Genomic DNA, 124,360 nt, shown 5'->3' on the forward strand with positions numbered 1-124,360 from the left:
TTACTAGCTCTGGAAATACCCCTTTAGACCTTTATGTATTTAGAGACATGAAAAGACTCCGCATTTAACTCGTAATGAAAGATGTATTAGAATGTTTTTTCATGTTTCTCTTAGAAGGGATGAAAAAAGGGTGGGGTTTGCAAATGTTACAATATGATGACCATATCTCGAAATCCCTTAAAATTAAAGACATATTAGGGAGAGGGATATGAAGCTTAGTATCGAATATATACAGGGTGTTTCAAAACAACACGGACGACGTTTGGGAGGTGATTCCTAACAACAAGATAAGACAAAAGCTATAGACCAACCTGGGTGTACAAATGCTTCCTTTCGGAGTTATAGGTTGTCGAGAACATGAAAAAAATGTGCTTTAAAGGTCCATAGCTCTAAAACTATGGAACTTACCGTATTGTTGGGTCAAGACTTCACGTAGGAACTAATATGTGCACTATCCAAATATCCAAGTTTCAGGATCTTGCAGTACTTCCGCAACAATTTTTATAGAGGTAGTTGGTGCGAACTTCAAATTATATGCTCGCAGCAGAACCCCCTCCATAAAAATTGTTGCGTGAGTACTTTAGGATTCTGAAACATGTGTTTCTATATATCGGGTGTTCTAAGAATGGCGTGTATTACCAATGTATATATATTGGTAATAGAATGAAATACACTTTTGTGTTACTATTAAAGTAAATAATTTTTTTCATACTTTCAAAGTGATATTTGTGACTGCTTAATTGCACACTGGCAACTAATTCATGGAGTGATCGTTGACAATGTAAATATATATATATATATATATATATATATATATATATATATATATATATATATATATATATATATATATATATTTTGAAAGATTGAATTTTGTGTTCCTTGATGTTTTAATTTCAGTCAACGTCGAGAAGCTGAGTTAATACAAGTATGTACTATGTAGTTGGAAATTGTCTCAGCGAGTGGTTTTGTAGGCAGGGAGGCCTTTAAAAAAATCACTAGCAGCTCCTGAGCACAATATTATTTCCTCCAGTTCTTTACAAATATGCATTAGCAACGTTTCAGTTGTTGTGTGTGGTTTCTACACCTTTACGAAAACTTCTCTACGTCATGAAATGAAATTTCTATTTCAACGTCTCACAGTTACCATCTTTAGGTTAAAGGACATGAACGATTAATGAAAGGGAATTACTAAGAAATAATTGGGAGAATGAGAATATAGGAAGAAACAGGAAAACCTTCAGAAAACCTACGGACAGGACGTTGTACACTATAAACTCGCATGGGAGCCACGGCACCTCAGTGGTAGAGCGTTCACCTCTGGTTCATGAGGTTCTTGATTCGATCCGAGTTCGCGCCAAGTGAGCGTGGGTTCTCCCGTTTCCTCCCACTTTCTTTATTCCACCATTTCATTCATTTCTCATCATCACCGTCTCATTTAACCTAGCCGGCATATGTGTGGGGTCGTAAAACAAAGATTTCAAAGATACAAACTCGCATGGGTAGGGACGGAACTACAAACCTCTCACACCAGAAGTACACTCTACCATTGAGCCACTACCTGCCGACCTTATAACTAATTCTCTGTACTCTTTCTAAAACACGTACTTTAACAGTCATTAATGTTTTCTGCTTTTTCAAAGAAAAAATGTTTCAACTATCGATGAAAACCCTGTACAGAGAATAGAATACGATAAAAAATGAAATATTGTACAAACATATGAATCAGTAAGTAAGGTAACATAATAATGATCGTAACTCAACAATTAATTTCTTACGATAGGCAAAAGTTCTTATCACAACCCTCCGGAGCACACCAGTATGTCACGACACACTGGTTGTGGAACGCTGGTTTATACAGTAAACATGAGACCATTTGTTACTGATGCTGAATATCCATAAAACAAATAAAGTAATAATTAAAAATTCAAGAAATTACCGATGATCAGGTTGATGTTTATGGGAGAACTACACTTCAGAACTTGGATTTCATTTCAACCTTGATTTATGTCCATTGAATATATAGAAACGTGGGACTTCTTGAGTGAAGCCGCATCAGTAAAAAATGAAATGTTATCACTAAAAACTACGGGACGAAAACTAACCTAATGTCCTCTATTCTTCCTCTAGCTTCTAGCGACAAAATTTTAATTTTCACTAATGTAACTTCCATAAATAGCGGTCACTGCTTAAAGCTGCGAAAGAGGCTAATGAAATTCTGTTCTCAGTTTACATCCAATGACATCCAAGATGTCAGTGTGCTAAGATGTAGTCATAGGTATGCACGGGGTGCGAAATTCTTTACTCGATCTGAACATCAAAAAATTCCAAGGAAGGTAGTTTTCACACACTCCCATTTTCCCAAGACTAGAAATTTATAAGGAGAAAATTTATCATATTGTGGGTATTCTTCAGTTTCTTCTTACTTCTGTTTTGCCACATATAGTTTCATCCTATTATTCAGGGTGTGTGCATATGACTCAATCCGTTTCATGTGAAACTGAAAGCTGATATAACGATCTTGATATAATGCATACATGTAGAAACAAAAAGATTACATAATAGTGTTGATTACAGAAGTTGGCCAGCAGAATGTTTCAGGAGAAAAATATTCTTCATAATCTCCTGAAAATTGTGAGATAATTTCATTGTATTTCAACACAGCCTTAGATGATATGTATACATCATTAGTATCAGGGATGTAGAACACAAAAACCAACACTAATTGAATAAATCTATCATGCATATACAGAATAGAAGATTAACTTTACAAGAAAAGATTTATCGAGCTGTAAAATGGAAGTGTTATGAAGATAATGGATACCATACATGAAATGATTACGTTATCCTTTAAGTAAACAGGTTCAAATCTATCTCTACTATGAAGCAATACAAACCGCTAGAATAACAAACTTCTGGTAATTCTGGTAATATATATGTAGGATATAGATAGGAAAAAATGTATAAATTCCTCATTTTTTCAGAAGTGTTTCTAACCACAAACAAACATGAAGGTATTTCTTATAATCCTAAGCTTCGTCATCATTTGTCGAGGTAAGGAGAGTACAGTACTGTATTTACATTGTTCGTGAAATTAAAAATTTCCTGTTTCTTTTAGAACAAACTATAAGTCCTACTTATAATATAAGTTAAATTTAAATTAAAACATTGGAGTATCTAATAATGACATACACTGAATTGTTATTTGAGAAAGGTCCAGAAATTGCGTGCATTGAATGGAGCGTAGACGAATGGTTAGTTTGTGTGCTTCACAATTAGGTTCCGCATTCGAAGCTGAGCTGGCGTTTGCTATATGACCTCTTCCAAATTTTCCGTTCCTTATTGTTACTTTTTCAGTCTGCCTTTCGGCTGTTGCTCAAGCTTTATTAATTAATAAATAAATCTTAGATATTTAATTTTTGTTTTTCCCTGATACTGGTTGGCCGGGACAACTGAGTTTAGTAACATATTAGGGAAAGTATTAACAGTCAGCAATATTATAATAGTTTACGAAAAAGTATTAAGTCTTTATCTCTGGAGTCATTTAGACCTCCAAATCGTCCTAATGGCATGCCTTTGAGACATAAGGACAACAGTTCGATTCCCGTGGGAGAGCATCGAACGCACTACAGTGGTGAAGACCCCACTCACGCTGTAGCTGTCCTCCTATATGCCATGATTGACGTAACTAGAAATCAGCCAATCTAGAAGTGTATAGATTCATAACACATCCAGTGCCAGATTTATAAACCTCAAGACCCCGCGGTGCGAGGGGGTTACAGTAAAAGGTCCAAGGGTTTTTAAAGGTCCCCGGCACCTTGCCTGTAAATAACTAGTTTTTAAAACACTTGAGAAAGAATATTTTCACAATAGTTTAATTACTTGAACCAAATAATGACCTACCAGAACTGACAACATTTAGAGGTAGTAAAGAGCATGATGGAAGCTACAATGGAATTTTTTGCTCTCCTACAGTTGTTGGCTAAATATGATCCTATAATGGTATGGGTAATCAGTCTAACCAGAGGCCAGATTAAGTATCTCGTCCATGATATTCAAAATCAAATCGTCCATTTCCTATCTTCAAACTTAGAAGCTAATTTGCTGAAGAGGATTAAAAGAGCGCCATTTTTATCATTAGTCATTGATACGACTCAAGATTTACCAAAGAAAGATCAAATGAGTTTCATTATTCGCTATGTAAATTTTATAGATGTAAACGATAGCTTAGAAAACAAAGTTTCTAGACTGGTCGATATTGAAGAAGTATTTTTAGAATTTTTACATGTAAGAAACCCAACTACATCCGGACTTGTAACTCTAGTATTAAGTCATTTGAAGAAATTGGGATTGTCTGTCAAAAATGCAGAGGACAGTGATATGATGGCGCTGCTGTGATGAGTGGTGCTTACTCAGGTATTTAGAAGAGACTTCAAGAAATTGAGGAACGAGTTACATGTATTTATTGCGCGGCACATAACCTAAACCTTGTCAATAATGATGCCGTCAAAGGTGTAAAAGAAGGTGCAGTTACTTCACAACGCTCCAGGATTTGTTTGTAATTTTTGGACAAAGTATAAACAGGTGGGATATTCTGTTATTAACAGGAGAATCAGATGTCACTTTGAAGAAGTTCAATCCATCAGATGTTCCTCACGATATCAGTCCATTGAAGCTATCAGGTTGAGGTATTCTATTGTAATGAAAACTCTCCGAAAACTTTTACTTACAAGTAAGAAAGCCAACGAGGTGTCAGAAGCAGAGTGATTGGCGAAAATCATGGCTTCCTTCGATTTTGTGTTTCAGACTGTGAAACTGTCAAAAATATGAACAACACATCGCAACTTTTCCAAACAAAACAAATTGACTTTGAGAAAGCTTTACGCACACTCGAAGAGAGCCGAAAGGAATTAAAGAAAATAAAAGAAGAATACCATCAAATAAAACAAGAGGCCACAGCTGTTGCTGCGATGTAAAATGTCAACCCTGTGTTCGTAGAAAAAAGGCAACCCAAAGTGGAAAAACACCGATGAACTGGTAGAAGAACGGTTTTCGGACACAGATGCTTGGTTCAGGGTTAATATTTACAATAGACCTCTACAGTAGATATCGCGTACAATGAAATAGAGAACCGTTTCCCATCATTCCAGACAATTCTTGATGAATTTTCAATCATATTCCTGAAAGTAGGGAACCTTTCACACGAAGAAATTTTAGTTAAGGCTAAAAAACTACAAAAGAAGTACCAGCAAGATATTGGCCCGTCGCTACCATTGGAATTAATTTCTCTTTGCACTGGACTTAAAAACCATATTTGAAAGATCAACACTGTTCTTGAATTACTATACGTCGAGTTTAATACTATTGAACCAAGTTGTACTGAAGTTTTGACTACTCTTGCTTTATTCCTGAGTTTATCCGTGACTGGGCTTCCGTTGATGTTGGCAATCAACCATGAGCGGGCTTCGACCATTCAAAATAGAGATCTTATATGGGAGTTTGTGGAGATGAAGTCGAAGAGGAAGGATTTCTTGTAAAACGTCCATAGCAAATAGAGCACTACCAATATTTCATTAAAATGTAGCCTACTAGTAAACAAAGTATTGCACATAGAGTGGGTCCTTTCAAATTTTCTTGAGGGGGGGGGGCGAAACTTCTAAGTCTGGTAGTAAACATATCCTATGATCCTTTTATTATTTGTTCCTGTAGAGAAGATTTAGGTCATGAATTTGACCTCTTCCAGAATATAGAAAGTGAAAAGGCAGATATGAATTTTCCAAAATTCGTATGAGTTTCCTTCCTTTTTCCTTTTTCTAAAATTGGTATACAATCACCTGTGAATCTACTTTCATAGCTTCTAAACGAGAAAAATCGGTTCGATACGCAAATTAAGAATTGAACTGAAGGTTTAAAAAGTCCTCAGTGCATTTGAAAATTGTAAACACAAACTTCATACTTTCCTTTCTCTTCTGTTCTTGTCTCGTGCTAAAATCAATAAATTTTCGATAGGAAATAAAGTGCAATTAGGTGCATATTATCTGCTTATTCGTTGAGCTAGTTACAAGTATAACATAAGCATTGAATTAAACCTATGCACAGGTACATACAATTCTGTTTGTAAAAATTGCGTTTGAAAGAAATACACGTGTAAGTGGAATAAAATGTATACCTCAGATTCGTTATGTGACTCTATATTAAAGAAAGCTTTTTAAAAAGTGAGCCCAGTTAGGAAAAGGCACTAAAAGACAGAAAATAATAAAAGCGCTAAAAGATAAAAAATAAAAATCATAGAGCGTTTGAAAGCAGAAAATGTAATTTATTACTATTATCTAAAGATAATTTTTTATATATTAATTCACAGTAAGAAGGATCAGCCGAAACGGAAACAAGTGGTTTTCATATTCTTAATCTGCTTGGAATTGGAATTAACATAATTTAGGACCTCTGTGGAAATTATTATAATTAATGAATATAATTAATAATTAAAGAAACAAATAATTATAATTAATGATAGTTAATTACCTTTTTCAAATGTTTATGCTTAAGAACCTTCCTTGCCAGTAGCTAATTCGATTAATTAAAATCGCATCCAAGTATGGCCAATGGTTCTCGATATATTCTGAACATACATGCAGGTCAAACCATTTTTTTAGTTGGTTAAATATATTACAATTTGAGAATTCTACATCTTCTAACCTTGACGAATCAATAAGATGTGAGGTGTAGACATACTGAAATATAAGCTTCTACGTGTCGTGGAATCAAATTAACGAAACGTTATCCGTGTTCCCCAGGAATTGCTTTTTCAAATGGTGTTTGTATGATAGTCTACAAGACATCGGTACAGTGTACCTGAAGATCATGATGAACAAGGTGACGACTAACCTAAGACTTTTTAATGGGTTAAATGTCAGGCGACTATGTAAACCAGGGAAGCAGCGGTACTAACCGTTGTTCCAGCGGACTTGCACATTCAGAGATACACATGACGCAATTCAGTGTACAAGGAAATCAAGTCCAGAATTTTGTTAGTAGAACTTAAATCCTTTGTGATTTGAACATTATCCTAGTGAAATATGACGCCTGAAGTTGTGTGCGAGAAGTACGTGGGTATATGAATATGACTTCTAGACCTTGTTTATCTATATATATAAAAGAGAACGTACAAATCCTTTGTCCGCTCATCACGCTAATACGGCTGAACCAATTTCTTTTATTTTTGGGGGGTTATTAGGATTTGGACCCTAGATGGTTTTTATCATATCACTTTAATTTTCAATTACCAGTGTCTTGAGATAATTGACCATTCAGGTGTCCATTACGTACAAATCCTTTGTTAGTTCATCATAGGTATAAAAATAAACGTATTTATATGCAACCCGCATGACCGTGTCACTCGGCGGGTTAACATAAATGACAGGCGTTATAATGGTTTTTATCATATCACTTGAAAGCGAAAAAGTAAAAATTATCTAAGTAACAAAGTTTATTGCGTTCGGGGGTGACCGCAGCGAAGCGGGGCGGGTTAACATAAATGACAGGCGATATAATGTTAACATTTACTGCAATCTTCTATGGTTTTTATCATATCACTTGAAAGCGAAAAAGTAAAAATTATCTAAGTAACAAAGTTTATTGCGTTCGGGGGTGACCGCAGCGAAGCGGGGAGGGTTAACATAAATGACAGGCGATATAATGTTAACATTTACTGCAATCTTCTATGGTTTTTATCATATCACTTGAAAGCGAAAAAGTAAAAATTATCTAAGTAACAAAGTTTATTGCGTTCCGGGGTGACCGCAGCGAAGCGGGGTGAACGCTGCTAGTTGTAGATATTAGTGTATCAGCCGAGACCGCGTTTTGTGACCAATGGCACCCCACTCCATTGTAGGGTTCTAGTTTTCCCTACAATATATTTTATTATATTTTTACTTTTTATTGTTAACTTTACAATTTTCCATTCATATGATTAAGTGTCAACAGTTTACTTTTCTTCCAAAAACATTTCTGCGCATTTAAATATGAAGCCCCTTACATCAGTACAGTGTACCTGACGGACGTACCTTCAAACTAAATACTTTCAATTAATGTATTTTATTTCGAATTTAATATATCGGATGTATATTTTTAGATTGTATTTCCAAGTACATATTTCGTGAGGTAGGGACAATATTTTCGTAAATATTTATACAATTTTGTGAATTTGTTCAATTAAGATATCTTTTTATTATTTTCCATAATCCAATACTAATGCATATTTCAATTAAAAATAAATGGAATATTGTTAGCATGTTTCCATTGCAATGATTAAGTGAATTTCTTGATATGGGAAGTCAGCAACCGAATTTCAGAGATTAAACAAAAAAGTTTTGGGTTTAGAGATTTAGAACACCTGTAGATATTGATGATGCAATACATAGATTTTCAGCATATTTCTTAAGTGTAGAGAGTTTTGAATATTGGAATTGAATACTTGAGAGGAATAACATCATTATTGTGAGATTTTCCATAGTTTTAAAACCAAATTGTAGAGTGGAAATTATTGCAGTTTTCGTAAGCAGAACTTTGATGATTTACAGATTCTTAAGCGAAAATGTAACTTAGAATAGTATATTGAAAGTTCGCTAATATTTGTAGATTATTCACTTATTCAGAGGAAGTTTGATTTTGTGCAAGTGCGAAGATAATTAACATTATATATCGTTAAATTATTCTTAGTTCCCCTTTCCGTAGTGGGAAGATTTCTGCTACTTGGATACAATGCACAATGTTCTATGTCAAAATCGATTTCGGAAAAGTCTTGGCTATAGTGTACAACAGGGGCAGATTGGCAAACTTTGGCTCACACAGGTTAGTTACGGAGCTGGTCCATTTTCAGTTGCAGCAAAGAAATGTTTTCCGAAAGTCAACTAAAATCTATTTCTCATCCCTCAACATATGTTAACATCTAGGTTTTGTAGAACACTAAGTTGCTTTCTATTAAATTTAGTAGAACGTATATCAGTTGTTTCCTAACCTTCATTGACAAGTTGCCTATTCTGGTTAATATCACATACCTTTCGGCAAAACTAAAACTTTACCTTCAGTAGAACGTATGTTTATTTTTACTTTGTTTGCGACAAAACATACAGTCCTGCATTTTCTTCACAGGTAAAACGTAACATTTCCCAAGTGTAACACTCCGATTTTGATAAAATATAGCAGGTAGATACTACACATAAAGTAAACGAATGTGTTTTTTTAAAACTTTCTTCAGAAAACGGTTTTAGGGGGCAAAAGCCCCCACTCAAAATTTTGAAAGTTGACGCCCGAAAGGGAAAAACAAGTGGACTGAAGTGAACGAAACTGTGCACAGATATTGCTGACGTAAAATGAGGGAATACGTGTTCGTATTTTCCTGACAAAAACGGTTAGGTGGGATACGGACCCCTCCAAACCTTTGATCATGAAATATCAATAGTGCTAGTAACAGTATGTCAGATGCGTGTAAAGAACATGAAGAATTGCAACGAAATTTTGTGCATGAACTATACGGAAAGAACAAACGAACACGAAACCCCCACCCAAAATTTTAAAAGTTGACGCAAGAAACTCAAGAAGAGGTGAACCTAAGTGAATGGAATTGTGCACAGATATTGTAGACATAAAATGAGGGAATACGGGTTTTGTATTTTCCTTTAAAAAAAAAAAAAAACTGTTGGGTGGGTTCCCTCCAAACCTTTGATCATGAAATGTCAAAAGTGCTTGTAACAGTATGTCAGATGTGTGTAAAGGGCATGAAGAACTGAAACGAAACTTCCTGTATGGAAAATAGGCGAAAAATAAACGAATACGACTTTTTTATTTTTATTCTATTGTATTTATTTATTTATTTTTTTTTTTTTTTTGCGGGAAAACGGTTTTAGGAGGCAAAAGCCCCCACCCAGAATTTTGACAGTTGACTCCCGAAAGGCAAAAATAAGCAGCGAAGTGAATGACATTGTGCACAGATATTGTACATGTAAAATGAGGGAATAAGGTTTTCGTATCGTCCTGGAAAAACTGTTGGGTGGGGCACGGATCCCTCCAAATATTTGATCATGAAATATCAAAAGTGCTAATAACAGTATGTCAGAAGTGTCTAAAGGAATGAAGAATTGGAACAAAATTTTGTGTAGGGACAATAAGCAAGAAATAAACAAATACGTTTCTTTATTTTCTGCAGAAAAACTATTTTAAAGGGCAAAAGCTTCCACCTAGAATTTTGGAATTTGACGCCCGAAAGGCAAGAAGAAGTGGACCAAATTGAATGAAATTGTGCACAAATATTGTTGAGGTAAGATGAATGAATATGTGTTTCGTATTTTCTTGAAAAGAAAAAACTGTTGAGTGGACCGAGGCATTGAGTAGCGGAAGGAGTGGACCGAAGCGATTGAAATTGTACAGGGTGCGGCACGTAAAACCGGCCCGTCGTAATATTCTGGTATATTGTGTTTTTGGCAACACTTAAATAATCTACCTTCCTACCAAGAGATGGCGTGTCGAGGTCGGGTCGACTTACGTGACCTGCAGCAGTCACGTGCAGCCGCAGCCAGTGAAACTTGTAGAAACCAGTTGAGAAAAAGGCCTCCTTGTGTCCACTAATGCTCACTCTTCTTGGATCCACTAATGCTCATCATGAGTGACGAGGCGTCGTTCCACCTGTCTGGGTACGTAAATTCCCAAAACAACCGGTATTGGTCGACAGAAAATCCACACGCAATCCACCAGGTACTCTTGCATCCCAGTTCTTCAAATTTGGCAGATCAACAACAAGCTCAAACAGTAGGCCTATAGTATTTCAGGAGACACCTTTAAGCCTTACAATGTTTTTCCGCATAAACAAAGACAATTGTCGATTAATTTTCTGGTTGCTGTTGATGTGCCAAATTTAAAGCAAAACGGATAGAGGCACTTGAGAAACACGGAAGGCCTTATTTTATATAGGGTCTGTACAATATCTACACACAATTTCATTTGCTTCGGTCACTAATTCCTGCGCTATTACGGAAATATTTACTTTTTTCGGGAGGGGACTTAGGCCCCAACACTGTTTCTCCGCACAAATTAAAACAAATTTCATTTATTGTTTTGCAAGTTGCCCCTATACGAAGTTTCGTTGCAGTTCTCCATCTCTTTAGGAACTTCTGACGTATACTTATTTGCACTTTTGATATATCGTAATCAACCGTTTAGAAGGTCCGTGCCCCACTCAACCGCTTTTTTTTTTTTTTTTTTTTTTTTTTTTAGAAAAATACAAAATTTAATTACCTCATTTTGGGTCTACAACATCTGTGCACAATGTCATTCAATTCTGTGCACTTCTTGCCTTTTGGGCGTCAAATTTCAAAATTTTAGGTAGGGCTTTTGTCCACTAAAACCGTTTTTCGCAGAAAATAAACCCGTATTCGTCTTTTTTTTTTTTTTTTTTGCGTATTGTTCCCAGTAGCGGTTCGTAGTCTGTACAAGCACCGGTTGCAATGTTGTAATATCAAAGGTATGTAGGTACGCGCAAGTGTTCCCCTCCCCCAGCATTCTTGAGTCTTATTCAAGAAATATTCAGGAAATATGAAGAGGAAAGTCTTTTAAGCTCTATTTGTATATTATTGATTAAATTATTTCTCTAATATTAATTTAATATATAAGCTATTTCCTTTTTTTCAAACATCCACTATCAATGTACGTTTATACACTATTTATATACAAAACCTCTACACTCATGTTATTGAACACGAGATAAATCGAATAAGTGTGTGCTGTAAGCCATGAATGATGGCGTTAATCCGAAAAGCAGAAAAGAAAAGCAAGAAAATTGCATGCACGCACTTAAACAAAATTATTTAATTATATAAACTATGCATTATTTTAGAATGAAAGGTCTTTCTTCGATCTTTCGGGCTTCAAATTTTTCTATGACCTTATTGAAATCTGAAATGCTGCTCGCCAAGTTTCTCTGAATAGAAAGCATCGCTACCGCAAATATTTTCCGCTTTATTTTCTTTAGGGTCCAGAAACACCTCTCTCCTCCGACAATATGCATTTTGTTAGCATTTCTTTGTATAAATATACGGAACAAAAAGTCTATTTTCAGGAACCACGTATTTTTTTGTCTGTAAAGAAGCATGAAATCTAAGATGTTTTCCTTTGAAAATGAAAAAAAAAATAGTTTAACATTCCAGCAAATTAGGCTAAAGAAGACAGATGAGTATTGGAAGTGAATGATTTGATATTAATTTATGCTCTCCGCCGGAAATCGAACACGGAATCATGTGCACGAAAGACACAGAGCTAGGAATTAGACCAGTAGTAAGACATTTTCTTCTTGAAGACTCGATTGACCCCCCCCCAGAATAGGATTATTTTAAGAATAAATCTTATCCCAAGAATTTTCACCTTTTTATTATAAATGTTAAATAAAATCTATTGACTTCGAACGACCGCCCCCCAAACTTTCAACCTGGATCCGTCCCTGCTACCACCAGACTTATGTTTGTTCTTTGCGAGTTTATGTTTTGTGAATAACTTCGGGGGGCGCGGTGGCTCAGTGGTAGAGCGTTCACCTCTGGGGCTTGGGGTCCCGGGTTCGATCCCAGCCCCCGCCAAGTGAACTTTGTGGTGGACAAACACCGTGCTCGTGGGTTTTCTCGGGGTACTCCCGTTTCCTCCCACTTTCTTCATTCCACCATTTCACTCATCTCTCATTATCACCGTCTCCTTTAGCCTAACCGGCATAACCGTGGGACGTAAAACTCAAAGATTTCATTTTCATTTTGTGAATAACTTCTTTCTTCCACGCATCTGTATCTTCCTCACCCTATCAATTGAGTCAAGCGCTGCTAAGCGGAGGAATTCGTAACTATTACAGAAGCTGACCAGTTGCGGCAGAAATTGCAACCGCAAGGGACCAATATGGGAAGATAGGAGCGTTGCAAGAATAAATCCACTTCCCCATGTTAAGAGATAGGAGCTCGCTGCCATATGCTCAATGTTACTGCTTCCAGTGGCAACGTTCGCTGCCACTGGAAAGGTAAATCTCTCTCTTTCTTTCCGTTTTTTAATTGACTTTTTTCAGAAATGCATCAATACTGTTTTGCGCTCAAGAGCAAAGGTTTATTTTTTACTGATACGCTACTTTAACATTTAAAAATATTTTTAGTATTAAAAAAAATATCCGGTTGCACAACCATGCAACATATAGTACCAGCCGCCACTGATTGTTCCTACACAATGTGTCGTTCCAGTTTTTCATGTCCTTTAAGCACTTCTGACATACTGTTATTAGCAGTTTTTATATTACACGATCAAAGTTTTGGAGGGGTCTGTGTCCCACACAAACATTTTTTTTTTTTACTAAAATACGAAACCCGTATTCCCTTATTTTGTGTCTACAATATCTGTGCACAATTTCATTCACTTCAGTTCACCTCTTCTGGCCTTCCGGGAGTCAACTTTCAAAAATTTGAATGGGGGTTTTTGCCCTCTAAAACCGTTTTCCCGCACAAAATAAAAAACCCGTATTCGTTTATTTTTTGCGTGTTGTTCAAACAAAGTTTCGTTGCAGTTCTTCATGTCCCTTACACACATCTGACATACTGTTACTAGCACTTTGGAGGTGTTCGTGCCCCACATAACCGTTTTCCCCAGGAAAATATGAAACAAGTATTCACTCATTTTACGTGTACAGTCAGCGACAGTAGAAACTGGAGGTTGGATACATAAGAAATGATAGCTTTTTCCAGTATCAGAATAGTTTCACTCGATGTCTGATAGTTGGACAACCAACATGACAGCAAACACATGCCCGAAAACATAACATGCCAGGATATTCCTCCATTTGGAGGAAAAAGTATTACTATCTGAGAGCATCACTTAGAGAAACAACCACGAGATAAATCTGCAGAAAATCCATTCACTTTAAGATCAAAGAGATAGGAATTAATGCAAAGGAAACGAAAAGAATAATACGCATCATGCAGAGACCGAAAAGTATGGAAAGCTAAACAAAATGAGAAAAGAAGGAAAGAGTGAAAGGAAAGAGCAAAAGACATGGGACTAAATTAAATTTTAACATTTAAGGATAAACAGTGTCCGTCTTTCCTCATGCCTCCTGTATCCGTCCTGGTTTTTCTCCCTTCATAGGATAAATCTCATTCAGCATCAAATGCGAACATCATTTATAGTGTTTAAATCTTTGAAAAAAAGTAACTCCATCCAGGCCGAGACTCGAACCCCGGACCCTTAGCATAACAGTCATATGCTGTAACCACTTACCTACACACGCAAATGTGTTTATAAACCAGCCATTACCGTCGCTATCAAACGTCTTAAACCAGCCATTGTCGGGAGTTACCCCACTTACACTTGAAGTTTGAATTTTATTTACGGCCTTTAGCTATCTATGGCAACAGGCCCCATGTTTTCATTAAAAGCATTTTTTCTGTAGATTAAAATCAAGAATAACTTAATCTATACTCTTACTTACTGTTGTCAATATATATATATATATATATATATATATATATATATATATATATATATATATATATATACGGAGAGAGAGAGAGAGAATTGTAGGTATATAAAAATCGGATTAATGGGGGTTAAAGGAGTGATTTCGTAACTGCGAAATGGGTGATCGCATCACTACTGACATCTGGTAGCGGTGTTACGTAATACACCCATTAGAAATAACGCTTCGAAACGACAGATTGCATGTAGTGCCGTGGATAAGTCGGTAAGGGGTCTGCTTATTGAGTAGGCAACTCGAGTTCGAGTCTTGAGTACACCAATATTTTTTCCTTCAAAATACATTTCTATATTTTTTATATATGTTATTAATAATTGCTTTCCTGCATTTTTTGTAAATTATCTTAAATTAGTGAAGGTTCAGTAAAATCAAGAAGGTTAAAATACGTATATATGATTGTTTTATCCGTATGTACAGTCCAGAGATGGAGCGGGTCGGGGGGCCGCGGGTCAACAGAACGTGACCCACTGCAACCCCCCACTGTGACTTAACAATGTATTACGACCCACAGACTCATTCTGCTCAGTGCATTGTAGACAGCTTCTGAACGCTGGTGAATTTGTCTACTTTCAAGGCATCCTTTTTCTTTTCATTTGTTTCTATTGACAAAAGAACTTCAGGCAATTTTAGATATTGATATTTGCAACTGTAATAATAGCAATAGGACTTATTTGAGACGCAGCCTGTTATTTCTTATAGGAGCTAACTACTGGGAAAAATGTTTCAATCATGTGTAATATATGAATTATTATATAAAAAATTGAATGTAACTATGTGTGCATGATCATCATATCCAAATTGCAAAGTCAAATGAAATGATTTTTGGTATATACTTAGGCCTCAATCTCAACTAGGAAGTTATCATAAATTAGGTATCGATTTCATTATATTACATATTCTAAGAGGGTCCGAATTTTTGCGAAAAATTTAGTATCTCACAAGCCGTTCAAGTTGGAGAGCTGATATTCAGTATAATAATTTTTTATCTAATATAAATAAAATAAAGAGTTTGTTTGTGTGTTTGTCTGTCTGTCCGTGTGCGGCCTGGGAACCAGACGAGTGGACCGAGAGTTACCAAATTTTGTTCAGGGGTACCTAGCCCAGGCCCCAGATCAAGACGAAGTCGTTTTTTTAAATTTCGAACCAGGGGGTCTCAGGGGGCTTTTACCGGAACCGGCTTGGGAACCAGACAAATAGACCGAGAGTTACCAAATTTTAGTCACAAATACCTTGGTTCACGCTCCAGATCAGAGTTAAACGTTTTTCTCAAAATTCGAACCAGGGGTCTCAGGGGGGCGTTTATCGGGACATGTAAAAGTAGTAGAAAATTTCCGATATTAGTGTCGAATTAATAGTTCTCGCGGTCGCTGAAATCAATGGTGAAACTCTGATCACATTAACTTCCAAATTCACCTTATTCGATGCGGGAGTCAGCGGGGAGGGGGGATACCGAAAATTTAAAAGTAATCTAAAATGACCGATATTAGTGTCCTATCCATAGTTTTCTCGGTCATTGAGATCAATGGTGACACTTCCATTAGCGAAGATTTGCAAATTCAGCTACAATTGTATGCAAGCCGGGAGTCAGCGGGGAATACTGAGAAATGTAAAAATAATCCAAAATGACCGATTTTAGCGTCAGGTTCATAATTTTCGCAGTCGGTGAGATCAATGCTGACACTTTCATTAGCGATGATTTGCAAATTCAACTACCATTGTATGCGGGCCGGGAGTCAGCGGGGAGGGAGGGGACACGAAATGCCGAGACATGTAAAAATAATCCAAAATGACCGATATTAGAGTCAAATCCATAGTTTTCGCGGCCGCTGAGATCAATGGTGACACTTCCATTAGCGATGATTTGCAAATTCAGCTATATATGTATGCGGGCCGGAAGTCAGAGGGGGAATACTCAGATATGTAAAAATAATCCAGAATGACCGATATTAGCGTCAATTCCATAATTTTCGCAGTCGGTGAGATCAATGGTGAGACTTTCATTAGCGATGACTTGCAAATTCAGCTACAATTGTATGCGGCCGGGAGTCAGCGGGGAGGGGGAATACCGAGACATTTTAAAGTAATCCAAAATGATCGATATCAGTATCACATCCAAAGTTTTCGCGGTCGCCGAAATGAATAGTAATACTTCCACAAGCGTTGACTTCCAAGTACTGGCCCCATGCGTAGAACGGGTATATTCAGCTGGTATATATATATATATATATATATATATATATATATATATATATATATATATATATATATATATATATATATATATATATATATATATATATACTTCTTTAGTTCTTTAATACCAATTATGTATGTACTTTGCCAGTACATGTCCCATAGCGTTAGTTTTTGTTGGAATATTTTATTCCCCCCACTCAGACTAAAAACTAACTAACTCTATGGCCTATGGAACCCGGAGGTTCAGTACCGCGTTCACAAAAGCTCTCCACTGACTTCTATCCTTAGCTAATTGGATCCAGTTTCTACTTTGTATTCCTATCTCTGCGAGATCCATCTTAATATTATCCTCCCATCTGCGCCTAGGTCTTCCTAATGGTCGTTTTCCTATGGGTCTACCAGTCAAGACTTTGAAAGCGTTTCTACTTTCTTCCATTCTAGCTACATGACCTGCCCACCTAAGCCTCCTAGACTTGATGACCCTAACAATGTTGGGTAAACCGTATAAACTATGTAGTTCCTCGTTATGAACCCCACTCAGACTATGTTAACAAAATCGTAGTCGTAATTATTCGTACTAACTAACAAGAAGTAACTATAAAGTTATGTAGCTTCCTGTGTATTTATATAAAGTTATAAATTATCCTTTATATCGGGTGTTGCAAAATAAGTGTTACAACTCTTGGGAGGTGACTCCTGCCACTGAGACAAGAAAAAAAGTTCTCTTCAATTTTCTGCTATCGGACATAGTTTCAGATCTACAAGGTGCCGAAAGCGTGGGAAAATGACTTTCGGACGCCAATAGTTCGGAAACTATCCAACATAAAGAGGGCGGGTAAAAAAATCACTGAAGAAGTCATACCTGCTCTATTGAATTTTGCATGTTTCACAATCCTACCATGCACGCGCAAGGGATTCCCCTAAGGAACGTAGGGAGTCCCGGATAATCTGCCTAATGAAACTTAGTCTAAATGGATATGAATTAATAGACTTTCTATCAGGTAACAATAATTCGTTTGTTTTAAGTCGATATCTGGAACAAATACAAAATGGCGGACACCTTTATGCTTGTTATGTGTGGTTGCATAATCGCCAGGAACGGATGCTGGCCAACAGTGACGTTCTGAGTATTAATTGTAGCGAATTTGTACTCAAATGCTCTAGAAAGACATCTGGAATGTCGGTAGAGCATAACAGATGAAGCAGGGTGATTGACATGTATGTAAACACTTAACGAAAATGCGAAGAAATGCACTCATACTCAATAAACGTGAGTTCAAAGCGTCGGAAATGTAAGTATTAGCGTCAAGAACATGAAAGCCATTGCCAATTCACCAATAATACTCCTTCAAACCGATGCAATATGATGTGCACGATTGCATACCAATAAGGATGCAACAACTGAGGCCAAGTTCAAATTGTGCAATGGACTCAGTAAGAAACTGGGTAAACTAAATGAATGTCACTGGTGGGATCGCATGATCGATATTGAAATGTGGCCAATGTGTGTGTTGATATCAACATGTAGCTAATGAACAAATGTCAACATGTCCTACTACTGCCGGGACATCGTTCCACGTGCGAAAAATTGGAAAATAACTACTCGGGTCTTGAATCTGAGGCCGTGGGCTCCCAGTAGGATTGGAAACTGCGACCACACGAGCAAAAGCGAGCGCTCTAGTCCTGAGGTTCGAAGGAGAATCACTTTCTCTGTATTCATTTCTTTGAGGAGTACCCACTTTGTTTGGCAAGCGCTCTTGTACAGCCTCGCGACATGCTTGTGTGTTTGACTTTGTTACTCCTACTGCACAGTTGTAAACAATCAGAGCTTTAAGACGTTTCTTCCTATTTCTCATGTCGTTTTATTTTCCATATGTATGGTGTTCCAGCTATAGTGTTAAATGTGCCAAATCGGTTCATTTTCGTCTTTGTCTTGGCATGTGCACTGTGTATTTTCCTATACGAATTTCTGAAGGTATTTTCCTATATTTCGAGTACATCATATGTCTCAGAAGACGTGGGACATGATACAAGTTTGTTATTTTCACGCTCTATCAGAATTTGAACCATGCATTAAGATATTTCTTTTCATATGTGTCGACTGTGGGACAATGTCCCAAACAAAAAGGGACATTGATACAATCGTGTTCTAGTTACGTTCTACCAAAAGGTGCACCAGATGTAATAGCGGAATGTACAACGTTATTCTCCTAGTTTTCGCACGTGAGATCGAGTCCCAGTAGTAGTGCGACATGTTGACATTTGTCCATTAGCTACATGTTGATATCAACACACACATTGGCCACATTTCAATATCGATCATGCGATTCCACTAGTGACATTCCTTTAGTTTACCCAGTTTCTTTGTGAGTCCATTGCACAATTTGAACTTGGCCTTAGTTGTTGCAACCTTATTGGTATGCAACCGTGCACATCATATTGCATTGGTTTGAGGAAATATTATTGGTGAATTGGCAATGGCTTTCATGTTCTTGACGCTAATACTTACATTTCCGACGCTTTGAACTCACGTTTACTGAGTATGAGTGCATTTCTTCGCATTTCTCGTTAAGTGTTTACACACATGTGAATCACCCTGCTTCATCTGTTATGCTCAACCGACACTCCAGATGTCTTTCTAGAGCATTTGAGTACAAATTCGCTACAATCAATACTCAGAACGTCACTGTTGGCCAGCATCCGTTCCTGGCGATTATGCAACCACACACAACAGGCATAAAAGTGTCCGCCATTTTGTATTTGTTCCAGATATCGACTTAAGACAAACGAATTATTGTTACCTGAAAGAAAGTCTATCAATTCATATCCATTTGGACTAAGTTTCATTTGGCAGATTATCCGGGACTCCCTACGTTCCTTTGGGGAATCCCTTGCGCGTGCACGGTGGGATTGTGAAACATGCAAAATTCAATAGAGCAGGTATGACTTCTTCAGTGAATTTTTTACCCGCCCTCTTTATGTTGGATAGTTTCCGAACTATTGGCGTCCGAAAGTCATTTTCCCACGCTTTCGGCACCTTGTAGATCTGAAACTATGTCCGATAGCAGAAAGTTGAAGAGAACTTTTTTTCTTGTCTCAGTGGCAGGAGTCACCTCCCAAGAGTTGTAACACTTATTTTGCAACACCCGATATATAACCTTATATATAAATAGAAACCTTATATATAAAGTTTCCTCTTCTGGGGGGGGGGGGGCGAACGCCCCGATCCCTCCTGGATCCGCCCCTGATTCTACCTAGGTATTTGTTAAGGAAACCTTTCAAACAGTGTTGATTTCAGGGCATTACCTGTTCGAGAATTTGAGACCTTGTCGACATAAATTTCCCCCTTCGTGGCCATATTTTCGATCATGCTCAAAGTGGACTAATAATGTTTTATCAGTTTTCTCTCATTCATATCTTGACCATTACCCGGGGAGAATCTTCTGAAATTATCAATGCTTATAATTAGTTTTTTATTACAAATCAAAGGATAATAATGAAATATTGAACATATTTAATATTTTGTTTTCAGCTTTGGATTTTAGATCTGCAATTCATATAATGTTCCTTTCTAATCGAATTTGAGAGAAAAGTAGTTGCCAAAGATTTATTCAAAGAAATGTTCTCAGTCCTCTGATGAAAATATGAACACACTTTTAAGAAAGAAAAAAAAACAAATTGAATAATACCTACAGGGTTTGAACGCATACACTTATGATTGATAGACTATTCACCCAAACCGCTCCACCAGTTCGTACGTTTTCACTGAGCTTCTTTAGACTTTTGTGTAAAGTAGTTTCCTGCTCCACATTTTTTTTTCTTTATTTCGATACGACTATAAGTTTGTGGTGAATATTTGGGCGTTACAGGTGTTGCAATGCATAAAAATCTTTTTCGTATAAACTACATTCAATTTTACGTCCTAATAACTTATATACAACAGGTTGAATCTGTAAAATGATTGGGGTTGGAGTGATCGTAAATGTTTTCATAGTTAGGAGCCTGGATATGAAAACCCGCTTAACGTAGAGATTTACTTTTGTGAATTTTTGTACATTTATTTATACACATCTATGGAAAATTTGATTTCTATAGTTATTTCAGGATTCTAGTTATTTATATGTTTGTTTATGAATGTATTTAGTACTTGGACTTTTAAGACTATAGATTACGTTTTGACGTTTAGACTTGGGACTTCTTGTTTGTATTTAGGTAGTTTATTTTGGGAATTTTTAGTTTTGGGTATTTTTATTTTGTAGTTAGAATATTATTATTACTTGGGTATAGATAATTAAATTATTAATTTTTGTTTTGACAGATGACTATTGTACTTTTACATTCATAATTAGGAAAAAATATACGTTGCATTTGTTTGTAAATATACTGCTGGATGTGTGTAACGATTTCATTGAAGTTAAAAAGGTGAGGAAATCGGCAGTCAATTTAAAGTATAAATAGCACTACTCATGTGATAGTGGATAGAATTGGAACTCGTGCGCTAGGCTGTGATTTGTCCGTAGCCGTCTGTATGTTCATAATTACGACTACGATAGAGAAGTGGACAGTCAAATTCTCAAGGTTCAGTATCTGACCCTGGGTCTTCATTTTAGTTTTCTACAAGTTATACATAGTCAGAAGTGAAAACATGGAAATGTATACAAATTCATGAGTATTATTTATCAAATATCGACGAAATGTTTTCTGTAACAATTTCATTCCGAAACTGGAAGAGAAACGTGAAAGGCAAGAATCTGTATGTTATTACGGGAAGTTAAGTTTTGTATGAAATTTTGTGATAACAACGCTCAAGTTATTGCTATATGGATAGTAGAGTTATATAGCAATTTCTTCCAATATCTCAAGATTTATTCTATATTCTGTGATTGATCCAAAAATATGTTGAAGTTTATTGGTGGCAAATGCTATTCTGCTTTTCATGAATTTTGTGAATACGGCTATAGTGTATGTGTTAGTCAAATTCTTGTGAGTATTGAGTATAAATGAATTGTGTTTAAAGTTGTTTTGAAGGTTCCTTATTAGCTTGTTTTGGAACAAAACCATATATTTATTGTATAAAGTGTAATATTCGCTATGAAAGATGTTGTATTGATATGCGAAAAATATTGGTAAATGTAAACTTTCCTAATTGAATACTCTTTTATCTTAAAGTTATCCTATTAAGTTGATTGAAGATTATTGAAGTTTATCAAATAAAATAACTTTAATAGAATATTGAATATATTTGTGCTGATAATCAATGAATACACAATTATTAATTTTTTATATTTGTTGTAGGATCTATTTTGGAGTGACCAAATTGTTTATAAAATTATTTAAGTCAAATTTTATGTCCTGTTTCCTTAATGAAATTTACATATTATATCCGACGAATTTTATGTATTATTTCATTGCATAATTCAAATAGCCTATTGAGCGATTTACTCAGTTGATAGTATTAATGCTTCTGTTTCAGCTTATTTATTACACACACACACACACACACACACACACACACACATATATATATATATATATATATATATATATATATATATATATATATATATATATATATATATATATATATATATATATTTCTTTAGTTATTTAAAACCAATTGTTTATGTACTTTACCAGTACTTGTCCCATAGCGTCAGTTTTTGTGGAAATATTTTATCTTCCACTCAGGCTACGTTACAAATCACAAATTCAGTTTTCCACAAAAACAGTATTGTTTTATTTTAATAATTACGAAAGATGGGAAGATTGGTCATTCATTCTACGTGCACAATTGTGTGGGTCAGGGCTGAATGGGCTATGACTTTTCCTATAGGTGCCGTGAGAATGCTTTCTTCAGGGAAGGTTTTTAAACTAGCTATTTTATAAACTGACAATAGAAATTGAAATAATACATAATCATCTTGTCCATCACAAATAGGGATTTGTTTATATAAATTACTAAAGCTGTCTGAAGCAATGTCTACACTTACTTTATCTAAATTAGTATTAAAAGACATAAATGAATTCTCTACACGTGAATCACCAGACACCAGTCCCGATAAACGCCCCCCTGAGACCCCCTGGTTCGAATTTTGAGAAAAACGTTTAACTCTGATCTGGAGCGTGAACCAAGGTATTTGTGACTAAAATTTGGTAACTCTCGGTCTATTTGTCTGGTTCCCAAGCCGGTTCCGGTAAAAGCCCCCTGAGACCCCCTGGTTCGAAATTTTAAAAAACGACTTCGTCTTGATCTGGGGCCTGGGCTAGGTACCCCTGAACAAAATTTGGTAACTCTCGGTCCACTCGTCTGGTTCCCAGGCCGCACACGGACAGACAGACAGACAAACACACAAACAAACTCTTTATTTTATTTATATTAGATAAAGAATTAATATACTGAATATCAGCTCTCCAACTTGAACGGCTTGTGAGATACTTAATTTTTCGCAAAAATTCGGACCCTCTTAGAATATGTAATATAATGAAATCGATACCTAATTTATGATAACTTCCTAGTTGAGATTGAGGCCTAAGTATATACCAAAAATCATTTCATTTGACTTTGCAATTTGGATATGATGATCATGCACACATAGTTACATTCAATTTTTTATATAATAATTCATATATTACACATGATTGAAACATTTTTCCCAGTAGTTAGCTCCTATAAGAAATCACAGGCTGCGTCTCAAATAAGTCCTATTGCTATTATTACAGTTGCAAATATCAATATCTAAAATTGCCTGAAGTTCTTTTGTCAATAGAAACAAATGAAAAGAAAAAGGATGCCTTGAAAGAAGACTAATTCACCAGTGTTTAGAAGCTGTCTACAATGCACTAAGCAGAATGAGTCTGTGGGTCGTAATACTTTGTTAAGTCAGAGTGGGGTTGCAGTGGGTCATCTCTGTACTGTACATACGGATAAAACAATCATATATATGTATTTTAACCTTCTTGATTTTACTGAACCTTCACTAATTTAAGATAATTTACAAAAAATGCAGGAAAGCAATTATTAATAACATATATAAAAAATATAGAAATGTATTTTGAAGGAAAAAATATTGGTGTACTCAAGACTCGAACTCGAGTTGTCTACTCAATGAGCACACCCCTTACCGACTTATCCACGGTACAACATGCAATTTGTCGTTTCGAAGCGTTATTTCTAATGGGTGTATTACGTAACACCGCTACCAGATGTCAGTAGTGATGCGATCACCCATTTCGCAGTTACGAAATCACTCTTTTAACCCCCATTAATCCGATTTTTATATACCTACAATTCTCTCTCTCTCTCTCTCTGTATATATATATATATATATATATATATATATATATATATATATATATATATATATATATATATATATATATATATATATTGACAACAGTAAGTAAGAGTATAGATTAAGTTATTCTTGATTTTAATCTACAGAAAAAATGCTTTTAATGAAAACATGGGGCCTGTTGCCGTAGATAGCTAAAGGCCGTAAATAAAATTCAAACTTCAAGTGTAAGTGGGGTAACTCCCGACAATGGCTGATTTAAGACGTTTGATAGCGGGGGTAACGGCTAGTTTATAATCACACTTGGTTAGGAATGGGCACGAGCGAGTTCGAGAGAGTTTTTTTTTGAAACTTGATTCGACTCGAAACAGACATCTTTTAGCTCGACTCGAAAACTCGACTCGAAAAATTTCTTCCAACTCGACTCGAATTTGGATCGAGTTTCGAGTCGAGTTGAGCCAAGTCGAGCCAAATCTTGTGTGTAGTTTCAAGTTCGTTTTTCACTTATTCTGCATAAATAATATAATTATTATCAATGTTGCTACTTCCACTACAACTTATTATTATTATTATTATTATTATTATTATTATTATTATTATTATTATTATTATTATTATTATTATTATTATTATTAAATTCTGTAATTAAGCTTGAAAGATAGGCGGTTTGCGTCTGAATACTAAAAACTATTTGGTCTAGGAATTAATTCGTGCGGTTTTTAATAAAAATTGAAGCTTTATTTCAAAAACAAAGTAAATGAATACGTTAACAAAAATATTGTCCATCGCTAGCCACTACTTTCTCCCATCTTTCAGGCAATTTACGGATTCCGTGTCAAAAGAATTCCTCATCTTTTGACGCAATCTAATCAAAGATCCATTTTTCGATATTTTCTGAAGAAGTGAACCGCTGTCCAATCAAATCGTTATTCATGCAATCGATCAAGTAGTAGTCAGACGGAGCAGTGTCTGGTTAATATCGCGGGTGGAGTAACACTTTCCATCCGACATTTTCCAAATAGGTTTTGACCGGTTTTGCGACATGTGGTCGAGCGTTATCATCTTGATAAATAAGTTTATTATGCCTGTTATTCCATTCTGGTCGTTTTCAGGCCAGAGCTTGCTTCAAACGCATTAATTGTTGTCGATAGCGGTGTCCATTAATAGTTTCACCAAGTTTCAGAAGTTCATAGTACACCACACGTTTCAAATCCCACCATATATACAGCATAACCTTTGCACAATGAATATCTCGTTTCGGTTGTGAAGGACCTGGTTCACCTTGCTTCACCCAGGCCTTTTTTCGTTTAGGATTCTCGTAATGAATCCACTTCTCATCACCAGTTACAATTCGATGCAAAAATCCCTTCCTTTTCTGTCTTTGAAGCAGCAATTCGCAAACGGTTTTTCTTCTTTCAACGTCTTTCTTTTCAATTCATGTGAAACCCAATAAGACATCTTTTGAATCATTCCTATGGCTTTGAGACGTTTGGAAACTGTTGTTTGCTCAACTCCAAACGCTTCTGCAAGTTCGTCCTGCGTTTGACACGAATCCTGATCAATCAATGCTCTCAATTCTTCATCTTCAAATTCTTTTGGCTGTCCAAATTGCTTTTGGTCTTCCAAGCTGAAATCACCACCTTTAAACCGTGCAAACCACTTCTGACACGTTCGCTCAGCTAGAGCATGGTCACCAAACACTTCCACTAAAATATGATGACTTGCGGTAGCATCTTTCTTCATGTTAAAGCAATGAAGAATAACTCCCCGCATAAACACTTCATCAGGCACAAAATGCGCCATTTTCAGTTGAAGAAAAAATGTTGTTGTTTCCGCTTCAAGCAACTGACATATACTAAACAAGATGCTCAATGACAGTAGTTTTCAACGCATGTTTGGATCAACGAAACTATGGGACAATAAGCTAGTTACGCCATCTTTTGTAAAACCGCACGAATTAATTCCTAGACCAAATAGTTGACTGCCGATTTCGGTAGTCGTGAACTCTAGGAAACAAGGACATCGTTCACGAGGTTCTGGGTTTGAGTTCCAGAGGAGCAAGTGTTCGTGCTTGGGCCAAAATTTGTTAAAAGTTATAGCGTGCCAGGCAAATATGTTTAAAACTGTTCTGCCTGGGTCTACGGTTGTCAACGGCTTGTGCGGCTTGGCTCATAGCTTATTCAATATCGAACGGAACCGAGAAGTAGGGATGCGTACGAGTCGAGACACAATTTGTAAAATTCGAGTCGAATCGAGACTGCTCGTAAAAATCTTGATTCGACTCGAATGTCTCAAAACTCTTCACATATTTTTAAAAATAGTTTTGAAGAAACTAAATACTCAGAAACAGTTATATATATATATATATATATATATATATATATATATATATATATATATATATATATATATATATATATATATATATGTATATTATTATTATTATTATACAGGTGCGGATCCAAGGGGAGCTACAGCCCTCTTGACACTCAGGTATACACTGGATAAAATAGGCTTCAAACCTGCTTCACTCTGAATAAAGCGGCAAACTGTGATTTAGTCGCTCCCTTGATCATATCCTAGATCCGGGGCTTTAAGGGTTCATAGCTGTAAAACTATGGGATCTATCGTTAGGGTTGCGCACGAGACGAGTCGAGACAGAATTTTCCTGACAAATTTCGAGTCGAGACACAGCTCTTGCAATAAAAAAGAATACATTTTTCGAGTTGAGACAGCACATTTTCGAGACGAGAAAGCCTCAAATCTTCTCGCGTGCGCATCCCTACCTATCGTAGTCGGGTTAAGACTTCACTTAGAAACTAATATGTGCATATGTGCGCTATCAAAATATACAATGTTTCAGAATCTAAAGTACACATGCGACAATTTTTAGAGAGGAACTTTGGCTATGTGCATATAATTTGAAGTACTCACCAAATACCTGTATAAAAATTGTTGCAGAAGTATGGCAGAATTCTGAAACATGGATATTTGGATAGCTCACGTACTAGTTCCTAAATAAGGTCTTGACCCTACTACGGTAGGTCGCCTAGTTTTGGAGCTATGGTCCTTTAAAGTTCATTTCTTCATATTTTTGGCAGCCTATAACTCCGAAATTAAGCATTTTTGCGCCCAGGTTTGTTATTACCTTTTGTCTTATCTTGGTGTCAGGAACAGTATTTCTTCCAGATATTTTTTTGGGTCACTGCCCCCCTCCCGGAGGTCTGAGAGTGCCCCCCGGAGGAGACCAAAATATTACGTCTATAATACAATAATAAATAGAATAGTACCAGCAGTGCCCCTTCCCCCACCCTGAACATTTTTTTCTGAAAGAACAACTGATCAGGAATCTCCTTGCATTTTTTAAATGGAGTATCGCATCGCAGTTTGCAGTGCAAATGGGAATGCAATGCAGTGCAAACATGGAAATGCAACATTGCATTTACATGTTTGCACTGCAAATTGAAAAATGTATTGCAAATTGAAATACATCTTTGTGTCTTAAATTACTACGTAAGCTAAAATAAGGAGCAAGTTAAAAATATATTACTATTATTTCAAGAAACTTCCCCCGACTTGAAGGGTCGGTTATTGCAAGAAAAAATGTCTCGACTTTGGATTACAATAGTTTTCCACTTGTGTCTTTCCTTCTCTTTGTCAGTTTATTGTTACTGGGTCATTCTTCAGATCTCAGGTTTTGGGTGATTATCCTTGTTTCTGAGCGCGTAATAATAATAAAAAAATGTTCCTTGAAGAAAAGGTGCATTGGCATCAGATTCGACCTAGCCGATATATGGTATATATAGCATGATTGTGTCTTGGTTAGTAAAACGCAGAAGTGCGTACAGTAGATCAGTAAAACAGTAACGGTATTCTTCAATACCAAAAATACAGTATAGGAAATTACACTCATCTTTGTCTCTCTTTTCTTTTTGCTTTTCATTTGAAGTACTGATATACCTGATACCCATTTACGTTCCTTGTTAAAAACAACATATGTTTTAGCAAGATTTCTTCTTGGGAGACGCCGCGAACTTCAAAAAACATCCCGAACAAATGGACTCTGTCTTTCTGTGTGTGTTTGAACCAATGAGTTGTTTTTCCTAAACCTAATTGTTGAATTTGCCGCTGTGGTAAAACTATTTCGCTCAATTTGACAAATAATATAATAAAATATAATACTTATCCAGCAATGAGCGTGGATTGCAAGGAAAAGCAGTGAACCCTAAAGTACCCCTGTAGCAGGGGCGGATCCAGAACGGACTTCTGGGGGTGGGGGTGGATTGTAATACTACTACTTAGCTAGTTTTAAGAGCTCCAAATTTTGGGATGGGTTTTATTTACATATAAAATAAGAAAGCTTCCTCTTCCGTGGGAGGGGGGCAATTGCCCCGATCGCTCCCTGGATCCGTGTCTGCCCTATAGCCTCTCCCCGAAATTAAATACATTGATCTATTCTATCCAATTCGAAGTCATTTTCGCTTCCATGTTATTGGTGACGGAGCTCTTGTTCTTTGTATCTCTGTACTCAAGAATATAATAATAATAATAAAAATAATAATAATAATAATAATAATAATAATAATAATAATAATAATAATAATAATAATAATAATAATAATAATAATAAAGCATCTGAATAATAAAGATATTTTTCACCCTTCTTTAAACTTTCTGTGTATTTCTCTGAATCTGGATATGTTGTTTTATAGTATATAATGCAAAAAGACTTTAAACAGCAATCTGGCAAAAAGTATTTGTGTAAAAGACACAAACGTCTTATCAAGTTGTTCTACAAACAACTAAACAGCTCAGATTGTTTCTGTTTGCCTTTAAACACAATGTTACGATTTACAAGGCACAGACAAAAGTAGAGAGCAACATGATATTCGCCTAAGGGCAACTTCGTCGCTAAACTGAAGACTAGCACTCTGTCAATATATTGCATAGCTATCAATAAGTCAGACTCACAGGTTCTTTCCAAACGTTTTGTATAACAGGTTAATCAAACTACGTTGTTGTAGGTAAGGGATGAGACTCTGAAAGGCCGATGTGTTGGAGGTCAGAGCCGTTGCTAGAAATTTCATTGCCCGGGGCAAAGTAGAATTTGGCGTCCCCCGACACTCACCTTACCAAGATTTGACTTTACTTTATGTGCTTTTATTTTTAACATATAAGAGAAACACCTTTTTTGTTGTTATGCTACGCTGTTTTTTTTTTTTTTTTTTTTTTTTTACCAAGCCTCTTAGACAGCCAAAAGCGATCGTTATGTATTCTTTAACAAATAAGAGTCACTCTCAAGAGGCTTATTTTAGACCTGCTGCTAAACTTGCCAAACTACCTTGTATACAAATCCATTTGGAGAATAATTATGAAAAAAGCATGGAGTTGATTCTCCTACGTCAGGACGACCATGTTAGACACGGAGTTGCTGGACGCGAGTGGTAGCGTTGGAAAGGTCCGGGTCCCCTGAGTCGAGTCGAGTTCTCGAGTCGAATTAAAAAATGTCTGTTTCGAGTCGAATCAAGTTTCAAAAAAAAAGAACTCGCTCGAACTCGCTCGTGCCCATCCGTAACCACTGCCCCTGAGTGCAGTAGTAATGTCAAAAGTCTGGCCCGAAGCTCAAGGAATGGGGTCTTGACGTCATGGATTCGGGTCTGTAACGGATGAACGATACACATATAATCTTTAAATAGCCCCCACTACCCACAGTCCTGCGAGAACGGACGTCACCCCACTTCCCCCTTTAGAATACAAGAATTTTAAAAGGAGAGAGAAAGGAGAATTCCACTCCCCCACGGCTGAGAATAATGACGACGTGAAGAGTGAGGTTCAATACTGGAAAAGGCTTATACTGTATGCAAAATATCACTGTTAAGATAATCAGGAAAATTTCTACTATTACTTGTAAATCTAAAAAAGTTTTCTAACAAGATGAAAAATTTTATTATAACAAATCTGAAACGTGATATATAAATAGTAATATAGAAAACATTCAACAATTTTAACAAGCAATAATATCATTAATCGAAATCGCCGTTAGCAAGCAACATTAATTTTCCAAAAGTTTTTTTTTTCCAAGTGACAAAGTTTCTGAAGTAAATACTATAACCAATCGTAAATCCAAATATAGAATTTAGAAACATATACAATAATATCATTAAAAATGTATGGAACTCGAAGTTACTGCAAAGTGGCTTTCTTTGGAATGAAAATGTGGGAGGAAAAGATTCCTTAAATATGGGTCAAAATACATGAGTTACGAGCAACAGCTCATCTGTAACTCTATAGATTCCTCTTTTTTTTTCTTTCCTTTTCAAAACGGACCAAAGACATAAATCATTCATTTGAAGTCTCCACTAGCCTTAATATTTTCCGTAATTTCAATATATTAAACTTCCTGACTGGCGACTTTTCTTTAGTTTTATCAAGGAAAAACAAGAATCAACATGTTTTAACTCAAGGCATAATTCTGCCTACACAAAACCAGTAACATGAACTATTCAATTAACTATTTTTACTTTCTTACTTTTCCTTTCGCAATGTTTTAGAAATAAGTGCTTCCAAAATATATTGAATAATAATAATGTCTTCTAAATAACAACCATAGCCAGGAACTGTTATAGATTTCAAAAGAAGTTAACAAATTTATACGATAATACGGAAAGAATATTAATTTTAACGACCCATTTTTTTTTCATTCAGAGGACCTAACACTCTTACCTCATTTTATACACTGCGAAGCGCTTCAGTCATAAAGCCAGAACCTCGGCTGCAACGTGACGTCATCCCGATCGACGACTCACGCAATCTAACCGAAGGTTAAGCAGTGCTTCCAACTCCAAGAGAAATAACCGACTTAACAGTAAACTGGAGTTTCATCTCACAAAATTTTCCTTTTACAAAATTTCATTTTATTATGAAACTTGGGTGGGTTACATAATATCCGAGGGTCGGTCAAAAAAAAATTCCTAACCATAACAAATCCCAAGTTGAATAATAAAATAATTTCAATACATTACCAAATCTTCCATAAATATTCAAATGCTAACGCCTTCTTTACAAACTTCTACAGTAAATTTTCCAATTCCTTACACAACATACACAAAGGATGATGATGAGGTATTTACAAAATGAAAAGGGTTGACCTCTCACTTTCTCGGACGAGGCATTCCTGCAGGAATAAAAAAAAATATATACAAACCACAAAATTTGTTCGAACAAACATCCTAAAATATATAAATATATATATATAAGTACAATATTAATAATTTAGTTAACCTCAATTCTCACATCAAATCATTTTTTTTTTCGTGTTACCTTATGGGTTAGGTTGATTAACTTGTCTCGGTGGAAAATATTTCTTACAAAAACGAACATGGCGTTTTATATGAATATATGGTCTTTCAATATTTTCTAGCCAAACTGTATTGGGTGTCGGTTTAGAAATAAGACGGTATGGGCCTTCCCACTGAGGGGCGATTTTTGGATTGAAATGTTTCTCTGCTGAAATTTTCATGAACCTTTTAACCAATACTAAATCATCAATATTTAAATTAACAGGATTATGTTTTTGACTATATACTTTCGCACTATGTTTCCAAGCGCGTTCAATATTATTATTTATATTAACTAATTTTTGCTCTTTATCCTGGTCATCGTCTAAAAGATCTAAATCCATCAACCATTTAACATCTAATGGATGGAAAAATTTCCGTCCCATATAAAGTTCACATGGACTAGTCCCAGTAGTTTCATTCATACTTATGTTAATAGTAAAAGCAATTTTAGATAGTAATTGGGCCCAATTCTGTTGAGACTTATCAACATAAATACGAATTAAATTTTTAACCGATCTCACCGTGCGTTCGGCTCTGTTCGATTGTGGGTTATATGGGGAGAATTTTACACTCTGTATACCATAACTATACAAGAATTTCAAGAAGTAATCACTCACGAAATAAGAAGCGCCATCACTTAGGACTTTACCAGGAAAGCCGTATCGAAGAAATAATTCCTGTAACTTATTGCAGATGATTTTTGAGGTTAGTCGTCTTAAAGGTTCTAAAAAGACAAAGCGACTATAGGCGTCAGTGACAATTAAAATATATTCAAATCCAGAACTACTAGGCAATTTCCCTGCAATATCAATAAACCAGGTATAATTTGGGTGCATTACCTTTTTTGTAAAATATTGACCCATAGGTTTTCGATTAGAATCTTTACAGGTTTGGCACAAATGACAAGATTGTATAAAATTCTTAATGTCAGAATATAAAGTAGGCCAGGTATATTTTTCAGCAACCTTAGCAATGGTTTTTCGATATCCCATATGCCCACCATGAATTATTGGACAATGAGAATACTCAATGATCGACTGAATTAAAGAATTAGGTATTACAATTCTAAATCCATTATTCCCTTTACCTTTTGTCTTTTTAAACAAGATCTTATTTCTTAATACATACGGAGGAACTTCTTCCTTATGCTCTAACCTATTGATAATCTCTCTTAATTCAGGATCCTTCCTCTGGTGATCTGTAAGAGGTACATTAAACACAGGATTTTGCCAAAAATTAATGAAAGACAAATTTACTGTTTTATTATGATCTTTTATGACTTCCATTGTATTTTCATCTTTTGTATAGAATTCTAGATGGTTTCCAACCCTTGAAAGGAAATCGGCTATACTATTTATTTTTGATCTTACATGGACTATACGAAATTTAAACCTCGAGATTTTCTCTAACATGGTTCCATATCTCCTTTGTCTTTTATGGTTATTAAGTAACCAAGTTAAACTCTTACTGTCAGTATATACTACAAAGGGATTTGCCAAATAATACTCGAATTTTTCCAAAGATAAAGAAAGAGCCTTAAGTTCTAATTCGTATATATTTTTACTCCAATCAGATTGTGGAATTGCCCGACTAAACATAGATACAGGTCTAAGATTCCCTTCCGAATCATATTGGCTGAGAACCCCAGAAAAATGACGCAAAGAGCTATCACAATGTATTACGAAGTTGGAATTCATATCTGGGACTTTCAAAATGACCTGACTACAAAAGGCATCTTTTAATTTTTGTAGGGCTTCATCATGAACTTTAGTCCATTTAAAAGGCTTTTTTACAGATCTTAATTCTTGAAGGGGAGCAATTAACTCTGAATACCCATAAATAAATTTAGAATAGAACGAGAAAAATGAACATATTCTGTTCACTCCTTTTCTATTCTTTGGTTTTGGTATCTCCTGGATAGCTTTAATTCTCTCAGGGTCTATTGACATGTTGCCATTTTCAAAACGAAACCCTAAATATTTAATACTAGTTTGAAATAGACAGGACTTCTTTTCTGAAATAGTAATTCCCCAGTTTCTTAGTCGAGATAATACCTCCTCTAATAGAGCTTTATGACTCTCAATATCTTTGCTAAATAAAATTATGTCATCAAAATATATCTCTAAATTCTTACCAATTAACCCTTCAAAGACTTTTGACATCAAATTACTTAAAACAAAAGGTGATAATACTAATCCCATTGGTACCGATTTATATCGATAGATTTTGTTTTTTGTCACAAAAGCAGTAATATTTCTACTCTCTTCAGACAGAGGAATTTGATGAAAACAAGATTTACAATCAAGTTTTGAAAAGATATTGTTGTCCGAAATACTAGATATTACATTCTCCATGTTAGGAGAAGGATAGCTGTTTACCATCACCTTTTTGTTCACCTCTCCGTATGAAATTACAAGCCGCCTGCTTCCGTCTGAATTTGTTACTAGAAAGCAGGGTGACGTGTAGGGAGAATAATCTACTTCCTCTATAATATCGTCTTTTAAAAGCTGGGCAATAAAAGAATCTAATTCCTTTTGCTTATGCGTTGGAAGCTGATAAGGTTGCAATCGAATGGGAGTTTTATCGGCAAGTTCTATTTTGTAAGTGAAATTTTTTACTCTACCAATTTTGTTTCCAATAACATCAGAATATGAAGTTAACAAGTTATTAACATATTCCTGTAAATTAGAATCACATTTTAATAATTGATCAGGAACCGTATAATTACCTTGAGATTCCTCCGATTTAGTCTCCGGTGGATGCAATATGGACTGATCAAAAACGAATTCCACTCCTGGGTCAAACGTGGTATTAACTCCGTTGTCTCTGGTTACTGATGTCGATGGAGTCAAACTCTGATTGAAATTACCAAAAGATCTAGGCTGAGGTGTAGCTTTCGGACAACCAAGGTCGCATGGCGGCTGCTTTCCACTCACCCCATTCCTAGAAGTATATGCAGAAGCGAGAGAAGTCTGGGCACACAAAAGTTCATCAGCTCGGATCATAGGAACCACTAACTTCCGAGCTTTTATATTATATAAATTACCAGCAATGTCTATTACGGAATTGTATTTTGTATGAAAGTCATTTCCAAGCAGAAGATCAAACTCATTAGAGTCCACGATAAAGAAAATTTCACTAAATTGATGTCTTCCAATTTTAAAATATAGTCTTACTCTCATATCCACTTTAACTTGTACATTTCCTAAGCCGATAGTCTGAACGTTCACCTTTTCTTCTTTTATTTTACATTTTTTTCTAAGTTCATCATAAAGATGTCGAGCCAAATAAGAGTTCGTACTCCCAGTATCAATTAAGCACTTAAAACGCATACCCGCAATATAAACAGAAATCGCCAATAGTTTTTTCAATTCACTATCATTCTGATTTACATCTGAGTTATTTTGAGTTAAGTACTGAGATTCTAAATTATGGTTATGAGAAAATTCCGCCTTATCAAGATTATTATAGTTAGATGGTAAAGAATACATAGCTGGAGAAACTAAAGTTTTATGTAAATTTCTTGGTTCACGAGATTGCAACACTACTTGCTGTTTTGTGTTCTTCGCTCCGATAAAGGAAGATGATTTACGGGGTGGTACCAAGTCCCGTACGCTACTACCTTGATTACGTAATCGATAATAATCTTTCCTATACCTATGCAAAGCATCATAGTGTTCTGCAGCTAAATACAATTGATTTAAATCGATAGGCATACCTCTTTCAGCAAGAAATTGATGGGCAGAAGGCGTTACCATATTAGTAATTAAACTACAAATGGTGGCTTCATCAAAGGACATATCAAGTACGTGAATAATCGATAATTTATTATCTACGAACTCATATAATGAATGATCCTCCCTCATGGGAACGTAGAAAAATAATCGCATGAATTGTGTTCTACCAATAGTGGAAATAAATCGCACCACTAAATGTCTACAAACTGTTTGCCAAGGGGAAGCGTCCCCAATAAACGATTGTATAACTTCTTGCATTTCTCCTTTTGTACGAGAAAGACAAGCTACCAACACAAGATCTAAAGGCAAACCCTTACCTCTGACAATACTATCAAGTTTTAATAAAAACTGAAATGTAGACTCAGTATTGGTACCATCTATTATAGGTAGACTATTAATATCATGCAACAAAGATTTATAGATTCCTTCCGAAGCAAATTTCTCAAAATTTAAATTTAACGAAGCTGCCATATTAAATGGTCGATCTCTATATTTATTTTGAAAGCTCTGACTCCCTCCTACTCTTAAATTAGGCGAGGAATTCGCAAACCGTGTACTGTGTCCCACATTACTTTGTGGATTCACGTTATAATTTTGATCCTGAAATGGTCTACTTTGACCACCTAGTAAAGGTTCGTGAGGATTCACTTGAATATGGGCTGAAGGCCTTGAATGATCAAACATAGGATTACTAAATTCATAAGAATATCCAAGAAATTCATCCCCACTAGAACTTGAAGAATCCGAAAATCTATACTTTACATGCGTCTCCTTTGATTGTGCCATCCTTACAAGCACACCACAAAATATTAAGCTCAAAGAAACCAAAAGAATAATTACTACTATTATTACAACCTTATCAATAATTATCTGCTTATTACACAATGACCTACTAAACCCTAAATTTTGTATCCGACCCCGGCAACACTGTATTAAGTATTTTACGTTAACATTCATATACAACTTTTATATTAACTCAACAAGAAAGGCATAGAATAATGAAAATATGTTACTTAATTTAGAGGTTAATTTCACCAAAGAAATACACATAAATTTTAGAATATAAAAGGGGAACACTTTTGCTGGACCTCCCCGAACCGGACCTCGAAGCCAGCATAAATTTGCCTTTCCAGGGCAGTGTATAAAATTTATTTATTATTTAAAAATTATATATGTAACGGATGAACGATACACATATAATCTTTAAATAGCCCCCACTACCCACGGTCCTGCGAGAACGGACGTCACCCCACTTCCCCCTTTAGAATACAAGAATTTTAAAAGGAGAGAGAAAGGAGAATTCCACTCCCCCACGGCTGAGAATAATGACGACGTGAAGAGTGAGGTTCAATACTGGAAAAGGCTTATACTGTATGCAAAATATCACTGTTAAGATAATCAGGAAAATTTCTACTATTACTTGTAAATCTAAAAAAGTTTTCTAACAAGATGAAAAATTTTATTATAACAAATCTGAAACGTGATATATAAATAGTAATATAGAAAACATTCAACAATTTTAACAAGCAATAATATCATTAATCGAAATCGCCGTTAGCAAGCAACATTAATTTTCCAAAAGTTTTTTTTTTTTTCCAAGTGACAAAGTTTCTGAAGTAAATACTATAACCAATCGTAAATCCAAATATAGAATTTAGAAACATATACAATAATATCATTAAAAATGTATGGAACTCGAAGTTACTGCAAAGTGGCTTTCTTTGGAATGAAAATGTGGGAGGAAAAGATTCCTTAAATATGGGTCAAAATACATGAGTTACGAGCAACAGCTCATCTGTAACTCTATAGATTCCTCTTTTTTTTCTTTCCTTTTCAAAACGGACCAAAGACATAAATCATTCATTTGAAGTCTCCACTAGCCTTAATATTTTCCGTAATTTCAATATATTAAACTTCCTGACTGGCGACTTTTCTTTAGTTTTATCAAGGAAAAACAAGAATCAACATGTTTTAACTCAAGGCATAATTCTGCCTACACAAAACCAGTAACATGAACTATTCAATTAACTATTTTTACTTTCTTACTTTTCCTTTCGCAATGTTTTAGAAATAAGTGCTTCCAAAATATATTGAATAATAATAATGTCTTCTAAATAACAACCATAGCCAGGAACTGTTATAGATTTCAAAAGAAGTTAACAAATTTATACGATAATACGGAAAGAATATTAATTTTAACGACCCATTTTTTTTTCATTCAGAGGACCTAACACTCTTACCTCATTTTATACACTGCGAAGCGCTTCAGTCATAAAGCCAGAACCTCGGCTGCAACGTGACGTCATCCCGATCGACGACTCACGCAATCTAACCGAAGGTTAAGCAGTGCTTCCAACTCCAAGAGAAATAACCGACTTAACAGTAAACTGGAGTTTCATCTCACAAAATTTTCCTTTTACAAAATTTCATTTTATTATGAAACTTGGGTGGGTTACAGGTCCCTTCTATTCACCTATTAAGGGGATCTTCTACCTCTTCGCTTATGTTTCTAAGTTCCCATTTGAAAACATGTAAATTTTAATATGGTAATTTCTAACAAAGTATTGCAGGTAATGACTTGAAATGTTTAATACAAATACACTAGACCCATATAAATCCAACCACGGTTTCCAATTTACGTTACATGCGTTAGATTAATTGCAATATATTCTTCAGTAAGTTTGACAACAGAGAATAAAAAGTATGCTGCAGAGGGGAGAGGGCTGACCATCTGTTCTAGCTGCTTTTAATGTGATTCTCACTTCTCAGTGGTTAGAATGGTCTGGACTGGAAGAGCCCAAAACCACTTCTTTCTTCCTTTCACGGTTTGTTTGTTTCTTCCACCCCCTGCAGTCACAAGAAGACAACTTGTTTCGGAAAGCATTTTGAATTAGTAGCAAAAAGCAAAACTGAATGACACCACGGACGGATTAAAGGGAGGGGCGGTCACTCCCTCCGAGAACATTTGAATACTTTGAGTAATCGGAGTAAGAAACTAGAAATTGCGTAATCTAATAAGAAAATTTCTTGAAGTATATAGATCAAGACGCATTTCAAGTGTCACAGCACTGTACTCTCCTCCCCTCCCCTCCCAATTCCCTTCTGAAGAAGTTCTCTTTTGTTCCTCAGTTCCATATTAGCCTTTACACTTACACTTTCACTATCCAGTATTGATTTTGACCATACCATCTGCACAGCAAGGCGAGTAAGTTTTACGAGCCCTTCCTGCCCCCTTTTTCTACCCCTTTTTTAAAAATTGCTAATTATAATAAAATTTATCGAAAACAATTTACCCCAACGATAAAGACTTATACACATTCATTATTGCAATCTTAAAATAAACTCGCCGCCTGTCGCGTATGCTAGCGATCTAATATATACGAATAGATGAAAAGTTAGTTTGAAGCCTTATGTATTTTTTTCTGTAAGTAAGTCCGAATTCATACTTGTTTCTATTGTTGCATCGACAAAAGTGAGAGCCAAATCGATTTAGGCTCGTTGGTCTTTGCGAGGACCCTAAAGATGCAAGGCCGTGGGCAGTCGCCCACCACTTGAAACGCCTCTGCACTAGAGGTCTGCACGTGCTCGGGCCTACAAAGCATGTATCACTTCGGGCCCGGGAGGGGTTCGGGCAGTAGCGTCATTTCAGATTTGGCTTGGGGGGCAAGACCCCTTGATATATGTAAAATTTCGCGTTTTTTACTGACTTACCACTATTCTACTGATAAAATCTATATAAATCTCAAACTCAGGGGGGCAAATGCCCCTCCCTGCCCCCCTAAATGACGCCCCTGGGTTCGGGCTGTGAATTTTTAAATATACAACCATATTTCTTGGACTTTTTCGGGCCTAACTTTGTAAATATAGTGTAAAACACAAATTCCACCGTTCTTTCTGAAGGACTTTTAAAACACAACTGCAAAATCAAACCTCGAATTGCTGTAAATAAAAATACAATCTTGCATTAATAATTAAGTTTCTGTGATTCGGGCTTATTTCGGGCTCATTTGATTATCACGGAGCTCAGTCCGGGCTCGGGCCTAAATGCTAAGACCTATTTCGGACTCGGGTCGGGCCTCACATTGTAAATTCACGGGCCGGGCCCAGGCTGAAAATTCCGACCCGTGCAGATCTCTGCTCTGTACCCACACACATTCCTTCCTAGTCCAGAAAATCTCCTCCCCTCCGCATCGTCAATAATGGTAAATTTGTTCCTCGTATATTTGCTTATTATTGTAAGAGAAGTGGAAACGAGAACTCTAAACTTTGTTCGTTCTCTGGGGTAATGTGAGTAATGCAAATGAAGAAAGGTATGCGTAATATACAAATGTCAGAAAAACTTGATATCAATTTGAATAGACCTTTTAGGTAATGTTTATTTTAAAAATAATAAACTTACGCAAATATATCGAGGCATCTGAAATTTAATGTTAAATAGTGGCGAGTGAGCCAGAAGGGGCGTGCACTATTCAGTTAGACAAAGAACTCATATATGTAGCTTGAAAACTACTACTATTTAAACCAATATTGAATTAGACAAATTTGTAAAAAGTAGGATAACTATAGTTGGAAATAGTGTGTGTATATTTTTTAGGAGGAAACCCAGAAGTACATTCTCGATAATAATAATAATAATAATAATAATAATAATAATAATAATAATAATAATAATAATAATAATAATAATAATAATAATAATAATAATCTTCCTTACTTTAATCATAGGTTGAAGCGCAAGAAGGAAATTATAAAACTTTTCTCTCCCCTGGGAAAGCTGTTTTATAAGTTGATAAGGTCTCTTCTTCGTAACTGCATCTATCCTTGGTCGGGCCGCGGTGGCTCAGTGGTAGAGCGTTCACCTCTAATGCATGGCGTCCTTAGTTCGATCTCAGCTCGCACCAAGTGAACTTAGTGGTGGACAAACACCGTGTGCGTGGATTTTCTCGGGGTTCTCCCGTTTCCTCCCACTTTCTTCATTCCACCATTTCATTCATTTCTCCTAATCACCGTCTCCTTTAGCCTAACCGGCATAACCTTGGGACGTAAAATTCAAAGATTTCATTTCAATTTTTCATTTACCTTCCATGGTTTTCATACTGCGGGCACTGGAGTTTCCGAACTATATCATGGCGGCCATTTTGAAACTGGTGCTCCATATGAAACATCTTTTAGTACAGCGTTACTTAGTTTTCCAAGACCTTTCGAACGAGGTATTACTCGACTCATGTTCCCATTTGACATTTCAGAGTTACCCTCCGTTACCCCCATTTACGGGCGGCGGAGAGGGGTACTTTTGACGGAATTGGTTTTCCCCCTTAGCAATATATAACGTGTACTTCAAACATTTCTTCTATGTTTTATCATTTTTCAGATATTTCCGTGGATTGATTAAAATGGCCCACCCTGTATATATATATATATATATATATATATATATATATATATATATATATAGATAGATAGATAGATAGATAGATAGATAGATAGATAGATAGATAGATAGATAGATAGATAGATAGATAGATATGTTGGTGCACCAGTAAGCTCACAAGAGTACAGATTAATTCATTCTTGATTTTAATCTACAGAACAAATGCTTTTCATGAAAGCAAGGGGACTGCTACACATAGATGGCTAAGTGAGGTAAATAAAATTTGAACTTCAAATGGAACTTGGGTGACTCACCGACAATGGCTCATTTAACACGTTTGATAACAGCGCGGGTAATAGCAGATTTATAAACGTAGTAGATGGAGCCTGTGTAGGTAAATGGGTACCGCGTGAGACTGTCATTCTAAGGGTCTGGGGTTCGAGTCTCGGCCTAAACTGAGTTAATTTTTTTTCAAGGAATTCATCACTAAATGATGTTCGCGTTTGATACTGAAAGAGATTTATCCTATGAAGGAAGAAAACCCAAGATGGGGGCAGCGGGAAAGACGGAAACTGTTTATCCTTAAGTTTTAAAATTTAATTTATTCCCATATCTTTTGCTCTTTCCTTCTTTTCTCATTTTGTTTAGCTATCCGTACTTTTTCGGTTTCTGCATGAAGCGTATTATTCTTTTCGTTTTCTTTGCATTAATTCCTATCTCTTTGAACTTAATGTGAATGGAATTTCTGCAGATTTATCTCGTGGTTGTTTCTCTAAATGATGCTCTCAGATAGTAATACTTTTTCCTCCGAGTGGAGGAATATCCTGGCATGTTATGTTTTCGGGCACGTATTTGCTGTGATGTTGGTTGTCCAACTATCAGACATCGAGTGAAACTATTCTGATACTGGAAAAAGCTATCATTTCTTATGTATCCAACCTCCATTTTCTACTGTCGCTGGCTGTACAATATCTGTGCACAATTTCGTTCACTTCGGTCCACTTGTTTTTGCCTTTCGGGCGTCAGCTTTCAAAATTTTGGGTGAGGCCCTTGCCCTTTATAACCGTTTTTGATAAAAAGAAATGTATACTGGCACGGCGAATGAATTAATGTTTATGTTATAATGAACCATTAAAATTTTGTGAAAATGTAAACCCATTATTATCTCAAAAACTTAATTTTTACATAATTATAACAGATTGAACATAGGGAAACTCGTTAACAATAACTAGGCAAATTATAAGATCTCCAAGTATGAAACAAAGATTAATTGCAAAATGGTATGTATTGCAAAATCGTATTCTTCAACACTATATACGACTCTTAATATAACACTATAATTTAAATAGTTTACAATTTTCATAATATATAATTTATAAGAAAGTTTGACTACAACGATAACAATTCCAATAATTTAGGAACATTAATGAGTACCTGTGTTTTAAAACCCTAGACATAAGACAAAGATGTGAAAAAAATTCTAAATTTAACAGTACAACTGCTGTAGTTTATTTCAGTTACTGTGATTTTTGTAATGTTTTCTTTGTTGGTAGTTAGTAACTTAAATAACGGTCTAATTCCTAATTAAGAACAGTAGAGGCAATTATAACCAAAGTTGAATGATTCCAACGTAAAAGAGAACGAAATCCTCTAAGTCCTGCCCAAGGGTATGACGGCACCTTACTTCAGTTCTTTTGGTTTGATTCCTAGGATACATATAAAGTGTCAACCATGTTGTGGACGCACATACATTGATGAGCAGTTCGAAAAACTGGTGATTTCGTCTCATAAATCGACTCCAAATAGTTCTTCAATAAGTTTCAAAAGCGTCATACTAAAACTGAAAAATACAAGCCCGATAGTGCGAAGGTTCGATTCCCGAGATGATTGGCACTTGTGTTTTTTGTCCATTTGTCTCTTCCATGATAGCCTTCGCATGACCTATACCAGTTCAATGAAACTTAGTATATAGACAATAAAAAAATGGTGAAGTTCTAACAATTTATTTTGTCTTCTACTGTTAAGGTGTTATTTCAACACCAAGGTTTCATCTTCCTAGAATATAAAAATATCTAGTAATTGGCAGTAATAGTTTGTATTGGTTGTTACTTTTTGCTATGACCAAAACTTTACGCGGTGTATTTGACATGCATTCCTAATAATGAACATATTATATTTCCTGTAATCCATCACGAGAATAGTTTTTTAAACTTGATGAATTTCCTGTGAACATTTACATCTGTAGGAATTCTTTCATCTTTTGTTCCTACTATGCGCCGACATCTGACGTGTGTCCAATTGACCGTGTTTCCACTAAATTGATAAGAATCTGTGTTTATATTGTAAATTACAATGGCATGTATAATACTTTTAGCGTCCCGGACCTACATAGATTTCGGTGACTATTTTTTTCTATGAGTATAAGAATCATGTTTTTTATATTATAATGTAAAAGAATAAGATGTTCACGCAGTGAAAATACAGTACAGTACCATAGTAAATCTTACGTTAACAAACCAGAGTTTTGTACAAATATGACAAACTACATAAAAAATTATTAATTAAACTCCAATTACCTATTTGTTGCTTTGACACCCAGTATGATTGTCTAACTTATTTATTGCAGAAGTTGTAGTCTCCAATGGTTTTCATAAAGAGATGCAGTTATAATTATTAAATTTCACTAATTTGCGTATTAAAATCAAAGAATATCAATTGCTACAAAACTAAAATACCTATTTTAATTCTAGGTGAGCTTATATCGCAGTTGGATGAGCCAAGAATTGTTGGAGGAACTCTTGCAGAGTACGGTGAATTCCCATATCAGGTACCATACAGTCTTACTTAATTAAAATATAACTTTCACCTTGTTTTTCTAATTTGGTCTAGACTGTGTGCTGTAAATAGTGAAGTGACACATCAAATGAAATTTTGTGCTTGACATTCTCCGTCTACGGTCCCATAGTAAATGAGACAGATGAAACGCAGCTGGAAATTGCAATAGTAAGAAAGATGTATAAGATTGACTCCACATTTGCAGAATATGTAGAGAAAAAGCAACAGTAAAATGCTTAACAGTACAGCTCAATGACGTAGCAGGTTCCCCGACTACGAAACAGTAAGAATTTATCGGGCAGAAAGTCGCCATATAGTAGTGGTCGAGTATTGATATGTCTAGATATTCGAATAATGTTTTCGCATCGAATGCAACAACAATTCCGGGAGGTTCCTGTCCTTAATCATATTAAAACTGTAGCATACTGAGACTGCGGTTTATCCTTTCACAACATTTATGTCCTTATTGGACAGAATCCAGCCACAGTATGAAATGAAATATGAAATTTATAGCCCCAGGAACAAAATACACACTATCTCACAATCCCAACGACCGCATCACACTACGGACCGAGAAGAGATGATTCTTGTGCGCATAGATATGGCGGATTCGGACCCACATCTTGAACACTAGCGCACAATTTAAGATTTATTCCTCAATCACTAATATCCTGACGAACAGCTCGAAGTCATCTGGCCACGCTTGCACGGCGCCCATTGCTGTGACTCTCTTTGACAGCTCTGTTTAAGTGTAAAATAACGCCGTGAACATTGCACATGAATAGCTAAATAGTGTAACACCCTTTTCTTGGATTAATCCAACTTCCGTCTGCAGCACAATGTAGGTTGCAAGTACCATAGTAACAGGCTGGGTAACGTCTACATTCTTTATTTTAGCACTGACACGACATTGTATACTAGTACGGGCTCTGTTTCGTCTTAATTGGCTATGATTGCTGAAGGACATCAAGCAATATAACTTCATAGGGGACAATGTCCTCTTGATTTTAGTACCTTGGGATTTTCGTAAATTTTGGGACGTGTACATAGCACCCCTTAAATTTTGGAAATTGTCCAATTTAAAAATTCGGTATGATAGTATAGGACCGAGGAATGTTCCTCGATAAGTTTGGCTGATGCATTTCGTTTCCTTTCATAACTAAAAAACTGTTAAAAATGTAAATTTCGGAGGTTTTGACCTAATTTACCCTCTTTGATCAGATTTTATCACCTCATGTTTTTAGGTGTAGTAGCCCATTCTGTTTCATAGGATATGGGTACATAGATGCTCTATTTGTTGCTCCCTGCCTCTAATTAACAATGTCACATTTTGCACCTTAAGAATTTTAGTCGAATCTCATGCTTGGAAATTTATCTTCTGTGCAATTAGTAAAACCGATTGATATATAATAACATTTCTTCACACTTTGAACCTTGTAACTTGTAGCCATGATTCATACATAGTCGAAGGTTATTGGTGGAAAATTATATTAGTACAATTTAATTGGTTGATTCCTACCTCAAACTCCAAATTTTAGACTTGAAACTTTGTAACCTATCAGTATATTTTAACAATTTCACATTCTGAATTTTAGAATTGTAGCTAGGACTCTTATTCTAAGGTCATTGGTGTAAAACCTTAGAACTTAATGCCTAATAGATAATTATTGAAATCGATTGAAATGTAACAACAGGGGTTTAAGACTGAAATTTAGTTATTCATGGGAGAATCTGATTGGAAATTCGATGGAAAATTATTGTTAATGGAATTGAATCGGTCAATCATTTTCAAATTTTTGTTTAAAAGTTTTTGAAGGCTTCAACATTTTTGCTTAAAAGTTTTAATTTGGAAAACTTTTCGATAAATAATTTTCTTTAAAAGTTTAGTTTGAAATATTTTGAATCTTAAGATAATAATTATCACTTAGTCTAAAGTTATTTAAAAAATAAGACTTGAAACCTGATATGTAACCTGACCGATTAATATGCCAATAACAATTCAAACTTTTAACTTTAGTCACAATGAGTTGAGTTGAGTTGATTTTAAGTTTAACGTCCCGTTTAGCAGCGAGGCTATATGAGATGTGACCTATTGATTAATGTGGAATCCGAACACATGAGCTATCGACGGGAAACGAACCCGGGTCTCCCACGCCAAAGGCGCGTACGCTAACCGCTTAGCCACGAAGGAGCTTAACTTTATTCCAACTTACAATCTAAGGTCATTAGTGTTAAATTATCTTGGGTGCAATCTGATCACTTTCAAATTTCCATTTTAATTTTTCATTTTTTTGAATTGATTAAAAGTTTTCATCAGCGTTTTAAAATATTTTAGTTCGAAAATTTTCAACCTTAGGAATGCAATTATGACATAGTCTAAGGTCATTTGTAAGAAAGGTGCACAACTTGAAACCTCACCGTTATTTATTAAAACCGATGAATTTGCAACAATAATAATTAGACAATTTGTTGTTGCTTGTTGCTGGGTTACGCATGTGAAGTACAGTTGCACCTTAACTTCGGATCAATGTAAACAAATCAACTTAAATACATTACTGTTGGTATATTTTACCAATATATATAGATATAGATAGATAGATATGGATATAAAGATAGATATAGATATATATAGATTTATTCACAGTAAGTTTTAGGATACGCACATGTTGTGAAATATTTTTATACCTACGTATTGCTGTTCTATGTAGGTATCGTTACGACTGTTTGGGGAACATATCTGCGGGGCTTCTATTATTGCTCCAAATTATGTATTAACAGCTGCTCATTGCGTTGACGAGTGAGTATCCATTAAATAATATTTAAAAACTCTTTATTTGATTCTTAGTTACTATTTGTACTTTTCAATCTTTGTTGACTTGGTCGTAGTCTGGTGTTAGCATGAAAGCACAAATGTTAATAGAAACAAATTTTAATATTAAAAGAACCTAGCTAAAATATTAATTACTTTTTGATAAACTAATTATTAAACTATTTCATTAAAATTAAAATTAGTTTTTGTATTATTACTATGATGATGATTTCATCAGTATTTTATATAAATAAATTGTTGTAGTGGCAGTCAACCAGTTGAACTGCACAAAATATATAATTATGAATATATATATATATATGAGCATTAAAAAAAAAAAAGATTTTATTGTTGCGTAGCAATTTGTCGAGTAGATTTGAATTTGTATCACAATTTATAATTGTGCATAGCATTTTCTGCAGCATTGGAAACGGTAATTATTTGTTTATTTTACCATAACGTGAGCATGAAATAATAGAAATAAAGCAAAATGGAAGGAAAATAACATTTTTTGGTATTAACTGTCATTCTACAATTGCCTGATATGGTATTGTTTTTGAATGTGTCCACATGGAGCTTTTTAAGTACTATTGTCAACAAACGGTGAATTGGCATTTACAGCAAAGGAGATCTAGAGATCTTTGACAAACACACAATAACTTAGTTTAACACAAGTACTAATTTTCTCACTCAAATTGTACCAAAATTATGCCCGAATCCAGTTCATCTCTGTAAAAAAAATGTAAACAGAACACTACTTTTCTTTCAACATTGTAAGAAAAATAGACATAAATTTTGTAATGTAAGCTTCTGTATGTTGGTCTACGTACCTTGGTTTGGGACTTTCAATTTCATCCGTTTTTTCACTGAAAAGTATCGAGAAGTCAACAAGGAAATAATTAGACCATGATAATTTAATTGAAATTCATCGTAATTTTGCCCATGACAAAAACTTTACCATTTTATATCGTAAAGGTGAGATCCATCATTATTGTAACAGAGCGGTGCTTGAGAGATTGACTGTAGAAACTCAAACTCCGATTAGTTAGAATTTGACCATCTGGTTTTATTACAAGTATAAACTCTTTAGTCGGGTCGGTGGGTCAGTGTTTCATGGTGGGTGGTGGGTCGGATGGGTCATGGTGGGTAGAGGATCAGAGTGGCCAAGTTTTCATTGACCTACGCCATCTCTAATCAAATCTGTAAAAGCAAACCAAACAAAGAGCAATATTACTACACAAAACGCTCAACATCTTAGCTATTCATGATAAACTATTGCATGATCCGAATAGCTAGTATATCCACAAACCATCATTTGTCATATTTTACCGAAATACGTCATGACTTTTCTGACAACCTGATACTTTAAATGTTGTTAATATGCAAAGTTCATTGATCTCAGCAGTTATTCACTTACTCTCTTATGATTATCACAATCTTTAGGGTACATCCCGTAGATATAGAAAGGAGAAATGTAGTATCCAGGCTTAGTGTAGCGTGCAAGTAAACAAATGAAAAGCAACAGGATATTTCCCTCCTCCAAACCCCCTAAAGTGGAGTGTGTTGATTATTCAACAAAAAGACTTAAAATCCACAGAGAAAATTTATATAATATACAAGATGTAGCCAAGTCTCGACTTTGCAATAATAATAATAATAATAATAATAATAATAATAATAATAATAATAATAATAATAATAATAATAATAATAATAATAATAATAATAATAATAGAAGTAGTAGTAGTTGGAACGGGTTAGAAGCCCTGCAGGAGTTGGTTAGGTTCTGTTCTCTTGCTCAATTTTTTCTGTACATTTTACATGACCAACTTGAAACAGCTTGCTAGGGTAGCGCGCTAATACTGAAACTCTTGGGATCGGCGTAAATGTTGCCGGCTTTTCCTCTTTGGAAATTAGAAGTTACGATGAGGAACAATAGTAGTAATGTAAAATGGGAGCAGTTAAAAACGAGGAGGTAGTCTTAACTTGAAGAACGTTTCCTGATATTTTGCATATTGACGAAGGTCTATATAACTTGCTTTTGAGTTAAAAAAGGAAATCTTTTTTTTTAAGTGCTAGCCACAGGCTAGCTCCCTTTTAGAGGGCTACACCCTCTCTTAGGTGTGAGAAGTGAAGGTAATATGTTAAAGATGTAACGCATGGGTGGGCTAAGAGTAATTTATTTATTTATTTATTTATTTATTACTAGAACTAGGACATTATGATCTTTTCAATCATAATCATACTTGAGTGGTAGGTGTAGTTTTAATAACATAAGAGCAGTAACATAATAGCGAGTATAATTGAACACAACATAAATATGAATATGATAATTATAGAAATATATATATAAGTGAGAAAACAAAGCAAAACATCAGAACAATAGAAGTGCCAAAAGTAAGATGTGATAGATTATATAAATAGATGAATGAAACGTTACTTTACATATATATGATTGTTAATAAAGGAAAATACATAAGGAAATAATCAGACAGTATGTTATAAGCAAAGAACATTAATGATCATAACGAAGGATGAAGTATAGCATGTACGATACAGATGATCTAGTAATGGGCGTGAATAATGTGGTGAGGTGCATACACAGGACAACACGTGGGTGATGTTAGTTAGACAAATGAGCTTATCTTCAGCCTAGGGGCTGCTCTAGGCAATGATGAAAACGAATGAGGCCCATGTTAGTAATTAATGGTAATCACTGTGCTGGAAATGATGGGTGAATGAGAGGAAGATGTTCATGAATGACGTAATCGGCGATGATAAGTAAAGCGGGATCTAACGGTGGTAGAGTATAGTGATATAAGGTGAAGAGAAGTGAAAGTAGAGAATGATAGTAACGGTGAGGTGTTGGGTGAAGGGCTAAATAACGCATTGTCTCCTGAAGTAAAGGATGTCGGGTTTTGAAACGTTTGGTGATATATGTTAGCCGCAGCTTTTCAAGATAGTATTGTAAGGTCGGAAAAGTAATTCGGCGGTACAGTTCCTCTGTGGGACTAGGTAGCTTAATATGGAACGCTGTACGAAAAGCATGGCGTTCTAAGATTAAGAGTTTATTGTAGAATTTTGTCGGAGCAGCTAACCAAGCAGTGAAGCCGTACGTGAGGACTGGTCGTAAAAAAACTTTGTACGTATTTAGTATGGTGTGTGCTTTAAGGCCCCAAGTGGTACCAGTCAATCGTTTCAAGAGATTAAGTCTATTATAGGCTTTAGTAGTAACATTTTTCAAGTGTTGCGACCAGGTAAGGTGGCGGTCGTATGTAATTCCCAGATATGTAACAGTATTACTGAGTTGAATAGGCACCCCATCAACCTGGAGAGAGAGTTTTCGTGGATTTCTACGGAATTTGGAAGTTTGTCTGGGTGGTAAGAAAACTATGGCCTGAGTTTTCGCTGCGTTAATAGTAAGCCTCCAGAGAGTACACCAGGTGTAGAAGCTTTCGATAGCAGTCTGTAAGATAGCATTGATCTGCTGGATAGTTGTTCCAACTGCTAGAAGGGCCGTGTCGTCCGCATATTGAAAGAGGTGTACTTTATCTGGTAATCGGGGCATATCAGCTACATACAGAAGATATAGTAAAGGAGATAAAGCCGACCCTTGCGGTACTCCAGTGTATAGAAAGATAGGGTGTGATAAACTGCCACGTACGGAGATATAGGTGATACGATTGTTAATGAAATTATATATGAGGCGGATATATGAGATAGGAAGCTGGAATTTGATAAGTTTATATATGAGCCCAAGGTGCCAGACCTTGTCGAATGCTTTCTCCAAGTCAAATAACACTAAACAAGAAGGTTGAGCTGAATTATAATGTTGTGTGATGAGCGTTGTGAGTCGGAGTAGCTGATCGTTGATAGAGAAGTCTGGCCTAAAACCTGCTTGAGTGACTGGGAGTAAGTTATGATCGGCGATGAAAAGATGTAATCGTTTAACCAGAATGCGCTCTAAGATCTTACTGAAGGTGGGAAGGAAATCTCGAGTAAGTCATTATGACACTCATAAGGAACGTCTTCTCATACGAGCATTAGTAGTTTGTATAGTCGTACATGGAACGTTTTAACTAGCTAAAAGTTTAGATAAAAGGTTAAATGATGTGGTAGGTAAGTGGTTATTGTATTGAAGTTCTGTACGGCGGGCCCGGGTTCGCATCCCGGCCAGGTTGAAACTTTTTGAAATGTTTCAATTTCAATTTCAATACATACTCAGTGTGACAAGAAAGATCTTCTCTCCTCCAGAAAGAAAAAGATGTTGGAATGAGGAGAATTGGAGAATGTCTTTCAATGAAGGCAATCATTTGCTAACTTATTTCCAGCAGTTGCTCTAGATTTGATATTTTCAGCTACTTTCAAGCATTTTCTGTTTCATGCGAGGTCAGTATTTTTATTTATCTAAACATACAGTATATAAAGAAATACATTACATACACAGCAATATTAAGATAAATATATGGTGTTCTTTGAAAAACACGATCCGAACCATAGAGATTCATCCTAGAATGGATAATTGTTTCGTTAGTCACCTACTATACAATTTTATCTGGATAAACACCTGGATCAGGGCTACCAACTGCTGTCAGAGCCGATAATAGTTACGTGTAAGTTGGGTTGCATATGTCTAGGCGTTCTCACAACTGCAAAATATCTGGACCCAAGTAATGGAATTAGAACACTTAGGGGGAGAATCTTTTGTGGCTGGGTGTACAATGTATGACACATTCAACCACTTGTGCTTGCTTTTGTTATATTGTATACAAAACCACATGTGTTTAACTTTAACATCATTATTCTCTATTTTAAAAAAATGTGGGTTGCACTAACTCCCTCAATTTTAATAACGTTTACGACATAACTCAAGTGAATGACTAAGAGTTTTTGTTGTGTAGAGAATATATTTTAATATATTTTTGTTTGCTTGAAAGTGTATTAATATATATTTTATTCTATTATACTGAGGAGCAAAAAGTATTTAGTTAATTTAACGCAAATGGTAGTTGTACCGTATTTTACATTAAAACATATCGGCCTAATTTAAGTAGTCAACTTTCTCAAATTTATATGTATCTTTCTATTTTTATAGCTGTTAAACGGAAACGGTATTTATTTTATTTTATTTTATTTTGTTCGAAGTGCTTATCTTAATTTTACTTTAAATCTAAGGTGGGTCCGTTAACAACAATACCATGGTCCTAGCTTCCCTGATATCATGAAATACAAACATGAAGTTCCAAGTAGATTTCCGTACTTTACTGTATATCATAGAATTCTCTTCATATATTGGATGGTGCAGTATAATATGGAAGTTATTCTAAAATAGCTGCTAAGAGGCCTTCAGTTTTGTGTTTATATTTAAAAAAAACGGAACAACTCTTTGCAAATACTGAAGTACATTAAGTACTACATGCTATTTCAGTAAGTTCAGAAGATAATATCTCCTGCCGTCTTGAGAAGCCAGTGATGGAACAGACTACGAAGTTCGCGATCTGTGATCTGGAAAACCTACAGACAGTCACACTCACTACCCAGAGTGGCCCAGTCAGCAAGGGCGCCGATCCTGAGGGGGCTCGGGCCCCACTCCAAAGCTCATGTGGGCCCCCTCTTGTATTTATGAGTGTACAATATTTGGCATAATTTGAGTGCAATTTGTCTCAAAATCTTCATATATATATCTTCTGCATCTGAATGCCCCCCCCCCCAAATTTACAGAGATATCGGCGCCCTTGCCAGTCAGACTATTGACGCAGAGTAACTCGGTCTAAGTGACTGACTCTCACAGACCCAGGACCTCTGCAGACCCGGTTGGACCCGAATGAACCCGGTATGACCCGAAGGCAACAAAATATCGTCTTACACATGTGAGGAGATTGTGTGAGGCTGCTAATGTAATTTTAAGAAGAACGATTTTCTGTCTCCTCACTAAATCTACACACTTAGTATAATTTTCTTCTTCATTGATTATTTGCGTCTATGTATGTCAAAGCATTCTAGTGAAAGATAACTACAAGGTTTATCAAAGTACAAACGCGTAAAAATCACAAAAAAGATAAGCTACATATTTTCCTTATAAGGACTCATACAGATGATCGAGTGAACTGTAAAACTTGTATAGAATATAGAAGATGTTACGGGACCCGAACAATGTTTTGATAAATCTATTCGTGTAGTCAATGTTCATAAACCACTATATTATTTTTCAGTATAACATGAATAATAAAGATGAAATTATGCTTGAAATATTCAAGAAAATACCAGGTACCTTAATTAAGGACTGTCACACCAGAAATAAAACAAAGGAATGTTCGAATTCGAGCTATTACGTCATTACTCAACTTTAAAATGTTGACGTTATGCTGCAGAATTAATAATTCAGTTGCTTTCGCATCGCTGGGTCTGCTCGGGCACCAAGTCTGTACGGGTCACCAGATGTGTTTGGATCTCCGGGTCTGTTCGGGCCACGAACCCGGGTCGGTTTGTCTAGGTCTCAGCTTGTCAAACCGGATCTGAGAAGCGAGACCCAGACTCAGACAAAAGGTGTGACGTAAGTGATCCATAACCTATTCCATCACTATTGAGTACAGGCAATGTATCAAGAATACTGACTAAGTAAAGCTATCCTTAGAAAATTAGAAAAAGTAAGTAAACGAAATTAAATAAATAAAATAAAATAAAAATCTGATCTTTCTGCATTCTAACAAAACTTCCCTTTACAGATATTTTTAATATCTCTTAGAACGAAACAATTATATTTCACATTCAGTCAGGTGTTTCTACTCTACATTACATAGTGAAATTCTTCCAATTGTATTACACACCAGGCTTTTGAAAATATATATTATCTCAAAGTTAGGAGATCAATCACTACAAGATTTCGTTGTGAAGATTATTTATGTTGGAAAGTATGAACACTATTTTGAAGAACCACCTCCTTCGTTAGTTGTTTCAGAAAACTGTTTATTATTAACTTTCGTCGATATTAATAATGGAATACTAGAAGTCTTTATCTTAATTTGTGACTTAGTTTGCTCATTTGACTTAAATATAAGTGGTTACTATAATTGAAATTATAATTATAACGATTCTATTGCTTTTCAGCTTTGTTCCTCTCTTTATGAGTCTTAAAGTAGGAACAAATAATATAAAATGCGGAGGAAGTACTCACAGAGTAATGAAGAAATATGTACATCCAAGTTATAACTCATCCACTGGCAGAAATGATATTGCAATCTTAAAAGTAAGTTAGCTTTTCCAAATAAAATTAATCTACCATTCTTATTTTTATTTGGTACTAATACGTTCCTACACTAGAAGTTTAATGTTTCATCTTGAATGCAAAAGCAAATTGAAATGTGGCAACGCAAAATTTTACTTTTTCTCATATCAACTACGCTGTGCAGGATCTTAAAGTTTCGTAACCCGTCTAAGAAAGTTCTGTCGCATTTTGTGGAGGTCTGTGTTCAATTGGCCCCCGCACCGTGAGTTGAATGCAAATGGACATTAGGCAAAGTTCAGTTGTTGGTGTGAGTATATATGCCTGGTTGCGGAAATTCAGTTACACCGTGTACTTGCGTAAGGACAGAATGAACATGGGAACAGAAAAATGATTGGGTTGAAATTGACCCTATTGGTGTATATTTTAACCCAACTAGGTGGCTAAAACTGCTCCGACCCAAATAGGGTCAAAGTGTTTAGTTAAATTGGGTTGAAATAAGTTCAATCCAAAGTGTAGTTAAATGTAGGAGTCCAACACAACGACTCAATTGGTGTGAAATCCAATATTCGGTTAATACGTTTAACCCAACTTGGGTACAACATGACTCAACAAGGTGTAAATTCCAGTAACCCGTTTATGCGTTTCGCCAAACATGTAGTTAAAAGTGAACAAGCGTGTGGTAAGAAATGACCACATTATGAGGTCGCTTGGAGAAGGTAGGGAGTGCAAATAACCCAACAATGAGGTAATATCAACGACGATGGAGTTAAAACATGACGAAATAATTGGTTAAAAAATCTGGGTCACATTCACCGTTACGGGAGTTAACACAGCATGTAGTTAATTTTAAACCGTCAGTTGGTTACAAAGGTAACCAAACACTCAAAAACTACCTCTCAAGCTTGTTACTTGAGTTTTCATTGAACAGGAGCGTTTTTTTTTTTTTTTAAAAAAAAAAAAAGACGATTTTAATTGGAACAAGGAATGGGTTTATCTATAGGTTATGTTTTGTGGTAAAGTATTTACTTATTTATAGGTCATTGTTCATTCCGTCGGTCTTAAGCATCAATTAGTTTATGTAACTCCCTCTAGAGGGTTACGCCCTCTCTCTCGGCAAGAGATGTGCTGAAAACAAGTGCAAACATAAATAACATTAATTGCACAATCCGCGGCAAAAAACCTGCAACATGAGCATATAAGTTTATTGTGAAATGACGAAGTCTTTTGCTCCAAAATAAGTGTGCACGGGAAGAGGCCGAGGTTTATCCTTACCTGGCGTGATTCGTTCCACTTAGACGTTATGTTCATTCCCTGTGCTGTTAGGCGTAGTTTCACAATAAACTTACATCCTCATGTTGCAGTTTTTTGCCGCGGATTGTACAATGTGATATAAGCAAAATTATACGTGCAAAAAGAACAAGTACAGCCAAAAATGCTTAAATAGAACAATATTCATAAACATAGCTAATAAACACTAAGATTTTGACCTTTGGGAAAGATAAAACATGAGAAAGTTACGTACAAGAAATATGCGAGAAAATAGCAAAAAAATATATAATGAAAAGGATACATAAGATTACATGTTAAATATAATTAGAAATCTTATAAATAGTTCAGCATGATTGATGAGATGAAAGTACATTATACTCCACAACGCATTGAAATGGTTAATATTAACGAATGCATGATAGGTTTCTGTCTTGAGGCGGCTCAACACTGATGTATGTAGACATGGAGAGCTCAGATTATTGGTGAGAAAAAACAGTGCAGCTATGGAAAAAATGAGGGATGGCTTGATTAATGATTTGACGTTGAAAGAATCTGCGATGAAAGTAATCCATTGGGAGGTTGTCGCATGAAGTGTGATCAATATACATGATGACAACACTGCTGTTCATGCATTGTGGTTCCGATGCAATGATTATTATTTGGTTCTATTTTCTTCGTCTGTAGCTTTCCACTTGGGCAGGAGCTAACGTTGCTATAGTAATCGTGCTCTGTCAAGATATAACTCTGTATAAGTTCGATTAAATAGACAGTAAATAACAAACATGTGTCGTAATTTTTGCAGTACCAAATTGTCCACGTATATCAGCTTCCTTTAGACTATATGTTTCAAGCATCATGACACTTTCCGTTAACCGAGTATGACCCTAGTGTTGGTTAAAAATATTCTACAATGACATATATTCATTTTGTTGACCAACGGTTAATACAGTTGGGTTGCAAGTGATTATCCATAATTGTCAAACAACACGATTTGGTTTAAAACTTCTTAACCATACCGCGTGGTCACGTTTCAATCCAATCATTTTTCTCAATGCAGAGTATCGTAAAGGCGTGCATGCTGTACGAGTTGAAAGGCGTCAAACGCCGCTGCAGCGGGGCGGAAGATATGCCAGGCCTTTGTTGAGATTGTGGTGACTACGTGGACAGTGTAGCTGGTTTAACAAGTTTAAGGACGGTCCCGAAACACTCGAAGATGCACCACCTGCCGGAAGACCAACACACGTACAAAATTAAGATCTTCCGGCAGCCGTTGAGGCGAACAGTGGCCAGACATGTGAGGAACTGGTACTACAATTCTGTGTGAGTGGAGAAACCATTCGATAGCACCTTCATCAACTTGGGAAGCACTACAAGTTTGGTCGATGAGTCGCACATGATTTGACTCTGTTCGATTAACAGCGGGAGCTCAGGTAGTTCGGATTCCACGTTAATCAGTAGGTCCACGTCTCATATAGCCTCGTTGCTGAGCGGGACGTTAAACTCAAAATCAACTCAACTCAATGATTTGACTCTGGGCCAGAAGGCAAAGCGAGCAGACGTCTGTGTTTCTTTGCTGTCTCGTCTGAGGAAGGAGTCATTTCTGGACAGAGTGTTGACATGTGATGAGAATTGGGCTCTTGTGAAGCTCCACTGCGCCGTCATCATTGGTTACCATCACACGAACTGATTCCAAAACAGGCGAAACCAACACTGCACCAGAAGAAGATCCTCCTTTGTTTTTGGTGGACTGCTCGCGGAATCGTGCTTCAGGAACTTCCACCAGCTGGTGAGAGCACCAATGCAACTGTGTAGTGTCAGCAGTTGAGCCGTGTTCAAGCAAAACTCAAAACCTTGGAGCCAAAACTTCTGAATCGCAAAGGGGTTCTCCACGTGGCTAGGATGACCCGGGACCCTATTCTACGCCTTGGATGGGAAACACGTTTGCATCCGACATACTCCTCGGACATTGCACCGTCCGATTATCACCTGTTCCATTCCTTGGATATCATCTTAGAGGAGGCCAGTTCAAGTCCCTAGTAGAGTTAGGAAATGCACTTGATACCTTCTTCGCTTCACGTCCCACTAAGTTCTACCACGATGGAATCCATGGCGTTCCAAAACGTTGGCAGAAGGTCGTCGATATTGATGGGGACTATTTTTGATCCTCCAGGTATGTTTTAGATGACATATCGATGTTCGAAGTTGGTGGATGAAAAAGCGAGAGAACTTTCTTGGTTACCTTTTATTTATTTATTTATTTATTCTTTTTTCTAGAGGAGCGAGATTAGGCCCGTAAGGCCCTCTTTTACATCTTACTATTGCTATATGATAGTTGCAAACTACGTTACAAAAGTTTTGAGCTATGTTTATCAGAGAATGCGTATGTTTAGTGGACAGGGTCTGCTTTGGCAAGTTTTTCGTTTCTAGTTTTAAGGTTAGCATAAATGATTCATTCGTTATGAAAAGGCTATATTTTCAAAAGTATTACACGTACACACATGGAAGATATATGAAAAGAACCACGAACTCACAAAGTTTATACACCCTCTACAAATGTTCAATATGTGCCCTTTTGGTAACACGACACACGCACAGACGATACTCAAGCGCATTCCATACATTTTTTTTTAGCAGAGTCATGTCAATTGTCTTCAATTCATCTTGGATCAAAAGATCCAATATATTTCAGGCAAAAGTTTTCTTCTAGGCCTTATATCTGTGGAACTGCATCTAGTTTAGCCAAACCGGAACTGTCACTAACTCGGTATAATGTGCTTATTCCGTAAAACTACGAAAACCCGATTTAGGGCCAGTTCAGAAATTTTGTGGACCCTGATCCAAAAAATACCGTATATTTCATTCCATCAAACGTTTTCTTGTACGTCTTATATCTGGAGAACTATATATAGTGTAGCCAAACCGAAACTATCGCTTAACAGTATGATGTGCTTATTCTACAGAAAATACGAGACCTCGATTTAGGGCCCCTTCAAAAATGTTGTGACCCCTGATCCAAAAAATCCAATATATTTAATTTAATAAAACATTTTCTTGCACGCCTTATATCTGGAGAACTACATATAGAGTAATCAAATTCAAAGTATAACTTAACGCAGTATGATGTGCTTATTCCGTAAAAGATACGATAACTCGATTTAGGGGCTATTCAAAAATTGTGTGGCTCCTGATCCAAAAAATAATTATTGGTCAATATCGCAATCTTTTGATGCATTTTTGGGATCATTTCTAAAATTCTTGGCAAAGATCTCAATCTTTTGGTCCATTATAGGATCATTCCTAAAATTTTTGTTAGGAATGTTAGGTTTGTCTTCCTCTCAATAACAAAAGAAAAAGCATCGTCCCTTGAAATAGCGTATTCCATTCAGAGTCAATACTAAACAATACATATGTGTAAAATCTATTTTCTGTTGTAAGGACTGATTTTCTAAGATCCTGTCGCTAAATATACTTCTCTTTTATTACAAATAAAAAAGTAATAGTCGAGTTGATTTTGAGTTTAATGTCCCGTTCAGAAGTAAGGCTATATGATACGTGGATCTACTGATTAACGTGGAAATCGAACCACGTGAGCTCCCGCCGTTAATCGAGCCGAGGTCTTCTATGTCAAAGGTGCGTACGCTAACCGCTTAGCCACGAAGGAGCTTCAAAGGAGTAACAGTATCAGAAGATAAATATGAACTGTGTATTTAAGCCAATGGCTCCAACCGAATTTTGTGTATAAAACTGGGAAAATCATGCCAAGAAATCCATTGCTTCCTACAGGATACCTAGGGCATGAAGTGTAATCTAAAATAAAATAAACTTTCTAGTGGCACAAGTGCTTTCATGATGGCAGGGAGTTTTTGGAAGACAAGCAGAGGACATGAAGTCGAAGCCATGAAGAAACAAAAATATAATCTCCGTGAGGAACCTTCCTGCTGACGACAATCCCCTGAGCCTCCGAAATCAGCAGTATCCTCGACATAAAAAAGGAAGCCTACTAATATTCATCGTACTTTGGGCAAAGTAAGCTGTCCTCATGTTCTAAACCACGCACAAAACAAAAGAGGTAACGAGTGTCCAGTGGAAGTTTTGGCTCAGAAACAGCTAGTACCATCACATTCATCGTATTCATCAGAATTGGCCTCAGCAGACTACTTTCTTCTTGAAGCTGAACCTTCTCCTCAAGGGACGTGGAGGCTACGAAGACGCCTGTGACCAGGGAACTCAAGGGTTGACAGAAGATGAGTTTTCCAATAGATTCTAGTCGCTGTACCAACGAGCAAAGAATTGCATCAATAGGTGTAACTACGTAGAAAGATGAAGAGAGATCGCCTTCCTGCAGGTAATATTTTTATTTCATGAAATCAGTCCAGAAAGTTTATTGTCGCTCTCTGTATACAGGTATATAGTTCTTTCATATTTAAAAACAGTTGTGATCAGAACGATTTTGACACTTGTTCTATTTTCTGTTGAAGGTATTTTGGCATTTTACTTTTTCGAAGACGGTTCGCCCAATTCCACTTCCGAAAGCCGGTGAGAATGTTCAACCGGGAGCAATGGCCATTGTCACTGGTTGGGGTGCTCTTGAGGTAAGTTACAAAACATAATATGACAATGAATGGAAGAGTAGATTTGTAAAATATGTAATGAAGCACATTTACTCAAAATATTCTTCAAAAAGCATCAGATGTGATTTCCTAACACAGTTCATAATTCATAATATTAGTTTATATTTGCAAAATAAGGTTTAAACCAAAGAAAGTAATGTGGAAAACAACATAAAATTAGTCTTATTCTCTGAAAAAAAAGTCTTAATATAAATATAGTGGTTTTTCAGTGCTTGTTACAGAAAACAAACGAGTCATAACTACAAGCTGCAAGTTCATTTGTGATCAGTGCTGTGAGATCACTCCTTTTTTCAGATGCTCCGAAAGAGATTTGTCATTCTAGAAAATTATAGTTCTCAGCAATTCGTATGCAGAATTTCGTTGAGTATGACGGAGAGATTCAAACTCCCATGGTCACATCATTTCAAGTGTTTGTATAGATACCTTAATATGATAAACGTTTATTTTTTTCATAATATCTTGCTTAAGATGTTGTTTAAAACCCCGAAGCACCCCTTTACGTACGCCACTGGTTCTAAGTAAAAACCTGTTCTTTCTGGAACTTTCTTCGCTGGTCTAGTGATTAGCGCCTGTGCTTTTGATGCACGTGGTCCCAAGTTCGATTATTCACGGGATAGTCCAATAACATTTAATCATTCACTTTCATTATCCGTTCTCTTTGGCCTAAACTAAAAAAAAAAAAAAAAAAACAATTTCACAATTTCACTTTCTGTTCTTTCTGGGTTTGATCTTGACTATGATTACCAATTTTATCATCATCATCGTCGAAGGTCTCCTGCAATCACTGACAGGCCAGTCACTTTCCGTTAGATGTTTTCTGCTAATCTTCTTGCTTTTACCAAGATATATCCTCTTTCCTGTAAGACATATCGAGAAGTGGTTTCTCGAAATTGATTCAGCGCCACAAGAATAGGTTCCAACTCCTCGATTAACCCTGTATTCAAACGGTAAGAGGTGGTCCTGATGGTATCCCACCCTACATAATAAAGGGAACTATTGATATCATAAAACATCCTATACATATACTATTAAACATGTCCGTAAAATATAATGTTTTTCCAGACCAATGGAAAGAAAGTTTGATATGTCCTATTCCAAAAACTAGCAATGCTAAAAATATAGAAAGCTTTAAACCAATTGCAATTCTATCCCCATTTGCAAAAATTTATGAATATATAATACACAATCGTTTACTTAATCATGTTAGATCCAGTATCACTGTACACCAACACGGATTTCTCAAGAATACATCCACTTCAACTAATTTGACAATTATAACAAACTTTATAGCTTCAGAACTAGACAAAGGAGGGCAGGTGGATGTAATCTATACAGACTTTCAGAAGGCGTTCGATTTAGTTAACCACGACATTTTGCTTGAAAAACTAGCTCTTATGAATCTTTCTAAGCAAGCATTAGCACTTTTCACATCATACTTACGTGATCGTAAACAATCTGTAGCTTACAAAGGTCATATCTCCAACAATTTTAATGCTGCATCGGGAGTACCGCAAGGATCAAACCTTGGACCTTTATTATTCCTCATCACTATCAATGATATAACTAAGCACATCAAGAAATCGCTTACTTTACTCTTTGCAGATGACTTAAAATTATATACTCAAATTAAATCACTTGAAGACTGTGAAAACCTCCAGGAAGACTTGGAAAATGTAAAACACTGGTGCCACATGAATAAATTTAGCCTAAACATAACTAAATGTAAAGCTATTACATTTAATAGAAAAGGAAAATACATAAATTATGATTATACTATTGATGGTATAAATCTTTGTAGGCCGGAAACTGTTAAAGACCTTGGTGTTACCTTCGACCCAAAACTGACTTTCGTAAATCACATTGAAACTATTGCAAACAATGCTTATAAGAGTCTTGGATTTGTTTGTCGTGTAAGTAGAGACTTCCGTAGCCACATGACAATTTTGAAACTATATTATTCGTATATCAGATCCCAACTGGAATACGCTTCTGTTATTTGGACTCCTCATAATGGAAAATATATCCAAATGATTGAAAGAGTGCAGTGTAAGTTTTTGAGGTTACTAATGTATAAAAAAAAACTGGAATGTACCCAGCATACATATCGTACCCAGAACTAACAAACAATTTCAATATACTGACATTAGAGCAGCATAGGTATGTTAATGATTAAGTTTTTCTACATAAAATTATAAATAATAAAATTGATTGTATAGAACTAAGTTCTAATATATTTCTGCATGTTCCGACGTCTAGAACGAGGTTAAGCAATAGTAGTGCCATGTACTGTAAGAAAGCACGCACTGACATCCTGTATAAATCCCCTTTATGGAGAATGAGCTCTCACTACAATAATATTGAAGAAAAGTGTGAAATGATTGACATATTCAATATGTCTGAAAAAATGTTTAGGAACACAATTTGTAGTATGATGAGCTGAATTAATTAATGAAACAATAAAAATTTCTGTGTTTTTCTTCTGTAAAAATAATGATATTTTAACATATATGTAAACAAACACTGTAAATGGGCAGGACGCCTGTTGTGTTGTTGTTACAATAAATAAATAAATAAATAATCAATCAATTTCCGATTTATAGATTGATTGCCATAGAAGAGAAACGGTAATACATGAACAACAGGCATTTTTTTTTAACAATTCAAAATCTCAAGAAAACATACCATCAGTACCCACAATATTCTACCTAAAGTGGAAGCAATTGAAATTTATTAGTATTTGCGTTTCAATATTTATTTTCGTAGAACAAAGAGGGTTAGAAGTATACAAAAGCAGACTCAGCGTCCCGAGAATGACTATTGTCTCGACATCTATCTATAGTTTCAAACCGAAAGTGGTGAAAATCTACGATTTGAGGTTACAACACTGATTGAATAATGGATACAACGGAAATACATATCAACAAGCAATTTTTTTGACACATTCAATAGTGCAAGAATATTGTAACTGGAAGTGATAAACATCAATTAACACTTGTGGTTTCATTAATAATATCCATAGAGCAAAAATAGTAAGAGATAGCGAACAATGGCTTTTAGATGTGGTTTCAGCGCTCGAGGAACAGGTTCTACCTTTGACCCTATTTCTCTATTACAACTAGGTTTAATAGATGTGCTATTTCTAGTTTAAGCATTGAATTCTCATAGTTTGTAAGTCTACACTGTGAAACAAAACTCACTTATTAACGTAGTGTTGAATATAAGTAAGCTCCCATATTTTCACGTCAATCATGGTGTTGTGGTCGCTAACAAAGTATTGTAACAAGACATTACACATTCAAATGCAGAAGACATATTAGATGGGATTTATGTATTTATTGTAGATAAGCTATTATTAATATATATATCAATGCAGTATTGCATTTCTTTATAAATTACAGTTACTTGAATGTATCAGGCATCAAGTCATTGTAGACGAATTATAGCATATATTTTGACAAAACGTTGATATTTTGACAAGTAGCTACATTTTCGCCACCCTGCCTCCCCTATTTCGGTAACGTAAGAATTCGGAAGTGAATAATACAATCACTGTTATAATCAGTGTGATCAATGACTTAGAGTATACTATTATTACCACTGAATTTGTCAAAACACACTGAAACATTTTCTAACGTTTCTAGACTTCAGCCGAAATAGTCAACTGTTTAATCTACTTCTATTTTATAAAGTAAGTAACATCATTTTACTTGTACATATTTTTAATAGGAAGGTGACGAATCATCTGATGGACTACTGAGCAAAGTTTCAGTTCCTATAATAGATAATGAAGCATGTGACCATGATTATGCAGATTTCGGAGGAATCGACACTCATCACGCTATATGTGCTGGACTTCCTGAAGGTGGCAAAGACTCATGTCAGGTGCGTATTCTTGCATGAACATTTTTCACTTCTTGTCAAATCAAAAATGGATTCGGAAAACATTTTGCTAGTTCGAAATTTGAATCATCAAATAGAATTAGACAGTTAAAATAACAGTGATATATGGAACATATATTAAGTAAATTGTACTAGAGATTTAATTAAGCCTATCTATTTATGAGTATTTATAAGAAAATAGGCACAAACCCAAATTATTCTATTAGAGTTCTATTAGACAAAATCTTATTCCTATAACAACGTTGCCTAATAAAACTGGGAAACTGGGAAGTCTGCACTGAGCATTGGAGGAAGTTCTATTTTTATAAGTGAAACATATGATGCGTGTTTTAGACTGATTCCACATTGGAATCATTTATCTTCTACATAGGTTTATATGGGGTACTATTTTAACATATCTAGCCTATTCCAAAATATGCGTTGCAGAATGCACTTGAACAGTCGAAGACGTGCTGGAAACGATGAATATATAACACAGGAAGGGACTACATCATTACATGAGAGAGTTCGATTTTTTTCTAACAGACCTCAAATCTTCTTATAATGTAATATAAATAATACATGTAAATATATCCCAATGACGCCCTGCTTGAAGTACAGTTTGGTGGTATTTTTGCATGAAACTTACATTTATAACTTGGCATACCGCATTTTGTAGTAAGTAATGTGCTCTTATATGCAACCAAGATTTGGGGTCAAAGTTTAGTTTTCTTAGTATTAATTTCTTGTCGTTTTCCTTGGATCTGGAGAAGTGGTTCTTCCTGTTGCCACGGGCGTCGATCCTGGTGATGGTCGATTGCACCTGGACCACTCAAAGTTTGCTTGCGTCTCCGTAGTTGTAATAAAATTTGGATTGATTTCTTCTAGGCGATATCTCAAAAGTAAACATATAGCAGCAGCCTGTTCTTCAAACCAACCAGTCCTGTAAAGTCTAGTGTACGTTTTCTTCTAGTCTTACTTTTTACAAGTGCATGCATACTTCCCAAAACTAATTCCTTAAGACTTACAAGAGCAAATGGAAAGTTCAATTTCGATAAGTGCTTACTGAATTCCGTAGCATATAAGAATGACATCAATATTAAAAATCAGTTAATGGACTACGCACAATAAATTCAATAATGCACCAGAATACTTTGAAAAACGAAGCCAGTCTCTAGATGCGACAGAAATTTTATTGTAAGCTGAGGAAAGAAAGCTTACGTAATGTATTAATTCTTGCTGCATGAAGCTAAGAATTTCTAAAGCTGTATGAAACTTTCTTTCCTTAGGTTACCGCGATAAAATTTTAATTTTTTACCTATGTAATTTCTTTGAAGAGACGCTATTGTTACACAAAGTGGGCTATACACTGGTCCCTAAACTCATCCTGTAATCTCTACTGCTGGACTGGAGTAGGTGAGCCTGAACTTCTACACCCGAAAGCTGGAATGTTAACGGTACTTTACGTAATAATGATGTTCTAACATGGTTCTTTAATGGATGTTGCCAGAGGTGGCGTGTATGTCATTATGGGTTGATGACCTGCTTACGTGTGTTGGAAAGTTGTTATATTTTTGTTTTTAGTTGTGCTGACATGGAAAGGTCATGTGCTCTTTTTTGAGTGTGTATGCGTGTCTCTAGAGACTCTATACTGGTTATTTTTAAAAATAATAATAATAATGGAAATTTGAATTAAATCTGTTGATACGTCATTCTGTATTACGTACTTTCGTAGTAGTGATTAAATTAATATTTGAGTCCCACCTGTTAGGCTAAAGGAGATGGTGATTATTTTATTTGTTAAAAATAAGAAGCTCAGAACACTTATAATGTATGATACGCACTGGGATCGAACCCGGGACCCTTAACATCAGAGATGAGCGTTGTATGATGGGAGGGAAATATTTATTCATGCGGGACTTTTTTAATTTGTTGGATCGTATTTTTTATTCTCTTGTAATTATTACTCGAACACTGTATGATACACTATGATGGTACATATACAGAGCGTGGTTTTCGTACGTTTTTTGCTGGTGAACTTAAGACATGAACTGAACTTTTCCCGCGCTTTTGGAAACCCGGTTGGGTAAGAGTGATGATGTGTGCTTGCAGGGCGTGCTAAAACTTGAATTTTAATACAAAGGAAGACCGTTGACACGTTTGGTAAACATTACAGAATACCGCCAGACTGATAGAAATAACTTTGGCGCCGCGATAGGTGAACAAAAGGAAGATTGCGGACGTGGGAGATAAGCATCACAAATTGGGGACAAACTAATAAAAATAACTTTAAGGTTGGGAATGCCGAACACGTGATTACCTTGCGGTTATGAAAATACTTTAAATACAGGTTATAAGAGACAAAATATATAAAGATACATCATGCAGTCGTATGAGAAGAAGGATCTTTGCAATAGCAATATTGAAGCAATATCTGATGCTGAAACAGAAATATACGAATCATCGTCAGATGAAGAATTTGATTTTGATGCAATAGATTCACCAGCGCTAACAGTTTCACCAACACCGCCAGCATCTCCAATTGTATTATCAAGAACATCACGATTTTGGGCTTTAGATTGTTCTTGTAATAGTGAAAAAGTGGATCGTGAATGTATAAAGAAGGCTATTGAAAAATGGAATTTTAATGAAACACTAATATGCGAGGGTTGTACGACAGGATCTAATCATGATTTTGATCATGATTGTATGACGACGCGTCCAGAATTATTGGAAACCCGCGCTTGGAGTATTATAGCAAGTCCTAGTGTTGAAGATGATGTGTTTTATTTGTACGCAAACACGCATATTATCGGACTATTAACAAGAGAAAAATTTTATGACGCCTATGTGGAATTATTAAGTGATACAGACTATTTACCGGAATTACTAGAGATCTTCATAAGAAAAGATAAACGGAAAGCGAATATTTCAGATTGAAAAAATGTATTCGAATAGTGCTAGTGTTTCATGTGTGTTATGTAATGGTGAAAACATTAATGTGAACTGTGTATTAAAAACTATAAAAGTATACTTACACAACAATAATCCAATGGAATGCGTGGAATGCAAGTTACATCTTCCTCATGAATGTAGACATTTTCATAATACTGGATCATTTGCAGTGAAGTATTTATCTCTTGACAAAACTCTTAGTGAACTCTTTGAAGTGTTTGAACAAGAACATAGTGAAATCTCATTTCGATGCTTTATGCATAAAACTTGTGATCTTTTACAAAATACAGAATTTGTTGGACAGATAATTCCGTTTTTTATTTTTCATACAAATGAAATTTCACCATGTGTAAATCAGTATATTATTGATATTCAAGGTTTTAAAATGTCTGATAACGAATTTATTATTCGTGAGTTTTGTTTAACTGCATGCGATGATACAGTAAATTTCCATTGCTTGGTAAAATCACCAGTTGAATATAATTTATTATCACTAGGATGTCAAAAACAAATTGACTGGTTAACATTAAATTTGCATGGATTGAAATGGAATAGCAAAACTGGATATACTGTATCATGCATACGAAACCTTGTATATCAATTATGTGCAAAGAATTCAACCTTTTATTGTAAAGGTTTAGAGAAATCTCTTTGGATTAAAAGAATATTTGCATTAGATAATGTCATTGATTTAGAAACAAAACATTGTCCTTCATTAAATGAATTATGTGGAAATACATTTAATGAATATTGTTCTTTTCACACAAGTATTGTAAAGAAATCAGGATGTGCATATCGTAATGCACAACAGTTGAATTATTGGTGGAAATATGAAAGATCAACAGCATTAACTAATGCATTATCAAGATTGTAATGAGGAATTGTAAATAAAATGCATGGGTGTAAGTTTAAAAAAAATTTATTGTAAATTAAAAATGTAAATTAAAAAAAAAATAAAAAAAAATTTAAAAAAAAATTATTTGTGTTTTCTTTTTAAAAATTTGTTTACATGTTTATAAACAATAGCATCATTCTTTTTCAAAATTTTCTTGTTAAACAATTTTAAACACTTTTCAAATGATTGAGTGCGAATAATATGATGCAGAAAATATAAGACAAAATAACCACATAACACAGAATTATCATGTTGATATTGTTGAATATTTGTAAAGTACATTTTAGTATTTTTCGACAAAAAGTTTTTTATTTCCTTGGGAATGTCCATAGCAAGACTATCAAAGTAGTATCCATGTTTTTTCTTATTGATGTACACTGCAACCCAGTGGGAACCAGCAGAATCAGATGTATCAAGATTAATCACAAGTGCTGCAGGGGGTTTTACCGTTACAGGAAGTTTGTCAATAGGGTAAATTCCAGTAACACTTGCACCAGTCACTTTATCAGTTAGTAACACTTTTAATAATTCATCACTATACATGATAAAGATTATTTTTAATTGTAGTAGGTATGTAATTATCACTGTTATTTACATGTAACACATAATCATACACTTTCACATATTCACTATACAGTAATGCTTCATGAACAGTACATCTATATTGTCCGAAACGATGCTTATTATGTGCACACCGATGAACGTGAAAACTTAATGCAGTATACTTTGGACAGTTTATTTCTTCCAAATTTGTAACTTCTCTTTGAAGAATTTCTTGAAGAAAACACTTTCTATTTATTCCGTATGTGTATATGGTTGTAGTATTTGAACAATATGTTTGAAGAATTTCCTTAAGATGTGAATATTCTACATCTCCTTCGTGCCAGGTAATGCCATACACATTCTCACCTAGATATTTGTTTGTGCTTATGATTGGCTCAGATAAGTTATTTAAAGGAAATGGTGGTTTAAAAACCCAATTTTGAAAAAAGGGAACGTCAGGATTTACAATGGCTAGCTCTTTTATAATAAACTCATCTTCGTTATCATGATACGCCGAGAAGTGAACAACAACCCGCATTGTACTCAACTAAATAAATTAGAAGGTGTTATCAGTATAAATATTTCTGTCTTTGTCTACTTGTGCTAAAGAATCGAATTGTGCGTACACAATGCATGTAACAGGTTCAGTTAAAGTTTCTGAAAATGATACTTTTAAATTTACAGGGGAATCGCGTACTACATCCCACGTGTTATCATCTAAAGTTCCTGTTGGAGATAGAATAAATGCATACAGAGCATATCCGTTTGGATACTCATCAAGAGTAACAGTATGTGAATAATTTTGATAATATATACCAGTACCTGAAATCAAAGTATAGTAACTTAGAAGGTATAAATTATTATTAAAATCAGGTGTGAGGGGGTTGGGAGGAAATGATTTTGAACCGACTTGTAATTGCAGTTTGTTAACGTTAAAGTTTCGAAATTCAAAGGGATTAAGATGTGATTTCCCATTGAAGGCTGTGTTGGAGATGAAACCAATAATCAGTCCTTTAGGAACATTACCCAGGAAAAGATTATCAAGGCTGTAAGACTTTACTTGTGCAGGTATAGTATAAGATCTTGTTTCCACTCTCGTCAGAGGTAACTTGGCTGTTTCCGAGCCCATTCGTGTATTTAATTGCATAGCTAAATCTGCAGCTACATCAATACGACGTACATGAAGAATAATTTCCTCAAGTGCAACTTTATAACTTGTATTTTCAGCAGACATTAAGCAAAAATTATCTTTACTACGATGTAGTTTTACACGCAAACTTACCTTGTTAGGAAGCATACGATCTAAACTTACAATATCCGTATGAAGACGTCCATACATTTCAAAAGATTTACTATTTTTCACCATATTAGCACGTTTTTGAAAACCAGCATTTGTATTATCTAATTTATTAAAATTTTTTGCAGTATCTTTATGCCACATGGCACATGCTAAATGTGTTTGAGAAGCATCATGAGAATAATTTAATAATGTTTCAATGTATGCACGATAAGGATAAGATCCTGATGAAGAACTAATTAATTTATCATTTAACGAAATATCAATTTGACTAAATAAAGAATGTAAGAAATTATTTACGGGTGCGACAACATCATCGTCAGCTAAAGTTGTACCATCAGCTTTAGTAATTTTACAACGTACATAAAGATATAGATATGCAGGATGAATAAATTCACCTGTTTCTCCCGGAATAACAAATTCAATAGGTCCTTCTGAGGTTAATGTGGAAATAGGACGATATTCAGCATTTGTAGTTGCTTCAATAGCTGTTTGTGTCATTGGTATAGAAAAGAAATCAAATTCATTGGTACAACATTCAAAACTATTTGAATTTAGGAACGCCATTATGAAAAGATGTCCTGTATATGTTTACGTTTTGTTGGTGGTCCAAACTTTACAATTGCAGGAGCTTTCCTCTTGCGTGACCGTCTCTTGCCGTTACCAGTTAGCAACTGCCCAACTTTATTAATTGCTTTTGTCTTTAAACTATTACCAGCTTCTTTTACACGTGCACGAACCGATTCTTTAAATGGTCGATTTTCTAATACATCACCCGCAACTTGCATACCGGTTTGTAATGCTTGACGTCCTACAGTTTTTGCACCTTGTTTAAGAAATGGTAAAGCAAAACGAAATAATCCTTTAAAGAAACTACCTATACCATGTCCCCTTTGATATACAGGTCCTGAAAAATATGGTATTCCGCGCCCACGATGATAAGTAACACGTCTTGCTCTCATTTTTTATTATTATTATTATTATTTAGAAGATGCCGGAGAGCGTTTAAAATGTAGTGTTACGGTCAGTGTCCCAGAACGAAATGGCAAATTTCGCCCTGCATGATCTTTTAATAGTATTTCAATTGTATTAAAACAAAATTTTGCAAGTGGCATATAATGAATATCTTCAAATGTAATTGTTTGAACTTTTCCATATTTAATATCAGAGATTGTTGCTATACGTAATAATGGTGCTTTTGTATCACCTAAAAATTGATATTGTATAATATCTGTATAAATAAAAATTTGATGTGGATATCCGATATCTATGTATGGTTGTTTGAATCCATGAGATTCTTTTACAAGATCTGATTTTTCAGAAAAACCTAATTGTAAAGCTAATGTAGGCGACAATGTAACTGATTCTACATGTTCATCACATTCAACATGTACAACATTTGAAAAACTAAATCTTATAAAACTCGATATTGCGTTTAATTCTTCTAGTAAATGATGAATGGATGGATAATATCCAACAAGAATTTTACTTTTCATAGGTTCTGCATTTTTAAATTTGTACCATATAACGTTTTCACCCGCGGTAACATTATAACATGTTAATGGAATATGTACTTCACTTAATCCTACATACCAATCGAATTCTGATAAACGAATATTATTTTTTAATTGATTAATAAAATGTGTTGGACTATTTGTAGGATATACATCAGCACTAGCATTTGAAACTAATGTAATGTAAAAACTATCATCAATACTTTCAGAAATCATTTTCGTTTAAAGTGAAGTGTTAGGTTTGAAGTTCCAAAACGAAATGGTAATTTTAACCCGTGTTCATCTTTTAAGTTTACTTCTATTGTATCAAAATATTTCTTTTCAACTTTAACATAATGTGGTGTGTGAAATACAAAAGATTTTACATGACCGTGTTGTACATTATATACACTAAGTTTTCGAACTAATGGGCCTATATTTTGTTGTTGTTTTACAATATCAATGCAAACATTAATTGTATTGGGAATATTATAATCTAAATCACATGGAAATTTTCCACGTGCTAATATTAAATCAACATTTTTAACTTTTGTGTATATAACATTTTTAACATCAAGCGTATTTTCATTAATAAATCCAAAAATCTGTTGTAAACCTGGTGTAACACCAATCATACATTGGTCTTCTAATTTTAAAGAATGATTAATAACAACTTGATTTTTATTTTGTAAATAGTGTAACATACGAACATTTTCAGGAATTAATTGTAGAATTGATTCAATTGATGAATAATATCCCGGTGTTATTGGAACATGGTAGCGTTCAACTTTATTATCGATAACACTAGTAATTATAATTTCTTCATTTTCACCAACATTGTAAAAACTCCACGGAATATTAATTTGTGTTAATGCAACACCCCATTCCCCATCACTTAAATCAATAGGTTGTGCCAATTTAACTCGAAATGATGATGTAGTATTATTCTCAAAAAGATTGCTACTTGCATTTGAAGGAAGAGTAACGTAAAAGTCGTGTGTAAAGTTCGAATTCATTTTGCAGACTGAATAGAATCTGATCTAATCCACGAATTCATACTTGATGGATATCCTAACCATTTTACATACATCCACCCTTTTTTACGTTTTAATACTTTTTCAATGAGATATGTTTTCTTTGAATTTATAATTACTTTTTGTAATTCTTGTGCATAAAATATTCCTTTAATTTCTTCACCGTTCCAATCTTTTAATTTGTAAGTAACAGGATCTGACTTAATACATTTGGCAACAATAAATATTTCTTGTGACCATTTAGGTAAATATCCTTTTTCTAATACATGTTTATACTTACTAACACGTACATAATCACCCTCATTAAATTTACATGTTATATTCTTTTTATTATTTTTATTTCCGTATAATGTTTCCCACACTTGATTCACATTGGAATCATTTACTTGTGCAGGTGCCATTTTAATACTTGAATGGTATGAATGATTATAATTTTTTACAAGTTGATCTAATACATTAATATAACGATAAGTATTCTTTGCAGTAAAATAACGATACAATCTTTCTTTTAATGTACGTATAAAACGTTCTGCTAACGCGCATTTAATTTCGGAATGAACACTATAATGATTAATTTCATATTTTTTAAACAATTGTTTTACATGACGATTATAAAATTCACCGCCTAAATCTGTTTGTACGTTAAACACGGGTAACTTGAAATTTTTAAAAATTTTTGTTATTGCTTTTACCATTTCAGGACCTTTCTTTGTTTTTAACGGAACACAATATGCGTAACGTGAAAAAATATCAATACAACATAATATATATTTATAATTATTATTATACTTTGCAATATTTTGCATATCTGCTAAATCCATTTGTAATGTTTCATTTGGTGCACTAACATAATACTTTTTACGTTCAAAAACTTTACGAGCTGGTGCATGTAATGTATAAGCATCTTGAGAAGCTAACCAATTTTTAATTTTCTTTTTAGATAACTTTGTTTTGCGTTGTAATGTTTGTATACTTGATAAAGAATCAGGATTTGAATAATTATAATATATTTTTGATAATTTTGTCATTTTACATACTATATTCTTTCCACTGTTTAAATAAATTAGCAACTACTGCAGGACTAGTAGATTTTCTTACTTTACGAATACGTTGTTTACTACTACTATTCACTTTTGATGCTGGTGTGCTATTAGGTGTACCAATAAATTCTTTAGGAACATTAAGATCTTCTAATAAATTTTTAAATTCATGAATACCTAAAGGATTTCTTGAATATTTTCTTGTACGAACAACATCATTTACTAAATCTATAATATTTGAACCTGGTATTGTTTTTCCTTGAATACGTACAATGCCAGACTTATCCCACTGAATTTTATCAGAACTTGTCAACTGTTTTAATAATAGATCTGTTTTCCTACGAAGTGTTTTCGGTACTGATTGTAAAATGTCTGATACAAATGGTAAAATAGAAGTATTGCTATCTTGTTTGGAACTTGATGATAAGTTTTCTTCTTCTTCTTCTTGAATGATAGGTAAAGTAATAGGCTTATGTGAAGAAGAAGATGTATACTGTAAATAACGATGCAAAGCTTGTTGATATAATTTCCACTTTTGTTGTACACTAAGATCACGGCGTTTTAAGATATTATTCATTTCTTCATCTAAACGTGACTGATGTGAATCTATGGATTTAAGATTTGATTGAATTTCATGTACAGCATTTTCAGGAACTAAAATCATTTTACGTAACTCTGACATATTTAACGACTGAAAATACTACTTCCTACTGCTGCAAGAAGTGGTCCCAAGATTAACGGTAAAAGCGCACCACCTTTTTGTAGTAACAACTTCTTCTTTTTATTTAATGCAGTACGCTGCTGAGATAGAGCACGTAAGATCTTTTTATGTCTACGTAAACGTTGCTTCTGACGAGAATTTAAAGGAATGTTTCCTTTTATTGTGTTTTTAGCTACTTGAGATATTGTTCTTATTAAATCCCCTGAAGCATTTTGTAAAATTTGTTTTCGTTTTGCATTTTTGCATTTGCACAGAGCACGGAGCGTGCTGTAGTGTTGTTTCACCTTCAACATCTTGATGCTGACTAAACAAAAATTTCTGTATGCATGTCTTTTACGTTAGCGTACACATGCATGATTTCATTTGGAAAAATATTTGTACGTATTCGCAATGCATCGTTTGTTTTTTGTGTCAAGTCAAATAATAAATAAGTGTGAGGCTCCCGTGTTACTTCTTCGAACACACTCACGACTTCTTTACTATACCGAGGCATAATTTGCCTTGCTAAATATTGTATTTGTAATTTATCACGTGGATTTTTAAATACTATAATATAATGTGCATTTAAACTAATATCACGTGCATGTTTTCCTTTTGGAAATAAATTTTGGATAATAAATATTACAGTTAACTTTTTATGATGTGCATACTTTGTAAATAAATTAGCAACATCGCCATTAGTTTCCGACATTAAATCATCAAGTATTAATAATGAATTTTCTTTAATTTCAAAATTATTCATGTCAGGTATTCCCTCTACAAAACGTATTTTTGCATTTGCATCTAATTTTGGTATTACTGCACCATAACACCAAACAATATCATTAAATTTTATACTAAACATTTGATCACATTCATTAAGTAAACGATTTACAAAACAAGTTTTACCAGCCCTTGAAGGACCAGCAATTAAAATAGTAGAGGGATGTTGAAACTTTAACATCTTGTAATCAAATGAATGCATACAATAGAGACTCTGCTTTATATACACACTCACACTCATACATTCACATATTTTCGAACATGTGAATTTTAATATTTTCACAATCGTTGATTGTTCGGAGTATACATACTAATGAAACGGATAAAAAATCACTGGGATATAAGATTAAAGCTTGAAATGAAAAAATCACTGGGATATAAAATTAAAGCTTGAAATGAAAAAAAAAATTATGAATAAATTAAAATAAATTATGAATAAATTAAAAATAAATATTTTTACAAGTGATTTTAAGAACGAGTATACGAGCCGGTTTAAAAAAGAGACATTCATACAACTCACATTCATTCATTCGTGGGTCTATAACCGTAAGGTACACTTGCACGTTTTTGTACTGGTTCATCGTCAGTTACGTCAGGTTCGTCAATACGTTTTCGTTTTTTGTTGACCTCACGGTGTGTCTTTGTCTCCCTACAGCTAAAAATACGGAACCCCGGTCTACGAACGATACTGTTTGGGTTTTCTATTACTGTGGACTCTAATTGTCCAGACACTAATTTATAGAAACTCTCAAAGTTAATTTTTTGAGAGGTTCTATCGTTTAGTGTTATCCCCCTAATTTTGAATATATCGCGAACATCCCCTTGGGCATTTGTTAGCCGCATTGCGTAGTTTTTACAGCCAAGACCTATAAAGGTTGTAAACTCCCAACCTTCAGGAATTTCATTTGTAAGATCACCCAAATAGTTTCCGAGCGGTAACAAGGGTTCCTCATCTTTTTTCTGTAGATACATGATACTGTCAGTGTCACAGTAAATTGCTCTGTCAGGTCCTACAGTCGTCAGTAGCTCGTAAAGTCTAAGTCTAGCCCACGAAGTAATAAATGCGGCTAGTATCACATTAGAAAACGCTAACGGTACGTTTTCGTTTTCAATGTCTCTGTATGTGACAATGAGATGGTCATCATCAATTGGTACCACACTTTGAATTTCATACCTTGCCGTAGTTAAATACCTAAGAAATGTAACCTCATCACTAACAATTATACTCTGCGACATATCTGTGCGCTGCCCCCACTTTCCATACAATGAATTGAGGTATAGTTTCGCACATTGCCTCAATCCAGGGTTCGTCCTAATATTATCATAATTTAATCGTATGCCTTCATGGGCATAATATTCTTCGATATATTTATGTTTGTCTTCTTCAGTGGTACAGTAAGCAGGAAAACCAGAGGCTTCCTGCTTCATCTGAAGGAAGGAATTCACATAGCTCCCGAACAGTCCACCTGAATTCCCCTCTTCAGGATCTAAGAGTTCAAATTCCCATATCTCATGTATATCGATTATTTTGTAACCTTTTTTAAGAGCAAGGTGTAACTCTGGAGTACAAAATGTTTCTGTGAGAGCACACTCAGCGTCACTATGAGTACATTCATTAGTGTTTTCTTCTTCCATACATGTGCGGCAAAGGCCGAAAAGTAATCGACCTCCCGCAACGTATGGTAAGATCGGAAAATAGAGGTCCTTTGCAGGGACAATTGTGCATTTGACTACACCGTGAATACTTTCCACATCTGGAAAGTCCGGTCCCGTGTGAATCTTAGGTGATTTAACCGGCATAGGTTTACGCGCCATTACCCATGGGTAAAGGCTAGTTACATCGGCATAAGATATACGCTCATCACTCGTACAATTGACGTAAGAACGAAAGACCTCCGTGCGACCACCGTTGTAACAGTTCTTAGGAATAAGAAAATCAGGTAAATTAGTACAACGTTCTTGAACAAACTTTTGCACTTCCTTGTCCGTCTTTATCTTATTATCCCAAGAACATTCCCATATTTCATATAGGTTTACACCTATACTTTTTAGGTACTTACGGCGGCGCATGGTTTGCTCATAGCGTTTTTCCATCGTATTGTACGAGTCTTGTGCATCGTGCAAAACCGCGTCACGGTTAAAGGGAAAACAATGGCGGCAGGCATGGAAAAAACATCCGTAATACTCGAAGGCGGCGTTGAGTCCTTCGTGCCATCCATCGACCTTGTACCTACCAATATACTTTTCCCCACCTCTCCTAGCATGCTGGATTTCTATCCCTAATTGGTCTTCCATATACATAAGCCATTGCATAGCTTTTGTACTATACTTGGTCTTATGATGAAATCCCAACGCGGGAATGATAGGAATAGTATTTTCCGGTAAGTGCAAGGTACGATATGTACGCATTGCAAGACTTGCAATGGTTGATGATGTTATGAAACATTGCAAACCCTCCGTTTTCTCTTCAATAATATCGCTAAATTTGATGACCGCTTCTGTTAGAATTCTAACATCATTTTTACAACAAGCCAACATATCCTTCTGCAGGTTAAACTCCTCGCCATTTTCCGCACGTTCTTGGTGCCAGGCTTCCAATTGTTTTCTTTCTTCTGTGCTTCGTCCCTCAGGGTCATAGTACTTAAGCGGAGGGTAGGGACCGACATAATTTTGATTTTCTTCAGTATTAAACAAATATGGGAAATCTCCCTTCTTTAAATTTTGACTAAGGCCTAACGTTTTCGGTAATCTGGATAATTTAGCACCAATATAGAGGAAAAAGTCGCGAAAAAAGATACGGTTACCTATATTAATATTAAAAATCTTTTGACCCTGAATAAGAACACTAGGTACAATATGCTGGTCTTCTATTAGAGTTCTAAGACAGAAGAGACCATCATATCTGGATGCATTATGAGCGATCGCCAGGATTTTCTGAAAGACAGGACGTTCTACTAACACGTGGTTAATAAAATCCGTCATTGTCTTAAAAGAAAACGAACGATTTCCAATATTGTCACCGCACGTTTTACAAGGCTCATCGATACCTTTTCTTATACAGACGTGACATACATGATGACAACACACCAATACAACCTCATGTTCCCTTTCACCGCGCTCATTCGGCGCCTTCAACATCGTCTCTACATCATAGGTAATGTACATAAACCTTTTCGTATGAACAGGTTGCTGTTTCTGAACAAAACATGTATGATTTGTATCAACATACGCGCGGCATGTTGAACAAAAATGTTCACCACACATGTGTTCAGATTTTCGCCCCCTCTTATCAAAGATGATACCACAATCGATGCAGAGCTTTACATTATCACATACGGATTTAGCCGCTTTATTACATGTCAGATGGCTGTCAAAACAAATACCCGCAGCAAACTCTCTATTGCATGCATTACATTTAATTCTGTTTGCAGTATAGTCCCGTTCGTGAGTATGTTCGCAAAAAGTACAACGAGTTTTACACTTATGTACCCAATATCTTTCATCATAAGCTTCCAAACAATAATAACAATACTTCCGTGCCTTGAGAAAACTTCTAATATTACGAATGGGTTCGAAATGACCAATAGTGTTACCTCTTTGATATAGGATAAAAATCTTATTTTCTGCATATTCTCCCGGGTAAAGTACTATATATTCCCGATTATTCTTTTCAACCTCCTCATAAACAACGATTTGATATTCCCCTTTCAAATATGCTTGAAAGAGGTCCAAATCAGAGATGTCACAACCTTGCTTACTTTGAACGTTAACTCCTGCCATTTCGCAGAGAACTTCTGCTTTAAGAATCCAATTATTATAGTCTCTTGTTTTTAAATTACATAAAACTTGACTACTTGCGGTATGTTTTGTTATTCCATATATTATGGCCATGGGGAGGCAGTACATATTCTTATTTTCAATGCGAATTAATCGCTTTTCCAAGTAATCTTGGTATTTGCAGTATTTTTGGACAGCACTCATTGCATTAGGTCTTCCTTGTCCGTGGAAATTCTCTGCTATATGGAATCGAAACAATACTTCTTCCCCTAAAAGGAACACTTCATTCGAATTTAGTACTCGTTCGATTGAAGTGAGGACTGTTCTAGCAGTGAAATTGTCCTTTCTTCTAAACGGCACATACACTGGTTTGTTATTAGTACTATTACTACTTTCAACGTATAAACCAATGTAGTCCATGGGGCGTGCATTGGAGATCACATGTTCCAACGCAAAATCGATTAAACTTTCGATATAGGCCTCTGGGTTATTAATATACCTTTCATCACCCACAGGTCTAACGACAATTTCATGGCCCGTAAGATGAAACTTACGAAACCTTTGTCTGCTTTGTCTTACAACTTCGAAATTACTATTTCTTTGATTATCCCCGCCATTATTATTATCACTACTACTACCACTTGTACTACCACTATTATGACTACCAGTAGTACTACTTGTACTATTCTTATTTATGTTGCCATGTCCAACCATTGGTGGGACACTAGCAGATGACGGTCCAGGCCGAGGAGAAAAAATCATTTGGTTCCCATAGTCATGATTATCCTGTACACAATATTGAGTTGTATTGTATACAGGATTTTCTCCCTGGACCTGTTGCGTGAGTATAACCACAGCATTGTCCGCATTTTCAACCAATCTCCTCATTTCTTCTTCAATTGGTAATTCAACGGAATTTAGATTGCCAATCCCATCTGCTTTATCATTTAGGAAAGCTAAATCTTCATTTGATAACAAATATAAATTATTAGAACTCAAGTTATGTGTTTCTTGAGGGGTCATGACTATGGCATTATTATTATTATTTTCAGATGGGATTAAGCATGGTTCCAAAACAAATCGCGAGCCAAAATCAAAAAACTCAGATAACTCTGTATCATTTATCCTATCTACCTGACCTTCCCCACAAGCTAATAAATACATAACTTTATCTAGAGCCAATTCATATGATTCTTTACTACGGAAAAAACCGTACACAAACAAATCCAGTACGTCAGCACTGCTTACACAGTGCTGGAGAAGTAGTATATCATTACCTTCAAAAACACGAAGGGTCCGCAATAAGGCTTCGCATCTCACAGTTCCCCTATGGCCAAGTCTGCTTAATTCCATGATGGCTTTCCACGTACTAAAAACCCTAGGGTACTCGTTGAGACCGCGCAAAACCTCTTGCAGGTAGATCTCATCAATCATGTTAAATTCTTCAGTTGGGCAGAAGAAATCCATCTAAAAAAAAAACAAAGAAAAAACTATTTTGAGTAATCAACACCACTTTAATAAAAAAAAAGATCAAATAAATACATCTTTTAAGCAACGCTCACATAATAATATCATATAAAAGAAAAAATAATCATCTTTAGTTAATCATTGATATGTAAATAGAAATCAATCAAGTTACTTTATGAAAAAAAAAATCAGTAAATATATTCACCTATATTAAATTATAAACTATTCTATTAAAAATATCCACATACATACACATACACACACACACACACACACACACACACACACACACACACACACACACACAGAGAGAGAGAGAGAGAGAGAGAGAAAGAGAGAGAGAGAGAGAGAAAGAGTCTCTCTTTGTTCATTAATATTGGTTAAATACAAGGCAAGTACAATTAAAAACCATATAATTTCTTTCTTTTTTTAAAAAAAAAATCATAATAATAACCATAAGAAATACATACGTTTCAAGGCTTAGTTCTCCGTTCACAATCCACAAAAAAGAAAAAAAAGAAATCTCAGCTGGGATAGTCGGTACTTTTTAATTAATTGCTAGCACCACAACGCTTAGCACAGCTTCAATATCTGTAATAAAACAGGTCTCAATAAATATACTGGTAATCCTGTATACTTTATTTAATACTATTAAAATAGGTTAAATAATCAGGAAAGCTTTCTCTGTGATCTTTAACGCACGCCGACGTAAGAAAAAATGATAAGCGTACACATCAAATACATGTTATATCATGTTCTATCAAGTGTTCTCCCCCTCCCACCACTAACAATGACATCTGTCGGAGAACTTTTAAATTAACTTTAGTTTAGTATAAGCCGTGTGCCGTGTTGACGTATTTATTATTAGTCCTGAATATATATTTATATTTTAAAAGGTAAAGTATGATATATATTTCTTTTCAGCCAATAAATACTACTGATAGCATTAAATAAGTACCCTTCTCGCAGTTGTGTTCTGTTAATAAAACATAATTTGTGAGGACATAGTTGATTCTTCTTCTATCAGTAAACCACCAAACGTTCATTATATTACAAATCCCTAAGGGGGGACCCACCAACACATATGACCCTTCAGTTGAACATAATTATCATCATCATTATGTTATTACCTATTCAGAAAAACCCGCAATTGTAAAAACTAACTAACTAATGGGAAACTTTAACACATATCAATGTATATGGTAAAAACAACCCCACATAATTCTCTTTTTTACTATAATATAATACTGCTAAAATCTCGGGTCACCTGTAACTAAGAAGGGTAAGGGCTCCCGTTACTTGTAGAAATATACTACAATAGTCGTACGTGATTTTCCTTTTGCTATAATGTAATATACTGTTAAAATCTAAGTAAACCTGGGGGCCGTGGTGGCTCGGTGGTAGAGCGTTCACCCCTGGTGTTTGGGGGTCCCGGGTTCAATACCAAATATTTCAACATTTTCATGACAAACATTGTTTGGATTTATTTTTTTTTATAAATTGTGGTGGACAAACAGCGTACATATGAAAATTTCTCGGGGGTTCTCCCGTTTCCTCCCACTTCCTATATACTTTTAAGAGCTTTCTTTGTAAAGCGAAGCAATATAAAAAAACAATTTATTAGGAGAATATCTTTTATTCTCTCACATATTGTTCGACAAATAAAATAATCACCGTCTCCTTTAGCCTAGCAGGTATAACCGTGGGACGTAAAACTCAAAATTTTCTAAGTAATCCTGTAACTGGGAGCCGCCAGTTATACTACAAATAGGACTACATAATTTCCTTGTAATACAATACTGTTTAAATCTGGAGGAACCCATAACTAAGGGGGGGAAGGGCCCCCGTTACTTGTAAAATATACTACAAATAGTCGTACGTAATTCTCTTTTGCTATAATACTGGTAAATTTAGGCAATCTATCTGACAGGCAAAAACCACTTAGTTGGAGGGATATAGTACAAATAGGACTACATAATTTCATTTTTTGCTATAATACTGTTTAAATCTATGTTGGGCTATCTGAAAGGCAAAAGCCCCTCGTTGAGGGACATGGGCTCTATCTGGGAGGTAAAACCCACTTAGTTGGAGGGACATCATTTCAATTCGCTTCAATGTAATACAATACTGCTAAAATCTGGAGGAAGGGCCCCCGTTACTTGTAAAAATATACTACAAATAGACGTACATAATTCTCTTTTTTGCTATAAGATAATACTGCTAAAATCTAGGATCGCCTATAACTAATGGGACCCGTCAGTTATAGCCACGTAATTTTCCTTTTGCTTTGCGGATATACAACAGGTTTTCAAGTCAAAAGACAGTGTTCAATAACCAATGTATTTAGGTGTTTCCGTAAAATTTTCTTTCTTGACATTAAAACTATTGTTTGCGCTATGCTGCTACCACCCACGCAAAATAACTAACATTCAGTAATATTTACTATTAAAACACGATAATGTTGGGGGAAAAGCGCTCCCCCAAGACTAAAACATTTCTTTCTGCAAATACTAGTCTTAGTTCAAACATTTGCGTTCCTAAAAAGATTATCAGATGTGTTACCAAAGCGTAGTAGTATGCCATCTATTGGCAAATGAGCTTACTTAAACAGTTCAAGTCCCATCTGTACAACGTACATATATATATATATATATATATATATATATATATATATATATATATATATATATATATATATATATATATATATATATTAGGTATAAGTGATTTAAAGTGCTCGGTATAACAGTTTAAAAAAAATCGTAACAAATGAATCAAACATATTGTAATTAAGCATACTATAATTAAGCAAATAAAATTCTACAAGTAAATGGTCCGTCTTTTATTTGTAGGTTCACATTTTTTAATATGTTCTGAGCTTCTTATTTTAAAAACGAGCTTAGTTAGTATTTTCGAAACAAAGTTTCTCTTTTGAATTTGCTAAGCAAATGAACCAATAAAATAAAATAACACGAACGAATAAAATAATCACACTACAAGTGTTCTGAGATTTCATAGAAATCGAACCAATAAAATAAATTAACACGGAACTTCTAATGAAGTGATTGAACAAAAAAAAAAGCAAATGAACCAATAAAATAAAATAACACGAACCAATAAAAAAAGAAGCAAAATAATGAAAAAAGATACGATCCGTAAATAATAATAATAATAATAATAATAATAATAATAATAATAATAATAATAATAATAACTTTAGTAATCGAAAATCGCAATTACATTTCAAGCGTTTTCAGTATATCGCAAAGCTTATCCTCTCGTCATGATTACAAAAAATGGTCGTAGGTTTATTTCCCGGATAATGTTTCTCAGAAGCAAATCGTGTAGTTTTTCAATAATTATTCAAAAACTCATTATTATAATTAAGTGAATAATACATGGTATTAAAAAGTTCTCACCTTAAAAATCAGAGTTCGTTCTGTTAAATCAGTCACAAAAAAGTTCAACACACAAAAGATCAATACACACACACTATGAAACGGTGTAAAAACAATAATAACAAACTTTATTTCAATACTATATATATATATATATAAGGATTTCATTATGTCCCTCCCCCAAGCATCATGATTTCATCGGGTTTTCAACCCGATTTCATTAATTATAAATAAATAAATAAGGTCGTCATATCCACTAACATCGTTTATTCAGTGTTACGGTAAGACATCTAAAATTTCTTATTTTCAAGTTCGTCAACCGCTGGAGAAATCTCATTCAAACAGGGTATCGATCGATCAACATTCAGGACAGGCTATGTACGGTTTTCATCTAATTAAGGAAAATGCTTACATGTTCATCAGATATTAGATATTCTGCCAAAAATCAGATATTGCCACAAAAATACATCTTCTAAAGGGGGAAGAAACATAAAATTTCTATCTGTCTTCTTCATCACTGCAGATAAGTATCGCAGTAACAAACATCGTTAATGGAAAAATATTTCAGTATGTCATCGGTCAAAGTTCCAACAAACAAGGAAGAAAGTGTCTACGGTTATTTCAGTACAAGCGGAAATAAAAGTAGAAAGTACATTGACATTCTATATCTATGTCACCACTCAATGTTCTAACGGAAGCAAGGGGAAACGCGTGTAAAGCAACAACCCGGAAATAATGGCATTTTACAAAAATAAACCTCTATTCATTCTAAAACAGCCTTCTCTCAGAGACGGAAGAACAATTCACTCGCTCCGTATTTCAAACTTGGCTGTAAACACGGAGTTAACTATAAGGAATAAAAATAATGAATATTAACAAAATAAATAAAGCATTCAATCATACACACATTTCGTATTTTCCCTTTTTTTTTTTTTTCTCGCCAATTTACATGTGAGAATTGCAATAATTCTCAGTACAATACAGCGTTCACCATTGGTGTTTGGGGGAGTCCCGGGTTCAGTCTCCGTACAATACAGCATTCATCTCTGGTGCTAAAGGCCCCATATTCAATCCCCGTACAATGCAACGTTCATCTCTTGTGCTAAGGGTACCAGGCTCATTTTCAGTACAATACAGCATTCACCACTATTGCTAAGGGTCCCATATTCATTCCCCGTACAATGCAACGTTCATTTCTGGTGTTAAGGGTACCAGGCTCATTTTCAGTACAATACAGCATTCATCTCTGGTGTTAAGGGTCCCATATTCAATCCCCGTACAATGCAACGTTCATTTCTGATGCTAAGGGTCCCATATTCAATTCCCATAAAATACAGCATTCATCTCTGATGCTAAGGGTCCCATATTCAATTCCCATAAAATACAGCATTCATCTCTGATGCTAAGGGTCCCATATTCAATTCCCATAAAATACAGCATTCACCACTGTTACTAAGGGTCCCATATTCAATCCCCGTGCAATGCAACGTTCATTTCTGGTGTTAAGGGGCCCCATATTTAATCCCCGTACAATGCAGCATTCATCTCTGATGCTAAGGGTACCATATTCAATTCCCATAAAATACAACATTCATCTCTGTTGCTAAAAGTTCCATATCCAATCCCCGTACAATGCAGCATTCATCTCTGATGCTAAGGGTCCCGGGTTCGATCCCAGTGCGTATCACACATTATAAGTGTTCTGAGCTTCTTATTTTTAACAAATAAAATAATCACCATCTCCTTTAGCCTAACAGGTGGGACTCAAATATTAATTTAATCACTACTACGAAAGTACGTAATACAGAATGACGTATCAACAGATTTAATTCAAATTTCCATTATTATTATTATTTTTAAAAATAACCAGTATAGAGTCTCTAGAGACACGCATACACACTCAAAAAAGAGCACATGACCTTTCCATGTCAGCACAACTAAAAACAAAAATATAACAATTTTCCAACACACGTAAGCAGGTCATCAACCCATAATGACATACACGCCACCTCTGGCAACATCCATTAAAGAACCATGTTAGAACATCATTATTACGTAAAGTACCGTTAACATTCCAGCTTTCGGGTGTAGAAGTTCAGGCTCACCTACTGACTGGATAATAACTGTAGAAATATATTTGGAGTTGTAATTTTTGTCAAGTTAAACCCGTCAATTTTAGATACGTTCCAAACTTTCTGTAACATTAAACATGCATATTTTCCAACACGTAGCTCTCATGAAGGAAATTGTACATTTAAGGGCTTGCTAATACTTGTTTTATTGCAGTATCATCAGTGTGTTGAAAATCTTATGCTGTTTTATATCTTTTCAAATAACAAATACAGTTATAACAAGTAAGTATTGATAGAAAATTCTGTTCTTGAACATTTTGCTGATACACCGAGAAAAATCTCTTCTCCGGATATTGTACAAATATACGGAATCCTCTTGCTTACTACAGAAATCAGCTCGGAGCATACGCTATCAATATGCTACATAGGCACTGCCTTTAGATGTTACATCATGCCGTTGCAGGATGTCTGATATCTAACGGTCTTCCTTATATTACATACAGTTAGCAAAAAAAGTATTCGTCTCAAAGCGCATACAATATAAATCGAATCATATATTAAAGGAACGAAGACTTTATCGCACAATAACATGCCCGTAGGTTCATCTACACTTCCCAGCATAAAATAAAGAAAGAAAGAAATGAAACTTTGTCTTTCGTTTTCTACAGGTTACAATAAAGCAGAGAGAAGTCATATTTACTGCCAAAAAAGTATTCGTCTTGTATCTACCTGAAGCAACATACCCTTTGTAACGCGTGTCTTTTGGTACTATTTGCAGACGTTTGTGTCAGTTAGTGAACTCTAGTCGAAGTGTGTGTGTGTGTTGCTGCTGTTGGAGTGAACAACTAACAGAAATCAACCAGGGGAGACGGAATGGGCCGAAAATCAAAAGAAACAAGTGAAGAGGAAAGACGAATAATGATACGATTGTTTGGTAAGGGTAAATCCTTTAATGAGATCAGTGATATGATTGGTCGGCCTATTACCACCATTAAAAGCTTTATATACAAGTTTAAAAAGACAAAAACATACAAAAAACTACCGAGATCGGGGCGTCCATCACAACTAACGCAGCAAGATAGACGTCTCATCTTACGTAAAGTTAAGAAAACTCCGAAAATGAGTGCACCCGTCATAGCTGCGGAGCTTGAACAAGAGTTTGGAAAGAAAGTGTCAGGTCAAACTGTGAGAAACGTCCTCCATGAAGCTGGATATAGAGCCCGAACAGCCCGCAGAAAACCGTATATCAGCAAAACCAACAGAAAGAAGCGCCAGGAGTATGCAAAATCACACAGAAACGAGACATTCGACTTCTGGAAAAAGGTGGTTTTCACTGATGAAAGCAAATTTAATTTGTTTCAATCAGATGGACGAGTTCTGGTATGGAGAAAAAAGAATTGTGAGCTGGAGGGAAAGAATCTTACAGCTACAGTGAAACATAGGGGCGGATCAGTACTTGTATAGGGGTGTATGAGTGTGAACGGGATTGGGGAATTGTGTTTCATTGAGGGAATAATGGATCACATAGCATATATCAACATCTTGAAGAAACGTCTTCCCACGAGTGTTGAGCAAATGGGCCTAGTAGGGGATTACATATTCACGCAAGATAACTACCCGAAACACACTGCCCTGAATACGAAGCTGTGGCTCTTATACAACACTCCGAAGTGGATGGAAAGCCCTCCACAATCACCGGACATAAATCCAATTGAGAATCTATGGCACACACTGGAAACAAACATACGAAAACGCCGCATTTCAAATAACACTGATCTTAAAAACGCATTGTTGACGGAATGGAGAAAAATTACCAGGGCAATAACAGAAAATTTAGCTATATCAATGCCAAAGAGGTTGCAGGAGGTCATACGGCGAAAAGGAGAACCCACAAAGTATTAAAATTTGGGGGACGACAATCTAAGCCATTGCAGATGAATAATGTTTCTTTGTAGACGAATACTTTTTTGGCGTGAAATATGTTTAGTTTATTTTATTTGTACCTTTTCGTATGCTTCGAATGTGAAATAACTTAATTTGTATGCTTAATAAATATATAGATAGTGTAATGAAATATTTGTGTTTCGTTCTTGCTTTTATTATTGAGTTGAATGTAAATTATTTGCGTACAAACACTTCAGTTCTGGCCGGACGAATACTTTCTTTGCTCACTGTATATATATGTTAATTTCGTCAGCTATATGTTATATACACATCCATTTGTAGGTGAGATCCTGAACGCCTATATTGTTTTACACGGAAAGTACGTACAGATGGAACACTTATACAGAAAGTATTATAAAATATGTGTTTTCAGTTATACGTTTGCTGTACGTTAAGTCCAAAAACTACAGGATTTATAAATGTAACATACGATTTTACGTACGCCACATAATTTTTTTTCTCGGTGTACTTGTAAAAACAGGAATGTGATGACAACTACAAAGAGTTGATAGTTTTTTTTTTTTTTTTTTTTTTTTGTCAGGAAATTTTAAACTGCAACCCTCCTATGGAGATTTCGGAAAACGTTGCTAAAAACAAAACAAGTTTACAGTATGAGAATAATATTGTTAGTAGAAAATAACTTTCTTTCGAAAAGCTTGTTTACTTCGTTCTCTTAAACTCTAAAACTGGTCACTCAGCAGACGCCCTCTATTAATTGAATTCCATAATTAAACATTTTCATCTTTGACAAGCTTATGAATATTTGTTACAACTTAACACAATATTAGCTTGTAATGATAAGTCTGTTATCTTTCTGAAACTGAACACTAGTATTTGGGGCCGCGGTGGCTCAGTGGTAGAGCGTTCACCTCTGGTGCTAGGGGTCTCGGGTTCAAACCCTGCTCCCGCCAAGTGAACTTTGTGGTGGACAAACACCGTGTGCGTGGGTTTTCTTGGGGTTCTCCCGTTTCCTCCCACTTTCTTCATTACACCATTTCATTCATTTCTCATAATCACCGTCTCCTTTAGCCTAACCGGCATAACCGTGGGACGTTAAACTCAAAGATTTCATTTCATTTTGAACACTAGTATTTCTAAAACGACTTGTCAAAATTGAGTAATTTTGTCGCCGTTTGTAACATCTCACTTCACCTTCCAGAAACATACATTGATAGGACAAGGATAATAAAATACACACAGATTTGAAAGTATCCTTTGAAGATACAAAGATTATCTTACAAATATTTTGAAGTTCGTATTCTATGAGTGCCTTGAGACTTACCATTTTTGACTGTTCACATTTACAGTTGGTAGGCTTACATTTTAAACATAAATTGTGCAAAAATCTGATTGTAATGTGTTATAAACTTGTACTATTACTGAGTTTATTACTGAATGGGTTGCAAAGGAATATCTATTGACTAATTGGAGAGAATTGAAGCTGGAGCAAGCAATTTCAGATGAGTACAACAGAAGATTGTTATGCTGAAGGGGTAGTGTTAGGTGCTATTCTTAGTTAGTGTTACATATTGCATGGTGGTAAAATAATGAAATACAGTTCTATAGATTAACGTCCCATGATTGTCCTTTAGGCTAAACGAGACGGATGATTAACAAAATCGAATGATTGTGACATTATTATTATTATTATTATTATTATTATTATTATTATTATTATTATTATTATTATTATTATTATTATTATTAACTAACTGTTTAAGATAATTGTTCTTTTCATGAATACAAATATAATTTAATGTCTCCCACAGGGTGACTCTGGAGGACCTCTCGTGGTTAATAATGTGCAAGTAGGTATCGTTTCTTATGGTAATGGTTGTGCAAGACCTGGCTATCCTGGAGTCTATACGAAAGTTTCTGCATATAGAGATTGGATCGCAGTCATCATAGGAAAGTAGATTGGTGGTTATGTATTTACTTCTTTTTGTTTTCCTTGTTTATCAATAAACATATTTCAATTAAACTAAAGTTTCATTTCTTATTTTCGTAGAGAAACAACTTGAAGGGCTCGCTGCAATAATGAGCTTACCCTCAAAAAGTTGTTCTCGAGATATTAGAATTTGAAAGTTTGAAAAAATCCATAAATCGGAATTCTTTTAGTAATGTTGTACAGTTCATTCGAAAAGCATCACTAAAGTTTGTAGTTTATATAGACACATACAGGTGTGTACAATTAAAATGCAAAGTGGGTTTAATGTGTCCTCTTTGCAGTTTAATATTACACATTATTGGTTAGTTTCTTATAGTGTCAGAATTTTGGGTGTTAGTTCTTTGAAATAACAACTAAAATAACAGAAATGCATGACCATTATATTGTGAACAAAAATATACATAATAAAGAAAAATCAAACTTAAGTATGTTGTTTCTGAGTGGGTCACTAGATCGTCGGTCAACAGCATGTGACCCACTGCGACACATCACCCACTGTGACCCACTGCGACCCACCAACCACCATGATCTACTCTGACCCACCGACCCACTCTGCTCACTGCATTGTAAACAGCATCTTCTGAACAGAATAGTTTTTCACCCTCCACCCTAGCCATAGAAACTAAAAACACATTTCTGATTGGTTGCAGCTTGCGATTGTCCAAACCTGTTGTATTGTGTATTATAGTAGTAATAGAAGAAAATTGTCACTTTGTTGGAATTGAAGAATAAAATTGAAGAAGCAGTGAGTTTAAATTTATATCATAGCAGTCAAGGTGGAACAAAACGAGCCCTGTGGAGCTTCTAACCGTTCCTACTACTAATACTACTACTCTTACTACTACTACTACTTTACTGTGGATTCATATATTAAAACTGCACACGTAATGTGAAATTTTTGAGTATTATTTTCATCTTATTGAAATGGAACAAGTGTTTTGACAATTTAAAAAATAAACTATAAAAATATAAAAAGTTCCCTTGGCCCGAGTTTGAACCCACACCAAAAGCAATTATAATTACCTGCCCATTGCACTAGCACGGTCGGCTACGAAGACCGCCAGTAACAGCTATTTGATTTTTGCTATATTTATGCTACGTGGCCAGAAGCTGATAACTCTAACTAATCAGTACCGCGTATTTAGCTCCTATGAAGTAGGGTTGACGTGATTTAAGAATATATGTCTGAACACTGGTCAATTTGTCTACGTTTTACTTTCAAGGAATCCATTTCCCTTTCTCATTTGTTTTTGTTTACTTATCTGAGATGAGCATCTCTAAGTGAAAAAAGAACTTGAGGCATTTTTGGATATTGATATTTGTAATTGTAATAATAGCAATAGGACGTATACTACTACTTGGCTTTCGATACACACATCCTGTGAGTTTTAGAGGAGCTAATTACTGGAAACAATACATTTTTGAATTACTGCAATACATTAATTATTATATAAAATATTGAATGTAGCTCTGCGCCTAATCATCACAGACAAATTGCAGTCAAAAAATATCTTTTCCTATATATAGTTAGGCCTTAATTCAAACTGGGATGTTATCATATTGCTTTCATTATAATAATATCCGAAGAGATAGTGGGGATCCAAATATTTGCGGAAAAAAATTAGTATCTCACAAGCCGCTAACTACAAATTCAGTATATTAACTCTTCATTGAAAATGAACAGAATGTCTCCTAGCATTTTTTAACATTCTTCTTTATGGAAAGAGTGGCACTTTCTATATATGGTAAATTGACAGTGGGTTAGTTTGTAAAACTAATCGAAAACGATGGTTATTAGTTGAGAAACAAATTGAGAAAGAATAAATACAGCCGGGTTCGATTACTGGCGGGAGCTCATGTGGTTTGCATTCACGTTAATCTGTAGGTTCACGTCTCAAATAGCCTCGCTGCTGAAAGAGAATTTAAACTCAAAATCAACTCAACTCAACTCAAAAAATACAGTGCTTCGCATCATATATCCATATATGCTTACAATGCTCTTTATAATAATTGCTGAAGCTTATTTATTATATGGAGCACTTGGAGCACAGGGCAATCAACCCATAAAGTTGTGAGAAAAATAGACATAAAATTTGTAATGTAAGCTTCTCCATGTTGGTCTACTTACCTTGATTTGGGACTTTCAAATTTCATCCGTTTTTCCACTGAAAGGTATCGATAATTCAGCAAGGAAATAATTAGACACTGATAATTTAATTGAAATTCGTCGTAATGTTGCCCATGACCAACATTTTACCATTTTATATCGAAAAGGTCAGATCAATCGTTATTGCAACAGAGCGGTGCTTGAGCGATTGAATGTAGAAATTCAAACTCCGAATAGTTAAATTTGAAAACCTAGTTTTATTACAAGTATAAACTCTTTAGTCGGTAGAGAAGAGGCCGTGGATCATGTGTCAGAGTTGATGACAATGTGTTTTCGTGGGTAAGTATTTGATGGTGGGTGGTAGGTAAGAGTGGGTTACGGTGAGTGGTGGGTCATGATGTTTTATGCGTCAGAATGGGTCAGGGTGGGTCGTGGGTCAGAGTGGATCACAGTGGGTGGTAAGTCAGTGAGCTGTGTGTCAAATTTTCCTTGACCCACGCCATCTCTGGCCAAATCTGTAAAATCAAAAGAAACAAACAGAAATATTAATACACAAAGCGCTCAACATCTTAGCTAATCATGCCATAAGTATTGCATGATCCGAATAACTCTAGTATATACACAAATCATCATTTGTCATATTTTTTCGAAATACGTGATGACTTTTCCTACAACTTGATACTTTAAGTATTGTTAATACGCAAAGTTCATTGATCTCATCACTAATTCTCTTATGATCATCACAACCTTTAGGGACTTCCCGCAGATATAGAAAGGTGAAATGTAGTATCCAGGCTTGTTGTAACCTACAAGTAAACAAATAAAAAGCAACAAGATAATATTTCCCTCCCCCAAACCCCCTACAATGGAGTATGTTGATTACTCAACAAAAAGACTTGAAATCGAACCAGAAATTTCATAAAATATAAAATATGTAGCCAAGTCTCGACATTGCAATAATAATAATAATAATAATAATAACCCAATTACAAAATCATTTACGTAAACAATACCGTCCAATTAAGAAAAAATGATTGCCATGACAGGGTTCGAACCCGTGTCTCTGTCATACGAGTTTCATAATTTGCCAATCTACTACAAATTTCTCATACAAAGATAAAACAATAAACTAGTAGTTACGCAAGATAAAAATAAAACTTTCTTTTCCTACACGTGTTGCTGCAATTCAAAGAATGCGAAAATAATGCCTGCCAGCTTGCATTTCCAAGAATTTCAGATATCCTCTGATCTTATTGGCTGATATAGATAAGACATCAAGAGTCATGAACTACATATAATGGAATGTAAAGGGGAACTGCTGCCGGCCTTCGTAGCCGAGCGTGCTAGTGCAACATGTTATGAAAATCGTTTTGTCGTGGGTTCAACCCTGTCCAAGGACTTTTTTAAATTTTCATAATACTTTTTTCATTAAAATAGGTTTGAAAATAATACTCAAATAATTGATTTACCGATTATTTTTTTAAATTTCCTTAACACTTTTTTCATTAAAATAAGCTTGCAGTTTTAATATACGGATCCATACTAAAAGTAATAATAATAATAATAATAATAATAATAATAATAATAATAATAATAATAATAATAATAGTAATAGTGGGAACGAGTTGGAAGGCCCGCTGGGGTTGGTTAGGTTGTGTTCTCTTGCCCAAATTTTTCTGTACATTATACATGACCAACTTCAAAGAGCTGGCTAGGGTAGCGCGCGAATGCTGAAACTAATTATCTATATAATTTAATTCATCGTAATTTGGTCCATAACAAACACTTTACCATTTTATTTCCTAAAGATCAGATCCACCCCTATTGTAATAGGGTGGTGCTTTAGCGATTGATCGTAGAAATTCAATTGCCGATGAGTGATAATTTCATAGCCTTGTTTTATTACAAGTAAGAGTCCTCTCTTTAGTCAGTGGAGAGGAGGGTGTAAATCATGGGTCAGAGTTGATGACAATGAGTTTTGGTGGGTCTGTGGGTCACAGTAGGTGAGAGTAGTTCATGTTAGGTAGTGGGTCAGAGTGGATCACGGTGGGTCGTGGGTCAGAATGGGTCATGGGTCAGTTGGTCATGGCTAAAGTTTTCACTGACCCACTTCATCTCTGAACTACAGTGTTGAAAATTAATCAGTGAAAATCAACTGCAATTGATCAATCAATTGAAAGTAATTGCTGTGGAAATCAATTGCAATTGAATTAATTGTCAATTAATTTTAATTGCAATTGAATGACTGAATTCAATTGCAATTAGTTTCCACTGCAATTACTTTCAATCGATTGATTAATTGCAATTGATTCTCATTTATTAATGGCCAACTGCAATTAACAATTGACCATTACTTACTTTAATTGTTAATTGCATTTAATTAATTGTTAATTCAATTGAAATTTGCACAACACTGACACATACTGAGGTTTCTAACAGTCATTCCCGCTAAAATTAAATAATAACGATTTTAGAATTAGTAAATAGCAATCCTACATCCATTCTTTAAATTCAATTACGTTTACGAAAGTTGAAAATATTGTTGTTTTCTCAGTAATTCCCATACCGTAAGCGTCGGTGCACCACCAATGGACAACTAGCGACATCTCATCAAAAATTAGCGGAACCGCAGCTACAATCCGCGGTTGTCCAACTTCTGTTTTGAAAATTATACCACTACAGGCCTACCAGCGGCAGAGACGCGACGGAACGCCAATGAACCACAAAATAACTCCCCCAAAATACGATAAACCGCCTATATGCGGGATTTGTTTACATTAAGGTGATTCTAAAAAACACTTTTAAACAAGCAAAAACAAAGAATCAACCCGAAATGGACTCGAGCCACCAAGATTATGATTAGTACCCGCGTGTTCTTCCAAATTCGACACGGAGGCGATGAAGAAAATATAGTTGTGGAGGGATAAATCTTTGAGATCTTTTTAATGTAACTCTTCAGTTGAGTTGATTTGAGTTTAACATCCCTTTCAGCAGCGAAGCTATATGAGACGGGACCTACTGATTAACGTGGAATCCGAACAACATGAGCTCCCGCCGGTTTGGCTCATCAAAGTGCACCTTTAACAGTGTACATTCGACGATAACCGTTCGGGATCAGATCAAATGAATTCGCCATGTAATTTTATAACAAAATGACACTAATGAATTTACTTTATTCCATAGTTCTCACATATTCACACTCTAATGATTAGAGACAGTTACTATCTAAATTCATAGAATCATACGCACTCATCTGATGATTTTTCACTTCATGATGTAGAGGCAAGGGTTACTCCTGACCCCGGGAGCTAATTTTAGGAACAATTCGTCAGGAAAAAATAATATGATAACCACATGCACATGACTGGCGATAGTTCGTGTTGGCCCCTTCGCGCTTCTCAGCAACGAATCGAAGGAGCACGGACCAAAATGAAGTTCTCGCTGCTACACGGTGGTAACTTCAACACCCCGACTCTAGATATCTGTTACGACTCGACGAAACCTTGCCTCCAGTGGCACACTAGTGGCAATTGGACCACTAGATGTTGGCGAAGTTTACGGCATGGGGATGTTAAAAAAGATAGAAACAATGATGAGAACAGTGACTCAAATTTGGAGTTCTAGAAGTATTATACTCGTTTCTACAATTATCATGTGGATAATGAATATACGATTTTTTAAATGTAAATTAATTTTAGAAAAATGATATTTTTTCTGAGGTTGGTAACTCTGCTAACAACCCCTAACAGCATAGGATGTGCTAGGCATGTGCCATTCAGGTGTTCCAGATACTTTTAGGTACCCAACACTTGGCACATATGATATTCATGTGCTAGGTATGTACTTCTGCTATATACAGTTTTAGGTACTTGTTACACCTAATTGATATTTGCAACTATATACCACAAATGTAGCATTTACATACCTGGCTCAGTTTCGCACCCTAATAGTCATTTGTTTTTATATCGTATCGTCACTTGGGAAATATATCTGTCATGTTCTAGGTACGTCCTTTAAGTACCAAATTTCACAATAGTAAATCCCCACATTAAGCGGGTTTGCATATCCAGGCTCCTAACTATGAAAACATTTACGATCACTCCAACCCCAATCATTTCACAGATTCAACCCGTTGCATATAAGTTATTACGACATAAAATTGAATGAAGTTTATACGAAAAAGACCTTTATGCATTGCAAGACCTGCAACGCCCAAATATTCACCACAAACTTATAGTGGTATCGACATAAACAAAAAATAAATAAATAAGTGTGGAGCAGGAAACTACTTTACACAAAAGTCTAAAGAAACTGAATAAAGACGTATGAGCTGGTCGGGCGGTTTGGGTCAATGGTCTATCAATCATAAGTTTATGTGTTCAAATCCTATAGGAAGTATTCGTTTTGTTTTTCTTTTCCTTAAAAGTGTGTTCCTTATTTTCATCAGAGGACTGAAAACATTTCTTTGAATAAATCTTTGGCAACTACTTTTCTCTCAAATTCTCAAGGGAATATTATATGAATTGCAAATCTAAAATCCAAAGCTTAAAACAAAATATTAAGTAGGTTCAATATTTCATTATTATCCTTTGATTTGTAATGAAAAACTAATTATAAACATTGATGATTTCAGAAGATTCTCCCCGGGTAATGGTCAATATATGAATGAGAGGAAATTGATAGAACATTATTAGTCCACTTTGAGCATGATCGAAGATATGGCCACGAATTTATGTCGACAGGGTCTCAAATTCTCCCACAGGTCATGCCCTGAAATCATCACTGTTTCAAAGGTTTCCTTAACAAATACCTAGGTAGAATATTACATTTATTTATCGTTCTACGTTTTGAAATGACAAAATCATAATTTTAAAGATAATTATAATACGATAAGCATAAAGGTTTATAGAACTAATGTAGTAAATAGTATTTGTAAGTTATCGGTTTCTAATCGGATTAAAACTAGAATATTCTTTTGCATCGCACTTTAAAGTATATCCTCTCTATATATAATTCTTACTGGAAAGCATGTTTAACTCCAATTACTGAATCAATATTTTTAATAATATATTTTTATTGTAAAATTTTTACTATTCACTGTCGTATACACTTCATTTCTAAAAGGAAAACCTCGCAAATGTATAGTGGGCTAGTGAATATTATCAAATAAATTATCATTTAGTTTACGTAAATAGTGCATCGCCTGATTTGAAACTTCGTACTTTAACTAATAATAATAATAATAATAATAATAATAATAATAATAATAATAATAATAATAATAATAATAATAATAATAATAATAATAATAATAATCTCAGGTATTTATATTTATTTAAAGCAAGTCTTTATCATACCCTCCTAGTACAGTATTATTTTTTAAACAGTCATTATAAAATTGTCAAGCTAAATTTTAAAGAGTCATTATAAGTGGTGCTTTATTTATTTATTTCACAATCCATTTCTGCCAGTAGCTTTCGCCCCCTTACTCAATCTTCATGCTTAAACAGGAGGAAGCTGCGCGTCCTCAGGTTGGGAACCACTGCTTCCGTTTGACAGCCTGTAGAAATTTGCATTGTGATTCGTATTAGCAATGACAGTAAAGTGGATTTTTCTGTTTCTACAGTGCATCATCGGCATCATTATATCAGAAGTATTCCGCCATTACCAGCGGGTCACTTACCGCGGATGAGAAACTGCCATGCTCCAAGATCTTCTATTAACCTTTCCATCTTCACATACGATTTTTCTGTTTTGATATCGCCAATAGCCTAATTCTCTTTCTATATGATCTAATTAATCCCCTCCCTCTCTTTCCTGCCACCATACACTCTAGCACATCCCTCATGATACAGTTCCTTCTTAACCAATATCCCAACCAGTTTCTCTTCTTCTTCTTAATAATATTTTTCTCCTTCCATTTCTAACGCCCTCTCATTCGTTTTCCTCTCGACCCATTATATTTCTCTCCATTCTTCTTCACGCACATATTTCTAAACCCTTCAATTGTTTCTCATCATTTTTACATAATGTTCATGATTCTGCCTATAAATACAGTAAAATACAGTACACGAAGCATTTTATGAGTCTTTTTTCAACTCTATTCAAGGTCCCACAAACTAGTATTTTCTTCATCCTAAAGGCTTCTTTCGCCATTTGTATCCTTGCTTTTATTTCACGTTCGCATATCATATCATCACTAATAATACTACTCAGATATCGAAAACCAGTCATTTGTTCTTTTCTTCTGCTCCTAATTCTATATTTGACACCGATCGCTTCGTTTCAATCACCATGGATTTTGTCTTTCTAACATTTATTTTCATCCCATATTCTTCAGAAGCCTTTCTTAAGTTTTCTACATCTTATTAATTTTCTTTTTAGATTCTGCAACAACAACTATATCAACCCCAAACCATATACACCTCATCATTTCATCTCCTATCGAAATTCCATCTTCATTAGGTAGACTCGTTTTCGCTATCTTTTCTATATATCTATTAAATAATGTCGGCGAAATACATAAACTCTGTTGAACTCACCTTCCAATTACGCTGTCCGTCTACTGTGCATGCACCAGCGAATTTCCATGAAAGATCACAAATAATTCTGATAATTTATATAGTATTTATGGACGAATACGTAATAGAACCTAAATAAATAACATATATATCGTTCCTCAAAGTACTGAATATGGCAAACATAAAAACATCAATTGACATATTACATCAGGGCGAAATAGGCATAAATTTCAGACACTTCAAAAGATTTCATTCGTTCTTACCGCTGGTCTAGTGGCTAGCACGTGTGCCCTTGGTGTACGGGGTCCCCGGTTCGTTTCCCGGTGGCGGAATTTTAATTGACCTAAATGCTTTTGTATTCGTGTTCCTGTCGTTCAAGCTTAAAGAAAATGATTACAAAACATGTATAACCGAGTAGAAAATAAAGACAACTTACTCAAATACGTTCAAATCAGTTAACTTAAAGACAGGAAACAAAGTGTCTAAGGCATTTGTAAATTGAAAGGAACTCTTAAAGGTTATTTCCAGTCCCACCAAAGTAACATTATTCTTTTACCTGTTCTCGAAGTTTCTCTTTGTATTTCTATCGGATTCGAACAAATAGAACTTCGGATAGAGACCACGTTGAATTCATTTATTGAGTAAGCCTTAAATTCTTATGAGATATGGCTATGATTTTATTATTATTATTATTATTATTATTATTATTATTATTATTATTATTATTATTATTATTATTATTATTATTATTATTATTATTATTATTATTATTATTATTATTAGTTAAAGTACGAAGTTTCAAATCAGGCGATGCACTATTTACGTAAACTAAATGATAATTTATTTGATAATATTCACTAGCCCACTATATATTTGCGAGGTTTTCCTTTTAGAAATGAAGTGTATACGACAGTGAATAGTAAAAATATTACAATAAAAATATATTATTAAAAATATTGATTAAGTCATTGGAGTTAAACATGCTTTCCAGTAAGAATTATATAGAGAGAGGATTTACTTTAAAGTGCGATGCAAAAGAATATTCTAGTTTTATTCCAATTAGAAAACCATAACTTACACAATACTATTTACTCCATTAGTTCTATCAACCTTTATGCTTATCGTATTATAATTATCTTTAAAATTATGATTTTATAATTTCGAAAAGTAGAACGATAAATAAATATAATATTCTACCTAGGTATTTGTTAAGGAAACCTTTGAAACAGTGATGATTTCAGGGCATGACCTGTGGGAGAATTTGAGACCCTGTCGACATAAATTCGTGGCCATATCTTCGATCATGCTCAAAGTGGACTAATAATGTTCTATCAATTTCCTCTCATTCATATATTGACCATTACCCGGGGAGAATCTTCTGAAATCATCAATGTTTATAATTAGTTTTTCATTACAAATCAAAGGATAATAATGAAATATTGAACCTACTTAATATTTTGTTTTAAGCTTTGGATTTTAGATTTGCAATTCATATAATGTTCCCTTCTAATCGAATTTGAGAGAAAAGTAGTTGCCAAAGATTTATTCAAAGAAATGTTTTCAGTCCTCTGATGAAAATAAGAAAACACTTTTAAGAAGAAAAAAAAACAAAACCAATACTTCTTACAGGGTTTGAACACATAAACTCGTGATTGATAAACCATTGACCCAAACCGCTCGGCCAGTTCGTACATCTTCTCTTGCCTTCTTTATACTTTTATGTAATGTAGTTTCCTACTCCACACTTTTTTTTCTTTATGTCGATACCACTATACGTTTTGTGGTGAATATTTGGGCGTTACAGGTCTTGCAATGCATAAAGGTCTTTTTCGTATAAACTACATTCAATTTTACTCCTAATAACTTATATGGAACAGGGTAAATCGGTGAAATGATTGGGGTTGGAGTGATCGTAAATGTTTTCATAGTTAGGAGCCTGGATATGCAAACCCGCTTAAGGTGGGGTTTTACTATTGTGAAATTTGGTACATACTGTTTCAGACACTCTAACGGCAACTAGGCATGCTGCATTTAGGTGTTCTAAATTCATCTCCCATATTTGATACGTTTGTTGCTTTTTTTTCTAAGCGATTGTGTACTAGAAGGAACAAACGCATCAACTTTATTAGATGGCAACTGTTGCCGATCATTTGAAAGTGAATATAGAAGAAACATGAAATAAAGTAAATAGACACTTGTCATTTTGTTAGAAATTTACATGGCAAGTAGATTTTACCTGATCCCAAACGGTTATCGTCGAATATACGCGGTAAAAGGAGCACTCTCATTAGCCAAAAATCAAAAGACCTCAACAATTTATCCCTCTAGAAGCGACATTGTATCGACCTCTTTCGTGGCCAAGTTGGTATGATCGCGTACTCTCAGCTCTGTATGATGCATACCAGAACCTATATTCCCCCGCTCCAACCCAATCCTCTAAAGCTGGCTTCGAACATCCGATCGGTTCTATCACTCCGGTCGCTCGTAACATCCTCAATGAGCCCTTTACAGAACGCGAAGTTCGCCAAGCTATTTTTGCGGGGAAGTTAAACAAATCTCCGGGACCTGACGGTCTTACACTAGAATTTTACCGCCAATTTCACGGCATTCTCACGCCTTTTCTCACAGACATGTATAACGAACTCCGGGTCACATCCACGTGGAGCTCTTCTTTTACGGCTGGTATTATGGTCCTTGTATTATCTGTCAGGAAAGTAAATGTACACCTATTTTTCGAGTCTGGCATTCCTGCGCTCCATCCGTGGAGAGTATGAGATTTAAATCAATCAAATGTTTATTGAGGGGCAAAAAGAAAAGTCAAATCTGAATAAGTCATTGCAGAGGGGCACAAGCTGTGAATACTAATAGTGCATAGTGTAAATAAAAGATAACACAGAAAGAGAAAGCCAGAAACAGCTGTTAAACGGAGAAAAAAGACTAAAAATTGTCGATGTGGGAACCTAAAACCTAAATACAACAAATACGCCGACAACTAATTGTTTACCACCCCACGATCTTGGTGTAGTGGTTAAGGTGCTGGCTTACAAATGCAAAGGACGCGAGTTCGAATCCACGACAAGGATGTTTTTAAAATTTTTTTTAACAATACATACAGCTCATGAGAGATGGTAAAAGAGGTCGTATTTAGTATTTCGTAGCAATTATTATTGGTAATGTTTAGTACTGATAATACTTTTTGTTTTTGCATATTGCTTTTATTCTTTTCTTCATTTCGAAAGAGAAGAATATTCGAACAAATGCCACCAAAATTCCTCTTATTTTGAATGTAAACGCCATTTGCAATTAGTAAAGAATAAAAATTGAACGTTCCGACGTAGCTGCAAAAAAGTAAAAAGAAAAACATGGAAGTGGAGGGGTTCGAATCCATACTTATGGTTATTAATAGAGACCGGATGTTTAGGCACTAAAAAACCTGCAAAATAGGCAGGCAAATAGGCACTTAAAATTTAAAAAATAGGCAGTAAAATAGGCACTAAAATGTAACTCGAAATAACGAAGATAAATACTCAATACCATTAAAAAATAGATTCAAGTCATAGATAATGTTCAAAGAATATAGAAACATATTTGTTTGTTAAAGAATATATTCTTTTACTGTATATATAAAAACGAGGCATGTTATGCATTCTACATACTGGGTGAATCTGAAAGATGTGCATATACTTCGGGAGGTGATACGTGACATGAAAAGAAGACAAAAAGTTCTGTTGCATGTTGTCGAATTCTGCGTCGTGTTCGAGCGACAGAAGTACCAACTTGGAATCGAAAATCGAATCCTGACAATTGGAACGGGAAATAAAGTTGCGCACATACTTTAGGAGATGATTCGTGACATTCAAGAGGACTTTTATCTTCTTTTCATGTCATGAATCACCTCCCGAAGTATGTGTACATCTTTGAAGTTCATCCTGTATATATATTGTAACGTATGACGAGCTTGTGTTTACAAACACATAATATAAGTAAATATGTGTGCATTATATTACATAAATTATATATTTTCCCAATGAAGGCTTTTTTTGAAGAAAATGCATAGAATAGAAAATATTAGGCACTAAAGCAATTATTTAGGCAGAAAGGTCGAAATAGGCAAAATAGGCAAAATAATTTTCGCTTAAATCGAAACTATAACGCCCCATATAAACTTTAAAACGTTGTTTTTGATCATATCTTTAATATTAAACAATAGGCATTTTGCCTAACATCCGGTCTCTAGTTATTAAAAATACAATTTCTACATCCCTTACACTTCTCGACCACGTTTCTACGTTAGCAAGTAAGAGGCTTGTGTTTAGGTTAGGCTGGTCAATATGTTTTGCAAAGAGGCCCGGTTTAGCTCTGACGCAGCACAGGTGCGAAAAGGGAGAAGGGAGCAAAACACTTTTTCTCTCTCCCTCTCTGTGTCTATTTATCTATCTATCTCTATGTATAAAATGCTATTTGTGAATGCCATAACCACCCTAATTTTCAGCGGATTGAGACGACACTAGGAACAAACATTAATTGTTGGAATATCTTGATGAATTCGTTAACCAGAATAATCAGCTGAAAATGTTCAAAATGGCGGCCCTTCAAACTCTTAAAAAGTTCCAAGGGAACCAAATTCGCCCATAAATAGGAATTCAGAAAGTTTGAGTAACTTTTCGTCTTTTAGTGAAATATTTGTGTGCAGGGACTTATTCTCTTTTACTGAAATATTGGACCCGATTAATCGCCTAAAGAAGTTTCACGCCCTTTCGCAACGGTCAGGCCTTTTTTTTTTTTGCAGGAGGGGGTTGTTTTCCTATCGGAACAAGACGATTATTAGTGATGATATGAAATTACACATTGAAAGTGAAGTAACTTGTGAAACGTGTTATTTGAAAGAATAATATAATAAATGTCCTTTCCCCTAACACAGAGTAAATCATACATTTCGAGTTCGGGAGCGTGAATGGCGATGAATGTTATTTGATTTGCTTTTTAGTAACACATTGCATTGCAAATAAAGGTAGGGAACATTAGTGGTAAGTAAAACAACAACAACAAAAACAACAACATTAATAATAATAATAATAATAATAATAATAATAATAATAATAATAATAATAATAATAATAATAATAATAATAATAATAATAGGTGTTGTTTTTGGCAAGGCAATATCTTCCTCAATTCTTCTTCAAACGTAATGATTGTAACGCCATATCTGCCTTACAAACGAAATATTAGCAATTTATATCGAGAGAACGGGAAATTGTAGAGTGATGGGAGCAGCGTTGGACAGTATGCACTCATAGTACTCAGAAAAATAAGCGATTTCAATGCAAAATGAACGAAGAGTCATTGTCATGGGGAGTCATGGGGCCACGGTAGAACCCACTTTAGGCAATGTGTCGATAACTTATATCGAGAGAACAGGAGGTGATAGTGGGATGGGACCAACGTTGGACACCGTGGACCCATAAGGCTCATCGAAAAAGTTAGGGGGGGCGTCAGCGAGCCATACTTATTTCCACATAATAATATAAAATTATATTGTCGAAATACACACACGAGTTAGCTAGTAACATTTCATATTATTATTATTATTATTATTATTATTATTATTATTATTATTATTATTATTATTATTATTATTATTATTATTATTATTATTATTATTATTATCAGCAGCGTCTTTTCATTACGTGTGCATATTTGACATGAAACCAAAGAGAAGATTCATCATTCGTAGAAAGAATAAGAATAGCCAGTTACATTAACTGGAAGCCGAGATAGATTCCAATTCGCATGAACGGCGCGAAAGGCCAGTGCTTTGTCCACTGTTTTTTTTTAACTGACTCACCGAACGTGTTTCAGTAACTTACTTATTGCTAATTTTACTTGCTTCAATTGTTTAACTTGATTTTTCTAATAACTTATAACGGCAGGGACACGAACACAGAAACATCGAGGACAGTTAAAAATCATAAATGCTCTCCCGCCTGGAATCGAACCCGGAACACCATACACCAATGGCGCACGTGCTAGCCACTTTTTTAAACAACTTTTTTATTAACTAATAGAGTTGGATACATACGATCATTAATACAACTGCAGAACAATATAAATATATACAGCTAATAATGCACAATGTAACTCAAGGAAAGAAAATAAACTGCTTATGGAGCATAGATACAAGTTGTATCATACATTTTGTGCGTTTTTTTAAAGAACGTATGTAGCATATACACAAGTTTTACAAATGACTAAAAACTCATTGGAATAACAAAGGAGTACAAGTTAATTACGCAAATATGGTATTGTCGAGAAAACGAGCAAAAGTACAAGTTTTCATAATGGAGCTCATTTTGTCATAATTAGTTTGAAGATATTCAATATAAAACGAAGAATTACCTGCAGTTTCCACTGAGAGTACATACGTAATTGTTTGCGCTATAAGCCAGGTAACAGCATTGTGTTTCGTTTTGGGATACAGAGAATATTCCGGTCGTAACAGATTGACCTCGATTGAGCGACGAGGTTGGCGCATAATAAGACCCAAAAATCGCTGCAATTGGTACCAGATTTGTTTGCTGTTCACACAAGTTGATAATCTATGACTCAAGGAATCAGCAGCACCGCAGAAAGAACATATTATATCAGCACTAAACCCACATTTGTTTCGTTTTACTTTCGTATCTACAATGTCATTCACTACTATGTACCAAAAGGATTTATTTTCTGCTGTTAAATATTTTGAGTGTATATTGCGAAATATTATATGCCAATTGTATTCTTGTTCTCTTTCTATTAATTTGCATGGTGATAGCTGTTGTATGTGGTGCATGTACCATTGTTTACTTGTTAAAGTCAAAACATCGGGAGTTCGATGACATTGATAGATATAGGCACACAAGACATTAGTTACGTAAGAGCAACTCGAGGGGAGGGAAGCGATCGCCAACGGCAGTGTGGGATCGATCGTATCCAATAAATATCGCAGCGTCTAGTGGGAGAGGGTACATCTTCAACTAAGGCAGTCAAGTTACGTCTTATAAACAAACTCTCAGCCTTGAACTGCACGTGAGTCATGTTAATGCCTCCGTTCGCTACCGATAAACAGATGTCATTATAGCGAACACGAAACACACAATTGTTCCACAAAAACCAACCACAAACACTTTGTAGTTTTTTGCCTGCTGTAGAAGGCAGGGCAAAGACGTTAGCAACATACTACAGTTTACTCAAAATATAAACGTTGAGAAGTCGAGCACGAGACAATAAACATAGTGACCTACATTTATGCAAGAAACTTAAATGCCTGATTTTATTAATGACAAGGTCATAATTATATTTTACTGTTTCAACAAGATTACTCATAAATGATATTCCTAGTATTTTAATCCTCGATTGAAATGCAATGTCCTGAATTTTACTAAACTCCTCAGAATTATATATTATAAAACCGGTTGATTTTTTTCTATTCAAGAGAGCTCCAGACACTTGTTGGCAACGCTTTGCATTAAAAGGTTATAGTCATGAACAGAATGCAGGAAAACATTGACATCATCAGCATATCCACACACACGTAGAGGACGTGCAATAACATCAAAACCCTGAATCTTGCGGTTTACATCATACAAGAAGGGTGCAATAGCCAAGGTAAATAATTGTAAGCTTATAGGATCTCCTTGTCGAACACTACGAACTACTTTGATGGGAAGGGTAAGATGACCATTAATATTTAATTTAGTCGCAGCGTCTTTATAGAAGAATTTAAACCAGTGTATAATGCGAGCATTAAAACCAAAACCAGTCAAAACTCTTCACAAATAGGAATGCTCAATGTTATCAAATGCATTCTGAAAATCTAAATTAACAATAGCTGCGGTAATCTCACAATCTTGACATACTGTAATACAATCTCTAGCATTCATTAGAATCTGATATATAGTCTTACCCTTAACTGCAGCATATTGCAAATCACCCAGCAACTTATTCATATATGGAGCTAATCTAGAAGCCAAACAACGACTAATAATTTTAACATCAGTATTTAAAAGGGAAATAGGTCTGAAATGTTCAACCATTGTTGGTTGAGGCACTTTGGGTATAAAAATAGTGACAGCAGGATTGGGTCGACAGATGTGTTCGGAAGCAAAAAACCAAGCATTGACCACATCAGTAAGTGTCTGACCTATGACGGGCCAAAGTTTTTGATACAATATACCCGATATTCCATCTTGTCCCGGCGATTTTCCTGGCTTTGCAGCAAATGTTGCCAACTTTACTTCTTCAAGTGTAAAGGGCGCCATCATCTGTTATGACGTTGGGAATAACTTCAAAAATAAAATTCTCAACATCCAGTCCTCGTGATTCACCAAAAAGTTTTAAATAATGATCATAAAATACCTTTTGAATTGCAAAAACATTCTTGCAGGGATCTCCATCCGGAGTAAGAATCGTCTTGATCAGGCGGCGCTTGCCACGCCGGTTTTCTTGCAAAACGTGAGTAAGAGAACACTGTTCAGTAACATCAAACATAAGAGCCTTACTCCTAATTTTTACACCTTGAACTTGAATCCTATAAAAATCTAAGAGTTTTGCTTTATATTTTTTAACAAGTGGCAACAATGTTCTGTCGGAAAGAGCATCTCGTTGAGCCTCTAATAAACATCCGTAATAAAAATTATACAATTTCAGGCGATCACGAGAGCGTTCACCAGAGTACCATTTACAGAAGCGTATTAGGTTAGGTTTAAAATAGGTACTCCACCATATGAGGATATTTGGGTACCGTTTTGCTTGCTGTCTTCAATAGTCCCATTTACTCTGAAACAATGTAAGAAATTCCTCATCTGTTAATAGTGTTTCATTCATATGATAGTAACCACGTCCACGCACAATTTTATCACAGGGAATCTTAACTTTCATCACTAAAGACAGATGATCACTAAAACAGACAGGATAACGGTATATATCAAAAAGCTGAGATTTAAGAGATTCCGTCAAATAGAATCTATCGATTCTCGAGGCACTATTCTGGCGAATCAGGGTGTACCCCAACAGATCACTGTTCCTTAGTTGCCACGCATCATACAAGGGATAATGAGAGATGAGTTCATCAAGAGAAGCACAATAATTAAACCCTGGGTCCATATCTGCTCTATTCAATACGCAATTCATATCACCCCCCAAAATTACATTGTCTGAGGCACAACTAAACGATGTCGCAACATCAGTCGCAAAAAATGTGTTGCGCGCACCACGATTATGACTTCCAGATGGGGAATACACATTGATCATAGTCATTCTAAACAAATCACCTCGTATAATTCTACCACTGGGGTGACATTGTACATTCGTAAACGTAACCCAACTTTAACCAAAGTCGCAGTACCAAGACGATTATACGTTGAATTGTTATAAACGTGATATGAATCATGTACATTCACCACTTCCGGACCTACCTCTTGCAGAAAAGCCACCTCAATTTCAGATTTCAACAAAAAATCAGACAGAGCATGATACAGTGTGGGTAAAGATATTCCATTTAGATTAATACTGGCAATGGTAAGAACAATTGCCATGAAAAGGTAGGGAAGGAGACAGACTTGATAGTACATGATGAGATGACGTAGTTACGAAGTGGGAGGACTGACTCGGAAACACACTAGGAAACATATCATGTCACACACACAAGAATCACTAGGTGACAATGACACCAAAAAAGTGGAGACTCTACAGATCCAGAAGCACTGTCTTCTACCGAAGTTGTTGCAACAAGCTGCAATTGTTTGGAAACATTAGCACTAGTTATCCTGTACAAAGCATCACTAGCTGGTTTATCAGGTTTTCTAGCAGATGAAGAAACTTTACCGTCTTTCACTGTTTTCCGTCTCTTCTTATCTTGAGAGGATCGCTCTTTAGAACTATTTTGCGAGGGAATTGAGGCTAAAACGAAGGTATGATTATAAGATGAAATGGATTTCTCACTCTCATATGGACCACTGTCAATAGTAATAGGAACATCTGCCACATCACTTATATCGTCAGAAACAGAGTCATCAGCGTCAGCAATAGAAACCGCTGGAGGTATCGAGTCGGATACACTAATCATAACTGGAGATGAAACAGAACCTATTGCGGGAGGCAAAGAAACCTCGACAGGTGGTTGATTATCCGAAGTATGCTCAAGTACTGGATTAGATCTGCATTCAGAAGTAGCCGAAGCTACCGATGGAACATTAGCAGTGTCAGCATTCACTATCTCCGCACAAGAAGGTGACACAACTTTATCACTGTCACTAGTTAATGGGGGAAAATCCTTGTCACTAAAAGACGAAGGTAATGAAACAACAGGTTGTACACTCGTAACTGAATTAAGTGTCCGGACTAGGTTAACTTCGGTTGAAGATTGCACTATAGGTTTAGAGTTTACATTACGTCTCTCACATTGGTCATATCGATGTTGAGGGCTATTACAACCAAAACAGGTACGTTCCTGACCAAAATAAGATACTAAGTATCGTTGACCTTGGATTTCAATAGACGATGGAATTGCCTTATCTAACTGTATGTACACCAGTTTCCTCCCAGTACGCACTCGGTATCGATGACTACTATCATAAAACTCTTTGATATTTTTGACACTACCATATGGTGTCAACACTTTTAGTATTTCTTCATCGTCCAATTCACTTGGCACTAAAGATAATTTAACTAAAGTAATAGGCTTATCTGCAACTTCCACACTCACTTCATACATTCCATTTTCATCAGTATATCGTAATCCAGTACTATTATCTCGAATTATCTGTTCACACAAAAGCTGGGATATTAACTTAACGAACACACAACGTCGGTAATTGTCTAATTCAATACTCACAACTTGGTCATTGCTTAACTTGAAATTGTCAAATATGAATTCATGTATTCTATAAGTAATTGGGCGAGTAGGCAAATTACTAAAGTTTACACGCAAAGTATTAACTCGTTTCACTACAATTTACACGATCAGAAGAATTCTAACTTGAAGTATGAAGGTATGCCGTATAAACAAGCAACAGCGCATTCCGTAAGTCTGCTCGCCACCGCTGCTACAACACGACTCGAGCCACTAGACCAGCGGGGAGGGCACCGCTCGTTCCCTGTGTCGTTAGGGATTACGACCACAGTATTACCAGCTATCCCTTCTGTAGGTTGTATACTATGATCACATATTCCTTCTTTGCTGGAAGAGTTAAACCTACATTCTATGTAATACATGAGGTATTTAGAACTACATGCTCTTCATATAATGTAATTAAAGGGTCATGCTGGAAATAAGAAAAAGAACATTCCTTGGACAAAACGGAAACTATTGGCATCAGAAATATTTATCTACGAGGCATGCGCAGTACTATATTTCAGAATAGTTACTGTTTAGTTCAGTAAAGGAAGAAAGGGGTATAAAAAAGAAAATATGTCGCGTCAACGAGATCGACCAGAGTTGACAGAGGCGGAAGCAGATGTGTAGTAATACAATAACTTGGTTAAATTGATAATTGGTTCTGTATCCTGTTAGTAGATCGTATCACAACTTTACGGGAGAGCAGAGAAACACTTACTAACTCTATCATATAGTAAGCTTTAATAATCCCATCATATAGACACAAATTGATGTAACTGTGAGTACTACAACTTGGATTTAACGAAAGCCGTTTAGATATTCAGTGGTTTGCAGGGTTGTATAAGACACAATACAATTCTTCATACCTCAGCTCCTAGATACATGCAATTTCTGGTTAGATACTGAAACTTCTGTCGGATTTTAATACATGACGTATTGCAGGATACAAAATGCTTTGCATTACTTGTTTGTTTGTAGACAGCTACTAGCTTCGTGTTCTGAAAAGTTGTGTATATACTAGGGATAGCCAATTCCGGAATTTTTCCTTTCCGGACTCCCGAAAGTAAAACCGAACAAATTCCGGAATTCGGAAAAATCCGATTTTGGAATAATTCCGGAATTCGGAAAATCCGGAATTTAGAAATTTCTGATTTCGTTAACATTCCGGAATTCGGAAAAATCCGGATTTTTTCGAAATCCGGAGTTTTTCTCAATTCCGGACTTTTCTAAATTCCGGATTCTTTCCGAGTTCCGGAATTCTTCTGAATTCCGGAGTATAACTGAATTCCATAATTTTCCGAAATGTAGAAAGTGAAAGTTCCGCTTCCGAAAAATGATTTTCTTTTGGTTAATATGAATCGTGGCGGAAATAAGTCTTTGACCAGGTAATAGCGACTGCTTTGAAAGAAATGGAGAGTATGAGAATTCAATCTGTCATATTTGTAGTTTCGTGTGGGGTAAAAACAAACTTGTGAACCAACGGTTTAAGAACAACTCAAGTTATTAATGTGAACTTTGCTGACATCATAAAAGAAATAGGAAAGACATTTTGAATCGAAGAAATATAACATACAAGTTTGCAAGCGGAGACAAAGAAACCTAACGTAACCAGACTAAAGACGAATCGTTAACCGCGTAGCGATCGCGGTTCAGTGGTCAAGGTGCTTGTGCGAATGCACGTCGCATTTTTTTTTTTTTTTACTTTAGGATTTTTGATGGCGATTGATCGGCGATGACATACGTTTTATTATATTCAGATATTTGAATACTCGGATGTTTCAATACTTGAACTATCAAATCTTCAGGAATAATAATAGTAATAATAATAAACTAATAATAATTATTATTATCTCGTAGAAGATTAAAAGCTAGGAGCTAATTATCGCTCAGGTCATATTATTACAAGCAGAAACGTGACATTTGGAAAGAATATTTCGGTTTGGTTTAATGTTGCCCACGAGAAGAGGAATTTCTCATCTCGTTTCTAAAACAAACAAAAGAACATTAGAATTAACATTTTACATTCGAGACGGAATAAGGCTAACTCAAAATTTTCGTCTCGGTTTGTAGATGAGAATCGAGACGAGACGAAAAGTATCGTAAACATTTCCCGCCTTGTCTCGATTCTCGAGATAGTGCATGACAATTCTTTAAGTAACAATTGCTCTGTAGACTGAATCTTATAGGTTTTTTGTTACTTTGTATTTCAGAGCTCATTGAATTATGGTCTCTGTAGGTATGTTTGTAGCAAAGCTTTTATAGTTACCTCTGCATATCCTAAAAATTAGTTTATTATATGCCTTAGTGTTGCGTGATATTCAGTTATTTGTATTACAGTTATTTTCCGTAAAACATACAGTAGAATACTTTCTACATGAAACTTCAATGGAACGCTGAGAAATGTAAGCAGTAATGTGGAATACTTTTAGTGTTGTTCACGACAGGGGTGCATCTCGTCTCGTAATTTTAGTGCATCTCGTGGGGCAATTTTAGTGTATCTCGTCTCGTCTAGATAACGAGAAGACAAGAGTTTTTTTATTATTACGAGACAGCCTCAAATGTTGTAATCGCCAATATAAGTATATACTGTAGTTCTTAAAATCAAGGCTGAGACCTGCGCGGTCGAATTCTTGAGCCCAAGCAGGAGACCAACCCGGGTAGTGATATCAACCGGCTCGGCTCGTATCAACTGAGCGAACACCTCGAGTCGGCTCGGTTGGGATGAGCCGTCGGCTCGGCCAAATTGAGCCGATGACCTGAGTCGGCTCAGTGGGAACGAGCCATCGACTTGCCTCAATTGAGTCGATGGCTCGAGCTTTCTCGGTTGGGATGGGTCACCTTCTCGGCTCATGTGAACCTGTTAGAGCCAGCTAAGTTGAAACTAGTCCATCGGCACGGTTCGACTCAGCTCAACTAAGCCGATGGCTCAAATCGGCTCGGTTGGATGAGCTGTTGGGTCGGTTCACTTCTCGGTTTGGTTGGATAGTGAATGAGCTGTAAGCCGAGCCGCTCGAGCCGTTGAGAAGCCTAAACACGGTCCCAGCTGTTTTGAACATGTTTGGCTGAAGCCTAAAATTTTTAACAATTTTTGGCTCGAGCCCGAATACTTGCCCCTTCGGAACTCAAACCCAGAACGTGACCGATGTCCTTGCCTCCTGAAGACTTCTCGACGACCGAGATCAACAGTCAATTAGCTTTTACTATTCAGATACAAAGCGCATATCTTTTAAAGATTATACACGGTGTTGATATAATAATAATAATAATAATAATAATAATAATAATAATAATAATAATAATAATATTAATAATAATAATAATAATAATATTAATAATAATAATAATAATAATAATAATAATAATAATAATAATAATAATAATAATAATAATGGTATTAAAAGTTTTAAACTTGCCCTAACATTAGGCAAAACTTCCCTAAAAGTACAGATTTCGGGGAAAGGGTCTCGTACCTTCAAGACACACCTCTGCTACTACCAACATTTTAAACTAGACCGTTCCTTTGAAGTTTCATGAAGAAAGTATTCTACTGTATGTTTTACGGAAAATAACTGTAATACAAATAACTGAATATCACGCAACACTAAGGCATATAATAAACTAATTTTTAGGATATGCAGAGGTAACTATAAAAGCTTTGCTACAAAAATACCTAAAGAGATCATAATTCAATGAGCTCTGAAATACAAAGTAACAAAAAACCTATAAGATTCAGTCTACAGAGCAATTGTTACTTAAAGAATGGACATACACTATTTCGAGAATCGAGACAGGACGGGAAATGTTTACGATACTTTTCGTCTCGTCTCGATTCTCATCTCCAAAGCGAGACAAAACTTTTGAGTTAGCCTTGTCCCGTCTCGAATGTAAAATGTTAACTCTCATGTTCTTTTGTTTGTTTTAGAAACGAGATGAGAAATTCCTCTTCTCGTGGGCAACATTAAACCAAACCGAAATATTCTTTCCAAATGTCACGTTTCTGCTTGTAACGGTATGACTTGAGCGATAATTAGCTCCTAGCTTTTAATCTTCTACGAGATAATAATAATTATTATTAGTTTATTATTATTACTATTATTATTCCTGAAGATTTGATAGTTCAAGTATTGAAACATCCGAGTATTCAAATATCTGAATATAATAAAACGTATGTCATCGCCGATCAATCGCCATCAAAAATCCTAAAGTAAAAAAAAAAAAAAATGCGACGTGCATTCGCACAAGCACCTCGACCACTGAACCGCGATCGCTACGCGGTTAACGATTCGTCTTTAGTCTGGTTACGTTAGGTTTCTTTGTCTCCGCTTGCAAACTTGTATGTTATATTTCTTCGATTCAAAATGTCTTTCCTATTTCTTTTATGATGTCAGCAAAGTTCACATTAATAACTTGAGTTGTTCTTAAACCGTTGGTTCACAAGTTTGTTTTTACCCCACACGAAACTACAAATATGACAGATTGAATTCTCATACTCTCCATTTCTTTCAAAGCAGTCGCTATTACCTGGTCAAAGACTTATTTCCGCCACGATTCATATTAACCAAAAGAAAATCATTTTTCGGAAGCGGAACTTTCACTTTCTACATTTCGGAAAATTATGGAATTCAGTTATACTCCGGAATTCAGAAGAATTCCGGAACTCGGAAAGAATCCGGAATTTAGAAAAGTCCGGAATTGAGAAAAACTCCGGATTTCGGAAAAATCCGGATTTTTCCGAATTCCGGAATGTTAACGAAATCAGAAATTTCTAAATTCCGGATTTTCCGAATTCCGGAATTATTCCAAAATCGGATTTTTCCGAATTCCGGAATTTGTTCGGTTTTACTTTCGGGAGTCCGGAAAGGAAAAATTCCGGAATTGGCTATCCCTAGTATATACACAACTTTTCAGAACACGAAGCTAGTAGCTGTCTACAAACAAACAAGTAATGCAAAGCATTTTGTATCCTGCAATACGTCATGTATTAAAATCCGACAGAAGTTTCAGTATCTAACCAGAAATTGCATGTATCTAGGAGCTGAGGTATGAAGAATTGTATTGTGTCTTATACAACCCTGCAAACCACTGAATATCTAAACGGCTTTCGTTAAATCCAAGTTGTAGTACTCACAGTTACATCAATTTGTGTCTATATGATGGGATTATTAAAGCTTACTATATGATAGAGTTAGTAAGTGTTTCTCTGCTCTCCCGTAAAGTTGTGATACGATCTACTAACAGGATACAGAACCAATTATCAATTTAACCAAGTTATTGTATTACTACACATCTGCTTCCGCCTCTGTCAACTCTGGTCGATCTCGTTGACGCGACATATTTTCTTTTTTATACCCCTTTCTTCCTTTACTGAACTAAACAGTAACTATTCTGAAATATAGTACTGCGCATGCCTCGTAGATAAATATTTCTGATGCCAATAGTTTCCGTTTTGTCCAAGGAATGTTCTTTTTCTTATTTCCAGCATGACCCTTTAATTACATTATATGAAGAGCATGTAGTTCTAAATACCTCATGTATTACATAGAATGTAGGTTTAACTCTTCCAGCAAAGAAGGAATATCTGATCATAGTATACAACCCACAGAAGGGATACCTGGCAATACTGTGGTCGTAATCCCTAACGACACAGGGAGCAAGCGGTGCCCTCCCCGCTGGTCTAGTGGCTAGCCTTTGGTGCATGGTGTTTCGGGTTCGATTCCCGGCGGGAGAGCATTTATGATTTTTAACTGTCCTCGATGTTTCTGTGTTCGTGTCCCTGCCGTTATAAGTTATTAGAAAAATGAATTTAAACGAGTGAAGCAAGTAAGATTAGCAATAAGTAACTTACTGAAACACGTTCGGTGAGTCAGTTAAAAAAACAGTGGACAAAGCACTGGCCTTTCGCGCCGTTCATGCGAATTGGAGTCTATCTCGGCTTCCAGTTAAGGTAACTGGCTATTCTTATTCTTTCTACGAATGATGAATCTTCTCTTTGGTTTCATGTCAAACATGCACACGTAATGAAAAGACGCTGCTGATAATAATAATAATAATAATAATAATAATAATAATAATAATAATAATAATAATAATAATATGAAATGTTACTAGCTAACTCCTGTGTGTATTTCGACAATATAATTTTATATTATTATGTGGAAATAAGTATGGCTCGCTGACGCCCCCCCTAACTTTTTCGATGAGCCTTATGGGTCCACGGTGTCCAACGTGGGTCCCATCCCACTATCACCTCCTGTTCTCTTGATATAAGTTATCGACACATTGCCTACAGTGGGCTCTACCGTGGCCCCATGACTCCCCATGACAATGACTCTTCGTTCATTTTGCATTGAAATCGCTTATTTTTCTGAGTACTATGAGTGCATACTGTCCAACGCTGCTCCCATCACTCTACAATTTCCCGTTCTCTCGATATAAATTGCTAATATTTCGTTTGTAAGGCAGATATGGCGTTACAATCATTACGTTTGAAGAAGAATTGAGGAAGATATTGCCTTGCCAAAAACAACACCTATTATTATTATTATTATTATTATTATTATTATTATTATTATTATTATTATTATTATTATTATTATTATTATTATTATTATTATTATTATTAATGTTGTTGTTTTTGTTGTTGTTGTTTTACTTACCACTAATGTTCCCTACCTTTATTTGCAATGCAATGTGTTACTAAAAAGCAAATCAAATAATATTCCTCGCCATTCACGCTCCCGAACTCGAAATACATGATTTACTCTGTGTTAGGGGAAAGCACATTTATTATATTATTCTATCAAATAACACGTTTCACAAGTTACTTCACTTTCAATGAGTAATGTCATATCATCATTAATAATAGTCTTGTTCCGATAGGAAAACAACCCCCTCCTGCAAAAAAAGAGGCCTGAACGTAGCGAAAGGGCGTGAAACTTCTTTAGGCGATTAATCGGGTCCAATATTTGAGTAAAAGAAGATAAGTCCCTGCACACAAATATTTCAGTAAAAGAGGAAAAGTTACTCAAACTTTCTGAATACCTATGCATGGGCGAAATTTGGTTCCCTTGGAACTTTTTAAGAGTTTGAAGGGCCGCCATTTTGAACATTTTCAGCTGATTATTCTGGTTAACGAATTCATCAAGATATTTCAACAATTAATATTTGTTCCAAGTTTCGTCTCAATCCGCTGAAAATTAGGGTGGTTATGGCATTCACAAATAGCATTTTATACATAGAGATAGATAGATAAATAGACACAGAGAGGGAGAGAGAAAAAGTGTTTTGCTCCCTTCTCCCTTTTCGCACCTGTGCTGCGTCAGAGCTAAACCGGGCCTCTTTGCAAAACATATTGACCAGCCTAACCTAAACACAAGCCTCTTGCTAACGTAGAAACGTGGTCGAGAGGTGTAAGAGATGTAGAAATTGTATTTTTAATAACCATAAGTATGGATTCGAACCCCTCCACTTCCATGTTTTTTTTACTTTTTACTTTTTGCAGCTACGTCGGAACGTTCAATTTTTATTCTTTACTAATTGCAAATGGCGTTTACATTCAAAATAGGAGGAATTTGGGTGGCATTTGTTCGAATATTCTTAGAATGAAGAAAAGAATAAAAGCAATATGCAAAGACGAAAAGTATTATCAGTACTAAACATTACCAATAATAATTGCTACGAAATACTAAATACGACCTCTTTTACCATCTCTCATGAGCTGTATGTATTATTAAAAAAATTTTAAAAAACATCCTTGTTGTGGATTCGAACTTGCGTCCTTCGCATTTGTAAGCCAGCACCTTAACCACTACACCAAGACCATGGGGTGGTGAACATTTAGTTGTCGGCGTATTTGTTGTATTTAGGTTTTAGGTTCCCACATCGACAATTTTTAGTCTTTTTTCTCCGTTTAACAGCTGTTTCTGGCTTTCTCTTTCTGTGTCATCTTTTATTTACACTATGCACTATTAGTATTCACAGCTTGTGCCCCTCTGCAATGACTTATTCAGATTTGACTTTTCTTTTTGCCCCTCAATAAATATTTGATTGATTTAATTCTCATACTCTCCACGGATGGAGCGCAGAAATGCCAGACTCGAAAAATAGGTGTTCATTTACTTTCCTGACAGATAATACCTAAACATACAAGTGCGCATGATTTTGATAATTTTAGACCGATTACCCTCCTTAATGTTGATCAGAAAATTTTGTCACGTTGTCTTGCCTCTCGTTTAGAACCGTTTTTAAATCAGGTCTTACATAATGATCAGTATGGCTTAAAGCATACCAAACCTATGTACTTAGCATTAAGTAATATACGAGAAATTATTCATTGGTGTCAGAAAACTAGTTCTCAGCAGGCATTTGATAGGTTGTCTCATGATTATATGTTTACAGTACTCTCAAAATATGATTTCGGACACAGTTTTCTTAATTTGATTAAATTTCTTTATACTCAACGATATGTAAAATTAAAAGTGAATGGTGCACTTACGAATCCCATCAATGTACGTCGAGGTATTGCAATTGATTAAGTAATTGGAGTTAAACATACTTTCGAGTAAGAATTATATATAGAGAGGATTTACTTTAAAGTGCGATGCAAACGAATACTCGAGTTTTAATCCGATTAGAAATCGATAACTTACACAGGAATATTTACTTCATTAGTTCTATAAATCTTTTTGCTCATCGTATTATAATTCACTTTAAAATTATGATTTTTCCATTTCAAAACGTAGAACGAGAAATAAATGTAATATTCTATTTGTTAAGGAAATCTTTCAAACAGTGATGATTTCAGGGCATGACCTGTGGGAGAATTTGAGACTCTGTCGACATAAATTTCCCTCTTCGTGGCAATAAGTTATCTTAGATCATGCTCAAAGTGGACTAATAATAATGTTTTATCAGTTTTCTCTCATTCATGTATTGACCATTACCGGGGGAGAATCTTCTGAAATCGCCAATGCTTATAACTAGTTTTTCATTACAAACCAAATGATAATAATGAAATATTGAACATAATATTTTGTTCTCAGCTGTGGATTTTAGATTTGCAATTCATATAATGTTCCCTTCTAATCGAATTTGAGAGAAAAGTAGTTGCCAAAGATTTATTCAAAGAAATGTTTTCAGTCCTCTGATGAAAATAAGAAAACACTTTTAAGAAAAAAAAAAACAAAACCAATACTTCTTACAGGGTTTGAACACATAAACTCGTGATTGATAAACCATTGACCCAAACCGCTCGGCCAGTTTTTTTTTATTTGCCATTTACAGAAGAGTTACATGAAGCTAAAACAGCTTAGGACAAATATTCAGTACATAGTATACGTAAATAATTTGAAAAATATTTGTGAGCTACATTTACAGAAAATTGTTTACAAGCAGTTTTAAGAAACATCACATATGCATATTCATTTCCATACGGATATGTGTCCATAAGATAAAAAATCGTTTGACCAATTAACCATGTGACGCTATTGTTTTTCGTGATTGGAAAAAACTTATAGTCTGGGAACAAAGCATAATTATGATCAAACTTATGTGCAGGTTCTCGGCAAATCACACTTAACAGGCGTTGTAATTTAGCCCAGATAGAAGAAGAGTGAAGACACAACGTCAGTCTGTGTTGTAGCGTGTTTTCCTGATTACAGTGTTGACACATATCCGTAGGGAGTACACTAATACGTTTTAACTTACCATGAGTAGGTACGAGCTCATTTACTATCGTATACCAGACACTCACGACCGCTGATGTCAACGTGGTGTTATGAATATTGAACCAAATTCTGGACCAATTTTTTGTTGGAAATTTCATTTGGATACGCGGAACGATATTATTGCAAAGAGGTGCGTGGAAGTGTGTGGATAGAAAGCGGATATGGGAGTAGTTTGTAGGATCAGAGATAGGAACATAGGACCAACCTTGCACGCAGTGTTGAATATACACCGGGGCCTGTTTGAGTGACATCATATTAGGAGGATTAGGTGCAGGGAGGGAAGAGATCCAACAAGAAATCCATTGGTGGGTGATTTGGTCAGTAACTTGAAATTGTTTATAATTATTAGCTAGAAACAATGCAGTACATTTCGTTCTGACTGATATTAGGTTCAAGCCCCCACGGTCAAGGGGTAGGGTAACAGTGTCACTCTTGACACGAAAATAATGCCCTGCCCACAGAAACCAACCAATCAGGGAATTTATTTTACGAACATACAAATCACTAATGGGATATATATGAGCGGAGTACCACAATTTAGCACATAAATAACTATTGATGTACCAAATACGTTGAATTAGGTTTAAGTTGCGCAATTTGTGATTTAGACTGAGCATTCGTAATTTTTGAATGAGAGGATCCCAAATATGTTCATACTGTAAACTGTCTGAATTAGAAAACGTTATGCCCAGGATTTTCACTTTCGTAACCAGTTCAATGTTGGCAAATGGTAGGGGTATGCCGTCCATAGTCCAAGAATGAAAGGGCAACACTTTCGTTTCTTGTAAATTAAGCAGTTCGCCACTAAGAGCACTAAATTGTTGTAATTGGTCAATAATATAGTAAAATTCTTGTAGAGTGGTACAGCTAAGGCTAACATCGTCTGCGAAGGCAGTAACCGATATATTTTGCAGGTCATTCAGATCAGGTTGTATATAGGCAGCTAACTTATATAATAAAGGTTCTAGTGCAAGGCCAAACAAAAACATGGAAATTGGACAACCCTGACGTACTCCTTTCTGTAATGGAATGGGAGCAGTAGAAAACCATTTATTTGAAGCGTAGCCGTGGCTGTGCTGTAAATATGAGTGAGAAAGTTAAGGAAAACTTCCGGAAAATTATACGCTCGTAGCACAGCAAACAGAAAGGCATGAGATAATCGATCAAATGCATTTTGAAAATCAAGGGATATCAGGCAAGCCGGTTTTCTATTAAACGTAAAATAACCTACAACATCCCGAATCTTGGTCAGCGCATAATAAACATTCTTATGTGGGTTGAGAGCAGCCTGAAATGGACTAATTTTGTCTTGAAATATTGATTTGAGGCGTCGCACTAGAACTTTACTAAACAATTTGAGATCGGTGTTGAGCAAGGTGATTGGCCTATATTGTGTGACAGTGTTGGCATCAGAAGACTTAGGAATAAAGATCACATGACCATCATTTTGAATGAAGTGCGGAGTAGCATAGAGTTCATTATATAATGTTACCATATCCACGCCTATGATATCCCAATACTGTTGATAGAGTGCATACGGCAAACCGTCACTCCCGGGACATGAGATAGGATTACATTGCTTAAGCGTGTGAAGTATTTCCGCTTCTGTTAGTGTTGCAGTTAATGTCTGATTATCAGCCGCTGATAATTGTGGGAGCAACAAATTTAAATAATCGTGATACCCATGGGGAGGGTCCGTAGTGGCAGTATATAACGTTGTATAATGGTCAAAGAAAACTTTTTGAATGTCAGGGAGGGCCGTAAGTTTGGTATTATTATGATTCAGGGTGTCAATCACCTTCCCAACACGACGTTTATGTTTCGCCATATAGTGATAAAATGTAATGTGTTCATCGGGCAGACAGTCTCCGTCTGGCAGGGTATGAACATATTTGCGTACATCATTAGCATGAAGTTGTTTTATCCATGCCTTCGTTTTGTGAATTTCAATCATATTTTGCGGAGAGCTGGGCAGGATCCAAAGTTCATGCAGCGCTCTGTAAAGATACGCTAGGGTGTCACGCTGGTCTCGTTTCTTTTCAGCTCCTTGCCATTTGAAAAAACTTCTTATTTTAGGCTTCACATATTTGACCCACCAATCATTTAGTGTCGGGTAGTAGTGACGTTGGCGGAGCCAGTACGTCCATTTAGTTCTAAACAAACATTTCGTGTCGGCGTCAGTAAGTAATTGAGTATTCAATTTCCAAGCTGTTTTTCCATAGGTTGTAGTAACACCTAGCGCAAATTTACATGTCCAGATTACTGCGGCATGATCACTGAACGGAACTAATGTCAAATGAATATCAGTGATGGAGGATACTAGATTAGTCGTTGCCAAAACTCGGTCCAATCGACTGCTCATAGTAGAATTTTTAAAAGTGAATTGGAGATCTCGCCGGTGGTGGACCCAGACGTCCTTGAAAGGTATTGATGAAACTAGCTGCTGTAGGGCAGGTGATGGAATAAACTTTCCCGTGGTATTAATTGCTCTAGAGACAGCATTAAAATCGCCTGCAAGTATTATGTTATTCGGAACATTCGGAAATAATGGTAAGATTTCAGTAGAGTAAAACTGTTCCCGTGCTATTCGATTATTAGTGCCAGAATACGAATAAATATTAATGATCGTAATATTGTCACAAGTAATGCTAATACCCCTGCCAGACGGCAAATGAATAACATTTGAGAACTCTATACCTCGTTTACATAATATAGCTGTACCCCGGTGCGCTGGTCCTATATTGACAAATGCAATATATTGGGGTAAAAAGTCAAATTCTGCAAACGCCACTTCTTGTAATAAAATAAAGTCAGTCGATGTTTGGTTGATAAAGCTTCGTAAAAGATTGCGATTAGCATCACTTTGAATTCCATTCAAATTTAAGGTAATATATGATCGAACATTTGGCTTATGAACTTCTTGCATTGACCCGGATATAGCGCACAGGAACAGCAGAAACAAAAAGAAAGGAAATGACCTCGCTGGTACGTTTCTTAACAGACGGTACATTTGTAAACAACCCATATAACAGAATATAATAGAAAACAATGTAAATAAAGCTTTCGTATCGCAGGCACTATTACGTAAATCTTACTTTAGAGTCAAAATGACTATCAGACCGGGAAACTATCAACCTTGAAGAAAAAAAAGAGAGAGAGAGAAGAGCTGTGCGGTGTGTTGTTGGTCTCGTGTCTGAAACGTGTAAGATCGCAGAACGATATAAACACTTGGAACATGGTTTGTTTACGAATTCACTGGCTAACATTGTTTTCACCATTTGCTGGAGTGAGGGAAGACACTGCACTAGAAGGCCATACGGATAAAGCACTTGTTACGTCATTCCGTTCAGTAGATACTTTTGTTTTCCTTTTCTTTGACACGTTTTCACTTTGCACTGGCTGTAACGGAGGCTCTAATACAACAGGGGGAGTCACATGTACTTCTTGGTTAATAGACACTTCAGGCTGTTTACAGTCGGGCGAGTGGTCAGATGACAGGGTCGTTGCAGTAGTGGGAATCATCTTGGAGGTAGCATGAGGGGCACTGCCCTCTTTACTCTGCTTCTCGGATACAGCTGACTGAAGAGATTCACTTTTGAGGGGCAACTGGGGAAAATTCCTCTCATCCTGTAAATTAGGAACCGAAGGGGAGGGGGTGCTCTCTAGGACCATTGGTTGGGCAGTAGAAACCGTTGGCAACTGTAAATCGGGTGAAGAAGGGCAATAACTAGGAGTTGTCGGCATCTTACCACTGAAAAGTTCAGTCATCTTAAATGCAGTGGGAGCTGAAGTAGATATCACCTGGGGTTTAACTTTCCGTGGACAGGCACTTGCGACGTGGTTCGGGGCCAGACAAATAAAGCAGGTAGGCGGTTGACCTTGATACATGACACTAGCACGACACCCACGAACCACAATTTTAGAGGGAATATGTTTCCCTAAAATCATTTGAACGAGTCTATTGCCATTATAAACTGGAAATGGTAACGTACTGGACCACAGTTCCTCCGTGATATGTATCACTTGTCCATAGGGGCGAAGCACTGCACTAAGTTCATCATTAGTGATTTCCATGGGGAGATCCAATATGCGTACACGGGTATATTGTATACTTGCACTGGACAACTGTACTTGACTTATTGTGCCATTTTCATGCTCAAAATTCATGGTTTCCGGGTGCTGACGAAGAAAGGTGTCCACGTGATCTTCACATTTAAACTTGATGTACAAACTATAATCCTCATTATGAAGTTGAATCGCTGCAATATCCTGAATATGTAATTGCAATTCGGTAGTTAACCAAGCCTGTATCCTGGCTACACTGGGCCTGATAGTACGCGTCATCTTGTCAAATGCAATTCGAACTGTATTTTTACGTAAAGCATTCATTGTAAGTGGTACAAAACTATCGTAGAGTGACACAACAACTAAGATTCACTAAACAAAACTATTCAGAAATCCGGGTTAGGTACACTGACAGACACACTACTGAAATTGTATCAAACACAAAGGCCGTCAAGGCGAACGTATAACCTAGTTACAGCGGAGCTCACACACGAGGTGCACTACACCGCGTCTCACAACGAACTCTGTTCGTACATCTTCTCTTGCCTTCTTTATACTTTTATGTAATGTAGTTTCCTACTCCACACTTTTTTCTTTATGTCGATACCACTATACGTTTTGTGGTGAATATTTGGGCGTTACAGGTCTTGCAATGCATAAAAGCCTTTTTCGTATAAATTATGTTCAATTTTACGTCCTAATAACTTGTATACAACAGGTTGAATCTGTGAAATGATTGGGGTTGGAGTGATCGTAAATATTTTCATAGTTAGGAGCCTGGATATGCAAACCCGCTTAACGTGGGGATTTACTTTTGAGAAATTTGGTACTTTGGTTGCACTCATTCACCAAAGTAAAGCCCGGCATGTAAGTCTTGCAGGCCGAGTTCACCTTTTAAATGCTTTTATTTTTTGTCGTCTTTGGTTTTTAACACAATTCTTTTCCTTGCCGAAGAAATACCTCAGTGTGATACGAAAACACACAGGGCAACTGCTGTGGCATAATCACTGCCTAAGAGTAAGTCACGAGACTGTGTGTTTATCAAAATGTGCTGGCGGCCTCGGTCTTAAAAATATTCGACTTCAGAGCTACTCGCTGTTACTGCATCGCGTGTGTCAAACATTATGTTCATACTCCGACTCCCTTTCCAGCCAGGCTTTGTGTGTAACATTACGTCATATTGAGCTACAAGCTCCCCTGCATACACAGCCATGGGCTAGCATTGTGCCATACCTCAAGGACGTATTTATTGATATTAGTTACTCGCTTATTACACGGAGTCACCTTGAAGACCTTTCCGTAAAGCAATTGTATAATCAATTTCACTCTATCACAGTTTCTGTTCCCCGTATAGCAGAACATTACCCAATGAAAAACTGGACGCAAATCTGGGCGAACATTCATGCACCAATATTGTCCCCTGCCCTGCAATTTCTGTGGTACAGTGTTGTTCATAATATATACCCTACAAACGGGAGACTCTATGAATTGGGTATCCGCAGCCTCTCTTTCCGCGGTGCCTGTCATGCTCTTGATACTTTACAACACCGGCTCGATAGTTGTTCAAAGAACGTTACAATTTGGTCTCACTATCAAAAAATTGTTGCCCGTATATCCCGAACAACTTTTTCTACTATCACTTGTCCGTCACTAATGTTATTTCCTGATTATCAATTTTATCCCTGTACTAAACATAATGCAATTCTGTGGATCACGTCTCATACTATAGACATTCTTTTATGTAATGATTTTAATGGTAATGTGACTTTGTACATCCATCAACTTTTGTTACGCATGCACACTATTGCATTTCCAATTCGTAGACAAAGGTTTGCTAATTTTCTTACAGCAATTTATTAATGTGTCCATTGTATGTTTGTTTGCTTATGCTTTCTGATGTAATTGGCTGCTAAGAGTACAACTTTTGTTTGTTTATTGATTCTGATGTAATCGATCGATAACAGTACAATAAAGTATTTTTAAAAAAAGTTGGTAGAGCACGCGGGTAGTAACTTAAACGTTGGTGGTTCGCACCCACTCTGGGTTAGCCCTACGTTTGTTTGTTTTTTTTTACTTGTTTGAAGTGTTTAGACTCACCTTAATGTAAACGCATTACGCACGTAGGCGATTTAACATATTTTGGAGGAGTAATTTTGTGGTTCATTGACGCTTACTTCATGGGAAACATAACTATAACATACTAAGCACGTTCCCCAGGTAGATTTAAGGCATGTTCTTAGGGGCAGACATAGACTGTGACTATCACTTGCCATCCATGCGATTTCTCTTTCAGAGGTACATAAGGTACATACTGGACACATTCCCCTGAACCTGAAGGAACATGATAGGCATATGCATGCCATGTGATTGTGCTGTTAGGGACGTTGCCAAACAGTGTTCATAGTTTGAAGGAAATTTCCCTAATCTAGAGAAATTTCGGAGGTAAATTTAGCAAAAAAGGAGAAAGGATTTTTTTCGATAAAACGGGAAAATCCAGGGAAATTCTAGGGCTAACTGATTGACCAACACATGTGGTTAAATTTTATTTTGTTCTTCAGAAATAAACGAATATAATAGCAACAGTATTATGT

The 124,360-nt window shown here is 35.5% G+C and overlaps 1 protein-coding gene across 1 annotated transcript; it reads left to right on the forward strand.

Moving 5' to 3' along the window:
* The first annotated feature begins 2,975 nt into the window (after positions 1-2,975).
* Positions 2,976-88,513, forward strand: LOC145668028 (trypsin-2-like). The gene is made up of 7 exons (XM_081735497.1): positions 2,976-3,054; positions 43,232-43,308; positions 46,025-46,113; positions 53,233-53,371; positions 59,098-59,211; positions 62,977-63,132; positions 88,297-88,513. Exons 1-7 carry the CDS (start codon positions 3,009-3,011, stop codon positions 88,441-88,443), a joined length of 768 nt encoding a protein of 255 aa, XP_081591623.1. The 5' UTR covers positions 2,976-3,008; the 3' UTR covers positions 88,444-88,513.
* Positions 88,514-124,360: the final 35,847 nt, after the last annotated feature.

Source organism: Thermobia domestica, chromosome 13, assembly GCF_964235325.1.
Source record: "Thermobia domestica chromosome 13, izTheDome1.hap1.1, whole genome shotgun sequence".
Lineage (NCBI taxonomy): Eukaryota > Metazoa > Arthropoda > Insecta > Zygentoma > Lepismatidae > Thermobia > Thermobia domestica.

What these genes read in the sequence shown, in the direction of transcription:
- LOC145668028 (XM_081735497.1), top strand. Translation starts at nt 3,009, where the DNA reads ATGAAGGTATTTCTTATAATCCTAAGCTTCGTCATCATTTGTCGAG. An exon ending in ACGGTGAATTCCCATATCAG is followed by an intron (nt 43,309 to 46,024) that starts GTACCATACAGT and finishes TGTTCTATGTAG; the next exon opens with GTATCGTTACGACTGTTTGG. An exon ending in CTGGTTGGGGTGCTCTTGAG is followed by an intron (nt 59,212 to 62,976) that starts GTAAGTTACAAA and finishes TATTTTTAATAG; the next exon opens with GAAGGTGACGAATCATCTGA.